Source organism: Phodopus roborovskii, unplaced genomic scaffold (genome assembly GCF_943737965.1).
Source record: "Phodopus roborovskii unplaced genomic scaffold, PHOROB, whole genome shotgun sequence".
Lineage (NCBI taxonomy): Eukaryota > Metazoa > Chordata > Mammalia > Rodentia > Cricetidae > Phodopus > Phodopus roborovskii.
In genome coordinates, this window is record NW_026126480.1 from 14,378,858 (window position 1) to 14,523,036 (window position 144,179).

General features: G+C 38.8%; 10 protein-coding genes and 1 pseudogene across 10 annotated transcripts; 6 read left to right on the forward strand and 5 right to left on the reverse strand.

Annotated features, from left to right (window-relative positions):
- The first annotated feature begins 11,596 nt into the window (after window positions 1-11,596).
- LOC127228940 (olfactory receptor 51H1-like) lies at window positions 11,597-12,471 on the forward strand (annotated as a pseudogene).
- A 10,702-nt stretch (window positions 12,472-23,173) lies between these two features.
- Window positions 23,174-24,163, forward strand: LOC127228052 (olfactory receptor 52I2). Its single transcript, XM_051192490.1, has one exon. The coding sequence runs from the start codon at window positions 23,192-23,194 to the stop codon at window positions 24,161-24,163; it is 972 nt and encodes a 323-aa protein (XP_051048447.1). The 5' UTR covers window positions 23,174-23,191.
- Window positions 24,164-29,015: 4,852 nt separating this feature from the next.
- LOC127228018 (olfactory receptor 52I2-like) lies at window positions 29,016-30,030 on the forward strand. The gene has a single exon (XM_051192455.1). The coding sequence runs from the start codon at window positions 29,029-29,031 to the stop codon at window positions 29,992-29,994; it is 966 nt and encodes a 321-aa protein (XP_051048412.1). The 5' UTR covers window positions 29,016-29,028; the 3' UTR covers window positions 29,995-30,030.
- A 1,704-nt stretch (window positions 30,031-31,734) lies between these two features.
- Window positions 31,735-35,895, reverse strand: Trim68 (tripartite motif containing 68). The gene is given in 7 exon segments (XM_051194038.1): window positions 31,735-31,832; window positions 31,835-31,943; window positions 31,945-32,213; window positions 32,418-32,512; window positions 33,759-33,817; window positions 33,936-34,031; window positions 35,470-35,895. Coding segments are annotated over 7 exon segments (1,152 nt in total).
- Window positions 35,896-45,748: 9,853 nt separating this feature from the next.
- LOC127228016 (olfactory receptor 51D1) lies at window positions 45,749-46,723 on the forward strand. Its single transcript, XM_051192453.1, has one exon. The coding sequence runs from the start codon at window positions 45,749-45,751 to the stop codon at window positions 46,721-46,723; it is 975 nt and encodes a 324-aa protein (XP_051048410.1).
- Window positions 46,724-59,863: 13,140 nt separating this feature from the next.
- On the forward strand, window positions 59,864-61,084 carry LOC127228024 (olfactory receptor 51E1). Its single transcript, XM_051192462.1, has one exon. It carries the CDS (start codon window positions 59,902-59,904, stop codon window positions 60,853-60,855), a length of 954 nt encoding a protein of 317 aa, XP_051048419.1. The 5' UTR covers window positions 59,864-59,901; the 3' UTR covers window positions 60,856-61,084.
- Window positions 61,085-63,656: 2,572 nt separating this feature from the next.
- LOC127228020 (olfactory receptor 51I2) lies at window positions 63,657-64,619 on the reverse strand. The gene has a single exon (XM_051192457.1). It carries the CDS (start codon window positions 64,617-64,619, stop codon window positions 63,657-63,659), a length of 963 nt encoding a protein of 320 aa, XP_051048414.1.
- A 7,406-nt stretch (window positions 64,620-72,025) lies between these two features.
- Window positions 72,026-72,979, reverse strand: LOC127228026 (olfactory receptor 51I2-like). Its single transcript, XM_051192464.1, has one exon. The coding sequence runs from the start codon at window positions 72,977-72,979 to the stop codon at window positions 72,026-72,028; it is 954 nt and encodes a 317-aa protein (XP_051048421.1).
- A 12,977-nt stretch (window positions 72,980-85,956) lies between these two features.
- LOC127228019 (olfactory receptor 51E2) lies at window positions 85,957-87,261 on the reverse strand. The gene has a single exon (XM_051192456.1). The coding sequence runs from the start codon at window positions 87,212-87,214 to the stop codon at window positions 86,252-86,254; it is 963 nt and encodes a 320-aa protein (XP_051048413.1). The 5' UTR covers window positions 87,215-87,261; the 3' UTR covers window positions 85,957-86,251.
- A 10,439-nt stretch (window positions 87,262-97,700) lies between these two features.
- LOC127228036 (olfactory receptor 51F2) lies at window positions 97,701-98,645 on the reverse strand. The gene has a single exon (XM_051192475.1). It carries the CDS (start codon window positions 98,643-98,645, stop codon window positions 97,701-97,703), a length of 945 nt encoding a protein of 314 aa, XP_051048432.1.
- Window positions 98,646-117,196: 18,551 nt separating this feature from the next.
- LOC127228942 (olfactory receptor 51F2-like) lies at window positions 117,197-118,191 on the forward strand. The gene is given in 2 exon segments (XM_051194039.1): window positions 117,197-118,094; window positions 118,097-118,191. Coding segments are annotated over 2 exon segments (993 nt in total).
- Window positions 118,192-144,179: the final 25,988 nt, after the last annotated feature.

Here is a 144,179-nt window from a genome sequence, read left to right on the forward strand (position 1 = left end):
TTATTGGTTGATGAATAAAGCTTTTTTTTTGGCCAAGGGACAGGCAGAATGTAGCCAGGCAGGATGTATAGGTGGCATGGACAGACTAGGAGAATTCTGAGAAGAGGAACACAGTGAGTGAGTTGCCATGTAGCTACCAGGAAGGTAGGACATCTGGGCATTCTTTGGTGAGCCAAGACCATGTGGAGATCCACATATTAATAGAAGTGGGCTAATAATTAAGAAAGAGTTAGCTAATAAGAAGCCTGAGCCATTGGCCAGACAGTGTATAATTAATATAAGCCTCTGTGTATATATTTGGGACTAAACAGCTGCAGGTACCAGGTAAGACAGAAACTTCTGTATACAATATGGTTTCTGGTTAACTTTAAATTTTTTGATTGCTGATGAGTGAACTATGACTGCTGAGAGACATGGGAAAGAAGAGGGGCTGCTGAATCAAACCAGCAGACATACTTTAGGAATGCCTTAACTTTGAAGTGGAATTCAAAACATATATTGCTTTGGGGAAGAGGTCATGCTTTTGCTTTTATAGGAAATGAAAGGCTGTGGATCATTCAAGCTTAAAGAGAATCAGGTTTGATCAGGAGATACCTCCTGAAAATCTTGACTACAGTTATAAAGACATTAACCTAAAAACAAAACAAAACATAACAAAACAAAACCCCCTACAATACATGTGGGGTATATTTTACCTGTTCAAACATAAAACACACAAACAAAAATCAACGTTGACTGGCTTGTGTATGTTTACTTTTAAACAATCACTAGTGTCAACTATTTTATATTGGTACATATTTTTGTATATTGATATACATTTAAGGTTATTTTGTCATGTTTTATATATGCTTCTATTCTTGTTTAAGAAATTGTATCTATGCAGCTTATTTTAAAATGTTTAGTTTTAGTCCTTGAAAGTTATTTAGGATAATAAAAAAATACAGGTTAATGGTTAGTCATCAATAAAAATAAAGAGATATATTTCAGATAGATGATATTCAACTACTTCAAAGACCTACAGAATATGGCATTTAAAATATTTTAATAACATAAGGCTTTTCATGACAGTGAGACATGTATGCTCCTGGCAGCACCAATTTACTTCAAAAAAGAATGAAAGACATTGAAGAACTTCCATATCAAGTTTGCTTTCTTTGTGTCAAAAGCTAACCATTTGGGCTAGAAACTGCCCTTGCCTCTTCTGCTGACAGTTTGTAATCCAAATGGACAAGCAGCACACAAAAGAAGACAACTGCCAAACTTTGCCAAGACAAGGTAGAAGAGTTCTTCAAAATTACTGTTTCACAGAGAAGTCTGTCATATATTTTAGGCCCATAGGCCAAAGATGGATGCCCCAAAACTGCAGAGGAAGCTTGGGGTGATGTCCAGGCAGTCAGATGTCTCTGTCATTTCTTAGTTTTGGAAGTTGTTTGCTCTGAGCTTTCTCTTCACTTAAGTAATATTTTATACTTCTCAGGTCTCTGATGGAGCTGAAGATTAGATAGCTATAGATACAGTTTTCTTTGTTTCCAAATTCAGAAAAGAAACTTATAAAAGAGATGTAAAATGTACAAAGTTGGAAGACATAAAAACTTAAGTTGTTTATCTAAAAGCATGTTTAAAGTCTAAAAAGATATTTTAGGTTGGCAATACAAGTTATGACAAAAAATGGTTTAGATGTAAAACTTTGGACTCATGGAGATAAGATAGATAATACAGCACTTTCTTCAAATTTGCCAAATACATATGGATTGGACATTGTGAATGTAAGTCTTACTTGAAAATTGTTCTTATAGCATATAGTTCTATTTTATTAAAATTAAAGCCTTCTATTTTTATTTGGACAATACTTGATAATTGTTCTTATTGTATTTACTGTGTTAGATCTAAAACTTTTCCTTTTCATTTAGACAAAAAGGGGGAAATATTGTGGCAAAAACTTTTTGTACACTGTAAAGATGTGTCTTTGCCAAGGTGTCTTCTGATTGTTTTAATAAAGAACTGAATGTCCAATAGCTAGGCAGGAAGAGGTTAGGTGGGACTTCCAGGCAGAGAGAGAGAGAGAGAGAGAGAGAGAGAGAGAGAGAGAGAGAGAGAGAGAGAGAGAGAGGAAGAGGAGATGAACTGAGGCACAGGAGAGATTCCAGACAACATGGAGAGGAGGCAGGAGGTGCAAGATTAAAGACAGGTAAAAAGTCATGATGTAAAACATAGGTTAATATAAATGGGATATTTTAAGTTATATGGGCTAGTGGAACAAGCCTAAGCTACAGGCTGATCTTTTATAACTAATGGTAAGTTTCCATGTCATTTTTTGTGAGCTGACTGCCCAAAGGAAAGTCCAACTACAGAAGAGAATCAAGTTGGGGGAGGGGGAAGAACATACTGTATATCAATATTTTTAAAATAAAAAGAATATTTAAAATAATCCACTCAGATTAGAGGTTCTCAAACTTTATAATGCTGTGACCCTTTAATACAGTTCCTCATGTTGTAGTGATCCCCCAATCATAAAATAATTTTTGTTGCTACTGTAATTTTGCTACTGTTATGAATTGTACTGTAGATACCTGTGTTTTCTGATGGCCATTGGTGACCCCTGTGAAAGGATCAGTCAATTCACAAAGGGGTCATGATTTAGATTAACCTAGAAATCATGGGTCAGTCAGCACCAGGACCAGTTTTTATAGCTTAAATGAGAGAAGAAATAAATGGGAGGTTTAAGCCAATCTGAATAACACCATTCAAGACACACCATTAGCACTGTGACTGAGTGACTGCAAAGGCTGAGGTACATTTGGATACTTAAAGCTGGATGGAAACATAGCCAGAAGAAGAAATATTTGGATCAAAGAAAAAAAAAGAGCACTTATTTTAAAAAGGATATTGTGTCAAATCAATTAAGCAATAAACAGACAATCCCCATATTACATCTAGGGAAGAAAAACATCTGCATATCTGCACAGACAGTGGAGAAGAAATCTGTTGTGTTCATGTTTGTTTTTGCTGTTTTCTGCATCAGTAGAAACAATTACAGCTCATTGAAGGACTTCTTGGGTGAAGCACTAATTACAGACATTGTAAAGGACATACAGTCCTAGTGTCTTGTTTTTAAAATTTCACAGAGTGTTCCAAAAAGATTTGGTCCTTGATTCACTGCAAACATCTCTCAACAACGACCTTAAATGTAAATGGCCTAAACTCACTAATGAAAAGGGATAGATATACTAGCTGATTGGGTTAAAAACCACTAGCCTACTATCTATCGTCTTCAAGAAATACACCTCCCTGGCCAAGGCACCCACAGGTTAAAGTCCAAATTTCAAATAAATGGAATCTGAAAACAAATTGATATAATTGTTTTTATATCTCATAAAGTAGACCACACCAAAATTGTAGGGGGAAAAAGGCCACTATATATTAATAAAGGGAAAATACATTAAGGAGATACAACAATTTCACAAAATGCTAATCATCACAGTATGTTACCTAGGTACTTTCAAGAGTCCATTCTTACTGAAACTGAAACCAACAAAGGAGCTTCAGGTTTAAACTATATCATAGGTTAAATGGAATTAACACTTGTCTATAGTCTATTCTAGATAATAGAATACCTTGGAATTGTGAGCTAAATAACCCTTTGTCAGAATATTTAATTATAGCAACATTAAATGAAGCTAAGATAGGCATCTGTGTGGTGCCACATGGTCTGCCAAGTGGGTTATGCATGACTGATCTTCTGGAGGTAGTTTGGGAATGAGTGAAGAATAAATCCTCAAGTGTTCCTGACTACAGTATGGGTACTTCCATTATCACTATTAACAGTATTGTAGTCCTCGTTTGTTGAAAAATCATGAAATAAATGTTACAAAATCAAATGAAATTTTATAAGTATGGCATTTGGGGATACTCTAGTCTACATACTGAATTCTAGTCTACCTGGAGCTAATGGTAAGATGGTATCTTAAAAAAAATAAACACAAAACAAAAAAAATGACAAATAAAAATCAATGAGCTTGATAATTTCAAGATTCCATTGTTTTTTTTTTCCTCCTTGGAGTAGTATTCCATTGTGTAAATGTACCATATTTTCTTTATCCATTCTTCAGTTGAGGGGCATCTAGGTTGCTTCCAGGTTCTGGCTATTACAAATAATGCTGTTATGAACATAGTTGAACAGATGTCTTTCTTGCATGAAGGTGCATCTTTTGGGCATATGCCTAAGAATGGAATTGCTGGATCTTGTGGTAGACTGATTCCCATTTTCCCGAGGAACCAACTGCCATACTGATTTCTAAAGTGGCTATACAAGTTTGCAGGCAAATGGATGGAACTGGAAGATACCATACTGAGTGAGGTAACTCAGTCACAAAAAAAGACAAACATGGTATGTACTCACTCATGTATGGATTTTAGACATAAAGCAAAGGATCACCACCCTACAATCCACACTGCCAGAAAAGCTAGGAAACAAGGAGGACCCTAAGAGAGACATACATGATCCCCCACAGAAGGGGAAAGGGACAAGATCTGAGCAAATTGGGAGCCAGAGGTGGGGTGGGGAGAGGACATTAGGAGAGAAGGGGAGAAAAGGAGGGGAGAGGAGAACATGAGGGAGCAGGAAGATTGAGTCTGGGGAAGAATAGAGGAGAACAAGAAAAGAGATACCATAATAGAGGGAGCCATTATAAGTTTAAAGAGAAATCTTGCACTACAGAAATGTTCAGAGACCTTCAAGGATGACCCCAATAACAATCTGAGCTATAGTGGAGAGGCTACCTTAAAAACCATTCCCCAACAATAAGATTGATGACTACCTTATATGAAATCCTAGAGCTTTCATCCTGTAGCTAACTGAAGCAGGAACAGACACCCACAGCTGAACACTGAGCCTAATCCAGTCACAGAGAGGAAGAAGTGATGAACACGTTGGAGAAACCCACAGAAACAGCTGACCTGAACAAAGAGGAGCTCATGGACTCCAGACTGTTAGCTGGGAAACCAGTATTGGACTGACCCAGACCCCCTGAACGTGAATCTCAGTTAAGTGGTCTGGGCAGTCTATGGGACCTCTGGCAGTGGAACCAGGATATATTCCTAGTGCACAAATGGACTGTGGGAGCACATCCCCCATGGAGGGATACTCTCTTAGCCTAGAGACACTGGGGAGAGCCTAGGTTCTACCTCAAATGACTTGACATATTTTGACAGATTTTGATGATCCCTCATGGAAGGTCTTACCCTCCCTGGGGAGTGGATGAGGGATGGGATGGGGGGGCTTGGTGGGAGGCATGGGAGGATGGGAGAGAGAGAGAACTGGGATCAATATATAAAATAAGAAAAATTATTAAATAATAGTAATAAAAAACAATGAGCTACAATATGAGCAGATACAAAGATATTCAATTTTGATTGTTTTTCATCCAAATATGAATAGAGAAAAACCTATTAGAAGTAAAAAGTAAAAACAGATAAACTTGGAAAATAAAATTAAATATACTTACAATTTGTTCATGTTTATTGGTTAACTTTTAACCAATGGAAATCTTAAGAAAGGAGGATGTGGGGAGCTGGGAGTCACAGCTTTCATAAAGGTCAATGACTTTGACTAGTTGATATGTCTCTATCAGAGCACGGACTTCAAGAAACTTTAATAAGTTTCTGTTACAACTCCAAGAAGAATTATTCTGCCTTTTCAAAAGTTCTTCTCTATTTTCTTTCTTTTTCCTTTCCTTCTTTATATATATCAGTCATACAAAATAAGCGTTTTATTATCACATTTTCAGTACTTATTGTGTGCATGTGTGAATGCACACACAGTGCATCCATATACACCAGCCTGACCCTTCATTTAAGCCAAGATTTCTCAAAACACCTCTTGGCTTTGAGCATCTGTACTCTTACTCACTAGGTCTTAGCAACAGAACTTCTAGGTTGCAACCTTTGCAAACATTTGATGATTCCCACTGCTGTATAAATAAAGTTCATGTACTTGTCTAAATCACTGCTCAATTTCCTTTTACACTTGAGCTATCTAACATATGCTCTAAGACATTTTAGGTATAAAAATTTATGCAAACATGTTACGGCTATTGAAGTTACATAATATAGACACATATATTACATTATTGGCTCATATATATCCTGGGAGCTAAGGCCACATCCTGATGTAGCAGTGATTTTTAAAAGGAGTGACTTAGTGTAGTGCTTCTCAAATATTAATGTATATTAAAATCACTTGGGAGGTCTGGTTAAAACTCAACAATTACTGACGATTACCACCTTGAAGGTGAAAGGTTTTTTTTTTTTTTTTTTTTTTTTTTTTTTTTTTAACATGTTAACAAGCTCCCAGGTCATGTACTTCTTGTCTGAGGACTATGCTTTGTGCAGCAAAGAGTTGCAAAATCCTGGTCAATCCCTACATTAAATTGAAGTTAAATCTTCAACACTCAAAGATTCTATTTTTAACAAATATTACTTTCGTTAGTGACCATATGATATGTATTTATGAAGGATAAAATTTAACCTAGACAATATGGTAAATCCTGCACTGGTAGTTAGGTAGTTTTTAAAAAGTAGTGTATTAAAATGCCATGGTTTCCAACTTATCAATGAGGAAATTCAAGTAGAGAGATATCAAGAGTCCTGGTTTGAGGATAATTAATCTTCTTGTTTAAATGACATGTTGGTAGCTTTTATTTTCCAAGTATTCATGGGTGATATATCAATCTACTGTGTTTGGAAAATGGAGAATACCCTGGAAATCAACCCTTTCAAAATTATTTGTTTTGTAATTTTTGAGAAAAGATCTCATATATCTCATGCTAGTTTTCAACTCTCAGTACAGCTAAGGAAACCTTGAACTTCTGATCCTGGTCTTCATGTGCTAAGTGACTGGACTACAGGCAAAGATGTTTATGTGGTGTCAGGGACTGAAACCATCATGGAAATACTATAAGAAAACGTAAGGAAAATCCTTTAGGACTTTGGAATGTACAGGACATTTCAGACAAAACTCAAAAAGAAACTGAAAGCAAAACCTGACAAGTGGGTTTCCAGAATCCTAAAGCTTTTTCAAGGCAAAGGAATCAGTAAACGAAGTGATAAGGCAACACACAGAGTTGGAGAAAGTATCATCAAACTTTGATAATGGGTTGATACCCAGAGTATATAAGGAACTGCAAAAGTTCAAATAGTAAAACAAAACAGACCTAGGTAGACATTCCTCAAAAGAAGACCTACAAATGGCCAATGAATACACTGGAAGAAATGCTCCACAGTAGTATTTATCATGAAAGTTCAAATACAAAACTCAACCAGCTATTAGTTCTTCTCCTATGACTAAAGATAACATGTGCTGGTGAGATTGTGGAGGAAAGCGAATATTTGTACAATATTGATGTGAATGCAAATTAGTAAAGCTATCATGTAAGAGAGCAGGTGATTCTTCAAAATACAAAAAGTAAAACCCTTCCATCACTCCGGATAGCTCTCTTCTAATTATATATTTAAAGCAAATGGAATTAGTGCGTTGAAGAGACATCTACTTTCCATGGTTATTGCAGCACTATATAATAGCTAAGAAACAACTTAAGTGCCCATTAAATGATGAATGGATAAAATAAAGTTATATATGTGCACAATGGTTACCTACTCAGCCATCAACACATTGAAGTCCCCTCACTATGCTAAATAAAACCATCCATGATCTCACTTATATGTGAAATCTAAGAGTGTTGGTCTCACAAAAATCAAAGAGGGGTAGAGACTGAAGAGAGTTGGGACAGGGAGGGAGTGTTTGATCAATGACTACTAAGTTATAGTTATGAGAAAAACATTCCTACATTCTATTGTAGGACAGCCAAAATAAAAAGAATATTGTTCATTTCAAACACCTGTAAGGAAGTATTTCAAAGACAGAAAAATATTTGAAGACATATATATTTAACTTGATTTAAACATTATGTAATAATGTATACATCTATTAATATATTACTGTAATATACAATTTTTAAGATTTAATATACTAGCTAAAATAAACAATAAAATAAGTAGAAAATAAAATAAAGTTCTACTATATATTCTCAATTAAGGCCAAGAAAAAGTATCACTACATAAGTTATTTCTATCTGATGTGTGATTATTTGCTGTGGAGTTAGAAATATACTTATGTAGGGAAACACATGAGCTCCAACAGGAAGGGCAGAGTACACAATGGCGCAGATTCGAGTAAGTGGATGTTGTAGTAAGAATGGTCTCATTGACAAAAAGGATCATCATACATAAGTGTATTAAAACAAATTAAAGAACTTAGACATAATATACTGAAATTATTGACCAGAAACCCAAGAAACCCCAATAAATAAATTAAAAAAATTGTTTCTGATAGGCAAAATCTAGGTAAGTTTTTCTTCCATCCAAAAGTGAGCAAACCCCAGTACAATTTCAGAGCAAACTATAGCATTATATCATTACTGAGGCTAAGAATAGCTTTGGAAGCAGATGACTGGGATCCAAAGAGGGATGAACTTATAATTGAGTCATGTGATAGGAAGCAAATAAGTGTGTGTGTGTGTGTGTGTGTGTGTGTAAGAGAGAGAGAGTGTGTGTGAGAGAGAGACAGAGAGACAGAGAGATACAGAGACACAGAGACAGATAGAGAGGCAGAGACAGAGACAGAGAGATATAGAGGGAGACAGAGACAGACAGAGAGAACACAGATAAATATAAATTGAAAGTTCTGAGATGAAGAAAACTGGTATGTGTTGTCTGAAGAAAGAGGTTAGAGTTCTTGAAGAGGTGCCTATAGAACAGCCCAAGCAACCACACATCACTCCTTAAGGGATGTTTTCCCGAGCAGCTGAAAAGTCCCTATGGAATCATGTTAGGGGTAGACATCCACAGAGGTCTGACCCATATTCATAAATATGTTGTGTGCTATTCTCAGGGAAGCCAGAGCACAAGAATCCAGAACTGGAGTACACAGATTGACACAGGTAGGAAAAGTCTGATTTTGTTATGTCTCCTACATAGGCAAATTGTATACAAGGTATTTTATGTGTACTTAAAAAATCAAATCCTCAGAGTAAGAAATCAAATCCTCAGAGAACTGTAATACGGGAAAGGATTAAGATAGAAGAGAATAATGTGGAGAGTCAGGCTACAATAAAATGCTAAGGGGGAACTAAGATATGAGACATAAATGCTTGTAATAGGAATAAAAAAAGCATATGGAGGGAAAGAAAATAGTGGGTGGAAAAGATGAAACAAAGATGAGATTGAGGACTAGACAAACATTTAAATTGAGAAATGGAATAAAGAGCTATGAATTCCCAAGGGAGGTTGTAAGAAGAAAAGATGTAGAATAAGGATAGGAATGACAGAGGATAGCGCAGGGTAAAAACAGTAAAGGGAGGGAAATATGAATCCATATTTGCATATAATAGTGGTTCAGCTGGCCCTGAGGATTTAATCAAAGGCTACTAAAGACTCTTCAAGAACTGCACAAGAAAAACAGACCTGGGCCTGATCCACTTGATCATTATGGACACCATCGGAATTGCTTGAAAGGAGGGACCAACACGCCCTGAGAAATGAAGGACTGCCATGTGATATGTGAAGTCTTGCAAACTCTACTCTCAGAACACAGCCAGAGGACCAGACAGGTACTATAATGTGCCTTCTTAGAGGTGACCATAGACTTGGAGAGAAGCCTGGAGTCTGGTTACAAGGTAACATGGTTTTGTAAATGGATGTGGATTCTACTTATCAATGATTCCAAGAGATCACAATCTGAAAATCAGCTTGTTTGTAATCATGAACCCCATGTACCAATTACTTATACCCCAATAGAAATGGGGCAGAAGGAATAGGGAGACTACCTGGTTTTGTGGCCTTGACTCCTCCTACACTTAGAGCTCACAGACCAGCTCTTTAGATTGTATTTCTGTCTCTGTCTCAGTCTCTGTCTCTATCTCTCTCTCTCTCAAATATGTATGTAAGCAAACGCCACTATTTCTTACCTCAAAAATATTCCATTTATTTTCTGTGTCCTTGAGAAGAGATTTTCTCTCCTTGGTTGACAGTTTTTAATTAATATAAAGAAGATAATGGGGGGTTTAGGATGGTTTTCAAGAATCCTTAAGAGTGCCTAATATTTAATCACCGATTTTTATACATTTATTGTTTTCTTCCTTCACTGAACATATGAACATACTTGCATATAGTTTGTGTATGCCCTATGAAGTGATGAATAATGAAATATTTTAACTTTTATTGTATTTAACTTTTAATAGTTTCAGAAAAGTATGAATGTATGCCTTTCTGAAAATACTTATGTAATATTCAATTAACTACATTCATTTTATAAGAAGAGATTCTGGTATGTGAAAGCAGTATACCAAAGAGTTTGAAACTACTGCTGGCATACTTGGGATGGGTAGATTGGACAGCTAAAGAGAAACAGATGTGGGGAGACATTATAAGGAAATTAGAAAAGGCATTTTCTAGAAACTTTGTATCAGGAAGTATTTAAATGAAGTCTAAGGATGCAAATTCAGCTGGACTGAAGAGACCAAATGGAAGAATAACTGGTGTAAGTTGCTAGAGAAATAAATGTAGATAAGTATTGTATTATGTATTCTGATAATGGAATGTATAATTCTCCTTTAAGTACAATGGAAGCTTTTAAAGGGAATTTTGTTTGTGATTGATAAGTCATGTTTCTAGAAAAGAAACAATTCATTCTAACTTTAGAATGGAACAATGTGCTGGAAGAGGTGTAGACTTGGAAAAAAATGACACAGGGAGTCTGACATAAGAAAGCCACACTATTTATTACCTATAATAGACAGAAAGGAAGCTGAGCCTGGTAGTACATGTCTGTAATCCCAGCATTCATGAAGCTGAGTCAGGAATATCATAAATTCAAGACCAACTCCAGCTACATAGTGAGATTTTGTTTCAAAACCCCTTCACCCCCCCAAAAAAAAGAATGGGAAGAAAATAAATTTTTTACCTCATGTATTTTAGAAGTAAAATTGGAAAGGTGTTAAATGTTGCTTGAATGAATAGAGTTTACAGTATTGATTCACAGATTTCTGGAGTGTTAAGATAATCTGAAATAAAATTTGTATAAATTTTTATGTATCTTATTTTTTATTCCTTCCTTCTTAAAATTAGGTTTATAAAATCTGTATAGTTTTGACATTTGTCAGCATTAAATATTAATGACATGTATGTAATGAACAAGTATATCCATGATTATGTCTACCATGATATATAGTTCATTATAAACACAGTGAGTTAAGGGCATAGTAATATATATATATATATATATATATATATATATACACATATACATATGTATATGTATATGTATGGAGAGAGAGAGAGAGAAAGTCATTACATTTTTCTAGGAAGCTGAAGTGAATAGAACAAAAGTTACCTAGAAATTATTTGCTAACCTAATTTTTCTTTCTTTTCATGGCATGTATTTATAAAGCCATTTGCTATCTCATATGAAACTATCTTTTCAACATAGGAGCTGTGAGCTAAGTGGGAGAGACCAACTTCATCCAGTGGTGAGATCACCAAGATGAATTCAAATGCTTCACATAAAAACCACCATAGTTTCATTTTGACAGGTATCCCAGGGATGTCAGACAAGAACCCATGGATGGCCTTTCCCCTGGGATTTCTCCACATACTGACCCTCCATGAGCCTATGTACTACTTCCTCTGCATCTTGGCTCTGACTGATGTTAGTCTCTCCATGTCCATCCACTCTGCCCTCTATGCTCAGCACCTTCTGGTTCAATGTTCCTGAGATCCACTTTGATGCACGTGTGACACAGATGTTCTTCATTCCTGGATTTGGAGTAGTAGAATCTGGAGTCCTGGTGTCCATGGCCTTATTGGAAAGATTGTACTGGTTGTCTTTGCCTGGGCAGTCTGTGTGGTCTTCCCAGTGTCCTTTCTTATAAAGAGGCTGCCCTTCTGCCTTTCTAATGTTTTATCTCATTCATACTGTCTTCACCAAGATGCAATGAGGTTAGCCTGTGCCAGCACCGGTGTCAACAGCCTCTATGGCCTCATTGTCGTCATCCTCACTTTAGGACTTGATGCCCTCATCATTCTTTTCTCCTACATACTCATCCTGAAGACAGTGCTGGGCATTGCCTCCAGAGCCGAGAGGCTCAAAGCCCTCAACACCTGCCTCTCTCACATCTGTGCTTCTCTTTTATATCCCTCTCATTGGTGCCACCATGATCCACAGATTTGGGAAACATTTGTCACCAGTCATGCACATGCTCATGGCCAATATCTACCTTCTTCTCCCCCACTGTGCTAAACCCTATATTCTACAGTGTGAAGACCAAGCAGGTACATAGACAGATAATCCAAATGTTTCAGGGGAGAAAGAACAGGGCCCAGTGGGGTGGAGACACAATCCAGGTACAGAATAAGTAGACGGGGAAAACCATGAGTTTCCATTTAGCAGTTATAGTGAAATCAGTTTTGCATATCCATTAAAATACAAAGTCAAGAAAGGTTTATGCAGATAAAATATGGTTTTTCTTGTTTTGTATTATATTTTGGAATATAGGTATTTGATATATGCTATCATAAAATCCGATTTAATTGAGTAACATACCTTTTCTTTTTCTTTTTTAAAGAAAGCTTCCATCAGCTACTAGATGAAGGTTCTAGGATGACATATAAAGTAGTCATCAATCTCATTATCAGAGAAAGGCATTTAAGGTAGCCTCTCCACTATTGCTTAGGTTGTTAGTTGGGGTCATACTTGTAGGTCTCTGAACATTTCTCTAGTGCTATATTTCTCTTCAAATCTATAATGGCTCTCTCTATTATGGTATCTCTTTTCTTGTTCTCTTCTATTCTTCCCCAGACTCAATCTTCCTGCTCCCTCATGTTCTCCTCTCCCCTCCTTTTCTCCCCTTCTCTTTCTCCTAACTCCCTCTCCTCTCTCCTCTGCTCCCAATTTGCTCAGGAGATCTTGTCCCTTTCCCCTTCTGTGAGGGACCATGCATGTCTCTCTTAGGGTCTTCTATGTTTCCTAGTTTTTCTGGTGGTGTGGATTGTAGGCTGGTAATCATTTGCTTTATGTCTAAAATCCATATATGAGTGAGTACATACCATGTTTGTCATTTTGTGTCTGAGTTACCTCACCCAGGACGGTTTCTTCCAGTTCCATCCATTTGCCTTGGAATTTCAAGATTCCATTGTTTTTCCCCCGCTGTGTAGTACTACATTGTGTAAATGTACCACATTTTCTTTATCCATTTCAGTTGATGGGCATCTAGGTTGTTTCTAGGTCCTAGATATTACAAATAATGCTGCTATGAACATAGCTGAACACATGTCTTTGTTGCATGAATATGCATCTTTTGGGTATATACCTAAGAGTGGAATTGCTGGATCTTGTGGTAGACTGATTCCCATTTTCCTGAGGAACCTCCGTACTGGTTTCCAAAGTGTTTGTAGAAGTTTGCACTTCCACCAGCAGTGGAGGAGTGTTCCCCCTTTTTCACATCCTTTCCAGCATAAACTGTTATTGGTGTTTTTGATTTTAGCCATTCTGACAGGAGTAAGATGGTATCTCAAAATTGTTTGATTTGCATTTCCCTGATGGCTAAGGATGTTGAGCACTTTCTTCAGTGTCTTTCAGCCATTTAAATTCCTCTATTGAGAATTCTTTATTTAGTTCTGTACTCCACTTTTTAATTGGATTATTTGGTGTTTTCTTTGAAAGTAGAAATGAATATAAGCTATGACAAATTGTTTAGCTATATAATATAGACATTCATTCTTATTAAGATTTTAATTGTATAGTTTCCCATCAGTTGTCTCTATTCTTGAAATGACCTCTATTAAACTAATTGATTCTCCAACTAATTAAAATTATTTTATTACTTAAAAATTAAGTAATAATTATATCAATAAAGATACAATAAGTCCTATAGTAATTTTGAAGAAATGGTCTTTGTACGGGGCAAGCAAAAATTCTCAATGGAAGTGTTTTTATTGTCTGAGAATTTCATACATGCATATAGTATGTTTTGAAGGAAATCTACACTTCTCTATTTCAGAATATTCTTTATACCTATTACCACTTTTCTCTCCCAATTTCATGTTGTTGTTTTTTAAAACCACTGAGTTCACTTAATGTTGTTAGTATGTACATTGGTATAGGGAACATGCACATCCTATCAGGGGTTGCATCCTGAAGAAAACAAACTCTCTCCAACCCATTGCCACCAGATTACCAAAAGTTTTCCAGTTAGGGAGAAAGGGACTTTACAAGTTCCTCTTGTATCTATGCTTGGCTTTTGATAGTTTGATATTGTGTAGATCTTATGCATCCAGTCATTACAACTGCAAGTTGTATGCAATAGTCCTGTCATGTCTGGAAAACACTGTTTTGAAGCACTCATCCAATGCTTTTGGCTCTTACAGGCTTTCTGTCACTTCTGAGATAATCCATAAATCTTGAGGGGAAGAGGAATACATACATACATACATACATACATACATACATACATACATACATATGTCCTATTTAGGCCAACCACTCGGCAATTCTTGCTCTCTGCACATTAACCAGTTGTGAATCTCTGTGTTAATCACCACCTACTGAAAAAAGAAACTTGTTTGATGAGGCCTGAGAAATGCACTAATCTATTGGTATAAAGATAAGTACATATGAGAAAATGTAGCACTGTGTTCACTTAGCAGAATAATAATTGGTCCCTCCATAGAGTCTATGAACTATTTAGCCACTGGTTATTGGCCTATTTAATAGTACTAGAAATGAGTTCTGTTTTGTGGTACAGGCCCTCTAAACCAATCAGAAAGTGGGCTGTTACTCTAAACCAATCAGAAAGTGGGTTGTTATTCCTATAACATTTGTGCCACTATTACACCAGTGGCTCTACCTCGCCTGGTCAGTTAGGTCAGTTGTTATTTCCTCCCAGCACCATGAAAGCTAGCCAGTAGGGACAAAGCTTCCAGGTCAGTACCAGCTGATTTTTCTGTGTCCTATAATTAAATTGTGCAGTATCTTCATCAATAGGGTCTTAGTATCAAGCTCTGGAGAGTAAACAAAAACAACTGTAATACTTTGTAATATTCTGGATGTCTGTGGGACTCCAACAACACAAAAAAGAGGCAAGCACTAGTTGGTCCTAGGCTTTTAGTTTGATAGTCTATGGTGTCTGGGGAAAGGCATCCCTCCTTCAATTCATTATAAGGTAATTCCATTTAAACTATTATATTAATATGTATTTTATGAAGTTTCTAAAGTAGTAGGTTTTTCTGGTTTTTTTTCCCAAGTGTCTTCAATGTTAGTTATCCCTTCTTAGCCCCTTCCTCTATCTTGCCTTCTCATCCCCATCTCCTTAATTTATCCAGTTTAGTTTTAATCTTTCTCCCTTAATACCATTTATGATGTATCTATTTTCTCCTTTTAAATCACTTTCCTGGACCTTTACTTTTTCCTGTTGTATATGGGTTTTCCAGTTTAAAACACACAAATCTAAAGGTTCAATTCTAAGATACACATGAGAAAGAAGTGGTAGGATTTATATTTCTGAGTCTATATTACCTCAGTCAGTATAATGCTCCATCTGTTTACATGCAGATTTCATAATTTATTTTTCTTTATAGGTGAATTTCCATCACACACACACACACACACACACACACACACACACACCATATTTTCATTATCCATTCATTAATTGGTGGACATCTAGGCTATTCCATTTCCTGGTTATTGTGAATAGACCAACAGTGAACAGAGATACTGAGCAAGGCAAGCATCTCTAATATGAGGTAGAATTATTTGGGTATATGTCCAGGAACTGTATAGCTATATAATATGGAAGATCTATTCATAGCTCTTTAAGGAACCTCCACACTGTTATCTATAGTAGCTGTTCTAGTTTCTACCACTACCAACAGTAAACAAGTGTTCTATTTTCTTCACATCCAAGAGAGCATTTGCTACTGTTTTTAAATCTTAACACTTCTCCCTTGGGTATGATGAAATCTCAAAGCTGTTTATTTTGGATTTCCCTGATGGCTAAGGACATTGTACCTGTAGAATACAGGCTACTGTAAAGCAGCTGTTGTTGGGGAGGAGAAAGAAACACATAAACATAAACAGCCACTTCTATTTCTTCTTTTGAGACTTCTGTTTTGTTCCATGCTTCATTTTTTGAATTGGTTTGTTTGTTTTCTTGTATGGTTTAGGGTTCTGAGTTCTTTAGATGGCAAATATTATTCTGTAGTCTTTCTGCAGCGGATGGTGTTCTTTGTTTGCAGTACAGAAGCTTTTAGTTTTGTGATGTCCCATTTGTCAATTGTTGTTCTTAATTTCTGCACTTCTGGAGCCCTATTCAGAAAGTTCTTACATGTGCCTATGTTTTTTAAAAAAAGTATTAGTTTTTGTGATTATAAGTTGAAAGGTTTTCTTTACCTTCTCCTCTAACAGATTCAGGGTATCAGGATTTATGTTGGGGTCCTTGACCCATTTGGAATTGAGCTTTGTACACAGTAAGAGGTAGCTTCATTTCATTTCTCTCCATGATGTTTGACAAACATCATTAATCTTTTCTCTTGTGTGTACTTTGGGTTCTTTGACAAAAGTCAAGTGGTGTGTAGAAGTGTGGGTTCATGTCTGGATCCTCATTTCTACACCATCAATCAAGATGTCTGGTTTTATTTTAGTACCATGCCATGTTTTATAACTGTGGCTTGTCGTGTAACTTGAACTCAGGAATGGTGATGCCTCCAGCAGTACTTTACGGTTCAGGATTGTTTTGGCTCTCCCTGGTCTTTTGTGTTTCCAGATGAATTTTAATTAGTGTTTTAATTTCTGTGAAAAATAGCATTGAGAGTGTGATGAATATGTAGGTTGCTTTTGATAGGCTGGCTGTCTTCGCAATGAGGGACATGAAATTTGACAGAGTCCCTGGAAGGTAAATAGATAGGGAGAAGGGCCATGACTAGGTAATAAAGGTGGTGAATTTCCAACATGGCCAGCTTCTTCCTTATCATCCAGACTTGAGATAAAAGCCTGGCAGTTTAAAACAAAGGCTTTGTGGGCTATTTTCTCCCATCAGTAAGACTCCTGCCCATGGACTGGCTTGACAGGTTCAAGGCTAGATCAGGACATGCCACACAACAGGTGTGGGTCAATCAATCATTCTATCTTTCTGCAAACTGACCAACCAGATATGAGGAGAGGAAAACTTCAGATACTTAAAAAACCCAGCCCTTGAAAAGAGACTGGATGTTTTGGCTTCTGGAGTCTGCTTTGTGGAGGGTTTTTATCTCTTTGTGTTTGCTGTGTGTGTGTGTGTTTCCTCACTCCAAATAAACACCTGTTCATGGTATTAATGATTTCTCCACTGCTGCATGTTACAAGTGAGGTTTTCCCTGCATTTCCCTTTGATTGACAGAGAAAACGAGCCCAATCAAGACCCCCAGATTATCAATAACAGCATTAATTCTAAAAATCTATGAGCATTGGAATCTTTCCATCATTTGGTTTCAAAAATATAAACTACTCACCCCTCACCATAGGTATGTATGTACCACACCCAGGAAACACACTAGAGCTGACCCTGTTATTGGTGAGCCTGTCATGAGGGTGTGAGAGCAGGAGAGCTGACCCCACCAGTTTCCCTTCATGCTCCCTACAGCGATTGGGAGAGAGGGCCCTGTGCCTTGCTAGAGCAAAGCAGTAGATCTGGCCTTGTTGACATGAGTGACAAGAACCCAGATCTGGGGACCCAAGAGCAGGAGAACTGGTCCCACTTCTTGCCTGTGGGCTATATTTGGTGAGCTAGTCTAGGTAATGCTGGAGAGTTTGTCCTGGTAGTGACGATGAGGGAAAGCTAGTGACCAGACCAACCCAGGCTGATCAACACAGCCCCAGAACCAGGGCTCTGAGTTGCCCCACCCCAACATCCACTGAATCTATGAACTGTTGGGGCATGTGAAGGAGATGAACCTACAAATCCAAAACAGCAAGATCTCCTTGACACAGGACAACAGGATATCCAAGAAGAGCCCCAGTGAGAGCCCATTATCAGTGGTGTAGCAGAAACCATGGGCCTCTAGCCAGACCAATGACTCATGGCAATAACCACTGACAAGATATATAGACTAAAGGGTAAACTGTGTGATTCACTGGGCCACACTGCAGCTTCCATAAGATTCTTTTTCTCCTCCTTCTCTTCCTCCTCCTTTTCCTCCTTTTTCTTTGTGATATGTTTTGTTTGATTTTCAGTTTGTTTTGGGGGGAGGTTGCAAGGGCAGAGGGCAGATGCAAGGGAATGGGGAGATAAACAGGATCAGAATGCATGATGTGATATTCACAAAGAATCAATAAGTAAAAAAAATTTATTATCTTATTTTTCACACATTTATTCAACTGTGTGTGCTAGGCAAGTGCTCTCCACCTCTGAAGTAGGTGCTCAGATTGTCACATAACACTTCTTTGATTTTGAGATAGGCTTTCAATTGTGTAGCTCTGGATAGCCTAGAGGCTACATAGTGAACTCACAGAGATCCATTCAAAGGCAGCTTTACAATGTCATGAGGAATACTTAATGGATAGAGGCCACCATGAATCCAGGAGGAACCGGGGAACACTGATGTATATTTGAGAGATCAGTTATACTCTTAGTCTGAACAGTTAAACAACTCCAAATGCACTGATGACTAGACTCTAGCTTTGGATATCTGACTTCCTGGCTCCATGACTTCAGTTGCGCATCTTCTACAACAAGTAGACATCATGATGGCAGCAAAACCAGAGGGGTGAGAATGCAATGAGATAACACCTTTAAAAGAATCTCTGTGGGTGCCTGGCTTTCCATGGAGCCCTTTGTTTTCTTTTGGATTAACTCGATATTATCAGACTGGTGTTTAGGTATCCCCTGTGACCTGAAGAAACAAAGCCTGTTACCTTACTAGGTATCTGACTCATCCTGAGGTCTGGGAAGCTCCACGCGGAACACAGAGAAAAGCCAGTTCTCCGGAGGAATTATAGTGTTTAGCTGCTGGGCAGAGGCCAAGGGACACTGGGTCTCCAGGGAAAAGCCAGGATGATAGAGTAGGGAAGGGGGAGGAGGGATCCCAGTGGGAGGTCTTTGAAAAGGACAATTCTCATCTTGACTCTCCATTGTTTTCCTTGGTCTCCTGTGGTGCTCACAGCTTCTGGGAAGGGCACTGAATAAACCTTGCTTCTTTTGGGTGAAAAAAATGTGCATCACCATACATAGATAATTTGAGAAAGTTACTGTAAACAAAACTCTGGCTTGTAGGCAACTGAAACAGGAAGTTGGGCTGACACAGTCTCTAGGGCATGGCCACCCTAGAAAGGAGAATTCAAGTCCTCTGCTGAAGTGCAGAGAGTGGCCAGGTTTGGAAGGTACTACTAACACCAAAGGTTTCTGTTGGAAGTGATGGGAGATGGGAGGAGATGGGAGAGTGAACAGGAATATAAAAAGCACTTGTGTTTAAAGCAGAAAGAAGGGAGAAGCCCAACTTTGGGATAATGGAGAGATAGTGTTAAGACAGAGGAGGTATGTGAAAAGACTATGGAGTATTGTCTGAGTGTCAGTATGTTTGTGTGATGGGGAGAGGCACAGGGTTACCCTTGGCAGCAAGGTGCATTAAGATGAGATATGCAGTTCACTTTCACCTTCAATGAAATTTAGAACCTAAAAACAAACAAACAAAGAAATAAAAATCAAGGAGGCAGTTACTGATGTTAAAAGGAGTCACGAGGATGGCAACAGATCTTCAATGTTGATCTTCACAAGAAAACAAAACTTCATAATAGGTTGAGTCAGGTAAACATTTTAAAGAAAAATGACCAAATCAAATGCTTGTTCTTGAAAGAGGCTTGTAACATTCAAACTTCTGTGAGTTGATTAATAGGAAAAGTAAGCAACTTTAGAAGGTCATAGAAAGCATGATGAAGTGAGGTTGTCAGCGCTGGAGAGAGGAAGAGTGTGCAGGGAATAAGCACACCATGCCCTTGGTAAAAAGGTGGGTTTCCGTCAGGTGGCCAGGAGAGGAAGATGAATGGGGCAGTGGGAATTCTGGATCTTTGGGGGTTCTCCACAAATCTATAGGTGGTGATGCTGAGCCCTGAATTTGTGGCACCCAGGGAAGATATAGCAGCTAGAGTGTCCTGAGTTGTTTACACCCTTCAACTACTGGTCTGACTATCAGTTCTCACCTGTTCTATTACTGAGGTTGTCTCTATCCACACAGCAAGCCACCATGTAGAGTGTACCATGACCTTAAGTCTCTGTCATTATACAGCTTTTCCCCCTTTGTGGTTTGTTGTTTCAAGGTTTCATAATCAGCACTGAGATTTCCCACATTTGGTTTTGCAGATAATTCCTGAAGACTCTGTTCAAGGTGGCTGCAGGTACCTGGGTGTCAGGTCAGTTAGTGCTTAATTGTCCGGATTGACACTGAAATGGCAAGTGTGTGTCATACAGTTAGGATGGAAAACCAGGTGAGTGTTTTTCTAGTGCTTAGATAACAGAGAAAACGTCTTCTGTGGCACATGGGATTCTGAGACAAGATGCCCACCAGTCTGATCTATATAATTACTCAGGGAGGGACCAGACGCATAGAAGAGAAACTAAAGAGGTGATAATGGAGACATTATCCAAGGGTAGGAATAGCTTAGCCTGAGCCCATTATTGACTAGAGGTCACAGGATTTAGTGACTGGTAGGCCTGGTCTCAGAGTCTGTCAAATAAGAACTTTTGATTTGAAGATTCCTTGGTTATATTTGTCTATTATTAAGTGAATACAAGTCATGCAATTGATGTGGTAACCTATGAGGCTGGGGCTTTAGCAACACAATATTTAGATAAGGGGTTTGAAGAAACAGGTTAATTTGCCCTAATGTAGTATTGTCCATATTTGGGGCCTTGAGTATAAGTTCTGGGCTAAGCTACCTGTCCATTTCCCCTGGATGCCAAATACTGCTGAGAATAATGGGATTAAATAGTGAAAGTACCAATTTAACTGCCATGATGATTCTTATCATACCTACTTCCAAACTATCCTTTCATCTCCAGAAGAACTTTTATACAGCAGCAGCACTATCACCACCAAATAACAGTTCTTAGACTTTGTTATCAGAAATGAGTTGTAAATAGATGGACAAGTACTGATTTCACTAGAGTGACAATGAAAACAATTAAACAGCCTTCCTCCAACCATAGCAAATTACAGTTGATTAGAATGTCACTGTGTCCATCCCTGTGAGAGACATCCTCCAGTGACAGACCAAGAGGTGATAGGAGCAAACTTTCAGGCAATGCACACTTAAAAAAAAGGTCTCTGAGTTACAATTACCTGTTTGAGTATGTTATTTAAAGCAATTTATAGGATTAACCCATGCAAACAGTCTTTTCAAAATTAGTTATACTTTACTGAGTGCCTGAGTGTCAAGCATCCTGCTAAACACCAAAATAGGAACATCTGCAGTGGTAGCTCATTGAAGGGCAAGGAGGAAATCTTCAGGAACACTTGTTTTGCTAATGGAGTTTTGATTGTTATTTTGCTTTGAATTCAGTCATACTCATTTAAGTATGCTGGAGTAATCTGGATATATTGGATTAAGTAGGATAAGCAAAGCTGTTCTTTTTTTCTATACTTTACTGGACATCTATTGTTCAAACCAGAATAGTAAGCACTGTGTCTAGCTTTTCATTTAAGTTCAGAATACCTCTTTCATACGGGGATGATTATTTCTCTCCTACCAATGTGCAAGTTAAGGGCTGGAAGGGTTACATGATTTGATCAAGTTAAAATGGCTAGCAAGTGACAAACTAGGGTTTACATTCTATGCAATGTGATTTTAGAGCTACTGCTGTTAGCCACTATTTTTCTGTCTCTAAATAACTTAACTCTAATAACACACATGTTGCATGACACAACAGAAGGGATTTTATGTTGCGCTTCTAGAAGATCCACTAGCATTCCCAGATCTGAGTGATATCACCAAATCAAAGGGGGCCTTGTGTGATGTGTTCTCAGAGTATTGTGGGTCTGTACACACATACAAGTACCATATAAAACTACAGAAAATGAGCAAATTAAAGGGAAGAGAAGTAAAGAGTTACAGCACAGGAATGTGGTGGGAGTGTTGATCCTTTGTTTTAGGACATCTGGGAAAGTCATTACATATCCAGTGACCTGACAATATCTGAATGAGGGCAAAGGCAAACACTGCCAAGGTTGGGGCTCAGATCCTAGACTTGCAGAGTGGTAAAACTGTCAAGGCAAAAACCTTTTCGGGTGAGTGACCAAAGTTCTTTTCCTGACTTTAATGCTATGCTAAATATACTGCTAAGAATCAGTGCTGGGAAGACCTATTTGGGAACATCAAATTGACTATAGGTTGTTATATGATATTTGATGAAGTAACTTCTCTTTTAAGTACTTAAATCAATTATTTTATGTGGATAGTTGTATTTTACCAATGTAGGAATTCACTCATTATGAATACTGTTTCTCATCTTAATATGACCATGTTTTGTTTAAAACATGCTTTACTTTCACAAGGATAAAGTTTTCTTGGTCTTGGTAGTCTATCATCAAAATAGGTAAACTACATTGAAGAAGCAGAAAAATTATGGGAAGGTTCATCCTAACTTTGTTCCACAGGCTAAGATTACACAAAGTTACATGTTTGACTATATCATAAACCATAGCTGGACTGTTGGAATCATAAATTTAAAAACATTGAGGGCCAACATGAATGATTTCATGAACTCTTGAATTAAAAATAAACATGTGATATTTGCATAGGAATAGGTAGGTAGGTAGGGAATGAGAGAGAGAGAGACAGAGAGACAGAGAGAGACAGAGAGAACATTGCTGTAGGGGAAAAAACTGAAGAGTTGACCCTCAAGATGTGACTAAAAATTGGCAAACCACAGAATCTGTATAGAATGGAAGGTTGATTTTTAAATATGTTAATTATTTTAGGTCATGAAAATACCTCCAAGAAGAAAATACTCCAACAATCTGTGACCATCACACACACACAAGAGTCCATTTTATAAGAATATTACCTCTCTTAAGTACCTTGTAAGTTAACAGGAAAGCAGTCTGACAAGTGATGCTGACTATATCCTACAACCACACAATGGGATCTCCTGCCACCTTCCTCCTCGTGGGCATTCCAGGTTTGCAGTCTTCCTATCTTGGGCTGGCCATCTCATTTAGTGCTATGTACAGCACAGCCCTCTTAGGAAACACCCTCATCATTACTGTGATCTGCATGGATTCCACGCTACAAGAGCCCATGTACTTCTTTCTATGTGTTCTGGCTGCTGTGGACATTGTTATGGCTTCTTCTGTGGTACCTAAGATGGTGAGCATCTTCAGTTCAGGAGACAGTTCCATCAGCTTTAATGCTTGTTTCACTCAGATGTACTTTATCCATGCAGCAACAGCTGTGGAGACAGGGCTGCTCCTGGCCATGGCTTTTGATCGCTATGTGGCCATCTGCAAGCCCCTACATTATATGAGAATTCTCACCCCTCATGTGATGCTGGGGATTAGTGTAACTATCATCATTAGAGCTGTTATTTTTATGACTCCATTGAGTTGGATGTTGAGTCATTTGCCTTTCTGTGGCTCCAATGTAGTTTTTCATTCCTACTGTGAACACATGGCTGTGGCCAAGTTAACATGTGCTGACCCTATGCCCACCAGTCTCTACAGTTTGATTTTTTCCTCCATCATTGTTGCCTCAGATGTGGCCTTCATTTCTGCCTCGTATACTTTGATTCTCAGGGCAGTATTTGGTTTGTCCTCAAAGAATGCACAGCGGAAAGCATTAAGCACATGTGGCTCTCACGTAGGGGTTATGGCACTGTACTATCTTCCTGGGATGGCATCCATCTATGTAGCTTGGCTAGGGAAGGACAAAGTTCCTCTGCACACCCAAGTGTTGTTAGCTGATTTGTACCTGATCATTCCACCCACCCTAAACCCTATCATTTATGGTATTAGAACCAAGCAGATCCGGGAGCGAATATGGAGTTTGCTGATGCATCGCTTCTTTCACCAGTCCACTCAAGGTTAATGAACACAAAGCTTCTCATACTTCGAGTTCCAGCCAACTGCAAGACAACTTTGAGATCTATGGACATGAACTGATTTACAGGTGAAGAGTGTCTTTGTATAACACTTCTATTTCTCACTCAAGTTTAACAGAAGTGATTGTATTTTCTGGTGTACTGATTTAGAATGCTACCGTATTGAAGTTTGAGTGAAGAATGTGTTTGCTATTTTGGTTTTTAAAAATTTTCCGTTCCAATCTAACATGAGTCTCTCTGTTGATGAAAGTTAGTTGTCACCTTTTCCCTTACTAGAATTTTCTTGTTCCTCTCCTCAGTAGTGTAAACTAGATTTTACTCTCTGGTTCAGCAATGAATCCATTTTATTTGGTTTCTGTGTTTATTTCTGGAGCACAAACCTCTTCCACCAGAACAGATTTTAGTTTATCTTATGTAAACTTAAGGTCAATGGTGTTGGCCTGTTTCTAATGAATGAACTGAACAAAGAAATCTGAAGCTCAGTAAAAGAAATCAATTCAGAATCTGTGATAAAGAGAATAATGCTCTGGGTCCAATCTCCTTCTGACACCCACACAATTTCTCAGGGCACACACACACACACACACACACACACACACACACATAGATTTGATTCATAATGTAATTGCCAATCTTAGTAAGACTAACTCTCTGATACAAAAATTCAAAGTTCTAGGAGAAATTACAGTACCATGTTGATTAGTTGTTCCCTTGATAGAATGAAGTGTTCTTCACCTCTTCTGATTAGCCTTAGTTTTAAGTCTATCAAGAAGCATCAGTACACTACTGACATAAAGACAGAACAATAATAGAAAAGAGAGCTCAAACCTAAACTCAGAGGTATAGTTGGTTAATAGTTCTGATGTTGGTTGTGGTGTTGTGAACACTGGACATTCAAATGCAAAACTACCAGATGAGACTCTTACCTTATACTACATGCAAAAATTAATTGAAAAAATATAAAGAGCTAGTTGAAGACTTAAAATCATGAAATTACAGAAAACATTTATCATTGCAAATATTTCTTGAATATGACATCTAAAAGTGTAGGCAGCAAAAGTGAAAAATAGGTAGATGAAACCCAAAGGAACAGAAGTAATTTTGTGTAACAAAAGACAAAATAGAATGCAAAGATACCATACAAGATGGAAGAAGATATATTAGGATTGTATATTTAATAAGAATTATTTACGTAGTAAATGATGAAATATAATTCAACAACAACAAGAACAACAACAAAAATCAGATACTCAAAGTACAACAGATATTTCTGTAGAGGCTATGCACAAATGACTAGCTAGCACATGTGGAGATGCTCTTTGTCACTAATCATTACAGAGATTAAAAAAAAAAAACTACAGTTAGATAATACATTTGACTTGTAGGCATGATCATGAAAATTCAAACCAAATCAGCAGCCCCCAATGTAAATATCAACCTAGGGTGAAAATTTGGATAAATGGGAACTCCTTTTCAGTCTCAGTGGAAATTGTGATAGGAAAATCCCTGTGTAATAGGTAATAGGTAATAGGTAATGTGGTAACCTATGAAATATGAATAACAGGGCTGATATGATGCAGCAATCCCACATCAGAGACATTCACAAACAATAGAAATCAGGGTCTGCAAGCCTTATTTATTGGTAATCACATTCATGGCATCACATGGATGTGCTAACTATATGAAACCAATGAAATGTGTTTTGATGTAGAATCTGCAGCTTTTTTGTTGGTCTTAGATGCTTTGGGCACTTCTCTGAATCTCAAGTTCATCTATGAGATGTGGGTATATTGACAGCAGTCCTTCAGAGGACTATGAAACCAAATGTAGAAATCTTAGGAAAACACCCATTAGAGCAGTGGTTCTCAACCTGTGGGTCACAACCCTTTTGGGGCTTGAATGACTCTTTCATAGGGGCCACCTAAGACAACTAGAAATAAAAGATATTTAAATTATGATTCACAACAGTAGCAAAATTTCAATTATGAAATAGCAATAAAAATAATTTTATGGTTGGGGGTCACCATAACATGAGGAATTATATTAAAGGGTCACAGCATTAGGAAGGTTGAGAACCACTGCCTTAGAGGTTCTGGAATATTGAAGAATTTAAAAAAGTAATCAGGGATGGTATAATAGCTCAGTGGGTAAATGCACTTACTGTCATGCCTGACAACCTGAGTCAATTATCAGGAGTGACCTTCACATGTGCACCATGGCATGGACATGCCTGCACACATATACACAATAAATAAATAGATAAGTAAACAAACATATGAATGAAAGAAATGTACTAAGGAAAAATTAAGCTTGGATCATTTGCTTTTCTTTCTAGAGGTTTGCTGCATCATTAGTCTAATGTTTAGAAACCCTCTGGGGGCTAGAAGACACAAACACTGTTCACCCTCCAGGCTCTTGACTCCTCACAGTCTGGGATGCCAAAGGGACTGTGTACGAAGAAAGCCAGTCTCTGGAGGGGTCTCAGTGTTTGGCTGCTGGGCAGAGGCCAAGAGCAGTGGTGTCCAGGGAAGAGACAGGTGACTGAGTAGCTCATGGGAAAGGGAGTCTCCCAATGGGGGATATTTGGAAAGAACCACACTCATTGTAACTCCACTGTCTCCAATCTCCTGTGACTCCTGTGATAGTACTGCTTCTCTTGAAGGTCTTATATGAATCTTAACATTATTTGGTATAAGAAATGTGGAATAGTGGGCATTGTTAACCAGAGAATGAATGTTATATAAAAAAATCTTTCATATGGATAACTGAATTAGGAAACAGAGTTTGGACTTAAGGAGTCTTGAGGTGAGGGTCGGTCACCTCAGAAACGAGGATTCAAGCCCTCTATTTAAGTATACAAGTATAATGGGGCTGGTCAGGTCTGGGCATTATGGACACTTATGGAAATGATTCCAGGGATGGCAGACATGAGAAAAGGAATAGGTGTATAGGGTTACTTGTGTTCAAAGCAGAGACATGAAATGGTAAGTGCAACACTGGAATGGTACATACATATTTTTAGGGACCAAAACTTGATGGAGAAAAACAGATGCCACAGGGCAGAGTGAGACTGTGTTTGGGTGTTGACAGAGGCACTTAGGTAGGGATATGAGGGTATCACAGACAGCAAGGCATGCCGTACTGCTTTCATCTGGACAGCACGTTAATTATGCATCCTCCATCTTTTTATTTGTAATAAAATGTCATCTTACATCTTATGATTTACTTATTGATGTTAAATGATTTACCTATGCCACTTTTCAGTGATGGACCCTCCAGACTTTATGTACATCTTCAGGACTGAAGGAACCATGCAAGGCTGGAAAATATCTCAGGAGATTTGGCCCTAGGCTTTACTGAAAGAATTCATCCCGCCCCCCCTCCAAACAGGGAGCAGTATATTTCCATGTGTTGGTAGTATAACCTCTACACCTTAGATTTCTGTATTTTATAGCATGTGTTTTGAGTGGCCCAAAGAGTGAATTGAAAAACAAACATATAGGAAATGATGCTTAAAAAGTTGTTGGATTCACAACAGATCTTTAATGAAGGTCACTATTGATGTTCTCAAGAAAAAATTAACTATTTCAAAGAAGAGACAATTAAAACAAATGTTCCTTATTTTGAAAAGACTAAACACATCTCTAGTATGTAAGACATCAGAGCCATATACATAATCTTAGGCTTTATAATTAGAGGTAGAGTTGTACATAGTATAATAATTTTTTTACAGCATTGATAATAACATAAAAATATTAAATGAGCAGACAAAGAGCAGAGAGGGAGCTCTTCACTGCATTCTAGAATTATCTTGGCGGTTATGCTAACTCTAAGGAAAAACCTCAGTGGCTGATTGTGGCAGGGCAACTGAAAACCTTAAGAGAGTAGGGAATGGGTGTTGTGTTGGTGGATTTGGTGGATTTAATTTGCTTTTTTTTTCCCCCTGTGTTGTTTCCCTGTGTATGTCTTGGAAGTTATTCTGTAGACCAGACTGGCCTCCGACTCAGAGATCCGCCTGCCTCTGCCTCCCTAATGCTGGGATTAAAGGCATACACCACCACTGCTGGTGGATTTAGTTATTTTTAGTCTCTGTTGTACTCTCTTATGTATGTTCTTAGAGTTATCTGGAGTTAAAAGGTTAAGCAGAGACTCTCAGACTCATTTTAAAATTTGCTGAAATCTTTGAAAATTTAGTACTTTGTATTTGTCTTCCACCTAAATTTCAAAACACCTATGATCAAATTAAGGCACAGAAAGTTTATGATATGATCAAGGGGAAAACAAGTAGTAAGTGATACAATGATGTTTTTCGTTGTGGGGTGTGACTCTAGAAGCAATGCAATTAGTTCCTTCCCTTCCTGCAGCAGGCCAAAAGAAGTACATAGAGCTTTGTTTTATATTCTAAGAAGAACTCCAAGTTTTCCCCTGAAGATCAGCTAACATCTCTTGACAGTGATACCACTTGAACAAAAGTCACCCACTAGAAAATACAAGAAAGACCAAGGTAGAGCATTAGAACCACCAACTCATATCTTTTCTAGGTCATTCCAAGAGATTTTATGAGAAAGGTTTCTAACTTCACCTTTTCATGCAACATGAGAGGAAAAAGGGCACAGACTTCCTAAAGGGGGAAAACCAACAGATGATCTGAATAGTGAGTAGACTCTGTTAACACAGAGAACCTTGATGAGCATGGGAAATGGAGCAAGATGGCTTAATTTGTGTTTTCTGATTCAGAAAACACTGGCTTGACACTCAGATTTGTCTGTACCACAGAGAAGAACACATCTGGTGGTACTCCATCCTCTCTTCTTTCATCACTTTATATTGCAACAGAAACCTCATCTCACCTATGATATCAGGACTATCCTACAACCACACAATGGGATCCCCTGCCACCTTCCTCCTCGTGGGCATTCCAGGTTTGCAGTCTTCCTATCTTGGGCTGGCCATCTCATTTAGTGCTATGTACAGCACAGCCCTCTTAGGAAACACCCTCATCATTACTGTGATCTGCATGGATTCCATGCTACAAGAGCCCATGTACTTCTTTCTATGTGTTCTGGCTGCTGTGGACATTGTTATGGCTTCTTCTGTGGTACCTAAGATGGTGAGCATCTTCAGTTCAGGAGACAGTTCCATCAGCTTTAATGCTTGTTTCACTCAGATGTACTTTATCCATGCAGCGACAGCTGTGGAGACAGGGCTGCTCCTGGCCATGGCTTTTGATCGCTATGTGGCCATCTGTAAGCCCTTACACTACAAACGAATTCTCAAACCTAATTTGATGCTGGGATTATGTGTGACAATCATCAGTAGAGCTGTCATTTCTGTGACTCCATTGAGTTGGATGTTGAGTCATTTGCCTTTCTGTGGCTCCAATGTAGTCTTTCATTCCTACTGTGAACACATGGCTGTGGCCAAGTTAGTATGTACAGACCCCACGCCCACCAGTTTGTATAGCTTGATTTGTTCCACTATTATTGTGGGCTCTGATACAGTCTTCATTGCTGCCTCCTATATTTTGATTCTCAGGGCAGTATTTGGTTTGTCCTCAAAGAATGCACAGCAGAAGGCATTAAGCACATGTGGCTCTCATGTGGGAGTTATGTGTCTATTCTATCTCCCTGGGATGGCATCCATATATATAGCCTGGTTATGGCAGGATGTAGTTCCGATGCACACTCAAGTGTTGTTAGCTGACTTGTACCTGATCATCCCACCCACCTTAAATCCTGTCATTTATGGTATTAGGACCAAGCAGATCCGGGAGAGGATGAAGATGTTGCTGACATGCTTCCTTAGAAAAGGTTCATGAACATAAAGATGTATCCATTTAGTTCCTTAGACAAGTGCACAGAAGTTTTAAAGATGTATGAGGCTATACTGTTTAGCTTGTCAGTGCAGAGACCAAAATGAAGCTGTAAAGACTATTCTTGCATAAAATTTCAATTTTTAGTGAGAATGTTATAGATATGGGATGATTGAAATAGTCTGATATGTTTAATAGTTTCATTTAACTTGTATGTGCAATAGAATATAAACTTGGGAACATGGAGGCAACAAACAATTGGCCCCTCCCCATAGACAGAGCCAATTTTGTCACATCCCAATTTTGTTACCTGTGGGCTATTTTTGTACAACTTTCCCTGACATAACCACCACTGTAAAGTAACAGTTCAGTATACATTCTTAATTCCCTGTCATTATTCCTTTCATCTGACTCCTAAGTTGGCTTTTGTTTAGTATGATTCTCTCCACACATTTTGCTTCCTTATACCTTTAAGAGAACATTATACATGGTTACAAGAACCATGTAGATTTCCCTGGTGGCATGAGAAGATCCTAATTTAACATCAACTAGTTGCTTGGTGGGCTTTACTTCCTGATGACTATTTCTTCTTCCTTGCTATTATCTTGCTTTTTATTTTGAGGTTGCAGACCTCACTCTAACTCAGAGACAAACACATGTAATCAGATATACAACATAACTCTGTGGCCAAGTGTCAGTGTGACATGGTTATCTTTTTTGTTTAAAGGGCTCTAGGCTGTTGGGAGGGACCATAAGGAAGAAATGTGCTGCTATGAAGGTTCTTGATGCATGGGACAAAGGGGATGGTTGCCACGTGCAGAGTCCATTGTGGGCCCTCCCTTCTCTACAGAGAACAGAAATACGGGATGGATTTTGTGACTTTACAATAAACTGGTAGGGTAGGAGGACATGTTATTTTAAGCCAGATTAGAGTTATTTTTTCCAAAGAGGTCACCCAAATCCTCTCAAACACATTTCAGTCACCGGGACCTGTGATCTGTGAGTTGTCAACTTTGTTTCATTTGAATGTGAAAATCATTTATAACCTTTATCATCTTAACTCCCAAATCCCTGTAGGAAACAACTTAAAGCTGTTTTAGTTTCTTCATTCATAAAGCAAAAATAAAAACTAAGGTCTCCAACTTTTGGATCCCACCCCTTAGAGAAAAGACAGACCCAGAACAAAGACCCTCTCCCAAGCTCAGGGAGGTGATGTGCTGAGTATCTTGGTGAGTTCTGCATTCCATGTTGGGAAAACACAGACTGTGTGTTTCTTAGGTCTGGGGCTTAGGGTTTGATTGGTAGCAGTAAGCCTCAGGTGAAGCATCCTTTCACCATGACAATCAGCTCTGGCCAGGTGCATTATTATTTTGTCTCACTGGAAGTCCTATTTAAAAGCTTTTCTGGAGCCTGGAATCATTTTATCATTGCCACACACTTAGTTATGGAATCAGTGAGGGACTGTGACCTCCAGAGTGACAAAGCCCATTCATTGTCTCTGTCATGTTTCCATCATGGGTCACAATGCTTACCTGCCTAGGTTGCTTTTCTGTGAGAAGTATTGACAATTTTATCTAATAGCAAGATATGTCAGGTAGAGGGGTATCTAGGTTCTAAACTGGGTTCAGGGGTGTGCTTATTAATGGAAACACCCTCGTGTACCAGGCCAAATTTCAACATTAACCTAGGATGGCAGCTATCCTAGACTTCCCCAACCAGGGAACAAATGGTGAGGGGAGTCCTGTATCAAGGACTAAATTAGGGCAGGCCAAGGAAGGGATAATGAGGGAAAGTAAAAATGTGAGAGCCATCATCAGTCACATTGTAGAAGGAGATATCATGGTCTCATAATCTAGGAAGACTCCTACCTGGTGTGGAAGTACTGACAAGGGCAAGAGGGGGCATTCATCTGTGCCTGTCTGGGACTCTGTTCCCTTCCTTAGGATTATCACCATATCCTAGTGGGGGGATACCATAGTGGGGGGATAAATAGACCATCTCTTTCCAGTCTACATTTTCCAGATACACTCCCAAACCCCATTCAGACCTGTCTCTAACCTCTACCTCCAAGGAGATGTACTGGCTGCCTAAGACAATGTTATTGCAGTAAAATCCCTCAGGATTGTCAGACAGGTTCTGTTGGGTGTCTCCATAGTGCACACTTTTTCTGACCTTGGGCATGACAAGGCAGGAGTAAACTGTGTCTGGACCTAGGTGCACATTGACTAGGAAAAAAGATCCTGGTGGTAACACTGATGCCAAACAAGGGGGAGTGTAGGAAGGTGTAGGTACTCTGATGAAGACAGAGTTCTCTGTGATGGGTGGGATGGGGTTAGACGAGACATCCAGACAACACTGAACCATTTTATCTCTATGGGTGAAGTCCCTCCCACTGCCCATCCCAATTCCTAAGCATCCAATATCTGCACATGTCTTCAGGATCTCTCTTAGTCCCAGTACATGACAATCTGTCTTTAGCTCCAAGGAGATTGCTTCTGGCTTCTGCAAGCTCCAAGATTTGCTCCTGCAGAAAAGGGTATATTTTGGGTTCAGGAGTCTTAGCTATGCCCCACAAAGCTTCCTTCCCTTAGTGTCCAGGGAAGAGTGGCTTGGCCATAGCCAGTCAGTTAGATTCCCCTGTTCAGCAAAACAGAGGTAGGATAGCTGGCTTGTTGAGCTTTAAATCATTCATGACAGAGAGTTAAGAATACTCACAACTTTCTGTTGTAGGGAAGGTTAAGTATTAGGATAGAAGAGAAAGAGATTGGTTGCCAAGTGTTGGAGACCATGGGAGTATACACCAGGTGACAACTAGTGTTCAACAGGGATTCTCTGGTGGGGAGACCCACTTGGCATGGCTATGGGGTCAGTGGCTGTAGAAAACTATTTGTCTCTGTCTGCAATTTCTCCAATGAGTCACTTCATTTCTTCCCTAAAAATAGCTTTGGGTGCTTTCCCACTACTTGTGTATTTATCTTGTAAAAATATTCCATCTACTGGGTACACATATGGATGGTCATTAATCTGTATAATTTTGATATACAGAAAATAGACTAGGATATGGTTCATAACTAGATCTATTGTCCCACAAGGACCATTTGAGGCACTTAAAAGCCACCTTGTTCCTGATATCAGACTAATATCAGAAAACAACAATTTCTCCTCAGTCTAAGGCAAAGTGCATACAATTAGCTCATTTTTACCTCAGAGCAAGTTCAAAATAGACTAAAAGTTTGTAATTGGATCATAAGTTTAAAACTTTTCAGTTATACACAAGGTCCAAGTCACAAGTGTCTAGCCAAGGTATTAAAAGAAAGAAGCCTAAAAAATCATGCCGTTCTTCATTTGTCAAATCTAGTTGATAGAAGAATTATATCTCATAGCTTATCTCAATGGGTACTGTATCCTCACCCTCTGGTCAGTCTACTTCCAGAAATCTTGAAGTTTTGCATTGCCACGATAAAGGACTGTGCCCGTATCACTCACCCAAAGGAATGCCATTTTGATCAATGAGATGTAACTCTTTCAATTTTTTTTATTATTGCTTCAGCCTCCTGTAAAAAAAAAAGTGTACTTAGGCTAGAGGAACAGAGAAGTAGACAGAGTTGATTCAGAGAATTGAAACAAAGGAGAACTAGAAGCTACAGAGGTAGAATTAGTGCCAGTAGAAGAATAAAGAATATGACTCAAACATCACAGGTGTGAGTTCATTCTGTACTCTTTAGATAAGAAATTTTCTAAGTTTCCTTCTCTAAGCTATAACATCTGACCTGAATGTGAAAATGTGATGAGACTGCTTCCTCACAACTGGTGAGATGGACCTGAGAAGCTACATGGCCTTAAGAAAAGAGAAAGCTGAAGGCTCTGCTTCACAGATATGAGGTAGCCTTCACTGTCATCTCTGGAAGAGAAGGATGACATGAACCCCTTTCTCAAGTGCAACCTGCCTTCCAGCTAGCAGCTCATTTCTTCTCGCTGACTTCCAGCTTCCAGGCTTCTTCCTGTCCTTTCCTGAGAAGTTCCAGAGCCTCCTAGAGTTTCCACTGTAAGAGACAGGAAGCTCATGAGTATGATCAATGTTCCTAAGGCAACAGGCTGCAATAAATGCTAAGAGAAAAAGGGATGCCATAGAAGGCACAGATTGTCCATGGGATACCCAGGGAAGTTCTTTGGGTTGAGAACCATCTTAACTCCCATAGTTCCCAAGCATCTGCAAAGGTTTGTAGCCAGACTTTCTAGGAAACGAGGACTTTGAAATTTCCTAACCATGACTATTTTTAATTTTGTTAATTTTCTTCCTATTTACTTCCCAGAACCTTGCTGCTGAAAGTGTGGTTCAAAGCCAGGAGCATCAGCATAGTAGAATCTTGAATCTTGCCCTATACTTAACAAATGAGAACTGGAATTTAGGAAGCTCCTTGGGTAGTTCAGAAACACAATAAATGTAAGACACTTTTCTAGGAAAGGAATGCAAAAGATTCTTACTAGAAGGCCAAAAGTATTTAGTTGGTACCTTTTATTCTGATAATAGTAACTGGTTTTGTTAAAGAATTATAAAGCACCAGATACAATTCAAGCATTGCACATACACTAAAACTCTCAAACAAAATGAAACATGCAACTTTTATGTTTTAAATATTTGTGCCATTGGAAAATTGCTTATTCAGAGGATACCACATATTCTTACATTTTAATACCAACTCAAAGAAAGAGAATTAAGACAGAAAAATATCACCCATGCACATCTGAGAAAAGAGCAAAGTGAGGCCTGGAAACCAATCACATGTTTAGGACAAATAAGCAGGGCATGTGACAGAGATGGCTTATCCCAAAATGTGGTAAACAGAGCCCTAGACAAAGAAAAGTCTCTCTATTTTAGCCTTTTTATGTCTTTTTAATTTAATCTAAAGTCAGAAAAGACCTGATAATATGGATAGTGAGTATTAATGCATGTTAATACATATAAGCATTGTCTGGCAACTGGAGAGTCAATCCTAAGGGACTCATCTATTGTACTTCCCAGCTCCAAAATAATATATCATGATCCCACATTACTAAGACTGAGTTATGTTTATAAAATGAAGAGGTTAAAATGATTGAGTCAATGTCAAATAACTATATGTGGCCCTAACCAGGGGAAGTTAGCAGGTCCTTGACTAATAACAGTCATCATATGTAAACTCATTCAAGCCATGTAGAATTCCAATAGAAACCAAGGGTCTGCTTCAAGTTCTCAACACTTAACCCATCCTCTTGTTAGGCATCCCCAAGTTAAGGCTTGAGATGGGATGCAGAGGAAATGGGAGAGAAGAAAATCAAAGATGGCCATGAACAGGGGAAATGATGTAACTCAGAATATTAGATGCAAGGATCTGTGGACATCAGGGGCCAAGGGGATCAGCTCTTCAATCCCCTTCTGATAAAGAGATGGCCAGATGAGAAGCAGAGGAAAGATTGGGGTGGCCAGGTTCTATTGACTACCTTATATTCCCAGGCAACATCCTTTATGGGCACAACAATGTGTGCTTTATGCTCTGGGGACTGGTTACAGGCCTTGCAGGTTACCAGGGCATCGTCTTTGCAGAACATCCTCAGTGGTTCCTTGTGGAGATTACACACATCAGTCTTCAGTCCCATTTCCACACAGAACCCTAGCAGACTGACCTTATCTACAACACTGGCCAGCTGCCAATAAGGATATAGTTTCCTTGGCTGCACAGGAGTTCGACAGAGGGGGCAGGTGTAGCCCCAGTCCTGGGATTCTTCTGAGAGCTTCCAGAGTCCAGAGAGACAGCTGTGGCAGAAAGTGTGGCCACAGCCAATGCTCACAGGCTCCTTGAGGAAGGTCATACAGTTGGGACAGTTAACATCTGCCACAATAGTTTCTATGAACACTGCAGAATCCATGATTCCATCTGACAACAGTCTCAGAACATGAATGAAGACTGCAAAGAATAAAATAAAAACAAGAAAAAACAAGAGGAAAAGGTGATTGATAAAAATACACTTAATTTAGAATCTTCACTGGCCATATATAATATGCATCAGCCTCCACTAAAGCTATTATTGGGTAACACTGTCCACATCACAGAAGGCACAATCCACAAGTGGATTTGGAGAAATCTTTTTTATTTATTTTTAAAATTCTGATTCTCTTGAGTTTATTCTACTCTACCATTCACACTCTAATCATGCTACGGAAATCAACATAGTCTCTCTTGGACTAGGGCAAGTTAATACAAAATGTGATGTTCCAACATTCAGAAAAAGGCCACAGAATATTGTCAACCTTCCTCTGTGATACCTTTTGTGTACAGATATATTCTTCAAGGTGCAAAATCACACATGCCAGAAGCTCGTTGCCTGTTTGCTCAGATTTTCTTAGCTTGCATACTGAAGTGTACGAAAGTGCAATTGCAGTTCTTTCACCGTGTCCTGTAAATCACTATCTGCCTCTCCTGTATCTCAGTTTCAGGGTTCATCAACACAATGACATTCTCCTCAGCATGCAGCGTTGCATGTTAGAAGCAAAGGGGAAATAACATTCCTTGGAAAATAAAAACCAGGATCACGGAAGGATAGATGATGTATACAGATGACTTTTGCCCAGGCCACATGTGTGTATGGGGCTTGAGTAGTCAGTGACAGTCTTCTTGGCATCCTTGGTTTATTAACTCACCTTGTAAGTTTGTACTCCTGGATAGGCTATGTAAAGGGAAGATTCACACTGGCTTTAAATGCTGCTGTGTCTCCAGGACCTAAATAGCGTCTACCAGGCAATTAACTGCTGAGTGCATGCCTGCCAAATAACTCCATTAGGGTTAGGGAACTATTCTTAAACCCCAGATGCTTTTTATAGATTATTAGGTAACTGAAAACAAAGCAAAATAGTAGGAAACACTCCTGAGTATCTGCTATGTGCCAGGCATGGCTCTGTGCACTTTACATGGATAATGTGGCTTATTTAACTATCCAGGACAGAAATCATTATTGTTCTCATTTTTGCAGGTGCTTGTACTTTGGGACAACCTCTTTTCTTCTCCAGCTTCAGGGTATAAGACAAACTAAAAAACAGAGAGGAAGAAATCACTGTGTTTAGTCTTGCAGAAGGGCATTTTGGTGGAACCAGGACAGAAACATCTGTTGGCCTGAGGTCCAGGCCATCAGTAGATTATCCCTTCTTATCGTTTTGCCTGCTTCTGCTTCCACTGTCACCACCAAACAATGAGATCAGAGCTCTAAGATCCAGTTCTGCAAATACTGAACTCAAACGCCCTATTGTGCTTCACTGCAAGCCATATATAAGCCGTATCAGAGGAGGAATCCTGGACCCATGTCTGCTCATTTTTCCCCTTCTTGGGGTCATGCTGCTCTAACTGGAACTGTTTCCATGATCCTACTACTTAATTTTCACACTAGACATTGACTATGCATATTTTTTCACAATATTCCTAATGCCATGACAAATTTAAATTACAGAGATATTTTCTGTTTCGTTCACTGTATTCTCGATGCCAAGAACAGTGTCTCAATATATTTTAAATTCATGAGAATTAAATGTAAAAGTTGAGACTCAGCCGCTAGTAGAAGTGTTAATATCTTCATCTAAGGCAGAGTGTGTGTATGCGTGAACGTGTGTGAGTGCACGTGTGCAACGCTCTGATATCAAAAGCACGAAGAGCAACAGAAGATTTGAAAATTTGCAAGATACTGGCTGTAGGAAAGTGCGGCAAAAAGAAAAGAAATGATAAATCATGAAAAGTTTTGGATGCATGTTATTTCTATACATGGCTTCTAAAATGTAAACATGGGAGAGCTGCCAAAGATCTGGGGATAAACAGATGCAGTTCTCCATAGAAGATCTGCTTTCATGCTTTTATCATACAGACATTACTTGGTCAAGTCTTAACATTATTAACCGCTCAGGCATGCTCAACTTGCAGCCGTGGACAGCTAGGAATATGGCTCAATCTGTAAACTTAATTTTCTTTATGCGATTTTGCTGGATAGTGCGGTTCTCCATCATGAACTTAGTTGACAACTCGTCTGATGACGTCAGAATGTTGCACCCACCCGGTGCTTCAAAGTGCTCAGGGAGGAGAGGGAGAGGGCGGAGCCTGGCTATAACCAGAAAGTTGGGGCTGAGGGGCGGAGGCCCTAGACTCGAACACCGAAGGTCGGGGAAGGGTGACTGCACCTTTCTGCCCTCCGGGTTTGGGAAGGTCCCCGGGTCTGGGTAAGGAGTGCAGGACCTGTGTCTTCCAAAGATCTCCGCCTGCCGCCTCCCTTCTCTCTGCTCAGCATAACCCGCAGTGGGGTTATGTGATCACCTGGGGGAAGCAGTTGAAACCAGCCGCAGGAAGCCTGGCCTAAGCAGAGGCAGCATCTGGTGGCTTCCGCAGAGCTCCAGGACCCGCCCACAGCGCCTGAATCGACGAACCGCAGCCTACTTCTGCACTAAGAGCTACCTGATTGGCTGTTAACTTGTCACTTTACTGAATTCAGCACCCGGGACCTCTGCCGGGTTTGGATCCATGTCAGGGCTGCATTGTGTGGTGGCACATTTACATGTTTGGATACGCGTTTCACTGGAAGACATGCAGCCGACCATGGCTCCAGTTTTCAGATACTAAAGCATTAAAGCAAACGGTTTTCCTGGCTCACGCGACCTTCCATACTTCCCAGGTAGCTCCTCATTGCAACAATAGTTTCACAGTCAGAAATGACATATGTTGACTGACGGAGCAGAAGCCCCTGACAATAATTAGTCGTTAAAAATGTTCTTTTAAAAATTAATTAATTAATTTTACATCCAGGCTGCCCCTGACAATAATTAGTCGTTAAAATGTTCTTTTAAAAATTAATTAATTAATTTTACATCCAGGCTGCTGCTTCCCCACCCCTCTCTCTTCTCAGTCTGCCACTCTTCCCATCCATGAATATCAACAAAACATGGCATATCAAGTTGAAGTGTAAGACCCTCAGAATGAGGAGTCTTCCAGGTTCGGTCCATACCCCAAGAACTCAATGTCCAGTCCAGTTGCTGCAAAACGCAAGAGGCTTTAATGAACAGGAAACGTTTGCACAAACGGGCTCCTCCAGCACGCAGGCTAGGGAGAAGCCCCCCTCCCCTGGGCCCAGGTGTTTTTAAAGGCAACCCCACAAGCTTAGGGAGGGGGTGGGACCCTCTGTCCATTGAGTACGTGACCCTTGGAGGCCGGATGGTCTGCTTTTAGGGTCAGCAGACCTTAGGGCCTCAGGTGTGCTAATTAATCTTGTCTGGGCAAACCAGAGTTACAGCTATCTCTTGATCCTATTTACCACCTGTTGACTCACAGGAAAGGAGGAGCAGTGTGAGTTCTTATCTCAGGGCCTTGTGAGAGGGCTAGCAAATTCCAAGGAACAGATATTGGTTTCTAGGTTAGTCCATCATTAACATTACTTTTTAGGTCTTTCATTAGTAAGACTAAGCACACACCCCCCCCCCCCATGTATTAAGGCTGGGCAAGGTGACCTAGTATGAGAGTAGGGTCTCAAAAGCCAGGAAAAGAGTCAGCGACAATCCCTGTTCAGCTTTTAGGAGTCCCACAAGAAGACCACGCTACACAACTGTAACATATGCAGAGGGCCTACCTAGGTCAGTCCCATGCAGGCTCCCTGGTTGTCGGTTCAGTCTTGGCGAGTCCCTAAGAGTCTAAATTAGATGATTCTCTGAGTTTTCTTGTGGTGTCCTTGACTCCTCTGGGACCTACAATCATTTGTCTCCCTTTTCTGTAGGCATCCAGGAACTCCACATAATGTTTGGCTGTGGGGTTGCATCTGTTTCCATCAACTGCTGGATGAAGCCTCTCTGATGACAGGCTAGGCACCAATCTATGAGTATAGCAGGATATCTAGGCTAGAGTGGTCCTTGGCTGGCCACCCCTCAATCTTTAGGCCACTCTTACTGTAGCACATCACAGGCAGAACAGACTATAGGTTGAAGGATATTTGATTTCTCAGAAAACTGGGATTTAAACTACTGCAAGACCTAGTTACAGTGCCTTTGAGCAAATGATGCTCACTCATACCACAAGGACACTTCCTCAACTATGTTCATAGCAGCTTGGAAACAACCTAGATGTCCCTCAACAGAGGAACAGATAAAGATGAAATGTGGTACATTTATAAAAAATTCTGTCATCTAACCACACAGACACACAAGAAAACATCAGGCTGTGTTTTTCCTTGTTCTTTTTCTGATATTTGATTTTTACAGTGCTCATTGATTGCATGGGAAGTGACCAGAAAATACTCCTCAATGAATCTAAGTTCTAGTAATATATTTACTGTTAGGACCCATGCCCTTTGGATCTCATGCCAATGTCAGAACTCAGGTCATGGTTGAAATTCTTAAGTGTGGGGCCCAGACAATTTCTGAACATAATGGGACCATCTGCAAAGTAGGAGGAGAAGTGGCTGAGATCTGAATGGAATCTCTGCTTTTTGGTACTGGGACCCTTTCAAACAGTTCCTCATGTTGTGGTGACCTCCAACCATAAAGTTATTTCATTGCTACTTTGTAACTGTAATTTTGCTACTGTTATGAATTGTAATGTAAATATTTTATATGTAACCCCAAAGGGGTAGTGGCCCACAGAGTTGAAATTCATTGTGTTAGAGAGAGCCATGACTGTCCTTATATCACAATTGAACAGATTAATTCAAGTTAGACGTTTTAAATATCAGTTAAACATGAGTACAGAGAGACTTGGTATGGCTCATATATTCTCTGTCTTCAACTCACTCAAGTTCAAGTGACTTTAAAACAGTTAATGGGAACATCTTTTTAATGTGTAACTTGAGTATGTCTCTTAACTATGACTGACTCTTGAAGGCCCTGATAACAGGATACCATGGAGTTGCTGGGGGAAAAGGCTTGTGTTTATGAGGGGCAGGTTGGACTTAAGGCATTTGAAGACAAGACCAAGTCACCTCATTGGCTGATGAACTTGAACAAAGGTTTTTTTTTTTTTTTTTTTTTTTTCATTATTTACGTTTGTATTGCTTCTGTCAATATGGGTCTGTTCATGGATCTGAAAAGAACCATGTTTACAAAGGCTTCTCTATAAAACATACATATATATGATGCTTTATTTAGGGATTTCTAGAACAGAATGAGAATGTATATGTACATACACATACAGAAAGAGACAGAAATAAGATTTATTTAGACTGGCTTGTACGATAGGTGCATAGGTGCTGGGTATTTAAAAAGTAGCCACCAGTATTCTTTCGAAGCAAAGAACTCAATGGCTACTCATTCCATGAAGTTGGATGTCTCAGCACTAAAGAAACAGGACCCTCCCCTCCAAGAGTCTTTGGTTCTTTATATTGAGACCACATTGGAAGACTGAAGAACCTGGGGTTTAATGTTGGTGGGGTATGGCAAAGGTAATGGCCCTGGGCAGGAGTGAGGGTGGGTTTTCCTTGAACCCATTTATATATGGGCTACCTGCTAGAAGGTACCATCCAGTTTGAGGGTAGATGTTTATCCCTCAACTAATCTTCTCTGGGAGCATTCTCATAATCGCAACCTGAGGTGTGTCTCTGAGGTCATTCTAAATCCTATCAAGTTTATAATCAAGACCAACCACCACATTTTATCCTTTTAAATCTGGTACTTAACCACTTCTCATGTCACACTTAATTCCAAATAAAGACAATAAAAAGGACTAGATTGTAGCCTAGTTGGTAGGGTGATTTATCAGCATGTATGAAGTCCTGGGTTTGAGTTCCAATCTCACGTAAGTTGGGCATGGTGGTACACAATGTAATTCTTGAAGTTGGGATGTTTACTAAGATCAGAAGTTCAAGGTCATACTGAGTCACATAGCCATTGATACATGTCTTAAATAAAACAAACTAAATATCTATGAGAACCTGTCTTAAGACAAACAAAGACACTGACATCATAGCTTTACCTATCATGTTATAACTGTCCCTATACAACCCAAAGCAAGGTAATTATTTGTTATTCTCTAAGACTAGATAGTGAAGTCCCTTGTGAAATATTTATAATTTAAATATGCTAATATAGATGAAAAACTTAAGTACTGTTATCAACTCACTGCTATGTTACATAATAAAAGAATAGGAGAGGAAGGAAAACATGGATGTCATGTGTGTGTGTGTGTGTGTTCAAACAAATCCTTAACAAAATAGGGCAAAAACACTCAATTATACTCCTCTTTTCTGTAACTTGTCATGGGGTCATAGATGGTGTTATCTATTATCTATTTATCTGTCTTTTCTGAATGTGTATGTGAGTGCAGGCATACATGTGCTGTGACACATATTGAGTGGAAGGATGACAACCTTGGGTGCCCATCTGATCTTCTACCTTATCTCTTGTCATTTGCTGCTGTGTGTGCCAGGCTAGCTGGCCCTTACGCTTTCAGGGACTCTTCTGTCTCTTGTTTGCCATCTTGCTGTAGGAGTGCTGGGGTTACAGATGCTGACCACTCCATCAAGGGTATGTGGGTTCTGGAGATCTGAGCTCAATTCCTCAGATTATGCTTGGTTGTGATTTATACAGCGATGACCTCTCTGAGCAGCCTCTCACTTCTGTCAGTATCTGGACTTAATCTGCAGATGACCAAAGTCATGGCAGGAACTGAGAGCAACCATAGCATTAAGGTTGAACCTGAAGGATTTGAGGGACCTCTATGTCTAATAGACAAGGACATATCTCAAATGTAGGAGAGAAATCTGGCTGTTTAGGCGATGGAAGCTAGGGGCAAGTAAAATTATTCATGTTAATGCACAGAGGAAGGAGACAGGAAGGGATATCTGGGTCACAGCTTTGAAGAATCTCATCAACAACATGAGAAATCAACAACAGGTATCCCCTTTACTGGTTCCTTCCTATTATGTTTATGTCCAATCTTTGCTTGCTCTGAAATTCACATTAAACAAACATCTCTGGGAGTTACCAATTCTCTGAGTGTTGTCCAGCCCACCCCTGTTCATTTGTAAACATTTTAAGAGCTGTGCATGGCTACTTTTCCGGTTCTTTTCTGCCTCCCTCAAATGCTGGTGCAGACCAGATTACACCAGCTTCAAAATAAACTAGGCCCTTAATTTTTAGTCTTTACAGTTTTTCTTTTCAACTTAATTCTTTTGCAACACAATCTCAGCAGGATTTCCTCTTGCTTAGTTGACTCAGTTGTTTAGATACAAACACTCATGGGAGGGTGGTTAGCGTATTATTTATTATTCACTAAACGTTGAAGTAGCCTAAGTCTGTTTCATTCAAGTCTCCACTCTACACAGTGTGAGAGCAATGGCTGACCATATAAGGGGGAAAGAGAACTGACCAGAAGTATCATGCTGTGGAAAGACACCAGAAGCAACCAAGAATTAACTTTTTGATCTTTTGAGTCTCTTTCACCAAGCTACTAGGTTACAACTCCTCCATATGACCACAAGGAGGCAGCATCTAAAAGCGAAACTAGCTCCTTGATTACCAGTATCCTTCCTTGTCTTGTTTTCTGGTGCAGGCCTATCCCTCCAGTCCAGTAATTTTTCTCTCTTTCACGGCAAGAACTCCCCCCGCACCACCCTCCTAAAAAGGTCTCAGAAGAATCGGGTAGAAGTCAGGGCTCAGCTTTCCTTGGGGGTTTGAGTGGACATTGGGTCCCAGATCACAGATCTCTGCTTGCACTCCCAAAGGCCACCAGATAATCTATATTTAAGTAGCAGAGCTGATGATGGACATGCCCTGGCTCAGACCTGAGAGAGGCAGCAAAGGGGAGGTTTGTCTTGGCTTTGGGAAATCCACAGAGATTGTGCAAGGCACGGAGGGTGCATTTGGTTAGTCTGGCTGCTTAGCGGCCCTTCCAAATTACAGTAGTGACTGCCTCAGAGAGGAATTTCTTTCAGCCTCTGTGAGGCCAGTTCCAGTTTCACCGACCTCTTTGAGAGGACTCTTCAGTTCTAGCCCTCTGCTCTTAAGAAGCAAGGCAAGGGAAATTAATTTTCCAGGAAAAATGTAAAATGTAAATGTGTGTGTGTGCGTGCATGCGTGTTGGTGGTACAAGTAGTGCCTGGTCATGAGAAGGAAAGAGAGGATGGAAGCTGGGTGGGAAAGCAAAATTTGAGCCTCACTGTGTAATGCTTTGTTAACAGAGGATGGGGTTTGACTCTGTCTGAAGGCTAGGGAGATCATCTCTAAACCTGTAATCAGAAGCCTTCATACTTGTGAAGGTGGATATAGGTTTGGGAGGGGTCTTATTTGGGGCAAGGCCAGGCCCATAGCTATCAAGGCAGAAGTGTCATACAACTAGTAGGCTCTATGATTGGGCATCAGGACAGAGGTATGTAGCAGAGTGGTGTGTGTACAGAGAGTTAAACTAGGAATGACGTGAGCTTACCGGGACAAAAGGTAACAAGGGTGTGCCTGTGGCCACCTGATTGTGGCAGCAGCTGCATTCACGGAGTCCCTTTCCATGTGTCCATGTGATTTCAATGACAAATCCAGCTAAGCCTAGTTTGGGATCAACTCTCACACTGACTTGGAGATATGTGGATGGGTGATTTCCATTCTGTTTTATTTTGGCCATCTGCAATGATAATTTTCATGACCATTTCTCTACTCCCTAGAACGCCAGAATAGGTTTCCACAGTTCTTGCTGATGAAAAAGATAGTCACCTAGATGGAAAGGACTCATTTTAAAGAACAGCCTCCTGTGTGCCTCACCTGGAAATCCTGGCTCTATGGGCTAGGATGAACAGGTTCTGGTGAATGCAGTTTGCAACTACCTCAGATAATTAAGAAATTTATCTAATCAAGGATTTCACACATGGGTACAATGTGTTTTGATCATATTTGTCCACTTCCCTTCCCTTCAGCTTCTTCAAGGCCTTTTCATCCCACCTTCACATCAGATAATTTCATTAAGGGAATTTGAGAAATGCTATATAGACTTAGAAAAAGAAATCTGTCTTGCAAACAAATTCAAGGATGAGTTCCCATTTCCTGTTGTAAATCAGACTATGATAGGCCACAGGCAATCGGATACCAAGCCTCCAGTTCTAGACCTAAACTGCCCCACGCCCAGAGTGCACCAGAAGTGACAATGTCAGAATGAAAGATTTGTGAAGACCTGATGGGATGTAGCCAAGAGTCATAGTCAGGCCAGCAATATCAGCTCTGAGAAGAAAGAAAGATTGCTCTGAGTGTTTGAGGAGTAGGCATTCACTCATTCAGATTTCTTTTTTCGAGACAGGGTTTTTCTGTATTGCTTTGGAGTTTGTCCTGGAACTAACTTTGTAGACCAGGCTGGCCTCGAAGTCAGAGTTCTGCTTGCCTCTGCCTCCCAAGTGCTGGGGTTAAAGGCATGCTTCACAACACCCAGCCACTCATCTGGATTAATAGAGTGGTATCAAATTTTTCTCATGTAGTTATGGGACCTCAAGAGTCAAGATGAAGTCTGGGATGTTCAGAGAGATATGTATAAGAACAATGACTTTGGATCTGGTTAATTTTGGTGTGTGATATTTTCATTTATTTAAATTCTTTATAATAAAGTATATAAAATTAAAAATAGGAAGAATGAGAACAGAAAGTGGTGAAGGCTCAGGATACTTGACCATTTTTTAAATTAAATCTATATTACTATTACTACTCCAATGTCTTTTTGTCATTAGCTCTTTCTCTTCTCTGGGCCATAACTTAATACTGTTTTTCCTTTTCTCTTTCCCAGTCTCTGGATCTGGCATGCAGACACTACAACCCTTAGTCCCTCACATCACCACTCCAAATGGAAGTTTGGCCCATCCAGTCCATTTTCTATTGGTAGGCATCCCTGGCTTGGGACCTAATGTCCACTTTTGGCTGGCATTCCCCTTATGTTTTATGTATGCAGTGGCCACATTAGGCAACCTGGCCATCATCCTCATCATTCGTGTGGAGAGACGCTTGCATGAGCCCATGTACCTCTTTCTAGCTATGCTTTCTACCATTGACCTTGTCCTTTCCTCTGTCACCATGCCCAAAATGGCCAGCTTGTTTCTGACTGGCACTCAGGAGATTGAGTTCAACATTTGCTTGACCCAAATGTTCCTTATTCATGCTCTTTCAGCTATGGAGTCTGCTGTCTTGCTGGCTATGGCTTTTGACCGCTTTGTGGCCATCTGCTACCCATTACGCCATGCTTCTGTACTCACAGGGCCTACTGTGGTCAAGATTGGGCTAGCTTCCTTGGCCAGAGGATTTGTATTCTTTTTACCACTGCCCTTTCTTTTGAAGCGGTTGTCATACTGTCGAACACATACTGTTACACACTCCTTCTGTCTTCATCAAGATATTATGAAGCTATCTTGTACTGATACCAAAGTCAATGTAGTTTATGGACTCTTCATTATCCTCTCAGTCATGGGTGTGGACTCCCTCTTCATTGGGTTCTCCTATATCCTCATCCTGAGGGCGGTGTTGGAGCTGTCATCTCGAGGGGCAGCACTCAAAGCTTTCAACACCTGCATATCCCACCTCTGTGCTGTCCTGGTCTTCTATGTGCCCCTCATTGGGCTATCAGTGGTGCACAGGCTGGGTAGTCCCACATCCCTGGTCCATGTGGTTATGGCTAATATCTATCTCTTGCTACCACCTGTAGTCAACCCCATTGTCTATGGTGCGAAGACCAAGGAGATCCGTTCAAGAATTATCAGTATATTCTCACAAGATGGCAGGTGAGGACACCCAGTCTGGTGTCCTCAGTAATACCCAAGATGACAGAATGAGGATCTGCAGAATGACTTGATTATTACAGCATGCAACTCACTGGGATGTCTGTCTCTAGTTATGGCAACAGGTAGACTTTGCACCTTTGTTTGTGGGAATTTGTTGGTACAGAACTTATGACCAGTCTGGACAGACCATTATGGAGAACAACTGTGCTGTGGTCTCTGATATAATAGCTGTGCCATCTCCCTTTTTCCTAATTAGAAAATATACGTAGCTTTTGAAATAGGGAAAATGCCTCTTCTCATGATTTTTTAGTTTTGATACATATTTTTATGGTGCTTTCTTCCATGTGCACATGTCAGTGTATGTGTTGATTATATAACCTATCACTGATACCTCAAAGTAGTTACATAATTATAATTGAGGGTTATGAAGGCATTTGGAGGGAATATAATTTCAGAGGAGGTAACTGATATGAAATGTTGAAGTTTATTTATATATTTGCATGCATTTATGTGGAATCTGTCAATGGTTATCTGTGTGGCTTCATGGAGACTATTACTCCTATGAAGATGTTTTCTATTTTGGTTTTGGATATTTGTAGATATGTTAATATAGAAAAGATGGAGTGAGTGAAAGAAGGGGAGACAAACACGAACGTGTGCTAGCTATGTCCTAATGAATGTGTTAGTTACGTCCTGATAAGTGTGTATGTTATGACAGATGTCATTGAGTGTACCTTTATATTATTCATGAGATATATGTCAATTGGTGTGGTGATATACATATGCATTAGACTGCTGTTTTGTGCATCTATATGGTGGGAAGAATATTCATGGATGCCTGCAGCCTGTCTTCCTTTGCTCATATATGTAGAATGGGTTACATCCATCTATGTGTGTGAAGTACTGGGATGGCTGGCCCTTCAGCATGTGTGGTCTTTGCCTTTTAGCACTATGTCTACAGTGTATTGTACTTTTGATATGAATGTGATCATTGGTATGTGTGTGTGTATGTGTATGTGTGTGTGTGTGTGTGTGTACTTATCTGTGATAATTCATTTTGGGGCATATTCCCAAACATATATGTTTCAGACACATTTTCCTTTTGTATTGAATATGGATTGTGTGTCTCAAAACTCAGTATAGCTTGGTATTTTTGGATTGATAAGTGGTTTCAGTGTGGAACTGTGGGTGGAGGTAGAGGATTGAAGAAGTCTGGTTGCAAGCAGTAGGAATAATTTCCAATATTGAGACACAAATCTCTAAGATATCTGGATCCTCAGTCAAGCTCAGGCTTTGGTTATGACTGGAAACATAAATAATTGTGCTGCTTTTCCTTTCTCTCGCAAAGGTCAGTCCATACCCTTTCCATCTTACTCACAGCCTCTTCCCATTTTCCTGCCTCTTCCATCTGGGCATTGACTTCCTGAAGTCCCTGTCTCTAGAGGTCTTTTCCTCAGTCATAGTTTCCTCATCTCTCCCTTTAATTTCTTGATGGTTTACCAAACATGTTTAAAAGTCCTTGACTGTAGAATTGATAATCTCACCGGGGAAGCAAGAGCAGAAGAAGATGAACATGGGGGTCTTCGAAAGCTCTAATGTCTGTTAGAGGTTGGTACGCTTTATTGATGGCATACTCAGTCTGCTTACAGACCTTGGCATCAGGTAAAGAATGATTCACATTGAAGACATATAGACAGAAACTAATGTAGATTTTGACAGAGGAAAGAATACTGAAATGCAAATTAAAGGATACAAATTTGGAAATACCTTGAAGTGGTATATTCTATAATTTCCTAGTCTCATTTCTGCATGTGTACAATGACCAACTACAATGTCAGCAATGAAGTAGATATTTTTGATGTCCTTTTGAAATGTTAATTAAGTGTTGCCATCATGAAATAGATGGACATATGTACCCTGTTTTATTATACACATTTAGAAAGCACCATTCATGTTATGGTCTGTGTGAACACAGCCCTCTGGAATTTTTGAAAATTTGCAGAATTGTGGTCATGGGTACTGTTATGAAATACTGTTATACCCAATTTAAAAATCAATCAATCAAAATTTTTATGTCTTAATAGATTATTTTACAAATTTTCAAAGAAGTTTAAATTTATTTCTCTGTGTTGTGACCTGACTTAGAAATTGAATTAAAAAATGTACAATCTTGCCAAGAACTTCCTTCAGATATAACCTCTGTCATTGTCAGAAAAGGAGGCATTGTGGGGTTGGAATCATGTGGGATTCAGATTATTGACTTTTATCTGGAAACCAGTTTAGTAACTCATGTAAATGTAGCACTTTTGCAAACTATTAACACTATGAATTATAAATGCAACATATGCCTTATTAAATGATTGTGGAATTAAATGAGATAATGAATATGAACATGGAAAAAAGTGATCAATAAATGTTGGTGATAAGGGTTTTAAATAATAATAATGACAACCATGTATGTCATTTTCATCCTGGAAGATAGGTTTCTATGTACATCAGTTGTCAGTTTTCAAGTCTAAAAGCTACTCCTTTGTCTAGATTAAAGCGTTACTGTTTGGTTTTCTTTTCAGGGGAGCCCTGGAATCTCTGAATTCTCTAAATCTCCTTGATTATATGACTGATGGTGACGAGAGTCATTGTGGCTGTGCTGGGAGATTTGACTAGACGTAGTCTCTGTGCTCTGTCATGAAGCACCAACCTCTATAATCCATATGGATGCTTATTCCTCTATTACACGGAGTTATATAGAAACTTTCTGCTTATTCTCTACCATAAAATTTAAATCCCCTATGATCCTTTCCTGTCCCCTCTGATGGCAGGACTCAGGCCTTGTCTACCTTCATACTTTTAGACCTGGTAATAACGAGCTCTGTGGTTACGTGGCTCAGCTGCTTAGTGATACGAAGAGGGAAAGTTCATTTTGTTTTTATTTAAATAAAAAATTAACTTGGGCTCATTTGTTATTAGGTGATCAGTAATTGAGTCAGGTGTTAGAGTTATTCATCTTGTGTGCCATACTTGGTTATAGATACAACATTGCTGCCTGTGACACTTAGGCATCCATCCTACCCTAACATCTGTCTACCTTGCTCTGTTGGGCAGTTGCTGGAATCGGCATAAAACAAGCTATGAAAATATTAAAATAAGGAATGTCAGAATATAAACATACCGGTTCTTTGCTAAACATGTCAAGGTTAAATACAAATCTGTACTAACCTGTATAGACTTTAATAAAAGTATGATCTCTATACAAAAAATAAAAATTTACTCTTGTTACCTTATCTAACCTACTTCTTATTTCTTTCTCTTAACTGTATCCTCTGACTGATCTTGCATTATCATATGAAATCCCCAAAGTGCTTTCTCCGACTATTAAATGGTCAAGCTATGAGTTGTAATATAGCAGCATATACCTTAAGTATTGCTTTTTTTTCCCCATTTCACAGATGAGGAAGCCAAGGCTCTGACAGTTTTATGACTGTTCTAAGGTCACATAGCTGTGGTTCAACTCTACACCCCTTCTTCCAATGTTAAACACTTGCACTTCAAATATCACCATTAGATTAATCCAAAAGAGGAATAATAGTAGGATTGAGGAATGATCTGCAGTGTGTGCTGCATGCTAGAAGATTCATTGGATATTTATCCCACGTCAAAAATCTCTTGTTTGAAAGACAAGCAATATGTTCCTTGAGAACCCCTTCCTTTATCCATAATCTACCGTGATTCATCTCAGCAGCCAAGTTAAAGTAGAGATCAAAGTTAACTTATTTTCACAATGATATCTGCTGCCACTCAGGCCACTCAGATCTCCATCACCCTGGCTGTACAGTGGCTCTAAGACACCAACAAGGTTCCAGGTGGTGGCCTAGGCTATGGGCATCATAAGGTCTACAATGGTAACAAGAGTCACAGAAATTAACATAAATCCAGGCTGTTTTAGGGTCATGGACCCAGACATTGCCATCAGTGGCATCTTTGGCTGGGTCATAACCATGGCCCTAGGTGACAGTGCAGGACACCCATATCTGTATGGCCTGTGTGGCAGCATGACCCTCAGGCATCTACATGGCCTCAGGTGTCAACCTAGACTATAGGCATCTGCACAGCCTTCTGTGGTAACAGGGACCATGGAGATCAATGCAGACTCCAGTTGTGGCAGGGTCACGGACCCAGACATAGTCCTTAGCAGCAGCCTGGGCCCAGATGTCACCATGATCCCGGGTGGCAGTGCAGGCCACTCAGATTGGCATTGCCCCAGCTGCAGTGTTGCCTCCAGACACTAACATGTCCCAGGTTGTGGCTCAGACCCCGGCATCCCCATGGCCTTCAGTGGTAACAGGCACCATGGATATCAACAGAGACTCTGGCTGTGGCAGGGTCACATTAATCAATTCTTGAGTGGATTATTGAACCATTCAACCACAGCTCTAGATTTCCTTCTCTTCTGTAATTTTATCACTTTCCTGTGTTTATGCAAATATGTTTTGCTGTGAAATGTGTGTTGTCTCATAGGAGTAAAGCCACTTTAGCTTTCTTATGATTAATGTAGGCATGATAACATCTTTTTCTGTTTATCAGTTCTTCCTTTTGCCAATTTTGTACATGTGTACAACATATTGTGATAACGTTCACCCCCATTACCCTCTCTTATATCCTTCCACTCCCACAGGATCCTTCTTCCAAACTTACCCTCCTACTTTCATTCTTTTTAAAATTTTATTAATTTCTTTTTTTTTTTTGTGCAAGGCTTTTGTGAGCAGCCATAGCTGCTGTGCGTTCTCTACTGTAGCAGCCGGAAACAGCTGTTCCAGTACTCCTCATTCTCTGGATCCTCCAGCCTTTCTGCCTCCTCTGTCATCATGACGTCACCTCACTAGATATTCTTATGCTTTGTTCCCAGGAGGCATCACAGTTACTTGGAACTAGTTTGATCATTTATTTGGGTTGTGCTTAGAAGGTTTGTCAGGCAGAACTTGCTCATATTGAGGGCTTCTGTATCCTTAATAAAGAGGAGAGCTGTGAGGCCCTCCAGTCTGATTGTCAAAGCCACTGATCCTTGTCCTGTATAATCACTGCACAGTGTTATTTCTAATTTGTTAAATGGCTCTCCCCATAGTTTTAGTTAGCTTGCTCATAGAATTAGTACTCTGCTGAATTCTTGAAGAAGAATCTCTAACCTCAAGTGTTGTCTTTTATACAGATCTGTCCGTCTCCAATACTTTGCCTTTGCATTTTGACTGACTTGGTCATCCTGAACCCTCAGTCCAACTCCACCACTGAGGGAAGCCTCTAGACTCTGCCTGGATTCCCTATCCCATGCTGCAGCGTGGAAAGGAGGCAACGAGACAGAAGCTGCAGATATTATCTCAGTTGTTTACTTTGTCTCATGCTGTTCTGCTCTCCATTGCCTGAAGTTCAGTGTTGTACAAACCATTGTTTTATGTGCATTGTTTACTTTCACATTGTTTCATGTGGTTATTGATTCATGCTACCCCATTTGAGATGGAATGATTGTGTGTGTGTGTGTGTGTGTGTGTGTGTGTGTGTGTGTGTGTGTGTGTGCATGTGTAAGGAAAGCTTTGCGTCGGTCATGGCAATGGGATAATGGAAGCAGCACAGTGGCTCTAGGGCGGCATCAGAGCATCAGACTAAAAGTTCTGCAAGTACCAGTAGCTTTTGCATTTAGTAGTTTTGATGTGAGTTATGATGATTGGGCTTGGCACTGTCTAGTTTTGGATAGCTTGGGTTAATGTATCCCATGTTTTTACATAACACTTCTAACTATAACATTGAATAGTGAAACAGTGAAAAATCAACTAAAAACCACATTTGCCCAAATACAAATGTACTTTTAACTTATTTCAAAAGTTAGGTTATTTAGTTTCACATGGAAATTGTTCTCTACTTTTGTAAATGTTCTCTTACCCTTTTACTCTTAATAGAAACCAGATGACATTGATCTTATGTGGCTGGTCAGGAGTGTAGAGAGGGTAAAAGAAACCACATTATGCTCTTTCCTTAGCCTGGATTTCAGTAAACTGTGGAGTAGAAGGCAGAGGTATTATCCCTGGGGGCCCATTTTTGCTATTAGCTAGTCACAGGAGCCAGAGCTCAGAGAGAATGAGGTCCTTAGGGCTTTAGAGGATGGGACCACTGGGTTCCAGGCTCAGCCAGGACCTATCAGTATCCACAGAAGAAAAGTGTATGCATGTGTGTGTGTGTGTGTGTGTGTGTGTGGGGGGGGTGATAAAGAATGTGTCAGGGTGGAGGTAGGCACTCAATTATGGAGTATATAAAAATGAGCCTTGTCTTTCCCCTGGCTGTTTGACAGCTTTGTGAAGAAACTGCAAAAGAACCTCAAACACACACACCACAGGCGCAAAACTGAGTTTCTTCTGACCTTTTATTACTCTAACTTCACATTTGAGATTGGTTTAAATATCTCAGTGGGCAACAGTCCATTTTCAAAGGACCCTAGAGACCATCTACCCAATGCCTTCCCCCATCCCGCTTACCCACAGCAGAAGCTCATCCTTTTAGGGTGTGGAAGCTTAGAGGGGAACCAGAACCACACTAGATTGGTGGGAATGTCCCTGATGGACCTATGGACACAGCCTGCACCCTCAACAAGGAGGAACAGAAAGAGGGAGGTGGGAAGTTTAAGAATAACCAGCCCTGAGCAGACCACAGAAGGAGGTGGAGACTGAAGGGGCTGGGCTTCTTTGCAGCCTGCCAGATCTCTTTCAGAAAGAGTGCTGGGGAAAAGGGGACACAGCATCTTTCAGGACAGTTGAGGTGAGTATTGGAGAAGGCATGCATTGGGTTGGGGTCACTTGTAGCTGAAGACCTTCCATGACACGCCTTGAAAAGATGAGAAACCTGCCTGTGAAGAAGCAGATGTATTGGGTGGTGATGGTGTGGAGGAAGCTGCTCACCTAAAGGACAGGAAATCATAGTAGAATGTGGTGAGAGGAATGAGGGTACTAAATGTTGCCTAAGAGCAGTTTTCATGTATCTGTTTTCCAGTGACTGGTTTAATGGGGACTGAGCAGAGGTTGGCAGGGAATATGAGCTGGTGTGAATAGAGAGAGAACAGATTGGGTTGGAGTTGGACTCAGGTAGATGGGATTAGACTGGATTTTAGTGTATGGACAGAGATGGCCTGTGGTTGAAGCCCTGTCTGTGAGGGGAGGTCAGATTACAGCTATGGTTTTGTTGGGGTGCTCTGAGTGGAGTCAGGTCATCCTGCCAAGGCTGAAATTCTGATTTTGACTCAGATGTAGACTCCATACTAGGACAGAGGTCCAGTCTTTAGCTCATTTAAAAAGTTGCTTAATGTCTATACTGCCAACTTCCTTTGCCTTGTATTCATTGCCTTTAGATGTGCCAAAGCCATTATAGATTTCTAAATGAGGGTGATTCTTTCTCACTTTTTGTCTTTGCATTTGCCAGAATGCACTTAAAACACAGACACAGAAACACACACACACACACACACACACACACACACACACACACACACACACACCCCTGTTGTTTGTGGCAAAGTTCTCAGGAATAGTATAAATAGTGCTACATAACCTGGTCCTTAGCTCCCTCTGAATTTCTCTGTTTCCCTTGTTCTTAGTTTTTCTCTCACTTTGAGCTTTCTGCTCATGAATGCATAGGCTCAGTCTTGCCTTAAGATTTTTTTCCTCTTTTAGTCTCTCAAGCCTGAAATGCTGTTTCTCTAGGTCTTGGAACAACTGGCTCATTCTCACCACAGGCTGCTAAGCTTATTTGTCATCTCGTAAGATGTCATCTCCTTTGACCCCTGTGTGGACTGGATCAATATCTTATCACTCCAATTTATCTTTAGTGTACTCATCTTTACTTGCAATTTTCTTATCTGTGTCTTTACTTTTTGTCTTTGCCAGCTCATTGAATGGGCCCACAAGAAGGCCATGATTTTGTCTGTTAACCCACTGTTTGATATCCAGTTTGACACTACCTGTCTAACTGAATGTTTCTATCTCTCCATTTTATGGAACTCCCTGATTAACTGATCCTGCAAACCCTCTGAGCCCGAAGACCTTGGGGAGCTACTGTTACCTTTGCTTGTGAGAGGCTCAGCCTTCCCCCCACAATACACTGTGATGACTGCATGCTTGTCTCTGGCTTTCTGCACACCAGTTTTGAGCTGTGCCTTCCTTACTCTGGTGTTTAGTTCAGAGCTCAGCAGGCAGGAGCCAGGCATGGAGTAACTGTTAGATGAAAAGAAATGCCTTGAACAAAGTCCTTCATCAGGCATCTATGGCGCTCCACACTTGCAGGCAGCAGTCACATGCCACACTAACCCCACAAGGCTACCAATAGTCACTTCTGGCTTTGTTAGTTTGTAGAGCACTGACTTGGCCCTACACAGGAAGTGGACTTAAAGTCCTAGGTACTCTTTCTGGGGTGACTTTAGGGGACCAGACTGTTTTGAATGAGTGGGATAGGATGAAAACTTCACCCTATTTCTTAAAAATTCCATCTTCCAAGTGTTATCTTGCCCATTAAAGTCAAGAATGACCAACATCCTTCAAGGTTAACTTGCTTCACCAAATCCAAGCAGGTTTTAGGGCATGATTGGTATTGATAATTTGGGTAAATGTGGTTCTGGGAATACTACTCATACGTAGTGCTAAGAAAAGATCAACCTCCTCAAGCGTCAAGCTCCTCCAGGCTTCAGCTCCAGTATTTTCCACAAGGCTGCCCTTCCTCTCTGGGCCTGGAAGTAGAAGCCAGAGGCTCCCTTCTCCATTTGGGCTCCACTCAAAGAACATTCTTTCCCAAGCAATCTAACTAAGGCTGGAAGTAGCACAGGAGCAGCTCATATCGCTGCTCTGGGTACGAGAAACTCCATTTCTATCCAGATAAGGACAAGACTACGAATCTCCATCCTCATTCCCTCTTGCCCCATTCTTGTTTATATTTCCTTAAGTATGGAGAGCTGCTTAGGTGTCCTGGTCCTTAAAGAAGCTCCTGGACTCAGACCATGAAAATTATTCCTACAAAACATCCATTATTAAGGAGACTGTGAGAAGGACAGGATAGGTTTGACATATTGGAAGCAGTCAGATTGGTCACTCAGAGCTTTACCCTTCACACTGTTGCCTATAAAATGGTATGACCTATCTGACAAGTTGGTGAAAGCTGTGATTATACTAGGAGATAATCAGTAGTGAACAGAACCCTTCTTCTCTACTTCTCTACTGTAGGGCCTGACCATGGCACAGCCAGGAGATTTGGCCTGGAAGAGAATGACCCATAGCCTCAGCTAGGAGAGTTCTCTTTACTATTCTCTTATTTTCTCATCTAAGATTACACATGCGCAAGTGCCCCGTGTGTCACACTCTTATCTTGCTTTATCTCCAGCCAGATTTCCTCAGCTTCTAGAAGGTGTGGCACGATCGATCAAAGGCACCTTAAGGTAAGAGGTTAGAAGGGGGCCTTGGCTGTTTCCACTGTGATTGTTGATTGTTAAGCTCCAGAATTGTCATTTAGTCTCTTGGAGCCCGTATTTTCTCATCTGCTATGAGGAAAGGATTCAGAGAACTCCATCTTTCCTGTAGAGTTGTTCTCAGCCAAGGGATGATATTTATATGTCTGGTATTTTGGAGGCATTCAGTAAGCTCTATTAATATCACAAAATGGCAAGTTAGGGCTGGGAGATGGCTACATTGTTCTTGGGTCAGAAGAGAGGGCACATGACCTTGTTTTCCTTTCTGCCAACTTTCCCATGGGTCTGTAAGAATGGTAGCAGTTCTGGTGAAGGATGTGGGGTGAGCTGGTGAAAAGGGCTGAACTGGTATTGGAGCAAGTACTGGCCTTTAAGCCAGGAGAAAGTCCAGACTCCAGAGTGGATTTAGACTCTGTACAGGTGGGGTCTGGGGTCTGCTTTTTTCTAATTCCCAAGAAAAGGTCAAGATGCCTGAATAGTCCCAGATTCACTAAGCTAATTTGAAATTTTAGGGAAAGATGAAGACAGGGGTATTCCTTTGGGATTAGGATAGTGTGTGTGTGTGTGTGTGTGTGTGTGTGTGTGTGTGTGTGTGTGTGTGAGAGAGAGAGAGAGAGAGAGAGAGAGACTTCCTTTGTTTATTTTCATTGGTTTTGTTTCATTTTCAAGACAAAATTATTTCATCCCAACTAGCTTGAACCATCTCTTGAGAGAATGGTTATAGTTGGGAATCAGTGCTGTCCATTCTGTTATCCCTTGGAGAGCTGTAGGAGATGCTAGGGTTGTACAGACTGAAGGATGGTACTTGGGCTGTCTGGTCCCCTTTCCATTCATTCATTTCTTGTCTTCACAGATTTTGAGGTCTAGATTTTTTGTGTTGCCAAGGTACTTCCTTTCCAGGCTGACTGACTCTTCCCTCTTTGGATTTCTGGTACCTCTATATCAGGGTCCATTCATGCCAATGTGAGAAATTGAGTATATTCATATATATGTATATGGGTACATTTATAAAGTGAGTAAGTAAATGTTGAGTGAAGACTAAAGCAAACTGGATAAAAGAAAATTTCATTTTATATATTTTCAATGCTTTGTGCTCTTTGATAGTTTTGTAATGTGTTTTGACATAGATGATTGCTCATGAATTCACAGTAGCACTATGAAGTTGTTGTTATTATTTAATGTAATAATAGTAATTTAACAATTTATTACTCCAAGAATTGAGGCCAAGACTCATGCTTTTGCTCCAAAGGGTTCTGCTCACAGAGGCCATAAAACTTCCTGTGTGGACCCATGCCTTTTTCCAATGCGCTTCCTAATGCAGTGTATTTTAATCTTGGCAATCTGCCAGCCCATGTTGGTTCATGCAAACTGCTGGGTGGACTGATAGCTAGCTCGCTGGCCCTCTGGATCCTGGAGTCTCTTCTGTTAATGCCTCCAGGTAGGAATCGTAGGTGATGTCTGCCCTCAGGCACAGATAGTGCTGCATAGCCTCTTTGTACTTAACAGAGCCAAGACATTGCAGCAGCTTCATGCTTCTTTCCTCCCTTCCCTTCCTTCCTTCCCTCCCTCCCTCCCTCCCTTCCTCCTTTCTGTCTTGAAGTTCATATATCTGACAGTCATACCTATCCCTTGCCTGAGTGATCTTCATCAGATGCTCATCAAGGGATTCTGCTATTAGTAAAACTTATTTCATTATAAGTGAACATAACTTGATGCTAATTAATAAATGTAGTAGTGTTCTTGGCATTAAGAAATTGACAATTTGTGGAAAAATAAGTGATTCTTATAACTAGGAGAGTCAGTGAATGAAAGGGGACCTCAGCAAAGTTATGTTGGCATGCAAAACAGGAAATGGTTAATTATTCATGGAAAGGAACTTAGGAAAAGTAACATAAAGAAAAAAATAAGTGATGGCAAGAATAATACATGTGGGATCAGATCTAGTGTTTTCTGCAAGCTAGACAAATACACTGTCAGCTGAGCCACACCTCCAGCCCTTCCCTGGGTATTTTACTACAGGCAATGGCCCAATATCATGTGGTCAGTACTGGTGTTGTACAGATGGGGAAGCTTACACCAGAACCATGGGATCTAGTTTATGTGACTAGTGATCAACACCAAGGAAAAAAGAAACAGTGTTATAAATTTTGTACTCACTCTATGTGAGGCATATACACACAAACATAAATTTGGAGGTCAAGAGCTTATAGATGGAAAAGTAGATTTACTTTTGAAGAGGTTGGGACAATCTGGGGAGAAAGTATAAACAAAGGATACCAAAGAAAATTTTTGTACAGAATTGTCATTTAAAAGTATTGCTAAGAGTCAAGTGGAGGAGGATGAAGATGGAGCTGGGATAACAGATGCTGGTGAATAGAGAGACAAGGGACATCAGGCAGGGGAAGGAGCAGTTTTAAGAAGCAGGGAGCTGTGTCACTACAAATACAATTCAGAAGAGTGAGAGGGATTGATGACTTTGCCTCTTTGCCTGATGTAGATTAATCACAATTCTGCTTTACCTTTTTCCCTCCTGCAGGCTGAGTCTAAATCTGTTATAAAACTTCCATCCCAGAGTGACATACAATTTAAAGAGCATGAACTGTTTATTTTTTTAAATTTCTGTCTAATAGTTTCAGACTTCAGGTGAATACAGTTGATTGAAATTAGATGACTGGCAGTGACAGTATGGCTGAAGGGCAATGTGTGCCCTGAAGGAGTGCTCCCAGGAGAAGCACAAGGAAGCAGTGCAGGGCAGGGCAGCTGAAGGAGGTTGAGTAAGGCCACAGTCTCCCTTGGAGACCAGCATCAGCATCCATGAGACATTCTGAATTTATGGCACAGTGCTGGCATGGTTGCTAAAAGGTTACATTGCTTAACAACTATATAGGTGCTTGGCATTGTTAAATGGAATCTAAATGGGACAGCAATGAATCCACTGAGTCTGTCACTCTTTTCCTGATATAAGCTATGTAGGGCAAGTGTAAACTCTTGGTTAGATAGATACCTAGGAAAATGGAAATTCAGTCTTATAGTTCAGGATAAAATTGCTGTCATGTTTTTATTAGATGGGGTTTATCACAATAACATAGGTGTTATTAAATTAATATTGAAATGGCTTTTATGTATTGGCTAATGCTAAAGTATTAAGGCTAAAATTAGATCATTAGATTAGTGTTCAAGTTGGGTTTCAATGTTAGTTTATGTTGCTACTCTACCACTGATGCTTTTACATGATAATGACCTTCGAATAGCTTGATGAAATTGGCCATATTTACAGTAAGTATTAAATATTTTCATTTAGTATTTCTCCACCCATAGTTTAATTTTCCAGGTTCTGATAATGGTTTATATGAACGATATGATCACTACTAAGCATTGGGAGTATGAGCATAAGATACCACATAGTATGTAATATGTAAATGATTAATTATATCAGAATGTTGTCTTATTAATTCACTTACTATTTAGGTAGAATTAGCAAGTAGAACTAAGTGGGTTTTCATCTTGTACTTGATTTATGGTTAGATGAAATTTAGTGTAGGTTCAGAGTTTGGAAAAGCAATGGGATTAGTTTTGTTAGAGAAAGGACACTAGGACACTATATGGTGTTGAGATCTTAGAGGACCTGACAGTGACTTGTCTTTGTATTTCAGCGTCAACCTGCCTGGTACTGGCTACATCTCAGTTCTTTCAGTATGGTGGACATCAACAGCAGCGAGTCCAGTGCTACCTATTTCATCTTAATAGGCCTCCCAGGATTAGAAGAGGCTCAGTTCTGGCTGGCTTTCCCATTGTGCTCCCTCTACCTTATTGCTGTGCTAGGTAACTTGACAATCATCTACATTGTGAGGACAGAGCACAGCCTCCATGAGCCCATGTATATCTTTCTTTGCATGCTTTCTGGCCTAGACATCCTCATTTCCACCTCATCCATGCCGAAAATGATGGCTATTTTCTGGTTCAATTCCACTACTATCCAGTTTGATGCTTGTCTAGTACAGATGTTTGCTATCCATTCCTTATCTGGCATGGAGTCCACGGTGCTGCTGGCCATGGCCTTTGATCGCTATGTGGCCATCTGCCATCCTCTACGTCATGCCACTGTGCTTACATTGCCTCGTGTTGCCAAGATTGGCATGGCTGCTGTGGTCAGGGGTGCTGCACTAATGGCACCCTTACCTGTCTTCATCAAAAGGTTGCCTTTCTGTAGTTCCAATATCCTTTCCCATTCTTACTGCCTACATCAAGATGTCATGAAGCTGGCCTGTGCTGACATCCGTGTTAATGTCATCTATGGTCTCATTGTCATCATCTCTGCCATTGGCTTGGACTCACTTCTCATCTCCTTTTCATATTTGCTTATCCTTAAGACTGTGTTGGGCTTGACACGGGAAGCCCAGGCAAAAGCGTTTGGCACTTGTGTCTCTCATGTGTGTGCTGTTTTCATATTCTACGTGCCTTTCATTGGATTGTCAATGGTGCACCGTTTTAGCAAGAGACGTGACTCTCTCCTTCCTGTCATTATGGCTAACATCTATCTGCTCATTCCTCCTGTGCTCAACCCCATCGTCTATGGAGTGAAGACGAAGGAGATCCGGCAGCGCATCCTACGTCTTTTTCTCACAACCACACACACTTCAGATCACTAGGAATCCATGATGAAACCTCCCTCCATTCAACATTCTCTAATTCCTACTTTAATATCAGCATCTTGGAAGACAGTATTAAGAAAACAAATCTTTCTTATTTGAAGCACAGCTCAGAGCTTTCAAAGAGGAAACTGGCTGTGGAATTTCCATGGGAATGGAATAAAACCAGCAATTTCCATTTTCCAACATCAGATTTCGTTTTGATTTTTCTCTGTATGGTTATTAAGACCAAGACTTATGTTTTGAAGATTACTTCCTATTTTATCACTATTTCTAAATCACAATTCATTTTACTGACGATGGTTCATATCATCTAGAGGTGGAGAAACATATTAAACATGTTCATCAAAAGCATGAAAAAGAAAATAAAATAAAACTTCTGATTTTCTTATCAGAATTCACAATGACTTTGAATTTCTAAGAAGTTATAGCTGGATTTCTTCTTCAGAACAATTTCCAAAGAAATCATTGTTTTTTCTTCTGGGTACCAGACCACAAAAACTATATTGCCTACATTATGAAATAATACACTTTGTTATGACAACTGTCACAGCCATGAAGACATTTTTGCCTATTTAAGTTTATCAACTTTTTATTTGTGCTCTGATTGCACCAGTGGGGAATACGGTATTTCTTGGCAACCAGTGACTTACATAGAATCACAGAAGCTCACAAATAGAAGAAAAGAAATGAAGTTTTCATGTCCAATCCCATGTTATGTAGAAGAATTGTTAGACAGACTTGTGGAATACTGAGTTGGTAATCTCCATAATCTCACACTGTTTTTGGAGGAGGAATTTGGTCCTTTATTTTCACTGACCTAGTGCTGCTTTGAGAAACTTCCTATCAAGCCAGTAGACATTGCTCTGCTTCCTAGCCCAATCACTACTGTAGCTATACAATGGAAACAGGACTGTTCCTAAATGGCTTTATTTGAGAAATAGTGTGATTAGCTGCAGATTCCCTGCTTGTCTGAGGGATGCCTTAGAAGAAGCAGTTGAGAATATCCAGCAGCTTGTGGTATAAAAAGAGAAAGGGTAATCACCACAGAGTAGAGTCAAGAGCAAGAGATATAAGACTGAGTAGAGTCATTAGCCCATGTAGCTGACCAGGAAGTAAAACTAGGGGAAAAGTGGGTCTATAGAAAATGAGGAGCACATATGTAATCAAACACCACAGACACCCAGGGATTTTTTCCCCCTGAGATAGGGTTTCTCAGTAGCTTTGGAGCCTGTCATGGAACTCACTCTGTAGACCAGGATAGCCTTGAACTCAAAGAGATCTGCCTACCTCTACTTCCCAAGCTGTGGAATTAAATGTGTGTGTCATTACCACCTGGCAGGACACCTAGGGCTTTGAGCTGTGTTGCAACAAAGGAAATAAGGACTACATTCCTGCTAACTGAACATACCATGAACATAGCCTTGAGTCCTACCTAAGAATCCTTCAAGAACATTTTTTGGAGTTAGCTGGCCACTGTAGGAAAGGAATTGGAGTAGACTGATTGAAGATTGGGATCACCACCTACAAAACAACCAGTCAGATCCTGTGTGTAGTTGGTGAATAGGAGAAGCAAGAAGCAAAGTGTGTGCAGGGTAGAATTTCCTGGCTAAGGCTAATAGCACAGAGATCTATTTGCACTTCCAATTTCTTGAACTACACTCCACAATATAAGAACTGTGTATATGATAGAACTGACTAGGCCAAGGTGAGGGGTGGCCAAAGGAAATAGCAAGCAATGTATCTAATGCAAGATTTGGTGACTTTGAACTGAGAGGGGCAGGGTGCATAACTATCCAGTGCCCAGAAGTGCTCTGACAATGCAGTTGAGAGAAAGGCAATGAAAAGGATTAGAAAGACATGATTTCCTTACTTGCAAACTGAAATGTAATCACTGAAAACAAAAATCACAGGCATTCTGAAAATATAAAAGACATTAAGACACAATAAAGAATCTTCAATCTGTTACTCAAAAGAAAAAAAAAAAGACCATTGGTGTTTATTCTTCCAGGGTTTTAGTGTGTACTTGCATGCATGCTTTGCTTTGACATAGGGTGTGTGTGTGTGTGTGTGTGTGTGTGAGTGTGTGGTTGGAGGACATTTGTGTATGTTTTTGAGAAAGAGAGAATCTCACATAAACCAGGGTGACCTCAAGTTCACTGTGTAGCTAAGGATGACCTTGGGCTGATGATTCTCCTGCATTTACTTCTCAAGTGCTGGAATCACAGGTGTATACCTCCATTCAATCCCATTGTATTTCTGCTTTATATTTGCTGTCCTATGGAGTCATTCATATATAATGATAGATGAATGGATTCATTACACTGCCCAATTAATTTTTCTTCTTTTAAGGACAGAGTAACTTTGAGAGAAAAGTTTCCAGTTAACTCCAGTCTGGCACCTCCTATCTGTAATTCATACTAGTAGCTATTGTAATGACCAACATGAAATTAGCCGACAAATGGATGAACTAGAAAACTCATCCTGAATGAGTTAACCCAGAAAGACAAACATAGTATATACTCACTTATAAGTGGATATTAGCTGTAAAGTTCAGAGTGTCTAAGTATCAAGGAGGGCTTAGAAGTGGTGGTACAAGGATGTCCCTGGGAAGGAATCAAATAGAAAGTATTTCATTTATTTATCAGTCTTTAATTCCCATCATTGTGTCTTTACAAAGTAAACAATAAGCAGATTTGTAACAGGAATAAGGCAAGTTGTCACCCCACAATCTCAGCACAACTGGAGAAAAGCTATGGCTTTCTTTTATTTTACCCAAATTGTGATGTATTTTAAGTTTATTAGCTTTGGCCTTTCCTATTTAACACTCTGAACATGGCCCCCCTGATGGGCTTGGACTTGACACTGTATATGATGGGGTTGAGCACAGGAGGTACCACAAGGTACACGTATGCAACAAGGGCATGAACAATGTGGGGCAGATGCTTACCAAAACGATGGATCATGGACACACCTATGACTGGAATATAGAAGACCAGGACAGCCAAGATATGGGAAACACATGTATTGAGAGTCCGAACACGCTCCCTGGGAGAGGCTATCCCCATTACTGTGTAAAGAATCAAGGAATAGGACATAACAATAAGCAAAGAGTCTACACCCACTGTGGACAGAACTACATAGAGTCCATACAGGATGTTGACAGTAATGTCAGCACAGGCCAGCTTCATGACATCAGCATGGAAGCAGAATGAGTGAGACAGGAGGCTCTTTCCAGGGCAGTAGTTCAGTCGCTTCAACAAGAAAGGCAATGGTAAGAGGGACAGAGTGGCTCGGGTAGTAATGGCCACACCAATCCTGATGATGACATTATTAGTGAGGACAGATGCATAGCGCAGTGGATTGGAGATAGCCACAAAGCGGTCAAATGACATGGCCAAGAGTACTGAAGACTCTACCACAGAAAAGAAATGCAGAAAGAACATCTGGATCAGACAGGCATGGAAGCCAATGAAACGATAGTCAAACCAGAGCACAGCTAGGGTGGAAGGCAGTGTAGATAAGCTGAGGCCAACATCACTTAGGGCCAGCATGGACAGGAAGTAGTACATGGGTTGGTGTAGGCTATGGGTCCTCTTCACAGCCAGGAGAATGAGGCAGTTTCCAGTGAGTGCCACAGTGTACATGGAGGAGAAGGGGATGGAGATCCATCCATGGATGGTCTCTAGCCCTGGGATGCCAGTCATGAGGAAATACTGTGGCTGGAAGAAGGAGATGTTGATGAAGGACTGTGAAAGGTGCATTGTTCTCAGGAGATGTGATGTCCTCAATCTGGACAGACACTGAACATATCTAGAATGAGAGGAAATAGTGAGGTAGTGTTGAGTCAAAAGGCTTAGACTCAAGTATTATTAGTTCATCATTTACCTCTAGGTGTAAAGGAATCATATAATATCAATGTAGACTCTCTCTATATTATATTTTACTAGTGTTATTAATTTTTCCGATATTTTTCTCATATCTTCAAGAAAACCATAAGTACCTTTGAAAACATGCCTTATGAATTCTAGACAGCTTATTGATAAGCTTCTTATTCCTAATACTGACACCCCATCCGGGCTGGTGGACTGAGACTCCAAACACTATGAAACAGTATGCTGATCTCACCAGTATCTACTTTTTGTACAAATATGAGGACGTGCTATATTTCCTTGTCTAGAAGAGATGAGAATTCCTGTTTGGTAAGAGATGAAGAATATTAATTCAGGCATAGAAAAAGAAAGTTTATTTTTATAGAGTTAAAAGAAACCTACAAAGAGTCTGATTACATGAGAAATTGCTGTGCTTTCCCCACAATTTTTCACTGTTTAAGCTGAGTTGTTTTAAAGTTCATCTGTTTATGTTGCATATTTTTTGACATATGTAAAAAATTCCATGATTCATACTTAACACTTTGGGCTGAAATTATTTATACAAAGAATCAAGAAACTTTGGAAAAGGCCACATTTCCTCATCCATTGAACACATGAGAAGCCTAAGGGTGGATAGCTCTAAGTGGCCTAAATCTGATGGGTCACCCATATATCATTGTCTTGGAGTTTAAATCCTTGTACATAAGATTCCAAAAGCAATACTGTCTACTGTGGCCCGTCCTGATGACACAAAGTGCTTGAACAGTGGTCTGCAGTAGAAAATACTATAAACAATGCCTCTGTGATTATTGGGGTACTAACACGTTGCAATTCTCAAGGCTTTCATTAGTAGTGACTCATTTGATCCTCATAGTGATAGCGAAATGCAGACTCTAGGAGATGGCTCTTCCTACACTGTGGATGGTAATTGATGTTCAGGGAAGTGACTTGCTCATGTGACTCCTCCCCTAAACATCTTTCAGTGGTTCCCTGTGCAGTCTGGTAGAATATGGCTTGGGTAGTTCTGTGATGACACACAATCCCAACTCTCTATTCATTGCATGGCAGGCTTGGTCCTGTTCAGGATTCTTTAGTCAAGCTGATCACATTTCAGTTTCTAAAATAAGTCTGTGCTATTTATTTTGGGTATTTTGTGTTCTGCTTGTATTCTTCCTTTGATTTTCACATGGCTGAGATCCTCATTCCTTTAGGTAGTAAACAGCATTTTCTCAAAGAGCCCTTTGGATGACTCTTGCCACAGTGATGCCTTGATCTATAACCCCCTCCTTCATTGTTCTCACAGGACACATTGCTCTTTTCTTATTTGCCACTGAACTGATTTTTATATGTCATGATTACTTCTCTCCTCGCTGACTTCCTGTCCTTGTTACTAGATTACAAAATTCCATGTATGTGTCAACCATAAGGTTTTATCCATTAACAGGTAACCCTTACCCAGTGTGGTTCCTCATACAGGGTAAAGTCACAGTCAACATTTATTTGAATGAATGAAAAATGAAATGATAACCAAGTCTTATACACATGAAGGAAAACAAGTAAAAGATAAGTTGTGTTTCCCCAGGCATCAGATATTTGAACTTACTTAGGTTTTGAAGAAGAGGGCATTCAAGCTCTATTTCAAGAAATAATGCACTTCATCTATGGAATGGCCATAATATGGTGGATTGTAGTTGATTGCACTGAGAAGTCTCCAAGAAATGTTTGTTTCATTTTCTGAGTTTTAGATGATTATCACGTCATCCAGAATCTCAAATATTGTATCTGTGTCCTATTTTTAGAAGCCCAATAGTGTTACCAACAGACATGTATGACATTGTAGTGTACCTCCAGTCTCCTAAGAGTGAGGTTTGTTGGACATCTCATTTTCTTAATCCATTGTACCTTCCATCTGTGTTCTCCTTCCCATAATTTAACCCAAGATAAACTGTTGATAATTTTATTTTTATTACTGTTGCTTTAGGGAAAAGGTTTGTCCTGCTCTTGCCCTAGGTTCATTTTCCTACCTCACTTTCCCTCAGGTTTTCTATATAGAGTTCTCAAGTTTTCTCAATCAACAAATCCTCATAAGCCACCACCTCTAAATTGGTACTCTTCTGGTAAACTGAGTTTAATTACCATTTTGTCTGTCTGTCTATCAGTTCTTTAGCTGGAGGACAGTGTTGATATTCATGTACAAGCATCTAGCATTGGAATATGTGAGATAAGTGCAGTCACATGCATCTTCCATTTGTTGAAGTAACTACAACATACAGGTTTAAGTATGTGAAAGTGATTTTAACAATTTTTTAAATGGAAAGAATTAGAGAAAGTTTTTCGGGTTTCATTCATTCTGCTGCACCATTGTATTACACTGGGTATTTACAGGGCATATTAGTTTAGTTAACTTTGAATAAAAAATGAATCCAACAGTGCTACCATTATTTACAAAATCAAATGCCTATGAGTTGAAAGAAATAGTCACAGTGCTATTCAGCATCAAATACCCTTCTTTCCCTCTAAGTAAGCTGTCCTAATTCACAGGTTGCATTAAATCTCAGCCTCATTTTCTCTCCCTTGTCCCAATATTCTTTGTAACACACAGAGGTGTAATACAGATTAATTGTCATTTGAATTGTGACATTTGGTGATTATAAACCTACCTTTCCTGAAATTCAATGAATGAATGAATCAATCTTTTTACTTTTCCTTCTCTTTACATGGTTCTTATTTTATTCCTCTGAATTTCCTTCGTTAAGATTTCTTCATTTCATTTTTCTGTACTAACTCCTAAGCATTTTTTCTTTTTGTTAATAACTCATACCTGTAACATTGTCACACACCCACTTACACAGCAGTTTATGATCTCAATCCGTTTGACTGGCTACCACAACTAGAAGGCTTTCAATAAAGTTTCATTCCACAGTGTGGTGCACTAGATGGTTAATTCCCTTTGCTAAATCATAGTCCCAGTTTTTGGTCAACTAGTATTCTAGATATTTTTATGAATATATATTAACTTTTGAATTTTTAGACTTTGAAAAAAGATCACCTCATCACTCCGTATTCTCTGTGTGGCTTCATTTATTCAGAAGAGAAGATAAACTGAGTTTCCTTAGGAAATAGGGAGTCTGTTCCAGATGGCATTGAGGTCAACTTTTCCTTGTGTCTTCAGCCAGTCCTGAGTAATTCACACATCAGTATTCAGAACTGCCATAGCAAAGTTCTCGCTCATGTACCAGTTGTATGTCTCTTTGGAACTTTGACTATATATACTTACTTACATACCTACCTACCTACATACATATGTACTAAATTTTCAGTCACTGTGATGAATGAAAACTACTCTGGTGAAGTGTGGGGACTATGCTGTTGTGCTCTCAAGCATGAATATTTACATTTAAGAAACATTTCATTATATACAGGACTTGAGTTTTTCATGTAAGCATCACTGTTGTGGATCAATCACATATATAATTGTTTTGGAACTCAGCTAGAATTCCTGGGCTCATCTTAAACCCCATACTCAGGTCTCTTTCTGACATCTACTGCTTGATGTTTATTTTCCTTGAGCCTTTGCTGGGGAGGAGAATAAAGGATCCTAAAATAGAGGAAAGCTAGATTGTGAGCCTTGATGACTCACCTTGTCTGTGATGCTGGCCAAATCTGCTGTACCATATCCCATAGAACACAGAAGCTTCTTCAGTTAAGATAGTCTTCTTTTATTTTGATTCAGGAACATGCAGCCAGACTCAAGGGAAAACTGGTCTTGAGTCATAGAGAAACTGCACAGTGTTGAGCTTCACCTCTGGGATGTGAACATTTGTTGAAAGGTTCAGCTGGTTGGTTGGGGTAAATCTCAGAGAGATTATAGACATGATCAGTCAGATCATACCTCTAGTTCAACTGTGTCTAAGGCATGTTTTCCTCAAGTTCTAATGTATATGTGGCCCATTACCGTGGTCATGGAAGAAGAGACTCAGCCAACACTAAGATCAGAGTGTAATTTTTTTTATTGTTCTCATACATTTAATCCAGACCACACCTCCTCCTCCTTCTATTCCTCCCAACTCTTCCCCATCTATTCCTGTACCCCAGATCCACTCCTCTGATTTCTTTCAGAATTGAGGACGTCTCCAGGGAATATCAACTTAACACAGCTTAACAAGGTATAATAAGACTAGGTTAAATCCTTATGTTAAGGTTAGGCTAGGCCACCCAGTAAGTTGAAAGGGGTCCCAAGAGCAATTGAAGGAGTCAGAAACAGTTCCCACTCCCACTATTAGGAGTCCCACAAAACACCAAGGTAATAATCATAACATGTTTGCAGAGGAGCTAGTGCAGACCCACTTAGGCTACATGATTGCTGCTTCAGTCTCTGTGAACCCGTATGAGCCCTGCTTAGTCGATTCTGTGGACTGTATTCTCCTAGTGTCCTCAAGTTCTCTGGTTCCTACAATTCATCCTCTATTTCTTCCTTGGGGATCCCCAAGCTTCAAGGGGCCTAGAAGCTAACAGGCTAATAATTCTGTTGGGCCTGGATAAAAGAGAGTAGAAAAGTTTTAGAAAGAAAACTTAGATCAAGATAGTTTCAAAAACTGAAGAAACATGAAATTTAAAGATGAACACTGTTATGGGATTTCCCACACCTTCACAACATTGTGACTGCTCTCCAATGTGTTGGACATCAGAAAATGCCCTGTTCTGAATTCCCCAACATAACACATTTTGTTGAACTCACAAATTCTGCAACCTAAGTTATGTTCTCACCATTCAATACTTTTTGTACTGTCACCAACTTTCTCAAAATAAAGATAGTTTGTTGGATTCTTGCTCCTCTTACCAACAATAAATTGATATAGCACTTGTCAGTCTTCCTTGGATTTTTATATATAACATATAATACATGTAAGAAAAATTACTTAATCCATTCACCATGTAATGTGGCAGAGTACCAGCTATACGGGGTCCCTGGACCAGAAGAAAGACTTGCCTCAGGTCAGTGTGCACTACAGCATGTTTGCATGTGTGTCATATAACATGTAAAACTTTGATGCTCATTGAAATAGGAATGTGTGACATCTCTATCAAGCCCTAACACAATACCTTCTAGGTAAGGAAAATCAGCATCACTGTCTTGGAATTGGTTAAAGAGTGATCACCATTAGAATATATAGCAGATGATACCAAATTCTGTATGAATGGGCTAAGATATTTTTTAGAATGCTGTATTATTTTCAGAATGGAGCTTGACCTGGGCGAGACTGTAGTTCATCCTTAAAAACTGTTATACACATTTGATACAGACTGAAGGATTCTACTTATATGAGCCCTGACTTCCAGTTCTAAAGTCTGCCACTCAACTCTCCTCTAGTCATATTGAACTCTTTGTTCTACTGTGTAGGCAGAGGTCTTTTCCCTTAGGTTTTTTATGTCTTCCATTTTTCTGTTTATCCATGTCAGTTCAAATTTCACCATCTACCCAACATACCCCCTTTTTTTCTGGAGTCCAGATAGAACTCAAAAAATTTCCAAGAGTTCAAAAATATGATGTTTCCCTCTTTCCCAACCTTAGCTAGTATCCGTAACCTTTTGCTTGTCATTACATTTCCTTGCTAATTCTCCCTCTACTCCAATGGACTGTGAGATTCTCAAAAGTAAACACAAATTCTTTTTTACTTCTGAGAACTTAGAAACTTCAAAATATTCATAAACAAAATATTTGCTTTAAGCCTAACTTTTTAATATGTAGGTAAGGACCCCATATGAGTTGACACAAGCAGTCAGGGAAGTGGAAAATTTAGTGGCATCTGTTAAGTTTCTAAATTATTTTTACCAAAAATAAAGAAATAAAACAAATAAGTAATTTGAGGAGTTTCTGAAAGCAGCAGCCCATGCTGGACACCACACTATTTTATTGTTTGCTTGGTTTTGAGCATATCATGTATGTACTTTTCATTGCACATGATGCCACACAACACATCCTAAAGAAGATGGCCTGTAACAGTTTGTCTCAGTTTTAAGGCAATTGTGGTTTTTTTTTCTGTACGCACAAATTTAATTCTCATTTTATTTTATTTTATTATTTTATTATAAGGCTTTTAATACAGAAAAGAAAGTTTTGAAATATTTTTCTGCCACCATTATCCAGCATGAAAATATAAAATTAGTGGATCTTTGGATTGTGTAATGCTAGAATTATTTAAACTACTTCTGACTTACTGATTTCAGTTTGGTAAAAAATGTATATAATGCTGTCATGAAGGGAGGACCCAATCTTTACCAGGTCCTGAAATGACCCTCAGTGTACTTACTGCAATTTTATCCTATGTATTTATAAAGTAATGCTCTCAGCAGTGGCCATTACAATATACAGATGTTATTCAACTCTGAAAAATTTTAAAGATGTTTTAAAACCTGCATGAAATACCCAGTAAGATACTTTACAACCTACATGTAATACCCTCTTGTGAATTAATTACTTATTTGAAAAAATATCATTAGTATGTAAATTTGCTCTCATGTTTAATAATTGGTAAACTATTATGATTTAAAATAAAGATTTTCATAATTTATTGCCAATACATGTTTAGTTTCAGTAATTATTTTGAATACATGCATGCCCAAGATTGTGCAAAGATTGTTCATGTGACAAAAGGTCAGAATAGAATTAAATCAAGAAAGCTGTTGTAATAATTAAATCAATAGTTATTTAAGTTATTAGAATGGGAAATATTTATTGGCATTTATAACATTGTGAAGTATATTTAGTGTATATTGATTCTAGCAATATTGTATAATTATTAACTTTTAATTATAGAAAGGATACAACAATCAACAGATAAAAAATTGTTTTTATGCTTATCCAGGATTGTGTATATACATCACAGTTAATAAACCAGTTTTCTATTTAAACATTTTGGAAATATACTGACTTTTAAGGTCTATACATAAAAGGCAACATGGAACCATTTTTTTCTGTTGCTGGACTCTAAAGTAAGGCTAGAAAACATTGGCTTCAAGAATACATGTATGCCATAAATGAGATAACAAATGAACAAAACACATTTTCAGATCAGAGAATGTAGCTCAGTGGTAGAGGACCTGCTTAGCATGTTAGAGACATTAGAAATAATCCATAGCACCACAGAAAAACAATTACTAGAAACAAGTTTACTAGTCTTACACTTCTTATTGTTGGTGCCCATAACAAAGCTAATTGTAGGACTTCATTCACCAGTGTGCTGCTCATATTTCCCAACCACTTCACAGGCTTCAACTCCCATAAACATACACTGTTATCAGGTCTGGTATTTTCGTCTTAGTACTCTGAACATGGCTCCCCTTATTGGTTTGGACTTGACACTGTAGATGATGGGGTTGAGCACAGGAGGTACCACAAGGTACACATATGCAACAAGGGCATGAACAATGTGGGGCAGATGCTTACCAAAACGATGGATCATGGACACACCTATGACTGGAATATAGAAGACCAGAACAGCCAAGATATGAGTAACACATGTGTTGAGAGCCCGGACACGTTCCCTTGGAGAGGCTAGCCCCATCACTGTCTGAAGAATCAGGGCATAGGACATAACAATAAGCAAGGAGTCTACACCCACTGTGGACAGAACTACATAGAGTCCATACAGGATGTTGACAGTAATGTCAGCACAGGCCAGCTTCATGACATCAGCATGGAAGCAGAATGAGTGAGACAGGAGGACCTTGCCAGGGCAATAGTTGAGTCGCTTCAGCAGGAAGGGCACTGGGAATAGTGATAGAGTGGCTCGAGCTGCAATGACAGCCCCAATTCTGATGATGACATTATTAGTGAGGACAGATGCATAGCGCAGTGGATTGGAGATAGCCACAAAGCGGTCAAATGACATGGCCAAGAGTACTGAAGACTCTACCACAGAGTAAGAGTGTAGGAAGAACAGTTGTATTAGGCATGTGTGGAAGCCAATGAAATGATAGTCAAACCAGAGCACAGCCAGGGTAGAGGGCATTGTGGACAAGGTAAGACCCACATCACTTAGGGCCAGCATGCACAGGAAGTAGTACATGGGATGGTGTAGGCTATGGGTCCTCTTTACAGCCAGTAGTATGGGGCTGTTTCCAGTGAGTGCCACAGTGTACATGGAGGAGACAAGGATGGAGATCCAGCCATGGATGACCTCTATGCCAGCCATGAGGAAATACTGTGGCTGCAAGAAGGAGATGTTGATGAAGGACTGGGAAGGGAACATCCATGGAGACAGCCAAGGGCTCTAGGATGATATGATCTGTTCAACCTCTGAAGGAACATACATAAATTGATGAAGTTAATGCAAAAAAAAAATGCCTATTATCATGTTTGTTGATATGGGTCCAAGCATGAACATGACAGATGTAAAGCAGATTTAGAAATGTAGTGCATCTAAAATAAAAAAAAAAATATAAAGAAGGAAAACAGGACTGGTAAGATGGCTCAGCGATTAAAGGTGCTTGTCAATCTTTATGTCCTTAGCTATTCCCCAGCTCCAGTTTGGTGGAATTAGAGACCCAAACTGGTATTCTGGCCTCTGATCTCACATCTACACTATGGCATACCTTCCTCACAATTATTAAAATAATAAATAAAGGAAAAGTATAAATTCAACCCAATGAGTACCAAAGTAATAGTTAAATGAGAGAAACAGTATTCACAGTATTGTGCAGCTGGCAATGAAGGGTGTAAGAGACATAATACCAGAAATTCTGCTGTTAAAGTCTCTCTTAGAGCTGGGCATTGGTGGCACACACCTTTAATCCAAGTACTCTGGAGGCAGTGAATCTTTGAGAGTTTGAATCTAGCCTGGTCTACAGAGCTAGTTCCAGGATAGGTTCCAATGCAATACAGAGAAACCCTGTCTTGAAAAACAAAAACAAACAAACACAAACAAACAAATAAAAATCAAAAGACATGTTCATATGGAAGGGGAACATTGCATGGGGTCCCACACCTAGGCCCATAACTCCAGGTAACTAGTGAGAATTAGGAGAGGAGGAATTATCACCATATGGGATGAGTCCCCTTATTGGTTTTTCAGTATAACATGGTCAACCCCCAAACCACATGCATACAAATAATAAAAGCAGACTTATCCACTTGTGTTTATATATTTTTGCATACTTATACATACCCACATATGTGTATAAGTAATAATAAATAAAAAGGTTATCTGAGTCTTGGGGTACGTGGATGGGATTCAAGGCAAGGTACTTGGAAGGTGCTGGAGGGAAGAAAGTGAAGGACAGAAGTGATTTAATTCTAGTGTGATTAAAACTATATAAAATTTAACAAGAAAAAAGTCATTGCTCATAGGAAGTTAGAAAAGAAATGAAAGGATTCTGTATCATTTTTTTAAAAAAATATTTTGAAAACAGAAGAGTGGTTCAATCTGTGTTAGCAGAGAGTAAGAATAATTTGATGATAAAGACATTTAAAATAAAAATGGCAGATCAAAGTAAAGAATGGTAAAAAAAGCAAAGTAGTCTGAGGCCGAAAAACTTCATGTTATGAAAGGTATGCAATTAAAACAATTAAAAAAGAATAATTAAAGTTAAATTGAAATAATTAACCTGGAGAATATATGATGCATTAAACAGTGGAATTGTAAACACAATCTTCCCAATAAGAAAATGTCTGACTTGAATAAGAGCCCTCTCATGTCTACTAGACCACATGCACCAAAGGTCACTATGCACAGAAATCTGTGAAATGAGTATATGCTACACCTTTTTTAAATATTTATTTTATATAACCAAGTCCATTTAAATAAAAACAAACATTTATAGACAATATTTGGGAATTTGGGCGTCGATCTTTCCAAACTACTTCCTGCTGGTAAGGGCGCTGTCATGGGGGATTCGAAGAAGATTCAGAAATCCTGGCTGTAGTCTGTAAGGCTGCTTTGTCCAGCTGTTTTGAATGTAGAATCACCTGGTACTCTGTTTCAGGTGGTCTGGCTTGATCATACCACATTAGTCTGGAAGGAATCCACCTCTTTTCATTTTCTGTGGAAACAAAAATCGAAATACTTTTCCCCAGTAACTTGTACTTGAACTTAAATTTTGGAGTCAAAGCATTTTTTTATTTAATTTATTATTTTACATGTTGATCCCAATTCCCTCTCGCTCCCTCCCTCCCTCTTTCCCTCCTTCCCTCCCTTTTACCCTCTCTGCCCTCTCACATGCACTCTAAACACCCTCCCCTCCCATCCCCCAACCCCAATTCCATATGTAGGGGAATGCCATCCAGTTGGGGTCATGTAGATCTGACAGATCATGTGAAGTAGGGACTAGGGATTCTCTCCTGTCTCTAGATTAAGGCAGCTATCCCTCCATGGGGGATGTGTTCGCAAAGTCCGTTTTTGCACCAGGGATACATCCTGGCTCCACTGTCTAAGGTCCCTTAGACTGCTCAGTCCTTCTGGCTGAGACCCATATTCAGGGGGCCTGAGTCAGTCCCATACTAGCATCCCAGCTATCAGTCTGGTGGCCCGTTAGCTCCTCCTTGTTCAGGTAAGCTGTCTCTGTGTTTCTGCTGCCTGGTCTTGTCCTCTCCATCTGCATCTGGGTGGGTCCTAGTTTGACTCAGTGTTTATGTATGGGTGTTTGCTCCTATTTCCAACAGGCATTAGTTGAGGGCTCCATGGATAAGTTAGTTGTTGATCTCACTCTCCAGGAAGGGCATTTATGGTAGCCTTTCAAGGGAAGCTCAAATTGTTAGTTGGCAGCAGTCTTGTAGTTCTCTAGACCTTTCTTTGTGTTCAATTTTATCTTCAAACCAATATTGGCTCCCTCTTTTATGGTCTCTCTCTCTCTCTCTCTCTCTCTCTCTCTCTCTCTCTCTCTCTCTCTCTCCTGTTTTCTATTCCTAACCAGGCTCAGTCTTCCTGGTCGCATGTGTTTTCCTTTCCTCCTCCTCATTTTCTCCTACTTCTCTCTCCATTCGCTGCCCCCCACCACTTCCTCTGTGCTCTGGGGGACTTGTCCCTTCTTGGTTCTGTGAGGGACTTTATATGAATCTCTTAGAACACATCTTGTATCCTAGTTCCTCTGGAGGTGTGAATTATAGGCTTGTGATCCTTTGATTTAGGTCTAAAATCCATATATGAGTGAGTACATACTATGTTCCTCTTTTTGTGACTGGGTTACCTCATTCAGGATGGTTTCTTCAAGTGCCATCCACTTGCCTGCAAATTTCAAGATACCATTATTTTTTTTCTGCAGAGTAGTATTCCATTATGTAGATGTGCCACATCTTCATTATCCATTCTTCAATTGAGGGGCATCTAGGTTGCTTCCAGGTTCTTGCTATTACAAATAGTGCTGCTATGAACATAGTTGAACAGATGTCTTTGTTGCATGGATGTGGATCATTTGGGTATATGCCTAAGAGGGGGATTGCCAGGTAAACTAATTCCCATTTTCCTGAGGAACCGCCATACTGATCTCCAAAATGGCTGTATGAGTTTGCACTCCCACCAGTAGTGGAGGAATGTTCCCCTTTCTCCACATCCTCTCCAACATGAGTCATCATTGGTGTTTCTAATGTTAGCCATTCTGGCAGGAGTAAGATGGTATCTCAAAGTTGTTTTGATTTGCATTTCCCTGATAGCTAAGGATGTGCAACAGTTTCTTAAGTGTCTTTCAGTCTTTTTGATTTCCTCTATTGAGAATTCTTTCTTCAGTTCTGTATCCCATTTTTTAATAGGGTTGGTTGGTGTTTTGTTGGCTAGTTTCTTGAATTCTTTGTATATTTTGGAGATGAGCCCTTTGTTGGGTATAGGATTAGTGAAAACACATTTTTTTCCCCTCAAACCCAGTTCTACTAACTCATTTAATTTTTCTATGCTTTGGTTTCCTAAACTATTCTAATTCACTACATAGCATAATTTTTATTTATTTATTTATTTATTTATTTATTTATTTATTTTATATAATCAAGTCCATTTAAATGAAAACAAACATTTATAGACAATATTCGGGAATTTGGGTGTTGTTCTTTCTAAACTAGTTCCTGCTGGTAAGGGGCGCTGTCATGGGGGATTCGAAGAAGATTCAGAAATCCTGGCTGTAGTCTATAAGGCTGCTTTGTCCAGCTGTTTTGAATGTAGGATCATCTGGTACTCTGTTTCAGGTGGTCTGGCTTGATCATACCACATTAGTCTGGGAGGAATCCACCTCTTTTCATTTTCTGTGGAAACAAAATAGAAATCCTTTTCCCCAGTAACTTATCCATGGAGCCCTCAATTAATGCCTGTTGGAAACAGGAGCAAACACCCATACATAAACACTGAGTCGAAGTAGAACTCAGATGCAGATGGAGAGGACAAGACCAGGCAGCAGAAACACATAGAGACAGCTTACCTGAACAAGGAGGAGCTAACGGGCCACCAGACTGATAGCTGGGATGCTAGTATGGGACTGACTCAGGCCCCCTGAATATGGGTCTCAGCCAGAAGGACTGAGAAGTCTAAGGGACCTCAGACAGTGGAGCCAGGATATATCCCTGGTGCAAAAACGGACTTTGCGAACATATCCCCCATGGAGGGATAACTGCCTTAATCTAGAGACAGGAGAGAATCCCTAGTCCCTACTTCACATGATCTGTCAGACCTACATGACCCCAACTGGATGGCATTCCCCTACATATGGAATTGGGGTTGGGGGATGGGAGGGGAGGGTGTTTAGAGTGCATGTGAGAGGGCAGAGAGGGTAAAAGGGAGGGAAAGAGGGAGGGAGGGAGCGAGAGGGAATTGGGATCAACATGTAAAATAATAAATTAAATAAAAAAAATGCTTTGACTCCAAAATTTAAGTTCAAGGACAAGTTACTGGGGAAAAGGATTTCTATTTTTGTTTCTACAGAAAGTGAAAATACATTTTTAATGCACGTATAATATTGTTTAGGTATAAAAGGGAGGAAAACATGTTAAAACCAAGACAGTGTTTGTTATTTCTAATATGAACTTTTTTTTTTTTTTTTTTGTCGTTCAGGCCTGTGGAAGTCAAAATTTTAGAGGTAAGAAAAAAATGTCATGTAAAACAAAACAATTTATCTCAAGTAGTGTCTTTGTGATGCTGTATCAGGAATGATAGAATAAATTCATAAATAGAAAACAATGGCGAACAAGACTGACCCAGTGGTGAGGAACATCCTGATGCCTAGATGCAGTCCCCAAATACCATGGTTACCTGGATGAAGTCACAAATGCTTTGAAAACTGGTTGGTTCTTGAACTTATAATGAAAATATAAGAAACAATTGGGGGCATTGTTTAGTACTAGACTACATGGAACTAGCAAAAGACAGCTAGAATCATTTAATAAGGACAAAAGCAAATCAATTACTTCCCACATAGGGTGAACAGGGCATCAGTGAGACTCAGAACTGTAATGTATTCAATCACATTACATGTGTGTTTTCTAGGTCCTCTCACTGGTAGTACTGTTGCTTATTCTGTGTCTTGTGCCCTAAAACAAAAACAAGGATTTCTATTTATAGATGCTTCCAAACAACAGAGTCAGACAGCTTTTCTTTTTCAGAAACACAGTAGGTAAGTTGATGGCAAACCATCAAGGGCCAATAAAACAAGAGGAAATAGTTTTTGTAAAAATATTAATTCTGATTCATAATTAATTTTTAATTCGGAGAAAATAAAGGAAAGGGCAGGAAAGCAGAGTCTCTAAGACACCAGCAGACAAAGGAAAATTCCAGTTTTATGGATAAACAAAATGATAGGACTAAATTTTTCTCACAAATCGTTGATAAGAAAACAGAAGGATGCCATCTGTTTCTTTTAATTGTATTTGTAAAGCCTATAGGATTAAAGAAACACACTTTATAAATCCAGCTAAGCAGAATATGTGCACTGCACTAAGATCTTTTTCTGAGCAAACTAAATGCAACAAATGAATAAACAAGTATACTTCTAAAGCAAAGTTGGGGTGGTATAAATCAATACTAGCAACATTTTTTATGAGGATGCTCTATCTTGGCATGATTATAATAGTGCAGCTATGTTTTAATATAGGTAGATATGAGCTCATGGTTATAGTAACTGGATACAGGTTTGAAGATATCTGGGGTCTCTGTCTTTCCTCGGTTTTGAGTTATATATGAACTCTTATATACACATCGCAAAGATAAATATAGCTCTGTAATCTTAAATAAATATTAAATGTGGAAATTTATGTAAAATACTCATCCCACTTTCTCCAATGACCGAAGAGCAGGATGAGATAAAAGAGTCATGAAAAGTTATTGCTTATGGTAAAAACAGGAAAAGACTAAGAACCTGGCAGAGATGCTTTCATTTTTTTGAAGCCGTTTACCACATTCAAGAGAACAAAGAAGTTAGCATTGATAAAAAGAAAAGTGAGGAGATTGACACAGTAGAGTGGTTGTATGGGAACAATTGGTATCTCTGTCTTAAGTATGTTGTCTTCCCTTGCAGGAATTTCTGCCAAGAATGTGCAGAAGACCCAGAGAGGGCAAAGAAATGAGAGAAGATCACTAAAAAGCCGTAACTTGAGAAGACCTGACCCTGCCTAACTTTCTTCCCCTACTTGGATCAGAGAGTCCTAGCAGTTAATTTGATTCTGTATCAACCGCTAGGCATGTTGGGGACCTTCCCATCTGGAAGAGGAGAATCAGGAAAGTCTGTGGAAAAAAGCCAGTGCTGATAAGTACAGTGGAGTGGAGTGATCAGATAGGAGGAGAATCAGACATTTCTCATCAGCTTCCTCTCTTCAGATAATCCTGGGAATAGAGTGTGAGTTTCCAATTCACACCCGAGCTATAAACTCCAGGACTTTGGCAAATCAGTCTGCCAATTTCTACTGGTCCTAGTTCCAGAAGATTTTTCTTTTTTGGGCACTAACCCCACTCCCACTTGTACCTCCATCTGAGGTTGACATATAGCAACCACACATGTGGGAAGTGAAGAAAAAGCTGTTCTGGGGCCCAGGTACTCACCCTGGCTGTTGTTCCTGGCTGTTCTGTCTGCAGTGGAGAGACTAGGCTTTATCTCCCTGCTCAGGGAGCTGTGGTAGCAGCATCTGTCACCAAGGAAGATCAGAGTCACAGAGGAATCATCCCACTCAAGTCCTTGAGGAGTAGGAAAGTTGGATCTTGCTTTGACATTCAGAGAAAGGGAATTCAGGATCATAGATTTCACAGAAACCTATCAAATTTGAGTAGTCTTCAGAAACTAGTAGCATCCATGGCCCATCAGAATTTGAAATCCTCCCAGGATAAAATTCCTGAAGCATTCTTTGGGCTAGTGCACAGGATGAGTCTTGTAGGATTTTCCCCACTTTGCATAGAGTAGGATAAGGCACAATGGGGTTGGAGCTGAGTGGTGGCCAAACCCAGTGTATGGAAGTCTGGGAAAACTTTGAGGAAGTAGGGATGGACAGACTTCTAAACAGCCCAGGCTGTGCTGATCTCTCAGCTCTCATTCTACTCAGACCAGAAGTGAGATTTTGAATCTCTTAAGTGATTCTGCTGACACTCCTGTCTTAGGACTGCACTAATCGATCAAGAAAGTGCAATAAAGACAAAATTTGGGCAAGGCAAAAAGCATGACTTACAAATCAGTCAGACTGGGTCTTAAGTGCTGTGTCTCTCACCATATAGGCTCTCTCTTCAGTCTGTCTTAGTTGTTAGAGAACTCTTTGTCATCATTATCCTAAGGTGTTTTGTAAATCACATGGGGCTACAAACTACTTCATATAGAAATATTGGGCTCATTCAGTCCTTAAAATTTTAATCCTCACAAACCATAACAAAACAAGTTAAGAAAAAACAGATAAGAGCCTTGACTAGACATTTCCTGGAATACCTGAAAATGGGCAAGGAGTACATGAGAAGATACTGATCATCAGGGAAATTTAAGCCACAATGAGATGATAGCTCCCACCTGTTGTTATTATAAAAGCAATTCAAAGATAAAAAGCAATGGCAAATGTCAGTGAGGATTCAGGAAGAAAGGGATTGTTGCATGATGCAACCATTACAGAAAATAGAGTTTTCTCCAAAACTTAAAAAGCAACAATTATTGTACGATCCATCATTCCTAACAATGGGCACACAGCCACAGGGAATGTGGTCACCTCCTGAGGAGTCATCTGTGTGGTCATTTTCTTCCCAGGTTACTCACAGCAGCCATGACACTGTATGTTTCCATCAACAGATGAATGGATTACAAAAATGTAATGTTCCCTCTCTGGAATATTATTCAGCCTTATACTGACAATGTATATCCATTGGCAAGAGCATGGTCAATCATAGAGTATTATGCTAAGAGAAATAAACAAGACATAGAAAAATCAGATACTAAAAGATCTCACTTATATGTGTAATATAAAATTGTTATTAAACTCATAGAGGTGGATAAAACTGGCAAATAAATAGCAAGCTTACTCCTCAAAGATACTGGAGGGAGGGAGGTGAGAGTTGAAAGGATACAAGGTTTAGGGTATGTAGATTCTGTAAATGTCATGTACAATATGGTGACTAAAGTTAATTACTATGTATTGTACACTTGAAATTGCTGGGAAGTAAACCTTAAATATCCTTATCACATAATGGTGACTCTGAGATGACAGGTGTGTTGATTGGCTTCTGTCAACCATTTTACCATTTCACAATAGATCCATATATTAGAACATGGAGTCTTCATCGCACACACATGCAAGCGCGTGTGTGCACACCCCCCCCCACACACAGAGTTTTTGTCAGTTATTTCTCAATAAAAGATGGAAAATACTGTTTTGTCATCTTTATCACCTGATTTATTTTTAAACCACTTAAAATCTTGGTGATTTTCTTTCTTATTTCAGCTATTGCTGTGAGTACCAGTTCTGAGCAGGGCTGTGGTCACCTTGATTTGCTCTTGTTAAGGCCATATACCCTATACCCCATGCTTCTCGCCTGTCTTCTCCTTTGATGACATATTGTGAGTGGCTCATGGAAATTCACTGGGTATCCAGGCATAGACTACTTACCAGTACTTGGGGTTAATGCTTAGTGGGACCCAAGAGGGAAAACCATCACCTTCCATCTACCTTCAGAACATTCTGAGACAAATTTTAGGGAGTCCTGCAAGATCTAGGAATTCTTGTCTATGAAGTTATGAGTTCCACACTGCATTTTATATAGTTCTTTTCTTTCTTTCAGTCTGGTTGTGGTTCATCCTTGCTCACTGGAATGGACTGATGCCTGTAGTATGTCAGCTTTGGCTTCAGGGAAACAGCCTGAGCTCTGGCAACGGGGCCTCCGAGTTTTAGAATTATGTCATTGTTCCATGGCTCTCTAGTCTCCCTCTGCTTTTCTCCATTTGTGTCTCCTAACTTTAATCTGGCTTCAGTTCACAACTGTCTCTCCATCCTCCAAACTGCTTTCTCTTTTCCTTGACATGACTGCTGACATTTAAAAAACTCATTTTAGACTATTATATTATGGGCTCAGTGTTCATAACTCATTTTATACCTCATATTAACATGGTGTACGTTTTATGTTTCAGGCTTTGGGATGCTGCATAAATGATTTTTTAGTAGTTATCCTTGGATGACATTCAAGAAAGATATCATATACTTTAAAATGTTTTAATAAAACATGTTATTAAAAATACTTAGTATACACTATTTTTTTAAAAAGAAAAAATGAGAAATGAGTACCGTGTATGAACTATGCACAAGCTGTATGAATTGGTGATATTTTCAGAAAGAATTCCAAACATGTGATAGGAAGCTGGTAAAATATGGTTGTAAGAGTATGCTAAGTGTAAATCTTTTCCTCCAGCAATAATAAAAATAGCCCAGGGAAGTCTCCGCTCCCAGAAAAAAAAACTACATTATGCTCTCTCATTTTTAATTAAGCCTGTCTAGGATAAATGATATAGGCCAGAGATGGGGGATTACATAAAATCATGGAGGGATGTGAGTTCTCTGTCCTAAGGCAAACTTGTGTTACAGCTCTCTAGGGAGACTGGCTACCTAAATGAGTGCCCTCCACTATCAGGCCAACATAAACATGGCTGGGAACAGGGCAATGCTTTTATGGTTATCTGTCCCTGGAGACCCTGTTTGCTGGGAAAGACACTCTCACTACAGTGACCATTTGCTTGAGAGTAGAAATTTCAGTGTCCTCTCACAGAAGGAACAGCCTGGGGCCACATGCCAGCTGACTAGGCTCCCTAAATGCAGAAGCCTTTCCAGGTAATGGGAACAGAAAGACAAACATTCTCCCAGGATCGTGGTTGTGTAGCTAAACTTTGCCCATCCCTTTCATTTGCCATCACTTGAAATGCAACCACATTTTCTTGGGACAGCTTTGGAAGCTGACCTGCTATTCCATCTCCAGTGGACATGCCAGTCACTCCACCCCTTCTCTGTCTCACTGAAATTTCATCCCCCTCACTGTGTTCTCTTCCATTTCCCCCACCTAGTGCTTGTATGGTGTGTGCATGTGGCGGATGCATGGGGGGGGGGTTGGGAAAAGAGTGGGAAGCACAGAGAGGAGTGAAGGAGTGAGAACTAGAAGAAAGATGGAGAACTTGCAAGTCTTTTTTAAAAATGTTTTTATTTTATAGTTTGTGTGTATGAGTGTTTTTGACTACATGCATACTTGTTGCCTGCAGAGGGCAGAAAAGATCCTCTGGAACTGGAATTACAGACAGGCTTGAGCTGTGGAGGTGCCCGCTCTTGAACCTGGGTCCTCTGAAAGAGCAGCCAGTGCTCTTAACTGCTCATCTCCACCTGTCCTCTCAGTAAGTCCCATTTTTAAATTTCAAGCTTTTGGGCTGATATCAGCAAGTGAGTGCCACTCTGGGGGCTGAGACAGGAGGTCGGTTGCATACATATAGAGCTTTGCTTGCTGTGGCTCCAATGTATGTTCTTATGCTTTTACCTAGTGTTCTGCAACACAATTTTTACCTGTTTGTCTCCTATTATAATATGGCAGGTATTTATGGAGAGCACACTAAGTACTGAATGCTGTGTTAAGTGCTGATCAGGGATTATCATATCTAATTCTCGTAAAAGCACAACCAGGTGAGTATGATCATCAACTCTGGCAACAACAAAGGAGCCAGTTCAAAGGCTGAATGAGCTGATCAGTCACACAGCAGCTTCTCTTCCTATTGGGCTTAACTTCCATTTAGAGAGCCTTTGAATGTTTACTGTGCTGGAAAAATTCTGTGGCTGGGAGCAGTTTTGATTTTTCAGAAAGAGCCATAATTGGTAGGAACAGAGTGTAGGAGATTGAGTAGAGAAATGCCATGTTTGGGCAAAGAACAGTTCCTTTGGGGTTCAGTATAGGTTATGTTTGTATCTTTCACTGCAGTCTTCTTGTCATCCTCCAAGAGAACATAATATGGGGTGGAAGAGCAGAAAGTCCTTTGTTTATGCTCTCTGTCTCTCTGTCTCTCTCCCTATCTCTTTCGTAAAGTGTTCCACATAATCTGTGGATTCACACTCACAGTGTAATTGAGGATGACATTGGAGTTCCTTCCTGCATCTACAAAGTGCTGGGATTACAGTGTTAATATCACTCAAAAACACACCATCATGGAGATATCCAGAAAAATGTATGTTCAAATATCAGGAGGTCATGTCCCAGCCAAGCTGATGTAAAATGTCAGTCGTAATAATGTCAAATGACTTCCCCTCATCCACATAATTACCATTTTATTACTCTAATCAGAAAGATCTTGTTAAACTATTACACAACATTCTCAGAAAGAATAACAAAGTTCTCTTGGAATTTTTCGTTTCTGCCTTTTGGCCTTGGAAATGAAGCCTATTACAAAGTTATAGGTTACAAAAATGCAAAGAAAGTACATAACTTACTCAAGGGTATATAGTGACCGAAAATCTTGCTGTTCCTGCTGTTGGCGCCTCCTTAGGTTATCTGATCAGTTACAAGTACAACTACCAGCTTCCTGAGAGTTCTGAAAGGCTGTAACATTAGCCTGTTATAACCACAGGAAATGATTGAGTTTTGGTCTTTTGGTACTTCAGACCCAATATCATCTCTTTGGAGCTATTTTAAAAGACTTAATAATATATTTTCTTTAACCTAATATATCTAAATTTTCTTTTTTTACTAAATTAATGATGTATAATTGACAATAAAATATTTTTACAAGAATTTAAATTTTTTTATTGTATCAGATACCTACTACATAAATTTCACCATTTTAAGCATGAAATATACACTGAATATATTATTAATATCTGTAAGTATCGCTACTATTTCTAGAACCTTTTTATCATCTCTTTTAATACAAAGGGAATATTGTACATGAGATAAGTTCATTCAACATCTTTATAGTTCTGCAAGCCATACCTGGCAGGCCCTTTGCACTGATAATAAAGAAGACTGGGGGAGCCCTCATATTTCCCAACATTACTTTATAGGATTCTATGAACACAAAAACAGTATAAATAACACTGAACATTTTAAGATAAATTATTATGTTAGACGCTTAAGTCAAGACTCAGTCACTATCATATATTACACATTCAAAAGAGTTCACAGATAGAGGGCACATTACAAAGAAGACTAAATCAGCCAAGGCTATGTAGGAGACTAAAAGATTGAAAGGCCCTCCTCTTAACTGAGAAGAAGCAGGCTACTTTGCCAGGAAGAGCAGTTTGCTGCCATCAACTAGGACAGGGTTAATCACTTAGCTCAAACACAAAGACACCCATGTTAGCACACAGCAGAGAGAAAACAGGATTTGTAACAGACAGAGGAAATAGATGGCAGATGTTAAACAGGAAATAATATAACATGGTAGTAAAAGAAATCTATTCAATTATCAAATTTAATTTAAAATCTTGGCACAGCACATACAAGAAAGTTTCTTTTCTCATTAAAGCCTCTATCACATGTTGAGAAGGGTAAAAATGATACCTGAAGAAAGGATAAGATCACAGAAAGTCTGAAAAACACTTGTTGTGCAGCCTAGAGCATGTTAAGCATTCATGATACAGTCATAGGCATTACTATTTAGGGCTTGGATATGTTCCTGGGTAGTGAATAATGCACTAGAAGTGAAGGAGACAAGCTTTAACTACCATACTGTCAGCAGCAAATGAGGCAAGCCTTGTCAGATTCATGTTCTACATTTTAGGAGTTATACATAACAGCTGGACAATAGCTTCATGACAAACAGAATAGGAATAAAACAAAGTCATTGGTAGTTTGAACCTATTCCATCCAAATCACAAGCCTGGCTAGTTACTTTAAATCACAAATCCTACTTGCTTTTTTATCACTGTGTCTCACTTTATAGCATAATCTTTAAACAACATAGTATCCATTGATATAGATTATTTCACATTATATCCACAATGAAGATAAACCATACTTTAGTTCCCCATTCCATCCAAGGAAAAGCACTAATGTGCTTATGGGAATTAAACAGGTCTGATGAATTACTATATTAAGCTATCTAGAACAAGGGTGATGGAATGGTAAGGGTCACGTGTTTCCTCCAGCTTCAATGTCCTTGTCACAGCTGATCTTGAGCATAGCCAGCACCCTTGTTCTGATCTGCTTTGTTTTAGCACCATAGATGATGGGATTGATCACAGGAGGCAGCAGAAGGTAGACATCCCCCATGAGAACATGCACTATGGGGTCTAGGCTGTTTCCAAAACGGTGTACCACTGATAGGCCAATGAGTGGTACATAGAAAGCCAGAACCACACCAATGTGTGACACACAAGTCCCAAATGCCTTAGCTCGCTCTGACTTGGAAGGCAGTTGCAGAACTGTTCGTATAATCAGAAAATAGGACAAGGAGATGAACATGACATCTACACCCATGACGAGCAGAATGGCAGTTAGACCATAGACTACATTGGGCAAAGTGTCTGTATAGGCCAACTTCATCACATCCTGATGGACACAATAGGAATGGGAGAGCACATTGGAGTGACAGAAGGCCAGCCGCTTGATTAGTAGTGGCAGTGGGAAAAAGAATAGGGATCCCCGGACCAGAGCCACCATGCCGATTTGGGCTGTCACTGTATTGTTGAGCACAGCAGCATGACGCAGTGGGTGGCAGATGGCCACATAACGGTCAAAGGCCATGGCCAGCAGGATAGTAGATTCAACTGCCGAGAGAGCATGAATGAAGAACATCTGGGCAAGACAGGCATCAAAAGTAATCTCCCGGGAATCAAACCAAAAGAGGGCAAGGATCTTGGGCATGGTGGATGTGGACAAAGCCAGATCAATAGCTGCCAGCATGCAGAGGAAAAGGTACATGGGTGCATGCAGGCTTCGCTCCGTCCTCACGATGAACACAACGATACAGTTTCCAAACAATGCCACAGCATACATGGAAAGCAGAGGGAAGCCAAACCAAAACTGAGCTTCTTCCAGTCCTGGGATACCAATAAGCACGAACGTGGCATGTGTGAAGTTGCAGGAGCTCATCGCTGACACCAAGTGAGAAGGACTGGAGAGGGTGAGGTCACACTGACAGCCTGCAAGGGCATGGAGCAGAATCAGAGAGTCCCCTGGAACTTAATGCATGTTATCACTCCCTCCCTCCTCACTCTATCTCCAGCCACACCTCAGCTCTTTCATAAGCTATATGGTTCTCTTTTCCAAAGGAAGAAATATGAATGTTCAAAATTAATTTATTATTCACTATTATGAAGGTACATTTCAAAATAAAGCTTTGGTAGAAAAATATTTATTCCAAAAATGTGACTTCCTCAAACCCTCTTTTTGTATCTGCCTTGACTGTCTGGGTACTAGGCACTCTTCCATTTCATAAAATTACCACATTAGCTCTTTTCAGATAGAGATATCATCCTTCTCTTGTTCTCCCCATCTCTTCTCTGTTGTCCTCTCCTTCATTTTAATCTTTCTTTATTTCTGTTTTTCTTCCTTTACCATTTTTCTTTCTCCCCCTCTCTCTTTATATTTATTAATTCAAATTTCAGAAATATTTACTTGAATGACCTGTTAAGCAAAATGGATATTTTTTGAGACACAGATCTGAGAATCATTCCTTTTGACCTTCACAAGGCTTGCTTCGGGTAGGAGATAGATAAGTAACAAATACATTAAAGCGTGTGATAAAGCTAGCAGAAGAGATTCATTGACTGCAGGGGATAACAAAGACAGAGGAACCTTTCTAGAAAATATGTTCTTTACATTTTAGTCTTGAAGCATGAGCAGAATTAGGTAGATAGAAGAGACAATAAAGGATCTTCCAAGGCAGGGGGAATAGAAAATACTTAAAAACAAAACAAAACAAACAAACAAACAAAGAAAAGAAAAAGGAAACTTACCTCAACTCATAAAACCAAATGTACCAGCTCCCTGTAACTATCTCCTTGTAGATGGAGATGCTGGAAAGATCCATTACCCCCAGCAGCTGGCTACCAGATAACTGGATGCTTGGAAGTCACCACCAAGGGTATTTTATTTTGTTCCAAAGAGAGTTTGGGTGGTAAACCCTGATTTGGGGAGCAGTATTACTGATTTTCTCTGATGATATTCTGAGTTTCCTTTGGACCTGTGCCAGTAAGTTATTCATGTCAAGGGAGAATTTTCTTCTTTTTGTTTTCCTGAGCCTAATATTGTTTTGTTCCAATCCCATACCCCACCTTATCATCTGAGCACTCACATCAAACTCTTTCTTTGCCAAGTTCCCTAATGTTCTTTTTTTTAGAGTTGGTTAACTTCAGCAGGTACTGGCTTGCCTGTGAGAATCAGGGGCTTTGAAGCTTAGAAGTAGATAATGCAGGTGTCCTTGTTGACAGTACCCAGAGTACCCTGATTAATTTGTTTATCTCTCCCAGGATGCTTTTCCCCTTCTAACTAAGGTCTTTAATATAGCTTGGAGATGCCCCTAAACTTTTCCTTAATGGAGAGAGTTTAGAGAAACCAATGCTTTAAATCACACACACACACACACACACACACACACACACACACACACACACTGAGAACTAAGAAATTTTAAAGCTGCAACCTCCATATCTTGGATGAGCAAAGACAAACAGATTAAGAATTCAAAGGTTATACAACCCATATCACTGGCCTCGATTTTTTATACACTTAGGTTTTGTGCAAGTAAAGGAACACCTACTCCTCACTGACAGATAATGAATTCCAAACCTTGCTACTTGATACTGTCAGAGACAATCACACTCTTCAGTTAGATGCAAGATAATTGCAAGAGACTGGGATGAGCATCCCAAAAAGAGCTGTGAGCCCATCCAGAGCTCAACACGCACCACATAATCATCACAGGGCTACTGTAGCCCAGATGCCACTCTCCCTGGGGACTGCACCCCAAGCTGGCCTCTCTGGTTTATCAAGGTATAATCCTGTGACCTCTGACAATTTCTCTGTCCTGGTTTGTCTAGATTTCTGTAAAAACACCCACTCCACATTGTCACATATCCGTTCTGGTGTGGACATACAGAGGAAGAGAAGTCTTGTGTGTTTTCATGTTTTGAAAACAGCCCTGTGTGTTTTTATTTCTATCTTGGATGCAAGCATCTTTCTTTGTATCTGTCATAAACAGTTTGTGGGAGAGAATGCAAATGTCTCAACGAATGACTCTGTGTGGTGTAAGCAAAGCAAAATAAGCTTCCCCAGAGAAAGACCATATTACTTGACCACTGTACCCAAGAGAAATGGGGACAAATGTGAAAAGAAAGAAGATTAGAGGTGTACCAAGAGGCAAAAAGTTACATTTCACATTCTCGATGGCTTTTGCGGCATTGACATATTAAAGGCTTCTCTCACCCACAGTCAGGTCTTTCTGTCATCACTGTCAGGTATCTGTCATCACAGTCAGGTCTCTCTGACATCCACAGTCAGGTCTCTGTGTCATCACAGTTAGTTCTCTCTCATCCATAATCAGGTATCTGTCATCACAGTCAAGTGCTTTCCTAATGCACCCATCTGCATAGCACCTGTCCAGCCTGGCTGGTGCTTAAAGCACAGGGCTAGTTCCTGTTCTATTTGTGTTATTTTAAAGGAGGTAAAACTATTTTTTTTCTAGGCTACATGCCCTTAAACAGCAAATCAGCAAGGTTGTAGCATTGATAGCAGTTCACAAAGCTCCGTATTTCCTACAGTAGTAATGAAGTATATGAAAATGCTCTTCCAAAAACCTTTTATTCACAATAGCATCAATGATAATGAATTTAACCTGAACTGGTAGAAAATTTGTACAAACTATTACTGAGAGAAATTAAATACAATATCTAACAAATGGAATGATGCACAGTGTTCATGAACTATAACACAAAACTATGTTAAGAGTACATGTTTACTATAATTGCTATTGAAGTTTCTTTAGGGTATTTAAACATCAGTTATTAAAGTTAGCATACAAAGTAAAAGAGTTTACCAAGACATTTTCATGGAAATATGTTGTTGTACATTGTCTTCACCACCCTGTTGCTGGTCCCCTTCACACACTCAAATATTTCTTTCTTCTGCTTCATGTCATATGGATTGTATAACACCCCCTTCTCTTCCCTCTTACTTATTTTAAAAATCTCCTTACTCTCCCTTTATATTTTCTACACACACACACACACACACACACACACACACACACACACACAAACACACAGATTCTGCATACATCAGCAAAAGTAATTGTTATTCTGAGTCTAGTTTTCTTTGACACAATGATCTCCAGTTCTATCCATTTTTCTGTAAACAGTACTATTTCATTCTTTGTAGTTGAACATAATTCTGTTATATATCCCCTGCTTTTCCGGAGATCATCAGTAGGGTACTGGGGCTTGTCTTGTAATGAAGTGTGTGGGTCTTCAAGGTCCCTCAATGTGGCAGGATCCTTGGGCTGCCAGACTCCAGGATAAAAAAGACTCACCTGAGAATGGTGCAGTTCAACTCGAGGAGGGCAGCTGAATCTGGCTTTCGCTTTCAGGAGCTGGTCTCTTTAGAATGCTACTCAGTAGGCTCAAAGAACTGGCTGTGGGAGTAACAGCTGGTGCTCCCTGGGATCTGGCAGACAGAGGAGTAAAATGCTCATGTCTACTCGTGTGCTGCTCTCATAGGCTTCCCACTTTTCCTGTCTAGGGAAATAATCTCAAAGGGCCAAGGTCTTGGTCACCATTCCCACAGTGACATATGTGATTCTTTTGACAACAAACACGTGTTCCCACTTCTCCAAGCTGATCTAATTTCCACAGTCAGCCACAAGGTTAGTGTTTCCTCATTATCTGATCTGCTAGACACAGCAGGCAAAGTGTAGGAATAGTCACAATCCTTGAACTGTTGGAGTTTACATTGGCTTTGAATCCCAAGTAGATACACTAGCATGTAGTTTCATTACTCAAAATAGGTCCATTTGTGTCTCCATAACTCTCTCCTTCTTCTCTTGCAGTTTAAACATAGCCCCTGATATAATGAAGTCACTTCTTTTTGTATCTATGTCATCAACAAAGATGGCTCTTTGGTCTATATCACACACTGTTAGTGTTAGATGGAGAATCTCATGTATTCATACACATTCAACAAGTATTTATCAAGAGCTTGTAATTTCATAACCAAATTACAGAAAATCCCCAGGGTTATGATTAGATTGATTGAAATTAAATTAAATTAACATTTAAACTAAATAGAATGCTAGATAATCATAAGGAGAAAAATGAAGATGATAAAAAACATGTTCATATAAGGAGGAGTGACTTAAGTCTCAGGTGAAACTGCCTGGTGGAGATACTTGGAGAGATAAGTGGGGGGATACTCCCATGGAAACATTTGGGGAAAATTGTTTCAGGAAGAGGATCAGAGATGGCAAATAAATTTCCCAAGGAACAAGTATGTCCAGTGCCTAAGGCAGGCAGTGTATTCCAGTGGAGAGAAGAGGGGGAGAGAGGGCAAAATGGAGGACAATTCTGTGAACTGCCCATATAGGAACTTGTAGCACTTAAAAATCAATTTATGTTCTCCCTTCAGATTTCAGTGAGCTGAGGATATTAGACAGAGCTAGATCTAATCCTACAGACTAGTCTTTAATTGTCTCCACTACATGGACTTATTTTTGATATATCACTGTCCATTCTGGTCTTTCTTTCACTGTTACTTTTTAGCATCTTCATACTCCAAGCTTTTAAAATCCAGTTAAAGCACCATATTCTGTCAAAGTCATTTGGAGTAGGGACAAGGCCCTCCCTCCTGCCTCTAGGTTAAGGGGGTATCCCTCCGTGGGGAATGTGACTGATTTTGTTGACCCCTTCTGGAAGGCATCACCCTCCCTGTGGAGTTGGGGGGAATTCGATGGAAGGGTGGTTGGGGGGCATGGGAGGGAGGGAGAGAGGAATAAAGAGAGAGAGGGAGAGGGAACTTGGATTGATATGTAAGATAAGAAAAAAATGTACCTCATGGTTTGCATTCAGTTTCTATTTTTAAAAGGACATTGGTAATTTAAATATTTTCTGCTTATATTTTATATAAATATCGCTTTGGGCCCATATTAGAAACCTTTTATGCATTGTTTTTTCATTCTTTCAAATGAAAGGTTAGATCTGTCAACAAACTGATGCCTTGGGACATGCACATGACCATGGCATGGCTGGCCCCATTCTGGGAAAAGTGAGACTTTTTAGAGGCATGAACCTTCAAAAAATATGAAATTGTAAATGTGCCTAGATTTCCCCCTTCACATACACATCTATGTGCAACTTCAATTCTGGTCTTGGTCTATATCCATACATGTGCTATGATCATGGGGCAGTGGCCAGTGACATGTTCAGGGTTGGGTATGTACATATTACTCTTCTTTGGAACATCCCATGCTGGCTAGAATTTCTAACCATGCTGACATTCACAGTGTAAATATAGCAATTATAAAAACAAAACACAAACCCCAAACAAACAAACAAAAGCACCACATTCTCCAAGAAGTGGTATCTCTAAGCTCTTTGATGTTTCTTTTCTAGTGCTATGTGCCCTCCTTTGTACATCTACAGGTACATCTCTACCTTTGATTGACATTTACCATGACTTGTCTTCTATTGTTTTTATGTTTGCCTCACAGATCAGTCTTACCTTCTCTAAAAAAGAAACATAATATTGTCATGATAATTACATATCAAGACTTACTGTATACCTATATTCAGGAGTGTTCATTTACTTATTATTACTTATTATTACTTAATATTACTTATTATTGTGTTAAAAGCATGTTCTCTCAATGCTGGTTTTATGTAGACACCATACTGAGCTTAGGGGATACAGAAATGAATATTATCAAATCACTACCCTAAGATGCTAAATTAACACTCTCAACATAATATGAAATAAAAGCAAATATCAGTGATTTTTAATGAGAACGTCAATAGGAACATACTTTTAATCAAGGTTGGGTCCAAGAAAGAGTGTTTTTAAAAATTCAATTTAATGTGTACAGGTATTTGTCTGCATGTATGTCTTTGTGCCTTGTATCTGCAGACCCCAGAAGAGGAGATCAGGTCCCCTGGAACTAGAGTTACAGATGGTTGTAAGTTGTCATGTGGGTGCTAGGAATTGATCCTTAGTACTTTGGAGAGAATTCAGTGTTCTTACCTGTGGAACTATCTCTTTACCACAAGAAGAGGATTTTCAAGCAGAAATAAATCACAGAAGGGAACAGAATTTTCTAAGTAGAGTCATGTTTCTGGAGCAATATAAAAAGAAAAGAGGAATTGAAAAGGCAAATAGATTTGAGATAACGTTAAGCTGTGGACTCAAGGCTTCATTCTGTTGGTGTTAGGAGGAGAATGCATAGTTCATATCAAGGACACCATAACTACCCTTGTGTATTAAATTGCATTTCTAGAAATTGTTTGAAGGATACATTCAGGAAGATAAGAATAAATGTGCTTATGAATTTAAACTTAAGATGTACACTTTTTCCTCATCTCCTATAGTTAATTCTTCGACCCATCTTGTCTAATTTTCCTTCTAAATATAATACCCATGTCACTGGAATTACTCTGGTTTCTAGGAAAGTTTCTGACTCATAGTGGGAAACCAATTTGGTCAGAGCATAACATTTGCTCTGGAAACTACCCATCCTCAAGTCAAGTTGCCCATTTATAATTGTGGAAGCTTATGAATATTTAAAGTTGTTGGACAGTAGTATTGTTCACAAGTTAGTGTAAATGTAAGCCAAGAGGGGTATCTCCAGAAGTGTCATGAAAATCCTAGTGCCCAGCTTTTAAGATTGAGATTCCCTCTTATCACCTTAAAAGTGACTTCTCATTAGGAGACTTAAATAGAATAGATAGATATGGATGGGGGGGCTGAAATATGGGATCAAATGGGGTGGGGGAGGAAAAGGGTTGTGGGAGGGACTACAGGGAGAGATAGCTAAAATTAAACTGCATTTGAGGGGTAGTATGGAAACCTAATAAAGTAGAAATTTCCTGAACTATATACATATATGAAAATGATCTAAATGAAATTGCCAAATAATGGCGGAGACAAAGTCCCATCTGGCCGTAATAAATAAAATAATAAAGAAAAAGTATTTATTTAATTTTTTGAGATTATCATTACATCATTTCTCCCTTCTTTTTCTCTCCAAACTCTTCCATATACTCCTCTTTGCTCTTTCTCAAATGCATGACTCATATTTTTTATTAATTGTTATGTATTTATACATATATCTATATTCCTAAATACATAAATCCAACTAGCTCTATTATTTGCTATGTATATTTTCAGGGCTGCATATCTGGCATTACCTGACCAATTAATGTGTTCTTCTCCAACTTTTTTTTTTGAGGTGGGGTGTCTCTGTGTAGCCCCGGATTCCTGGAACTAGCTCTGTAGACCAGGCTGGCCTGAAACTCAGAGATCCACCTACCTCTGCCTCTCGAGTGCTGGGATTAAAGGCATGTGCCACAATTGCCCAGTTTCTTTTCCAATTTTAAGACTGAATAGTGTCATTTTTCAATTCCCGTTCAAGTCACTCCTACCCTGTCTCTTATTGCTCATCAAGTATCATACCTTATACACTGAAGTAGGCAAAATCTAACATTTAAACCCACATTTTTTTTCATCTTCTCCTCTACCCTTCTTGGATTTTTCTGCAGTTATTTTTGGACTTTTATCTTTGCTTTGTTATAGGTTAGAACCATATGAGGAGCATTAACCATGAGGTTCAGAGAACAGAAAGGGATGGAAACAAACAGAAATTGGTAGTTTATTCTAAACATAAATCATCCATGTAATATTTTTTCTTGCTTTCAACTAATGTTGATTAAGTAACATACAAGGGGAGTTTTATGTTGGGGGTGCAGGAATTAGGGCAAGGTGGGGTTATGGGAAATGATCAAAGCAGGACACCTTGCATAGCATCCTTCAAAATGAGAAGCTTCATGAATAAATATCTTGGGAACTATGAGAAGATTATTATGCTCTTGTGTGTCATACAAATTTTTATACATATTTAAGATCTTATTTATTTGTTCTTCAGTTTAACTGAGGTTAGAAGATAGTATGGAACTAGGCATGATGGTACATACTTATAACCCAGCCACTTATGAGTTTGGGGTAGTGCTGTGTCACCATGGGGAATTTTGTGCAACTATTTTAAAACCAAATCAAAACAAAGCCATCAACAAGAAAGGAAATCTAAAGATACAAGGAGCCAGGTCCTATTAATAGAAGTGTAAGAACAGAACAGCAGTGAGTAAGATGAAGCTCCTGGTCTTGAAAGTGAATTCAAACCCTGTTGTGGAAAGAATAATTATAATAGAATCTAAAGAGAATTACCATGCAGGTTAAGTACAATGCATGGTACCAAATGATGGTGCATTTGGGTGGGGTACAAGGCAGATTAAGGGTGTTAGGATTCCTCCACAACAGTCACCTCTCTTCTAAGTGGGAGAGCAATGTTGCTGAATACTACTGTACATGGAGCTACCAGCTTGTGCAAAGGCTTTAAGTGACAGGATAATCAGAATAGAAGAAGTTTAAATTTCTCATTGGTCTTGGAGTAATCTAAGAGGTAAATGGAAACAGGACAGTCAGTGAGAAATTATTTCCTTATCCTGAAAACTCTTTTCTTATAATGGGGAAACAAGCAAAACAAAACAAAACACCTTCCCTCCCAGGTATATAATAGGTTGGGTGTTGAAAGTGCTAGAAAAAAAAAAAAGGCATGTAAGGATGGGATAAACACTGGAACTGAGGGAGAAGTATTGTTGCTATGATTTTTATCCTTATAATGTTTGGGGTCCTGCATTAAGGTCCACTGGGTTGGAGCCTGCATGAAAAGAGGATGTCAGTCAGCAGTTGATCTCTGAGAGGAAAACACCACAGGCAGAAAAACAGTGAATATGAATTACAATGCTGGAGTGTGCCTGATGATACAAGAAACTGTCTGGAGGCTAATGCAGATTTACTAGGGTGGATCCAAGGGCAGTGGAAAACGGAACTGGAATAGTGGTGCAGACTCAGAACATGTAGAGGCCCTTGCACACTCCTACAATCCCTGAGTTTCCCCCTTGGGTCAGACAAGAGCCCATGAGAGTGTGCTAAATAGGGAGTGATAAGGTTGGCCATGTAAACTAGAATAAGCACTCTCAACTGTAAAATGCACTGAGGAAGATTCTCCAGAAAGCTATTCACAGATGACTTCAGGTTCAAGGTGATGGCTGCCATCCTCATGATAGCAGTGGAAGCAATGTATGTGGTTGGAACCATGATTTGTGGATAAATGGGTGCGGAAGAGGAGTAACAGCAAGGCAAAAAGTTCACTACAAGTGTTTCATCTTAGTGATTTGGGAAACAGAGTTCCTGGTTATGGAAGCCTGTAGATAACCATACATTTTTGTTGATGGAACTATCAAGATTATCTAAGATGATTTTGAGACATTTGGATGCAAACATTGACATACATTGGATGAGTGTGGACTTTGAATGATAACTGATGGTTGTTCAGCATAGGACATTTAATGTCATAATATGATATGAAATGACCAGAAAAAAGAATCACAACAGGAAGAAGAGGTCTGAGAACAAAGTTCTGGGATATTTCAACACATGCAAATCAAGGGTAGTAATAATTAAGAGAAAGGATGATGCTTCTTCCGGAAGTTATAGTTTGCAAAAATCCCAGTCCTGGATATAGGATATCTCCCCTCTAGTTGTTAAGGGACCTCTCAGAAAATTCAAAATAATGCAGGCCATTTTCATTGCATTTAGGTGCCCACCAGAACTTGAAGAAAACACATTATTTCTGAAGACACCACATGCTTTAGTAGTAGGACTAGGAATAATAAAGTTGTTACTGATCTGGAAGCTTTTCCCTTGATGATGGGCTCCCTTAGTGCCAGAAAGTGATATCCTGGCTGCTGGGGAGCAAAAGTCATTGATTGTCTTACCCAGAAAATGATAGAACTGGCAAGATATACACATGGGTAAAATTGCTGAGATGTTTTTGGGGTAACCAACTGCTTTAAGATCTGATTTAATGTCAGCTCCACAGGATTTATTTATGTCTGAAGTAAATCTGGCAAAGAAATTATGATTGTTAAATTAGCTTGTTATTTGAACTACTACTATTCATTTGTTAAATGAACATTGTATCAAACTACTTTCTAAAAACAACTCTCAATACATGTAGAAGCTCCCAATCTTTACTTTCTTTGAAAAGTGGGTGGCAGATAGTTAGAAAATGCCACATATTTTTCTAGAAAGGGATGGTTTAATATTAAATTGATATGAAATTTTAACTGCTACAATGAGGTAAGAAAAAAAAGGGCTGTTGACAAGGACAGAGATACAGTTCTTGCTTCCTATTTATATACCAGTGTTTACTCATCTGTGAAATAAGGAGTTAAAGCAACTGGTATTCTAGATGTATTGTAGCATTAACTTACAACATGGCCTGAAGCAAGCCAACCAGCTCTAGACTTTTGTAACTCTATATTTCTTTAGAGCGGAAAACTTTTATCATAGCTTTACGTATCTGCTTGGTCTTCACACTGTAGATGATTGGGTTCATAACAGGAGGGATCAGCAGGTAGGTGTTAGCAATCATGGTATGGACATAGGGTGGAGCTCGTTTCCCAAATCTGTGGACAAAGGACAGACTGATCAATGGAATATAGAATATAGCTACAGCCCCGATATGGGAGATGCACGTGCTGAAGGCTTTCTTCCTCTCTTCTGGGGAAGCAATGCTGAGGACAGTTCTAATGATCAGGACATAGGAAAGGAGGATGATGACCGAGTCTACACCAACAGTAGAAATCATGGCAGTCAGTCCAACTGCATTGTTGATCCTGGTGTCTGTGCATGAGAGCTTCATGACATCGGGGTGGAAGCAGTAGGAGTGGTGGAGCACATGGCTGCTGCAGAAGGTGAGTCTCTTAAGAAGTGCAACCATTGGTGTCAGCGTTATAGTCCCTCTCATGACAATTGCCACCCCAATCTGAGCTATTCTCGAATCAGTTAAAATAGCGGCATACCTAAGGGGATTGGAGATGGCCACATAACGATCAAAAGCCATGGCCAACAGCACTGAGGATTCCATTACAGTGAAGAGTTTAATGAAGAACATTTGTGACAAACAGGCCTTGAAGCTGATCTCCCTGGCATTGAACCAGAATATGCCCAACATGGTGGCCAGAGTGGATATGGACAGCCCGAGGTCAGTGGTGGACAGCATGGAGAGGAAATAATACATGGGCTCATGGAGACTGGGCTGAGTGATAATGGCCAAGAGAATCAGGCTGTTCCCTGAGAGAGCAGTTGTGTAGAGAAAGCAGAAGGGGATGGAGATCCAGGCATGGAAGGCTTCCAGCCCAGGCACACCAGTGAGCAGGAAAATGATGGAAGAAGTGGTGGTGTTCTGGAAAGTTGACATGCTAGATGAAAAGTACAAAAAAGGTCTTTGTATATTCTATTTATAAACAATTTTATCCAACATTTATTTGACCAAGGGTGAGCATCTACACAACATATGAAAATAGAAATGTTTAAATTGATAAAACTTCGTATGATTTCAACTACTGTCTCTCACACACACACATATGTATGTATACATACATACATACATACATACATACATACATACATATTGAAAAGAAGTCTCAGTTCACAACTTTTCTTCTCTAAGGTTCTTTGCTACTACCTGTATTTGGACTGTGTGGTCTATCTTTCCACTCTTCCAGCTATAGGTGGCACAGGATACTAGTACTAACTTGGTGTAACATGTTGCCATATTCAACCATATCTGATCTAAATTTTTTGAATGACTAATTCTCCACAATAGATGCTCTGCATTTTGTGGAAATATACTGGCTGGGAGATATAATAAAATGTTTCAATAAAGGTGAATGTTTATTGAAAGTATCATATTTTCTTCTTCCTTTGAGTAGAAAATTTAGATCAGGCAGATGGGTAGGCATGAATTGGAAATGGGGGTTTTGGGGAAAACATAAGACTATGGTTGAAGATGGCTTAATTGGAAGTAGCCAGTTTGGGGTAAGTTAAGTGATAGATAGCAAGCATAGGATGCGAAAGGGCACAGAGGGACACCTAAATGCTTCCAGAACACACATATACCCTAAAATAAGTTCCCTTTTTAAGGACCTTATAAAAAACAAATTGAGAAAATAATTGGAATTACTGGAATATTAGGGGGAAAGGCAAATTTTAGTTTAACTGGATATATCTTGAGACTTTGATGGTTTCAGTCATAAGTGTCCCTAGGGGAGTGATGAAATTAATGTCAGAAATATATGGTCATCATCATGAAAAGAACAAAGCATTGACATTGATGTACTATATAATGTCAACAGTTTCAAGAGGATATTTTAATTATTGTAACCACCCAAATGATAATAAATTGAAGTGGCAGATATACTGATAAACGTGATTTGATCATTCCGAAATGTATGTATTTAGGGAAACACCACATTACATTTCATAAATATCCACAACTATAGTATGTTATTTAACATAGAATCATTTAAATATCCAAGCAAGCATTTTAAATATCAAAGAGAGCTAAGAAAGGAAGAAGAGGATTATCAGAATGTGGTCATGCAGTAGGTTCGCAGAACAGGAGAAAGGCACATAGAAAAAGCAGTGGAAATTTTCTGGGTATTGTCTACATTGAGATGAAGAATGCTAAGATTTTCAGAATGTCATGGAGATATTTCTCAACTAAAGGCCTTTTTCAAAGCTCTGTGTTAGAAGCTACAGAATAACACAAAATCTTCCCTTTAAGAGATCTTAACCAAGTGAGCGAGTACTATCCTTGTGGCTTTTCATTAGCACTGAACAATAATAATGTCTTTGGAATGCAGAGGGTCACCAGGTATATCTGTTAATTCTGGCAACCATGTCTTTTATTTCACATGTAATGACTGATTTGTCATTTATTTCACAGGGTTCCAGAAAGTTTTATAAATTATGACTTTAAAAACTTAAACTACTATTTGAATAGTTTCCTGATTTTTTAATAACTTCTTTCTCATTGATTTATTTATTCATGGCTAGTTTTCATTCTTCTTGATGACTTCTTCCTTCTCTTTGTTTATTAAAGATGCTAAGAAAAAACAAACTGTACAGAACAGTTTGGTCTGATACATATTTGATCTGGGAGCAGAGAACTCAAATTGCCCGCTTTCACCTGGGCCATTTGTTACTCTCAAACCAGAATTTCTTATATTTTCTCTTCATCCATGCTAGACCCAGAGAAGACCACACATTAACTTTTACAGCCAGGAATATTTTATAATCGGTTGATAATCACAAACCTTTAGGCCAGTTCAACAGTAGACAGATAGAATAGTGGGAACTCACAGAGTCGTGTTAGCTACTAAGACATGAGTGAAGTAAGTCTGAGATGATTTTGTGTCTGAGGAAGCCAAAGAGGTTGTCATAGACTACATACCCCACTCCTGAAGTCTTAAAACATTATCTTTAATAAGAGTCTAGTGACCGTTATCAACAATAAAAACTGAGTGACTTTGAATACAAATGACAAACCAGATACTGTACAGGTATAGTGAGAACCACAGGGTCATTGGCTAGGAAATGGGCTACTTTAGAGTACACTAAGGTAGAGGATGTCTAAGAGATAAACGACGAGAGCACAGGTGGTAGCCTCCCAGTGTCTGCAAGGGTGTCTGTGTTAAGTGTTTAGGAATTAATTCTAGAGATTATCAACACAGTAGATGAATTATAGCTAAACTTTAGATGAGTAGATGTGAATTTACAAGAGTGAAAACAGGATAAGTGTTCTGTTGACATAGATAACATGAGAAGTTATAAGAGAAATAGAAAATTATAAGAATATCATACAAAAGTGTTCTTAGTGTGGTCCGGGTACTGAGGGAAAAATGAGTGGATGAGAACATAAGAACCTTGAGTTTCTTGGAAAGGATGGTGTGTTAGATTAAAGCATCAAGACCCAGCCATTTCCAAATATTTTATGAATAAGCAAACAAGCCATTCTCTATCTCTCCTAATCTAACTCCTTTCCTTCTTTAGCATTTTGCTGGACGCCATTGGTTCTTTTCCACAAGTTCTACCCCAGCTCAATTATGAAGGCTTTACACACTTTAAAGCATATGTTTCCAAAATTCTCATCTTAGCTCGGACCCATTACTATGTGTCATTACTAACAACAGTGCTTAGATGGTGGAGGGATCGGTCATAAATACCATCATGTCTTCAGTTTTCTGTTGTATAGTTTATATTGAACCAGGAAAGAGGCTGAAGAACAATTTGCTTTTGTTTATTTTTCCTTTACCCTTGGTAACCAGTAGGATATTTCCCCCACTGAGAACTCTCAGAAAAATCCTTCAGTTCATTAACTAGTGAGTTTCTAAATGTTCCATATAAATTCCTGATTTTACTCTCTCAGAAAATCTGTTTGCTCAGTGATTACTGAGTTTTAAATATTCAGTATAAATTCCAGATATGTTTTCTCTCCCTTGAATTAAAATTTGATTATCTTTTCCTTGACACTTTCTCTTTCAATTGTTTCAATGGTTACTCTGAGAGTATATGTCTTTACCATTTATCAGAAAATGCTGCTCTCTGCCTTATCAATTGTGGTGTTGTAGAAAGTTTAGCTTTCCTTATTCCTTCCTGTAGTCCACATCCTCTTCTTGAGATGACTGAGTTATGACCATGGCTTTAAACAACACACACCTATCTGACTCATACATATATGTCTAATGATAACATCTGATTCTATATTTCAAAAGTTAGAAGAATAGTGGAAAGGTTAAACATGAAGGCAACAGTGAAATATGGAACAGAGTGAAAGGATAGAGAAATTTCAATCCACAGTTTGGAGGATAAATAAAAGCTCTTTGCATCCAGTGGTAATAAAAAGTGAATAAAATACCTGTTTCTGAGAGGTATCTTTTTGTTCATCAGACACAACAACAGAACTTGTTTCATCCCCCATCACAGACCTGGTACTTCCCCATGTTATCTTAAAGTGGTATTAAGGTCTAGTAATTCTCCAACTAAAATTCATCACCCCATCTCATTCTTGTTTCATATCTCTGTCTTTTCCCATTTTATTGTGTTTTCATTATTGACTACAGTTCTCCAATGTCTGGGATGTTATTTGTCGTCAAGGACATATTTTATCACATATTTCTGTTACATTAAAAAGTCACCAGATAAAATTATAGAATAACAGAACACTGAATTATCATAACATTATTCTGCAAATTTATTTTCTCTCTGTCATTGAGACAAGATTTTACTATGTAACTCATAACTAGCCTGGAATTCACCATGTTATTGCCCTGGTTTCCTAAGTGACAAGATTACAAGCATCCTTCATCATTTCTGTCCCCTCCAAACCACTCTTCAGTGTGCCATCACTCTCAGACTAGCCAGACTCACCTTCTTCAGGTTATACACAAGTTCATTCTTTCTTTTATGAACTTTCTTATTTAGACAATGTTCTTTCTCACTGCAGTATTGAGAGCTGTAGCCTATCTGTCTTTAGCTGCTGATTTAGTCCATGTGGCATCATCAGTATTCTCCAAGCTGTTGCTAATCTTCTTTAGTGTGTGGTGGGCCAGCCTGGATCTGTGTTCAGAAACATTAGCTTGGGAGCCTTGTTGAGCAATGCAAATTATTCATACTGATATATCCCATGCATCAGATAACTAAGTTTTATTGTGTACTAGCCTGAAGTTCTTAATGTGTCAATGTATAACAGGTATTATTGGATTTACTTTAAATTTACTTTTTTAATGAAAAGAATAAAAACAAGTGTGAGAGAGGATCACATATGAGTGATGAGTGCCATAGCCAGTATTCTGAACTCAGTTATCCTTAATTCCAATGTTCATGTTCTGAAAAATTTATTTCTCTGAAACCCATGATCTGTGGGAAATCTCTTTAACTCATCTATAGGGCTGGATCAGTAATTTGCTGAATGGAGCTCTGGCATGCACAAACTGTTCAGAGCAGGTCATTTCACTTTTATTGTGAATTAAATTTGATTTATTCATTTATATTTTTTTGAGACAGGGTCTCATGTATTAGAGGCTGACTTTGATTTTAGTATGCAGCCTTCGGTCTGTCTGAGCTTCCAATCCTCTCCCCTCTACCTCCCAAAGGCTGGTATTGCAGACATGTATCAGTATGATAAACTACAAGCTTTTACTTTTTTTGGTATGAGTCATTGGACTTAGAAATGAGTGTAACTGACCATGATAAATGCATCAGAACACCAATTAAAGCATTTGAGTACAGGCAGCTTATCCAGGCCCCAGCAGGCAGAACAAAGTGCTCATTCATCCTCTGCAGGCTTCCTGGGAATCCATAATTCAAAATTTCCTGTTCTCTATTGACCTATACTCCATTATATTATATAACTCTGCATATCACAATGCAAAACTTCTCCCCGTCTAAGCTAGCACAGCTCACCCAGAAGTAGGAGCTACCACTGAAAGAAGTTTTACTTACAGAGCCTATCCAGCAGAAGTGAGTCCCTCTCAGGTTAACTCAGCAGGTGCAAGGAGCTTGAAATTCCATGGGACAGCTGAGCTCATGTTGAGTCTCCTCCAGCTTCCTTGGAGATAAGCACAGAGTGGAGGGACCAGTTCCCTGTGGCAGAGCTAATTTACTGTGCCTCCAGGGTGCTGACGCTCCCAGAGGACTTCACTTGCCTGATACAAGCTTTTTATATCTCTTCCAGAATGCGATTATGGCTACATGCTTTATGGGCTGATGTAAAGTTTTTTCCTTGTGATAGTTCATTGGAGGGTTTGTTTTAAACAGCTTTATTGAGATATAGAGCACATACTATAAAATTGACCCATTTATAGCACATAATTCAATAGTTTTTAGAACAATCACAGAATTATGCAGTAACCATGATCACAATCCAATTTAGGGAAATTTCACCACCTCAAAAATGCTATAACCATTAGCAGGCCATTTGAGGTAGAATAAGAAATGAAATACTTAAAAACATCTGCTGTTAGTATAAGTTATACTTCACTCTATAACATTTTAACCCCTTAGAATCTGGCCTCATCCACAGCAGCAGTGGATCGTTAGCTTACCAGGAATGTACTGGTGCAGTAGCAACCTCTTAAGACTAAAAATTCACTTATGCATCCATACATATATTTGGGAAGTATTTCCCATACTCTAATCTTCCGGTGAGTGCTAGAAGTTAATAGAAAGAAGAATACAACATAGGTCTCATTGCTTGGATTTTTAGTTTAGAAGAGAAACGGGCTAACTGACATCCACACATTAATCAGGGACAAAGTTATCTTAGAAGCATACAGTAGGTGCTTTGTAAAAATAAAATGTCTCATTCCATATTTTCACTATACAGGAAATACTGTTTTCTTTATCATTTTCTACTTTTTCCTATTTCTTAACTTGATATCCAAACAGACAAGGTGGGGAATAACTAGATTAATTTTCGGTCATCTGTACTGTGTTCTAGTTATGAGAGTATTATGTTGAGGAATCAGGGCAGGTAGGTGATGTCTATAGCCAGTGATGTCATCTAAGGTGGTCTGACTACTGCCCTGCTCAATCTTTGGTTATCATTAACCTTAGGTTGGTTCTGTCCATTGCTTCTGTAGTTGCTTGAGCAGTCCCACCCTCTCGGGACCACTTTTAGGGTTATAGAGCTCTGAGTTATTCTTGATATTCTTTGTATATCCTGTATCCGTTACATTGGCAGATCTTATGTATGTTTAAAAATGCCTGCAGAATTTCTTTCTTATTATTTCAATGGGTTGTATGTGTCAAAGATTCTGTGACTAGTGTTTGTGGATGGAGTAATATTCCATGAAGATGCCCATACCTTAATGACTAGAGTCTGAATCCAATATTTTACATGTTGAAGGAGTTTGAGATTTGCAGATGTGATGAAAGTTAAAAGTTTTGAAGTGAAGTTCTTTGGGTTGACCCAGTCTATTCACATAATCCTTACAAATGTAGAACTAAGGAAGTGGTTGTATGCAAAGGGCTTATCACCCTCTTTGCTGCTTCTATAAATCACACAAGGAGTCAATAAGCTCAGAACTGTGGACAGACTTGAGTATATAGTTCCCTTACCAAAAATCCCCTACCCACCTCTTTCTGTTACAGGGCCTTATAGTGAGGCTCTAACTGGACTGGAACTTACTTTGTAGACCATACAAGCTTCAAATTCATAGAAATTCACCCTCCTTTGCCTCCTGAGTATTGAGATTAAATGTGTGTGCCATCATGCCAGGTTAAGTAACACGTTTCTTTATGGCATTTTCATATATACTTAGTCTTTATCTATTACAATTTCCTTCCCCTCTCCTCTCCCTTTTCTTTCTGTTTCCATACCTCCTTCTGTGTTTTCACCATAGTCTTTCCACTTTTACTTTGCCACCTCTTTACCTTAAAGACAATTTTCCATACCTCTTTTCATGGATTTCTTTGTAGTTTCCCATGTTCTATTCACACTTGCTCTCACTTAAAAAAATGCATAAAATTAGAAACTAATATCCACATGTGAAACAGAGCATTTTTTTATTTGCCTTTCTGAGCCTAGGTAATCTCACTTAAATTTCCTTATTTCATTTTTCCTTAATAAAATCACTTCATTATTATCTATCTATCTATCTATCTGTCAATCATCTATCATCTATCACATTTTCATTATCCATCAGTTGATGATCAGCTAAGTCAATTTTGTTTCTTTGCTATTATGAATGAAGCAAAAATAAGCATGGGTGTAAAGTATCTTTGTGGTAGAATACAGAGTCCTTTGGCAATATAGTCAGGAGTGCTATAGCTGACTCATAGCAATTTCAATTTTAGTCTTTTGAGAACCCTCCATACTTGGTTCTGTAGTGTTTCATTCTACAACTTTTGTGAAAGATGCTTGACTTTAGTGCAGTGAGACCCACCCATATCAACCTATGCCCTACACACCAATGATAATAAATTTGGTGGAAAATACATTATTAGTATTATTTATGCAGTTTCTAAGAGTTAAACCATTTGCATAACTTAGTTTTCTCATTTAAGTACCATATACAGATACCGTGTGTGTGTGTGTGTGTGTGTGTGTGTGTGTGTGTGTGTGTGTGTGTGTGTGATACTGTGAGTGTGGTCATGTGTGTCATTACAGAGTTCATACTATCTTTCCATGAGACTCATAAAGTAACTGGGAAAAATCACAGGTGTATTTTCCATGGTTGAAATTGTTCTTCCAGAACAACAGACTTACAACAATGGTAGTTTCTGGTACAAGCATTTAATGACAACATGCATACTAGCAAAGGATATATTCATATCTTGGTACATAACATTCAAAATAGGACTTATGTCATGGATTTTATTTTCATATCAGTTTAACAAAACTGTGAATGGTAATTTTAGTAATATTTCTGAAAAATGGATCACAAGGTTTATCAATAAAATGACCCAAAATATTTTATTAATATATTAGCATCAGTTTTATTTAACATGGGAAGCATGTCAATCTGTAACATCTTTGGGCTACATATTGTATTTCTTAAATTTGGTAACTCAACTGGAAAGATAGAATTCAACATGAGAAAAATTTTCTGTCTGGACCTTAGATAAATCCCATTTACTTAATGTCAACATTTTATTGCAGTAAGCAGTAACATATTCTTGCCTATCAAATCAGTAAATTTTTTTAAGCTTACAATGTCTAATATTTTGTTGCTGTGCTACCATGGGCTAAGCATTGTTTTACAGTGTTTACATAAACTTTAAGAGAGTGGGTTTCTGGCTTTTATTATTGTTTTAAATTTCCCATATAACCCATTTCCAAAAATTTATTGAAAGGAAAATATAAAAAGTACTGGCTATATTTTATGCACAAGAACATTGAATAGAGTATTATTTACAGTAGTCAAATTGTAAGTAAAAGTTTTAATATGTGGAATAGATAAACTACTTATAGTCAGTCCTCTTTCACCTTTAAACTTCATGCATAACTAACTGATCTATCTATCATCTATCTATCTATCTATCTATCTATCTATCTATCCATGTATCTATCATTTGTCATGTAACTATCTATCATCTGTCTACTATAACTTATCATCTATCTGTGTAATTTGTATCTATGCATGCCACTTTTGTATTGGATTGCTTTTGTTAACAAGATGAATTTCCATCCACTTTCCAGAAAATGACATTATTTCATTCTTTTTTAGGGCAGATTTAATTTTCCTTGTGCACACATATGTGCCACATTTATGTCTCTAATTTTCTGTTAATGGACACCCAGGCTGATCCCATAACTTGGCTTTTGTGCTTAGTACTGTGGTAATCATGAAAGTGCAGCTTTCTCTGCAGTATGAGTCCTTAGGTTCCTTTGAGTGTTCCCAGAAATGATGCAGCTGGCTGTATTGTTTTGTCACTGTATTTTTAGGTTTTTCTTTTGAACTTCCATGCTCATTTCCATTGCTGGTGGAACCTTACCTCACCACTGTCATTGTATACAATTTTATTTTCCTCTGTGTCCTTGCCATACTTGCTGTTGTTCAATTTTAAGTGACAGGCATTCTGACAGTGAGGTGGAATCTCAGTATAGTTCTGGTTTACTCTTTCTCATGGGTGAGCATGTTGTAGAATTTGTTATGTACTGACCATTTTCAAAATACTCAAATCCTGGGACAGGCTGTTTAAATAGAGACTTATCTTGTCAAAATGAACACTAATCATTGTATCGTTTGTCTGGGTGCCTACTAATGTTATTTCTTTAGCTACTGAATACTTTCAATCTTTGTGGTTTGCTCTGAAATAGGTCTTGTCTTTTTGCTAACTGTGCCCATATCCTACAACTGTGCTTACAGAATTAGTGTCTTCAGCAGGGCAGTAAGATTGTTTTTTTTTTTTTTTTTTTTTTTTTTTGCATTTATGTCCTGTAACAGTCTTGGCATCTCTTTTGACTTCAGTATCTTGGAAGCAACTATTTGAACAGTGCATATTTCCCATGGAATGTCATGCATTTCTTGGCAGGTTTATAAAAATCTGGGAAAATGCCTTACCATCTGTTGAAGTGCAGTCTAACGAAGGAGTACTTCTGTTCGTCAAGATGATGCCCAAAAAGGAGAGCATATTTTCTTAGGTTTGAGATGAACTAGATAAATAAATAAAGTACATGTGCATTTTTTCCAGTCTTCCCCAGGGAGGGATACAGACAAAAGGGCACTTTAAGCAGGTCACTTAAGAATCTGTTTTACAACCGCTTTAAAAGAGATAATCTTTTGAATAGTAGGTATATTTGCAAAGTAGTATACTTTGTTTATGAAGTTAGTGGATTCCCAAGCTGACAATAAATATCAAAGGCTTTATTATTGAAACACAGAAACCAAAAGCCACTTTTAAACAAGAGGTATCTGTTGTCATAGGACATTCTCCATAATGGTAACTATGCTAATACACAGTTTAGGCCAAGCTATATCAAATCATCTTTTATAAATGGGCAAGTGATGCACAAGGGACTCACAGAATTTTGTTGTCTTCTTTTACTTACTTCCATTTAAGTTCTTAGCTTCTGTGGCTCTGTGTACACTGTCTACAAATCTCAAGGGATACAGAATACACAGGGAAAGACATGACTTGACAGATTTTCATGATCCCTCCTGGAAGGCATCACCCTCCCTGTGGAGTGTGTGTGGGGGATCGGATGGGAGGGATGGGGGACATGGGAGGGAGGGAATTGGGATCGATATGTAAAATAAGAATACACACACACACACACACACACACACACACACACACACACATATGTTTTTCCTCAGCTTATCTTTGGTATATGTCCTGTGTCTCATGATGGCGTGAAACAGGTGAGTGACAGCTGAAGAGTATGGTCAGTACATTGCAACATTTCTCCTAGGCTTTGGCCCTATGCAGAGCGCTGTCTTACAGCTACTTGGGACTAATACTGTTCTTGAATGAGCTTGTAAGTTGTAACCCATCTATAGAATATTTGAAGAAGTAAGAGTAAAGTTATACTAAAAACAAATATAACTAGCAGTATGTCATCAGGAGCACAAAGGGTTAGCAGGACGTAGCTCTTCAGAGTTTTCTCCTCGGAATTCTTTTTTTTTTTCCTGCTGGGCAAAGAGCCCTCATCAGACAGCTTCTGGAGTCCTCATAAAACCTCCCCTTTTGAACCTGAGTGCTCCTGTTGCAAGATCTTTATCATTTGTGTTTTTCTAGAAAAACAGAACTCATTTTGGAGCCAGTGTCGGAAGGCAGGGATAGGATTGATCATCTACCCTTAGTATAGAAGAACTTTTTGGCTTGTAAGTTTTGAGGTTAATTCTCACTTCTACTCTCTCTCCTCTCCTCTCCTCTCTCTTCTCTCCTCTGCTTTCCTCTCCTCTCTGCTCCTCTCCCCTCCCCTCTTCTGCTCTCCCCTCCTGTCCTCTCCTCTCCTCCCCTCCCTTCCCCTCTCCCCTCTCCTCCCCTCTCCTTTCCCCTCCCCTCCTCTCCCTTCCCCTTTGTCCTCCCTCCCCTTTCCCTTCCCCTCCCATCCCTTTCGCCTCCCCTCCCCTCTTTTTTCCCCTCCCCTCTCCTTTCCCCTCCCCTCCTCTCCCCTCATTATGAATTTTAATGAAAATGTTCTACCAAGTGAAGTAACCACAACTCAGAAAGACAAACACCACATGTTCTCCCTAAGACCTTTGTCTAGCTGCTAACTTTTAAGCATGTGAACTTGGTGGAAGTAAAGAGGGTTAGAGGAGACGAAACTTGAAAGGATCCCATGTGATCAAAAAGAGATTTTAAGGGATGGAGCAGAGAAGATAATGGAGCAGAGTAGCAAGGGGCATGCTCTGGACAAAAGGGCAGTGAGGGAAGAGGACAGGACAGTGCAAGGCGAGAGACTCGACCAAATGAAAGCCCCATATAGATGCTTATTCATTTGTAGGGTTTAAAAGGTGCAATTAAAGATAAAATAATGAAAATTAAAGAAATCCATTTCAAGTGGATATTTGCAAGAACAAGGTGTTTGGAGCCATGAAAGGCAGAGTTGGCTTTCTTGGTCTCTCTACCATCAAGTTGTTGGGTGAATGTAGAAAAGTAGCTTGTCTCCTCTCAGCCTTGATTTCCTCTTGTTAATCTTCTCTTGTCTGTAAGATGGAGCTGTAGTACTCACTGACACTGTTGTAATAGTGATATATGTAAGGCTTCATGGTGAAGGCTGTCAACTTGATGCTCCTGGTGGTCTGGTTATAAGAATATTTAACTCACAGTCCTGGTCTTGGGGGATTATTGGTGTAGGGGAGACATTTTATAATGTCCAAAGGTAGTAATTTCAAGGACAAAGAGAGGGCTCAGGGGTTAAGAGCACTTACTGCTCATGTTGAGTACCTGTAACTCAATCACCTGTACAATCACCTGTAACTCCAGTTCTGTGCTCTATGGACATTTGTATATATATGGTGCACAAAATTTCACACAGCCACTCATACATAACATAAATAAAAACACAAAATCTTTAAAAATGATACCTATTTGATGTTTACTCATTTTTACAGAAGTGAATTAGTAATATTTTTTTCCAAAAAGTTATTTATTCTTCCTTCCATGTTTGCTAGTAGATTTCTTTGTGTCTATCATTGATTATATCACTCTCAGTAGTTCATAGTAGAAAAAAAAAAAGATCAGATTGAGTGAAGTAGGTTGCTTAGAATTAAGAAATTATTTCTAATATTATTCAAGCTGTGAATTTGGCCCAAGAAAAGCAGTGGTAGCATATCTAGAGATGACATTGTCCAGGCCTGCTTAATAAAGCCTTGCCATAAACAAACACCAAGAATAAATCCCTTTTAGAAATGTCACCATTGCTGCTAGGGAGAAATGTGTCTTGACTGAGTATACAACCCATTGGAGTATTTTACTCTTTATTCTTTTTAGTATCTACAGCCTAGCCATCCTATTTATTTTTATTATAGCTGTGGCACTACACAGGAAATCTATACATGTAGAAAATTTTGGGTATTATTAATTGCAGGTAGAAACTTTTCAATTGACAGGTATCTAAAAAGTGTTCAATTTGAGTAAATGCAAGTTATACCCTCTGAGCAAAATCTTCCCATGTTTTATATCCTGAGCCCCTAGAAACCACCAGTCCACACTCTCTTTCTATGAATTCAATGAAAATACCTCACTTCTAAGTAGAATCATACAGAATGATCTGTGGCTGGCTTATTTTATCAAGCATAATGTTCTTTAGCTTTCTCTATAGTATAGCATTTTTAAGAATTTTATTCCATTTTAAAGCCCATGGTATATGCTGTATTTTCTTTATTCATTTATCTATCAATGGGTATTTATATGTTTCCACATTTTGACATTTATGAATAATATTGAAAGGGACATATGCCTGTGGATATCTGTTCAACGTCTACTTTCTTTGGTTGTTCATTGGGAAGTGAGATTACTCAATCTTAAGATGTGATTTTTAAAAATTTTATAATAAAGTTCTATAATACTTCTCTTAAGAGAGCAAAATTTCTCATTTTCTCCAATTATTTCCAAAGGTTACAATTTCTTTAACTTCTTGCCACTTTTGTTCCATAAGCAGAATCTCTAGCCAATGATGGATAGTTGAGGATAACTTCTGATCCCACTGTCCTCACTTCCCAAATTCTGGGACTACAGGCATGTTCCATCTGTGCTTTTGAGAAGCAGCATCCCCAATTGTAACTGAGGTCTCCTAATCAGTTATTGTAACAAAAGGAGGTTATGAAGTTGGGAGGAAACACAGAGGATCTAGGAGTGTGAGAATGTGAGTTAGGAATAATGTAAATACAGTTCATGTATGAAGTTTTCAAAAATAGTAATGAAATAAATGTCAAAAGTGCTAAAACCACAGAATTTAAAAAAGAGAACTGAGATTTTAATTCTTCATCTTTAAAACAAAGCGAACAAGATTTTATGTCCTTAAAAAAACTCTATTTTTTCTAAGATAATAATAATTCTTTTTTAAAAGGCTTTCTCTGTTCATTTTTTTTTGTTTGATTGTTTTTTGTTTTTTTTCACTCTTTTAAAAATTTTTTTTTTACATGTCAATCCCAGTCCCCCCTCCTTCCCTCCTTCCTTCCTTCCCTCCCTCCCTCTTACCCTCTATCCCCTCTCACCCTGGTCACCCTCCCCTCCCATACCCCACCCCAATTCCACATGTAGGGCTATGCTATCCAGGTGGGGTCATGTAGATCTGTCAAAGTCATTTGAAGTAGGGACCAGGACTTCTCTCCTTTCTCTAGGTTAAGGTAGTATCTCTCCATGGGGGATATGTCTGCAAGGGCCTTTTGTGCACCAGGAATACATACTGGTACCACTGTCTGAGGTCCCTTAGACTGCTCAGTCCTTCTGGCTGAGACCAATATTCAGGGGGTCTGAGTCAGTTCCCTGCTGGATTCCCAGCTATCAGTCTGGGGGGCCCGTTAGCTCCTCCTTGTTCAGGTCAGCTGGCTCTATGTGCTTCTGCAACCTGGTCTTGTCCTCTCTATCAGCATCTGGATTCTAGTTCAACTCAGTTTTTAGTTATGGGTGTTTGCTTCTGTTTCCAACAGGTATTAGATGAGGGTTCCATGATGGTGGATAAATTAGTTGTTGATCTCACTATCAGGGAAGGGCATTCATAATAGCCTTTCCATGGTTGCTCAAATTGTTGGAGTCAGTCTTATAGGTCTCTAGACCTTTCTTTAGGTTCAGTTTTCTCTTCAAACCAACAATGGCTCCCTCTTTTATGTTCTCTCTCTCTTTCTCTTACTCTCTCCCTCTCTCTCTTTTCTGTCTTCTATTCCTACCCTGACTCAATCTTCCTGTTCGCATGTGCTTTCCTCTTCTCCCGTTCTCTTTCTCCTACTTCTCTCTCCATATACTGCCCCCACCACTTCCCATGTGCTCTGGGGAACTTCTTCCTTCCACCTTTTGTGAGGGAATTTCTTAGAATACACCTTGTATCCTAGTTCCTCTGGTGGTGTTGATCGTTTGCTCTAGGTTTAAATCCATATATGAGCGAGTACTTACCATGTTTCTTTTTTTGTGAATGGGTTACCTCATTCAGGATGGTTTCTTCAAGTGCCATCCACTTGCCTGTGAATTGCAAGATTCCATTATTTTTTTCTGCAGAGTAGTATTCCATTATGTAGATGTGCCACATCTTCTTTATCCATTCTTCAGTTGAGGGGCACCTAGGTTGCTTCCAGGTTCTTGCTATTACAAATAATGCTGCTATGAGCATAACTGAGCAGATGTCTTTGTTGCATGGATGTGGATCCTTTGGGTATATGCCTAAGAGGGGGATTGCCAGGTACTGTGGTAAACTAATTCCCATTTTCCGGAGGAACCACCAAGTATTTCCAAAATGGCTGTACAAGTTTGCACTCCTACCAGCAGTGGAGGATTGTTTCCCTTTCTCCACATCCTCTCCAGTATAAGTTTTCATTGGTGTTTCTAATGTTAGCCATTCTGGCAGGAGTAAGATGGTATCTCAAAGTTGTTTTGATTTGTATTTCTCTGATCACTAAGGATCTTGATCACTTTCTTAAGTGTCTTTCAGCTTTTTTGATTTCCTCTATTGAGAATTCTTTCTTCAATTCTGTACCCCATTTTTAATAGGGTTATAATAATAGTTCTTATCATCAGATCTGAGTTCAAGTGACATCTTACTCTTAATTTCAATTAATCAGAAAACTTACCTTCTTCCCACCTATAAATACTCCAATAAGCTCACATAAATATTTACAAATGAAGCTCCCTCCCCCCACAGACACAAAGCACACACACACACACACACACACACACACACACACACACACACGAGACAGAGAGAGACAGAGAGAGAGAGAAAAAAAGAGAGAGAGAAAAGAGAGAGAGAAATATGCTCAGTTGAGAGGAAATGCCAATCAAAACTAGGTATGTGGATTTAAGGATCTTGAATGTCAGCTAAAAGATAAGATCAACATCTTTACTTGTATCTTTTCACATAAGACTTGAAACAAGAACTCACCCCTGAATCTCAGGGGAAGTAATTTCTGTCCTGCTCCCAGTGTTTGACATTTGCCAAAGTGATTGATGTGGCTGCAGTCTCAGGACTGGTGGGGGAAAGGTCATATACTGAATCTAAAAGAAGTGAGTCAGAGTAGAGCACAGAGAGGTTAGGGTTTAAGGAAAAAGCACAACAAACACTTTCTAATCAAAGTGCAGAGTTATGGCCACTGAGGTGAAAATGACTCAGGGACACACACAGTTTCCTCAGGACCAAATCTTAAGGCATGAAAGGTGTCTGGCAAGATCTCTAATAAAAAATATCGTAATGGTTTCAGAAAAGTAGTAGTAGAGCCCTAATACTTAATACTCACCTATATGTTATGATTCCTCAGAGACAGACAGAGAGAGATGGAGAAATTTGTGTTGGACCTGAACTAACCTGTAGGGACCTGGTGTGATGCTCGTAGGAGATGGTGGGAACTTTAAGGGTGGACTATGGCAAGTGTGGTTGTTTTTTAGTGACATGTCCTTAATATTGATCATGAGGTATTCTCTACCCCTCATTTTCTTTTGCGTCTTGATTATTTATCATGTAATGCTCTACCATGTTGAGATGCCATGGGACAAAAACACAGATGCTTAGGCCTGCAGGGACCCTCTAAAACAGCCTAGGTAAACTTGGTCTCCTCATAAGCCTCATGGAAAGGCAATTATCACAATACTCAAAAAGCTTTCAGTTTTGATAATTTCCTATTTTCCTCTACTCCCATGTCACAGAAATGTCACACCTTTAGGTGATTCTTCTATTTAAGTGTAGATTCACCTTTTCAATGTTTCCTTCCTCAGGGCCATTTGCAGGCTTTATTGTTGAGTCCCATCTGATTTTAACTCATATCCATCTCATGTGTGGACACTGTATCATATGCATCGGTGATTGGACGGGACAGACATTTACATTAAAATCAAGCATACTGAAGAGAAAAATGTAGCTTTAGAAACTTCATATGTAATAGGAAGTATTTTCTTCAGTCCTTCAGATTTACATATCAACAGAGAAGGGAGACTCCTCCTCACTCTAAGGTTAATATTCCTTTGGAAAATAGAAAACTGTGACATTTGCTAAGGTGATTCTGCTTCAGTTATTTTCCAAAAGCTATCAATGAATTGCTTGCTCTTTGTGAGGTCATTGTTTTTCATTATGTTTATTATAGTTTGCTGTGTCTTCCCTTTATGATCTATTTAAAACTTTTTTATTTAAAAATGTTATTTTTCATTTTACATACCAACTCCAGTTCCCCCTGCCTCTCCTTATCTTGCCCCTCTCCTCCCCTTATCACACTCCCATCCACTCATCATAGAGGATAATGCCTTCTTTGGGGAGTCAATAAATTCTGGCATACCAAGTTGAGGCAGGAACAAATCCCCCTCTCCCCTCTACCCCACCCTGTATCAAGGCTGAGCAAGATACCCTACCATAGGGAATGGGTTCCAAAAAGCCAGTTCACGTCCCTGGAAATGGTCCTAGTGCCAGTGCCAGGGGCTCCCCTGAAGGATCAAGTCACATAACTGTCACCCATATTCAGAGGGTCTAGTCTGGTTCTATGCAGGATCCCCAGTTGTCAAGCCATAGTCCATTAACTCCCACTAGCTTGGGTCAGCTGTCTCTGTGGTTCTCTCCATCATGGCATTGATCCCCTTTGTTCAGGAAGGGAAAATAATTAAGGTTTCCTGGGTAAACTTGGAGAAGGGCTAGCAGGGAGGGAATGAAGCAATGAAAGAGGTACTTTGACAGAGGAAGCCATTATAGGGTTAGGAATAAATTCTCAGGAATCCACAAGAATTACCTTGCTAATAGTAAATGGAGAAGGTTCCAGAATGGGCCTTCCCCTTTAATTAGATTAGGAACTAACATGATCATCATCATAGACCCTACATCCAGTAATTGATGGAAGCAGATGGAGATCCATAGCCAATCACTGGGCTGAGCTCCTGGACTTCACCTGCAGATTGGGAGAAGGGATCATGTGAGGTCATCTTTAAATCATCTTTCTGCAGTCAGAATTTTCCTTAAACATAATTAGGTTTCCAATTACTATGTGTGTAAACAAACCTTTTCCTTCTATCACTCAGGGTGGTTTATTTGTGTGGATGTACTGGGTCTCTTCTAGTGTTTAAATTTTGTTTTACATTGACGGTTGTAATTTATTTATTCAGTCACGACTATAAAAAGTTTAATATTTTCCTAGTCTCTATTTTCACTGGGCATTAATGGACTGATGGAGTATAATGGCTCCTGGGATTTTGGATCAGAAACTGAGAAGTGGTAAAAAGTAAGGCAAATTAACTTATTGTCCAGAGACATCCTGTCAGCCATGCCCAGCACCACAGAACTGAAAGAAAATTTTATTGCCTTTACAACTTCATTGTATGTTTGTACTGTGTGTGTGTGTGTGTGTGTGCATGTGTGCACATGTGTGCACATGTGTGTGAATATTTTAACATGTATCATAGATATAGAAGAATATCAAATGATAACTTGCTGAAGTTGGTTATCTCCTTCTACCCTGTGGGTTCTTAGGATTATACTTTGGTCACCAGGCTTGACTCCACTTGCCTTTACCCATTGAGAAACCTTGCCAGCCTAATAATAGCCTCTTTTCTAATGTAAGTACACAGACACCCACACATAATACAATACAGATCTTCTGAAAACCTGGGTCTCTTCACAGATGTTAGTGCTTTCTTCCCCCAGTTCACCTGTTCCATTTGGCATCTAATACAATAATAATAGTAAGCAGCTTTGCCTTTCCATTGAAGACGAAGGACAGAAATTAGGTTTTTAGTGTTCCTAAATGTAGGAGAGATTGGAAGCATTTCTGTTTTTGTCATTACAGGATGTGTGCCTTTCGCCAAGGCCATCTGCTTCCTTAAGTCACTATGCCATCCTTCAACCAGAGCACTGCCCACCCAATAGTCTTCTTCCTCACTGGCATTCCTGGTCTTGAGACCTCTCAAGTCTGGATTTCCATCCCTTTCTGCTGTCTATATGCCATCGCCATCTCTGGGAACAGCATGATCCTCTTTGTCATCATCACTGAGTCAAGCCTCCATGAACCCATGTACTATTTCCTGTCCATGCTGTCCTTCACAGACTTGGGTCTGTGCTTCTCCACGGTGGTAACTGTGTTGGGCATCTTCTGGTTCAATGTTCGAGAGATTAGCTTTGATGCCTGCATTGGCCAAATGTTCTTTATCCATGGCTTTACATTTATGGAGTCTTCGGTCCTCCTAGTGATGGCCTTTGACCGCTTTATTGCCATCTGTAACCTACTGAGGTATGCTATGATCTTAACCAATTCACGGATCATTGCAGTGGGCTTTGAAATTGTAATTAGGGGGGCCACAGCTCTTGTTCCTTTACTCCTGCTCCTCAAGCGTCTGTCTATTTGTCGTAATCATGTGCTCCATAATTCCTATTGCTTCCATCCTGATGTGATGAAGCTCTCATGCTCAGACACCAAGATCAATAGTGCCTTTGGTCTGGCCACTGTCATCTCTACTGCGGGCTTAGACTCTGTTCTGATCCTTCTCTCTTATGTTCTGATCATCCACTCTGTGCTATGCATTGCATCCAAGGTGGACTGGAAAAAGGCATTTGGCACCTGTGTCTCCCATCTCAGTGCTGTTGCCATCTTCTACATCCCTATGATCAGCTTGTCATTGATGCACAGTTTTGCAAAACTTGCTCCTCCATTTGTGCACACTTTAATTGTCAATGTTTATCTGCTCATTCCTCTTGTAATAATTCCTATAATCTATAGCACGATTACCAAACAATTCACAAGGTCATGCTTAAAGCATTCTTCATTAAACAACTGTATGGAAGTTTTAGAGTTCTTTCTTTAAAGCGAATCCTGCATATCTGTGTTTGATTATTCACTTGTATAATTTAATACTGTAGCTTAGCTTGAAGATTCTGCTAATAAATACACTTTTTAAAAATTCTTATGGTCATGTAATTTCCTCCATAAAATATTTTAGACTATGGATTCCTTAATGACAGAGATATCATGCTGTATTATTTTCCTATTGTTACTGCTCTATGTGGCACAATATTGTTAAAGTGTGTTTTTGTCTATTGATAAATTGATTTTCATTCTCTAGATTAAGTAACTTTAATGGCTTACCTAGTACAGGTTCTAAGGAATATATATTTGAATAATATCATTTACATAATACTTTCAAACTATTATTATTGCCAATCAAAAACATTCATAATTAAATAAAATGAAATGGTGGAGTCACTAACGTGCTTGAAATGAATACTTTTCTAGTTCTTTAAATAAGCCTTGCGATCTCTTTGTTAAATGAATTATTTCAACCTTATAAAGTATATTGAAGCATTGTTTAAAATGGGTAGGGAACCTTCCTCTGATTTGACCATCTCACAATGTAGTCATAGATTGAAACTGGTATGACATTAATTATATAACTATTTCAGCTTAATATTAAATTTAAAAACAATATGTAAGAGTTGAAAATGCCAATCTAATTTTATCATCATTCACTGAGTACATAAACTGAATTATCATCCTGTACCCCACAATACCTTAATTAAAATGATCAAAGAAAACTAAGTATTGTGATAGAACTCATATTTTGACATTCATTTCCTCATTGGGCTGTAGATTCTGTGGGAGAAACAATATTCTGTTTTCTGTATTACTCTAGTAAAAACTTTGGAATATGTTAAATCCTTATAATGCTTTTTGAAAGAATTAATAAAGATTATTTGGTTGTGTATGGGCCAGTAATTATGACATCTTTGTGAAGTTTACAGAATCATTAACTCACAGCAGTTAATTTTCCTTGCACAAGTCCTACACAATGTGAGGGCCCTCAACATTCCAGCATAGATGGAGGCACTTTTACAAATGTACATTTATAGGAAGATTCTCACACATGGAAACTAAAAGGGTGTGCAGTGAAGTGGAGGGGAAGGAAACTATGAAGTAGAATGGGCCCATGGGGAGTCTCATCCTCTGGGGTCCATATCATCTTCATCTGGGGTTTCTAATGAAGATATTTCAGAAAGCCCGAGACAGATCTTTCCCCATATATTCTGTGGCCTTGGGCAGAAGAACTCAGCTTCCCAGCCCTCGCCTCCACAAAAGAATGAAAGAACAACCTTTATGATTGTAAGAAAAGCTGTTGCATTGGGGAAAATTATTTACTTTATCCCTGTTGTTTTGCCTCAGAATTAAAAGACTCTATTAACTTCAGGGAGGTCTTCTTGATTCCCAAGAAAACTTGTGAAAATCAGACAATTGTAACTTTGGGCCATCTATTCTAAGTGAGTGTAGTTGTGATTTATTACAATTACAAGTGTCTTGCTGCATAGAGGTTCTAGCACTCTTACAATTCTGAGTTTTCTGGGTAGTTTTTGAACACTCAGAACTGCCATCTAAAGTCAGCTGCCACTCCTGCCCTATATGCACTTCTTCCATCATTGTTGTCTTTATTGCCATTATCATACATCTCCTGTATTCTGTTTGCTTGCTATCACATTCTTTACAAATGCTGTCATTTTAACCCACACATACTATTGCTGACCTACCAAACTCCATAAAAGTGGAATGCTATGTACTCATTGGGAGAGCTCAGTCTAGATGATGACAGAGGTTTCATGGGACCTAGAATTGCCCAGAATTCTAACAATTTTGGTGAATCATTAGTCTAAGAGGAGACAACTTGAGGCAGTTCAGTATAAAACATTTAATGCTGTATTATAGTTTACATGGGATATCATCATCTTAATGCAAGTAATCAGTGTCAGCATTTGAGCAAAGAGGATATGATTATGTAGTAACAAACTAGGGTCAGCCACAAACAATTCCAAATCTCTCTCTCTCTCTCTCTTACACACTGGGTGGAGGGGAGTGTTGGAAACTATGAATGAGTTCTATGAATTATATTTAACATTTCTGGTATAGGATATGAGGACATATCTCAGTTGGAAGCATGTATAAAGCCCTGGTTTTGACCCACAACACAGAAAATATGAAGTGTGGTCGCAAAATGGGATGAAATGGAACATCCTTGCAATTCCAGTACTCTAGAATTGGAGGCACAAGGTTCAGAAATTCATGATTGTTCTTGGTTTCATGAAGAATTTGAGCCCTGCCTGAGACATATGACTGTCCCAATTTGAGGGTGGCACTTGAGGAGATATCTCAGTGTATAAGAGATGTAGCTATGCATGCATGTTAACTCAAGTTTGGACCTCTAGTACTCATGTCAAAAGCCAACACTATGGAGGACAGATATTGTGATTGCCGATCTTTGCTAGCTGCCAGCATTGCACCAGGTATAGTACAAAACCTTGTGGGAAAAGAGTAAGATAAAGGGTGATAGAGGATACGCCAGAACTTCTCTACTCTCATGTGGATGTGCATGTACTCCCACAATCATGTGAATACTTTAATACCTACATACACAGACACACAGACACATAGGCACACACACACAACCCTCAACTTAATTTTCCAAGCAGTGAAACCTGAATAAGAATTTACGAAGTATAGGAGAGTAGAAGTCTTGAAGTTCTTATAGTGAGGTCATTGGCTAAGTTCAGAGTCATTGGTCAGTTACTTTCATTTCCTATAATATCATGGAAGTTATTAACGAATTATGATGACAGTATGGAGAGATGGCTCAAGTTTAAGTGGACATGAAAATGTTACTAAGAGCCCAAGTTTAGTTTACTGCATCCATGGTGAGGGGCCCACAATATTCTGTAACTCCAAATGCAGGGGAATCCAATGGCTGTGGTCCTGGTGGCACTCGCACTTGCATGCACACAGTTCCACCCCTACATACTTATACATACCACATAATTAAAAATAAGGTGCAACCTTTGAAAAGAACATGATGGTTAATAAGCAAGTGTCCACCTATCACCACCTTATTTACAGAGTTATATTTTCAGATAACATGATTAAGCAATAGAATAACCACTAGTCTGTCTGCATGAATTTAAAAAACACAAATAACTCTAGAGGAAGATGTGTTTTCTTACGAATCATCCTAGTGAAGGTGATATCATTGAGTGTTTCCATAAATAGAAATTTATGTTGGATTCATAGTAACTATGGATCAGATAGAGAGTCTAAAGAGTTTAGCATCTTTCAGAAAAGAGAGCTGCATCATCCTCATCAGTGGGAAGGATCTTGCTACATTGTGTGGTTGGTCAAGTAAGGTTGAGTTTGTCAGGGTTTTCAAAAAAAAAAAAATAGGTACTAGTCATTTTGGGAAAACTGTTGCTTATTTTTAGTGCTAAGATACTGAATTTGACTTCATGTTAGAGCCAGTGAAGAATGCTGGAGAAGCAAGAGTATGCAGATGTGTTTTGCAGAGCCCCTCGTGACATAAATGGGGAGAAATTCTGGAAACTAAGGAACAAGGAAAAGAAACTACTTTCAGCAGGGGAATCAGGGGCCAACCCAGGGAATTCCTGGGGAAGGGTGTAGGGGAGAGTCCACCCGAATTGGTCCCAGACTCACCTCTAGCGAAGGCCTGGTGATGGGGGATAAAGGCTTGGCTGATACTCAGGTTGTTTCTGCACCCATCAGCAGATCTCACTGAGACCTGTCACTCTCCCGCTGAGGCCTCTTTAGCAGAGGCCCTGTGAAGGGCGTCAAAGATCCTGCTGGCAGGAACTCAGAATGATCCCACCTGTAGAGTTTTAAATATGTCTCTGTTCCCTAAAATGTCGTCATGATAGTAGTGACATTTCATCATTAGAATGAAAGACTTCAAAAACATGTATAATCATGTCTCACTCAAGGTTTCCAATGTGGATTATTCCTTTTTTTTTAAAATAAAAAAGGTATCTGTATTTATCATTTATTTTTTATTAAAATGTTTGTTACCATGGATGGTATTCTGCTACCTACTGTTAGCAGTTTAACAATCAAGACACTTTTTTTTCATCTATGTAATTTATATTCTCATGTGACCCTGGGTGATTTGTATACATACATACCAATGCTCATATTCATATAAAGATGAACAGATAAAAGCAAAACATTAAGAAAGGCAGATGATGAAAATGCAGTTTTGAATGTCACTATGAAATAGTTAATGAAGATATTTAGAAATGATTCATAAAACTTCAAGATGGAATGTGGTGAAAGATAGTCATGAAGTGGATAGTGAAGTTCACCAACAGGAAAGGTACAAAAATCTAGAGAAATAGAGAGTCTAATTTTCTTATACTCTTGTGACTCTATGGCAGGCATTAAAATTAAGAGAAAATTGAAACAGATTATAGAAGTTATAGCTTACTTGGTTTTTATATATGAAATAAACTCAAGAGATATGTTTACTTCTCTTTTAAAATTTCTTTCCAGTTGAGTACTTTAAAAATTAATTAAAAACTTCTGCTATTGATGCTTGCTAGGAAATGGAAAGTCAGTTTTTGACAATAGAGTGCCACTGGGTATATTAACTACATTCCTCTTTTACATAGGTCTCTGAAACCTGAGGGGAGGGTTTTGAAAAAGACATTCCACTTAGGACTAACTGTTCCAAAGTCTCCTAACCTCTGACACTATTCAGTTGTGAGTCTCTGTTTTATTACCCTTTATGGCATCTGGGAATCTTCTCTTACTTTGGCTGAGTGACACACTGATCTATGAGAACAGCAGAACATCGCTGAGTCATTTTATTGCTATGTTCATTTTGCACAGTGGTTCTCAACCATCCTGATGCCGTGACCCTTTAGTACATTTCCTCATGTTGCGATGACCCCCAACCACAAAGTTTTTTTGGTGCTACTCTATAACTGTAATTTTGCTACTGTTATGAATCCTAATGTAGATGTATGATATGACAGATATCTGATATGCAACCCCTATGAAAGGAGTAAAAATCTACATGTTGAGAACCACTGCTTTAGAAGAACAGTAGTATTTCATTTTCCCCTAGGTCCATTGCCTATCTAGTCTCACGTTTCTGGGCATTCCTGCAAATTTGAAAAATAAATTTAGTTTAAAAACAAGTTTAGACTTAAAAAAGATGTTTAGATACAATGAGAGTTGCTACGACTCCATACTAATTTACCTACCATTAGTGTTCTTGTAACAGTGAAGGATGTTTCACACATTAAGAAGCCAAGGGGAACTCATAAGTGCATAGCATTCAGGTGTGTGTGTGTGTTTAGCCTAATATTCCCCCTTTTATTTTAGAATTACATTCAGGCAACAATAGTACATTTAATTGCTGTATTGTGTGCTTTGTCAATGAATGTACAGTTTTTGCTATTTTTGTTTTTAAATTACTTCTTTAATTATTTTGAAAGTTTAAAATAATTTCACAATTCTCTTTTCTTTTACCTCCCTCCAAACTTTCTGATATACCTACCCTTGCTTTCTCTCAAATTCATGTCCACTATTTTTCATTAATTATTGTGACATACATTTATATTCACAAATACATAAATGTAATAACCCTCTCAGTCTGCATATTGTTACTTGTATGTATGTTCTTTTTAGGTCTGTCCATTCAGTATTGGTTTTTAGAACAGGATCTTATATAGTCCAGGCCAGCCTCAGATTTGCTATGTAGCTAAATATGTCCTTGAGCTCTGATCCTTCTGCTCTACATCCCAAGGTCTGGAATCCCATGAAGGTACCATCATAGTCAGCCATTTTGAGAAGTACCATATAGGTCTTTTGTACAATATCCTCTTATGGGATTTGAAAGACACCTTCTTGTTTTACCATTTATCATACTGAAATCTAACCTCCTGCTCATTTATTTTCAGATTGCAGTGAAGTTTACCAATTGAACTTTCATTCACATGCAACTTATTTTGGTAATATGCACAGATTTTCCTGTAGTACCACCTGACAATGCTTATATTTAAATACTTGTTGAATAAATAGAAGCACCAATGATTCCAGTGAACATGTACATATATTAAAACCAAGAATTTTGTAGAAAAAATAAATCAATACATTTAAGACAAGAACCAACATCAAGAAATTTCTTCAACCCTGAGTTTTTTTTTTTAACTTGTGGGTGTGCATCTACAAAAAGAGGGAGATTCTTCTGTTAGTCAATTGAAAAAAAGAACCAACCTTTCTACAATGGAAAACCAAGAAACCTATGGAGATAATTCTGGTCCAGTGATTTTTTCCCCCCACCAACTTCAATGAGTTGCTTTGTTCTTGAGATAATTTAAAGTCATCGTTTTGCAGGCAGGTTTTCCCTTAAACAAAACCAGGTTCTCAACATGATCTGTATGAACAAAACTTTCCATTTATCACTTGGTTTGACCTATTTGCAAATACTTAGTTTCTTCTTAATATTTAGGTGTTTTCAACTCAATACTTTCCATTTATTTGTTCAACCACAAGCACTTTACATTATCTTACTTTCCTAATTTTATTTACACAATAACTTATAAATTAAGGATCTTTGTTCTCAGAAGTTGAGAAATAGTGAAAGCAGGGAAAATTACCTTCTGTGTTGGTTTATTGTTGCCCAGAGATAACCTGTCTGCTGTTCCAATTATCATAGAGCTGGATAATATTTTCCACTGCATATTTAATCTCTTCTTTTAAGTGTGTACATATAAATACACAGAAGCATAGATATAACACACTGTGGGTCTTCTGAAAGCTTGTGTCTCTTCACAGATGTCACTTTTGTTTCTTTCCTTAGTTTATCTGCAATCATACTGCAGAAAAACTATGAAGAGGCCATTCATTTCTGATGATGAACAGGGCAGCATCTAGTTTATTACTGATTATAAATTGTGAGATATGTAACAGAGAATGGAAGCATTTCTCTTTTCTCTTGTCACAGGATGTGTGTCTTTCCCCTAAGGACATCAGCTTCCTTCCACCACTATGCCATCCTTCAACCAGAGTAATGTCTGACCACCCTGCATGAAGAATCCTCACTGCTATTCCTGATCTCTACACTTCTAAACCTGGATTTTCATCCTTTTCTTCTGTATATATGCCATCATTTTCTCTGGGAATAGCAGGATCCTTTTTGTCATCATCAGCAAGTCAACCTTCATAAGCCCATGTACTGTTTCAAGCCCATTTTGTCCTTCACAAACCTGGTTCTGTACCATGTTAATCATCATGCCAGCTGTCATCTGGTTTGAGTTTTAAGAAATTATCTTTTTAAAAACAGTAATTTTTGGAAAATGTGTATAGTTATACAATGTCCTTTCATATTCATCTAGTACCACCTCCTTCCAGTATCCCTTAGTGCACCACTTCCTCCTAGCTTTGTACAGAATGTAATAGCTGGCAGATGAGAAGGAATGTTGTGAATGGTGACTTCTAGGCATGACATATCCATCACACACACACACACACACACACACTCATAGGAATTATGGTTAATCACACAAAGCTTACATAATATTAAGCAAGTCAAACTTACATTATGAATGGAAAAGGAGCCCCAAGGAAGATAAGACAGCTTTGATGCCTGCATTATTCAACTCTTTTTATCCATGCTTTCATATTCATGGACTCTTCAGTTCTCTTAGTGATAGTCACTCACTGCTTCACTGCCATCTGCAACTCACTGAGGCATGAGATCTTACCAGGTCATAAGTCTTCACAGTGGGCTTTGTATATGTCATCATGAGGACTTGTCCCTTTATTCCTGTTCTTCAGGCATCTGTCTTCTTGCCAGAGTTACATGCTACATAATTCTTTTGTTTGGATCATCCACTCTGTGCTCTGCATTGAATTCATGGAGAAATGGGAAAAGGTACTTGGTACTTGTATTTTCCATCTCAGGTCTGCTGTAATCTTCTACATCTGAATCATCTCTTTGTCTTTGGTGCAGAGTTTTGGGAAGCATGATGCTCCTGTTTTGCATATTTTCATTGTTGATGTTTGTCTCTTATCTTCTTCATGTAATGGAACTTATAATTTACACCACAATAAAAACAAAAATCAAAGGCTGTGCTAAAATTTCCCTTCATAAGCTATTTTAGTATCATCTGTCTTTAGATGCTCCTTGATTCAAATTTGATTATTCACTAACGTGAATAGTATAGTATAGATTCTTATATTTGCTAATATGTGCTTTCTCTCTCTTTTGATGATTTAAAAATTTTACTGTCTTTATAGTCTTAGATTAATTCCTTTTAAAATTAATTTAAAAATATATTTTATTATCTCTTTGAGATTATTATACAATGCATATTTCTCATGTTCATATTTGTCCACCAACTCCTTCCAGGTAAGATAAAGTCCTTACTTGGCAAAATTATAGGGACAAGAATAAATGGATAGAAATGGATAGAAAAGACCCACTACTACTATTCTGCTAAAGGGACACAGTATTAAACTGATTCCTAATGACTCATTATTATACACAAGATTACTGATGCAACTTTTAGGGTTCATCAGAGACTCTTCTGTTTGTAGTAGCTGATGATTAACACAGAGACCCCCAAGTGGTTTAGATGCAGAGTATGAGAGACTACAGAATGCTCAGCCCTAGACCAAAACATCTTATATAGTTCCTTCTGATGAATCTGTGCCTGGTATAATATAGACCTATGACCCTTCATCATGGAAAAATTAAATCACGAGCCTCTTACTGTCTCTAGAATGTAATATAATAACCATGTGATGTTTATCATAATTACATCCCTTGGTAAAGTCTAAGTTTTATTAATTCATAATTTTTGATGGAATTGTTTATTATTACAAATGTAATTTTTTAGTTGAATTGTGACTAAAATTAATAAATAAATTATGTTGTGAACAAAAGAACACATTTCTAATTATTAAAGGTCACTGAGGTTGGAGGAAGAGATGAGTTTCAGAGCTATTGGCTGGACAGCTATACTCTGTCAGTCCTAGCCTAACCCCACATACTGCATTGCCAATACCCAGGTAGCAGTGTCCTTCCTGCAGCATCAGTGGCCACCTGAGTAATATGTACCACCTACACCTGGAGGAAGAGTGGCCACCAGAGACACAGGCCCCATATGCACCTGTAGGAAAAGGGATCATTGGAGCCACAAACCTCACCTGGAACAATTAGAAGAAGAGATGGGTAGACAACAGTGTAAGAATACATTGAACAACATAAAGAGCAATATGAAAGCACTAGAATCTAGTGGTTCTACAACAGCAAGACCTGAACATCCCAACACAGATGAAGCAGAAAAAATGACCTTAAAAATAACTTAATGAAGATGATAGAGACCTTTAAAGAGGAAATGAAAAATTACCTTAAAGAAATAGAGAAAAAGGACAAACAGAAAATTGGAATCTAATCTGAATCTTCTTCGAATCCCCCAAGACAGCGCCCCTTACCAGCAGGAAGTAGTTTGGAAAGAACGACGCCCAAATTCCCAAATATTGTGTATAAATGTTTGTTTTCATTTAATTGGACTTTGTTATATAAAATTAAATAAAAAATTATATATATATATATATATATATATATATATAAAGAAAATTGGAATCTATAAATCTCTTAAAGAAAACCAAGATAAAACAATAAATGAAGGAAACAGTTCAAGATTTGAAAAATGAAATAGAGGCAATAAAGAACATAAAAACAAAGGGGATTCTGGAAATAGAAAATAAAAGACCTAGAGACTGATTTTGGGGTTCAAGCATCAAGCTAAAGTTCACAAAAGCGAAGCAGCTGGTCACTAGTTCTTACCTCTATTTCAGCTCAGATCAAAGGAGCGATCCTCAAACTGCTTCTCAGATTCATTCAGACTGCTATGCTCACCCCAATGTGGCTGGAGATTTCAGTATCTTCTTACCTTCATTGTGGCTGGAGAATGAATTCCAGCTCTGAGACACTGTTCCTGTTTTAAATATCTCTCATGAGTCCTGGGATTAAATTCATGACCTCTGTTACTCTTTTAGACAGATTCAATTTTGTGTAGACCTTAGTGTCCTTGCACTTAGAGAGATCCATTTGCTTTTGTCTCCTGAGTCCTGGGATTAAAGGGTTGTACCTCCACTGTCTTATCTCTATAACTTGAGGCTGACTTTGCTTTCTGAATCCTCAGCAAGCTTTAATAAATCATAAATAATATATCACCACAGGAAAATCTGGGTAAAAGATCTACAGATGCAACCAACAGAATGAAAGAGATGGAAGAGAATCTCAGATATTGAAGACATGATAGAGGAAATAGATTCATCAGTGAAAGAAAATGTTAAATCCAATCAATACTTAACACAAAACATCCAGGAAATCTGGGATTCAATGAAAAGACCAAACTAAGAATAATAGATATAGAAGAAGGAGAAGAATTACAGCTCAAAGGCACTGAAAATATATTAAATAAAATCATAGAAGAAATCTTTCCCAACCTAAAGAAGCCTATGCCTATATGCCTATGATGATACAAGAAACTTATAGAACACCAAATAGATTGGACCAAAAAAAGTCTCTTTCTCATATAATAACCAAAATTCAAACATACAGAATAAAGGAAGAATATTAAGAGCTATAAAGAGAAAGGCCAGGTAACATATAAAGGCAGACCTATCAGAATTACACTTGACTTCTCAATAGGACCTATGAAAACCAGAAGGTCCTGGACAGACATTCTGCAGACATTAAGAGATCATGTATGCCAGCCCAGACCACTTCACCAGCATAGCATTCAATTATCTTAGATGGAGAATAAGTATTACATAACAAAACCAGATTTAAACAATACCTATCTACAAATCCAGCCCTATAGAAATTACTAGAAGCAAAACTCCAACCCAAGGAATTTAGCTATACTCACAAAAACACAGGCAATAGAGATAACCTCACACCAGCAAAACCCAAAGGAGGCAAACACACCAACACTACCACTGCCAGGTACAAAACCAAAAAATAAAAGGAAGTAACAATCACTGGTTACTATATCTATTAATGTCAATGGTCTCAATTCACCTATAAAAAAGACACAGAATCCATCCTTCCGCTACATACAAGAAACATACCTTAACCTCAAAAACCTCAAATAATGACATTACCTCAGAATAAAGGATTGGGAAATAATTTTCCAGACAAATGGACCTAAGAAACAAGCTGGTGTAAGTAAACAATATCTAGTAAAATATACTTCAAACTAAAATTAATCAAAAGGTATGGAGGAGGACATTACATATTCATCACAGCAAAATCCATCAAGATGAAGTCTCAATTCTGAACATCTGTGTACCAAATACAAGGTCACCCACATTTGTGGAAGAAAAACATTACTAAAGCTTAACCACACATCAAACCTCAAACACTAACAGGGGGAGACTTTAACACCCCACTCTCACCAATAGACAGGCCAGCTGGACAGAAACTTAGCACAGAAATAAGGGAACTAACAGATGTCATGACTCAAATGGACTTATCAGACATCTATAGATCATTCCACCCAAACACAAAACAATATACCTTCTCAGCATCTCATGGAACTTTCTCTAAAACTTTCCACATACTCAGCAACAAAGCAAACCTCAATGGATAAAAGAAATGGAATAACCTCCTGTATCTTATCAGATCACCATGGCTAAAAGTTAGAATTCAACAATAACACTACTTGCAAAAAGCCTATAAACTCATGGAAATTGTTCAATGCTCAACGGAATCATCACTGGATCAAAGAAGAAATAAAAAAGAAATTAAAGATTTACTAGAATTAAATGAAAATGAAACCACAACATACCCACACTTATGGAACATTATGAAAGCACTGCCAAGAGGAAAGTTCATAGCACTAAGTGCCTACTTTATGAATGTGGAGAAAACTCACACCAGCAACTTAACAGCTCACCTGAAAGCTCTGGAACAAAAAGAAGCAAGCTCATTCAGGAGGAAGTAGATGCCAGAAAATATTCAAATTGAGGACTGAGATAAATAAAATAGAAACAAAGAAAACAGCACAAGAAAAATATCAATGAAAAAGAGTTGGTTCATCCAGAAAATTAACAAAATAGATAAACAAATCAAAAGGTAGGAAGAGAGAGAGGACCCAAATTAACAAAATCACAAATGAAAAGGGGGCTATTACAACAGACAGTAGGAAATCCAGAGAATCATTAGGTCATATTTTAAAAATGTGTATGCCAGAAAATTGGAAAATATAAAAGAAACAAAAAAATTTTCTGGATAAGTACCATATACCAAAATTAAGTCAAGACCAGATTAACGATTTATATAGGTCTATAACCCCTAATGAAAAAGAAGTGGTTATCAAAATTCTCTCAAGCAAAACAAGCCCAGGGCCAAACGGTTTCAGTAAAGAATTCTATCAGAATTTCAAAGAAGAGCTAATATCAATACTCTTCAAATTGTTTCACACAAAAGAAACAGAAGGAACACTGCCAAACTCTTTTCACAAGGCACAATTATCCTGATACCCAAACCTCACAAAGACACACACACACACACACACACACACACACACACACACACACACAAATTGCAGACCAATCTCCCTCATGAACATTTATGCAAAGACACTCATTAAAATACTGATGAACCAAGTCAAATACTCATCCACTGTGATCAAGTAGGCTTCATCCCTTCATCCCAGAGATTAAGGGGATGATTCAAATTATGAAAATCAGTCAATGTAATCCACCATATAAATAAACTTAAAGGAAAAAAAAACAGCATGATCATCTCATTAGGTGTTGAAAAAGCTTTTGACAAAATCAAACACTCCTTAATGACAAAGGTCTTGCAGAGATCATGGATACAAAGAACATACCTAAACTTAATAAAGGCAATATACAGTAACCCAACAGCCAACATCAAGCCAAATGAGGAGAAATTCAAAGTGATACCACTAAAATCAGGACACAGGAAAAGGCTGTCCACTCTCTCCATATCTCTTCAATATTGTACTTGAAGTTCTAGCTAGAGTAATAAGACAATAAAAGGAGACCAAGGGGGATACAAATTAGAAAGGAAGAAGTCAAACTTTCACTATTTGCAGATCATATAATAGTTTGCATAAGTGATCCCAAAACTCTACCCAGGAACTCCTACAGCTGATAAACACCTTCAGTAATATGTCAGGATAAAAGATCAACTAAAAAAATTAACCAGTAGCCCTCCTATATACAAACAATAAATAGGCTGAGAAAGAAATCAGAGAAACATCATCCTTTACAATAGCCACAAACAATATAAAATACCTTGGGGCAACTCTAACCAAACAAGTGAAAAGCCTGTATGACAAGAACTTTAAGTCTTTAAAGAAAAAAGTTGAATAAGAATAGAAATGGAAAGATCTCCCATGCTCTTGGATAGGTAGGATCAACATAGTAAAATGACTGTCTTAACAAACCGATCTACATATTCAATGCAATCCTCATCAAAATACCAATAATTGTTCACAGACCTCAAAAGAGCAACACTCAACTTCACATGGAAATACAAATAACTTAAGATAGATAAAATAATCCTGTACTATAAAGGAATTTCTAAAGGCATCACCATCCCTGACCTTAAGCTCTGCTATAGAGCTTTAGTACTAACACCAGCTTGGTATTGGCATAAAAGCTGACATGTGGATCAAAGGAATTGAATTGAAGTCCCAGATAATATTCCACACATCCATGAACACCTCATTTTTGACAAAGAAGCCAAAATTATACAATGGAAAAAGAAAACTTCTTCAAAAAAAAAATGGTGCTGGCATAACCAGATGTTAACATGTAAAAGAATGCAAATAGATCCATATTTATCCCCAATTACAAAACTCATGTCCAAGTGGATCAAAGACCTCAACATAAATCCAGTTACAATGAACCTGATATAAGAGAAAGTAAGAAGTAGCCTTGAACTCATGGCCACAGAATTCCTAAACCTAACTCCAGTAGTATAAATACTGAGATCAACAATTAATAAATGGGACTTTTTGAAACTGAAAAGTTTCTATAAGGAAAAGAACATGGTCAATAAGACAAAACTGGAGCCTACAGAATGAGAAAAGATCTTCATCAACCTCTCATCTGACAGAGGGCTAATCTCCAAAATATATAAAGAACTCAAGAAACTAGACACCAAAATACCAAATAATCCAATTAAAAAACAGGGTACAGAGCTAAACAGATTTCTCAGCAGAAGAAACTCAAGTGGCTAAAAGACATTTAAGGAATTACTCAATATCCTTAGCCAACAGGGAAATGCAAATCAAATGACTCTGAGATACCATTTTATAATTGTCAGAATGGCTAAGGAAAAAAAAAAAAAAAACAAAAAAAAACCCGATGACAGCTTATGCTGGAGAGGATGTGGAATAAGGGGAACACTCCTCCACTGCTGCTGGGAGTGCAAACTTGTACAGCCACTGATTTGGAAATCAGTAGGGTGACTTCTCAGAAAATTGGGAATCAATCTACCTCAAGACCACTCTTGGGCACATACCCAAAAGATGCACAATCATACCATAAAGACATTTCCTCAACTATGTTCATAGCAGCATTATTTATAATAGCATGAACATGGAAACAACTTAGATGTCTCTCAACTGAAGAATGGGTAAAGAAAATTTTGGAACATTTATAAAATGGAGTATTACTCAGTGGTAAAACAAACAAACAAACAAACAAACCATTGACATCTTGAAATTTGCAGGCAAATGGATGGAATTAGAAAAAATTATCCCAAGTAAGGTAACCTGGAGTCAGAAGTACAAATATTGTATGTACTCACTCATAAGTGGATATTAGACTTAAAGCAAAGGATAATCAGACTACATTCTAGAATCCCAGAGAAGATAGATTAAAAAGGAAGGCCTTATGATGGACACACATGGAGGGAAAGGTAAATAGTGAAGATCTCCTTAGTAAACTAGGAAAGGGATAAAAGGGAAAGGATGGGGGCTCGGGGATGTGAAGATGAGGGTTGGAGATGGCTTAGTTGGAGAAGGGATGGAGAAGGGGAGCAATGGAATGAATATCTTGATAGAGGGAGCCATTATGGTGTTCAGGAGAAACTAGGTGCTAGGGAAATTCACAGGAATACACAAGGATGACCCCATCTAAAATTCCTAGCAACAGTGAGTGCCTGAACTGGCCTTCTCTTATAATCAGATTAGTGACTAACCTGATTGTCATCATACACCCTACATCCAGTAACTGATGAAAGTAGATGCAGTGATAAACAGCCAAGCAGTGGACTGAGCTCCTGGAACTTAGTTGAAGAGAGGGAGGAAGGATCAAATGAGCAAGGTGGGGGATCAATATAATGACTGAAAAAAAAAAAAAAAAAAAAAAAAAAAAACCATGAAGACAGCTGACCCGTGCTATTGGGAGCTTACAGACTCTGGACAGATACCTGGAGATCTTGCACGGGACTGAAATAAGCCCTGTGAAAGTGGGTGACAGTTATGTGACTGGATCTTTTTTAGGGGGGTGGTAGCACTGGGACCAGGACTTTTCCTGGGTATATGAATGAGCTTTTTGGAGCCCATTCCTAATGGCGGGACACACTTTGCTTAGCCTTGAAACAGGGGAAGGGGCTTGGTCCTGCCTCAACTAGGTATGCCAGACTTTGTTGACTCTCCAGGGGAGGCCTTACCTCCTTGGAGGAGTGGGTGAGGTGTGAGATGGGGAGAGGTGGATGTCAGGGGAAGAAGAGGGAAAGTAACTAGGGCTAGTATGTAAAATGAAAAAAAATAAGTAAATAAATATTTTGTTTTGCCAAAAAATGACATTGAGGTCAATATTTATATGAATATGAGTATATTGCAGAAAATTACCCTAAATGGATCTACTATAGTCAATTGTTGAAATTGACTTTGAAACAAGTAAAAACATATAATTATTACAAGATATTATAATAAAATGCTCTCTATAAATATACTGAACTATGACACTAAACTCTACAGGTATATGTAAGTATAATAAGTAGTAAAAGTATGTATTTTTAGTTGTAATGCCTGTATTTGATAATCTGCATCCCCTATGGGTTTTTAAACAGACTGTTTTATGTATTAGCCAACATTTTTTTGTGTGTGTGTGTGTGTGTGTTTGTTTTATCAGGGCTCTCATCAACAATGAAAACTGACTGACTTTGAATATGGATGGCATATTAGAAACTGTATAGGTATGGTGAGAACCCCAGGATCATAGATTAAAAAAAAAATGAGCTACAAATCGTAGAGTGCACTAATGTAGGGGATGTTTAAGAGATATAACTGAGAAAGAACAGGCAGCAGCCTCCCAGTGTCTGTGTTCTGTGTCTGCAAATGTGTCTGTGTTAAGTGTTTAGGAATTAATTCTAGATGAATTATAGCTAAACTTTTGATGAGTAGATATGAGTTTACAAGAATGAAAACAGGATACGTGTGCTCTTGACATAGATAACATAAGAAGTGGTAAGAGCAACAGAAAACTATCAGAATATCACACAGGGTCTGGGTGCTGAGAGAGATGTGAGTGGGTGAGAGCATAAGAACCTTGAGTTTCTTGGAAAGGATGGTGTGTTAGATTAAAGCATCAAGACCCAGCCATTTCCAAATATTTTATGAATAAACAAACAAGCCATTCTCTATCTCTCCTAATTTAACTCCAACAATATTCCTTTCCTTCTTTAGCATTTTGCTGGATGCCATTGGTTCCTTTCCACAAGTTCCACCCCAGCTCAATAATGAAGGCTTTACACACTTTAAATGCAGAATGTTTCCAAAATTCTCATCTTAGCTAGGATCCATTACTATGTGTCATTATTAACCGCAGTGCTTAGATGGTGGAGGAATCAGTCATAAATACCATCATGTCTTCAGCTTTCTGTAGTTTATATTGAGCCAGAAAAGGGGCTGAAGAAGAATCTGCTTTTGTTTATTTTTCCTTTACCCTTGGTAACCAACAGGATATTTCCCCCACTGAGAACTCTCAGAAAATCCTTCAACTCAGTCACCAGTGAATTTCTAAATGTTCTGTATAAACTCCAGATGTTTTCTATCTCTGAAAAAATCTGTCAACTTAGTGACTAATGCGTTTTTAAATATTCATTATAAATTTCAGATATGTTTTCTCTCCCTTGTATTAAAATTTCATTATCTCTTCCTTGACACTTTCTCTTTCAATTGCTTTATTGGTAACTCTAAGAGTATACCTCTCTACCATTCATCAGAAAATGCTGTTCTCTGCCTTATTAATTGTGGAGTTGTAGAAACTTTGGCTTTTCCTATCCCTTCCTGTAGTCCATATCCTCTCCTTGAGATGACCGAGTTATGACCATGGCTTAAACAACACACACCCAACTGACTCATGCATATATGTCTAATGATAACATCTGATTCTATATTTCAAAAGTTAGAAGAATAGTGGAAGGGTTAATCATTAAGGCGACAGTGAAATATGGAACAGAGTAAGGGGATAGAGAAATTTCAATCCACAGTTTGGAGGATACATAAAAGCTCTTTGCATCCAGTGGTAATAAAAAGTGAATAAAATACCTGTTTCTGAGAGGTATCTTTGCATACATCAGACACAACAGCAGAACTCATTTCATTCCTCATCTCAGAGGTACTTCCTCATGTTATCTGAAAGTGGTATTAAGTTCTAGTAATTCTCTAATTAAAATCCATCACCCCATTTCATCCTTGTCTCATATATATGTCTTTTCCCATTCATTGTATTTTCTTTATTTATTTTATATAACCAAGTCCATTTAAATAAAATCAAACATTTATAGACAATATTTGGGAATTTGGGTGTTGTTCTTTCCAAACTACTTTCTGCTGGTAAGGGGCACTGTCATGGGGGATTCTAAGAAGATGCAGAAATCATGGCTGTAGTCTGTAAGGCTGCTTTGTCCAGCTATTTTGAATGTAGGATCACCTGGTACTCTGTTTCAGGCGGTCTGGCTTGATCAAACCACATTAGTCTGGAAGGAATCCAAATCTTTTCATTTTCTGTAGAAACAAAAATAGAAATCCTTTACCCCAGTAACTTGTCCTTGAACTTAAATTTTGGAGTCAAAGCATTTTTTTTAATTTAATTTATTATTTTACATGTTGATCCCAGTTCCCTTTCCCTCCCTTCATCCCTCCCTCCCTCCCTTATACCCTCTCTGCCCTCTCACATGCACTCTAACCACCCTCCCCTCCCATCCCCCCAACCCAATTCCATATGTAGGGGAATGCCACCAGTTGGGGTCATGTAGATCTGACAGATCACGTGAAGTAGGGACTAGGGCTTCTCTCCTGTCTCTAGGTTAAGGCAGTTATCCCTCCATGGGGGATGTGCAACCCCTTTTGTGCACCAGGGATACATCCTGGCTCCACTGTATGAGGTCCCTTAGACTGTTCAGTCCTTCTGGCTGAGACCCATATTCAGGGGGGCCTGAGTCAGTCCCATGCTGGCTTCCCAGCTATCAGTCTGGTGGCCCTTAGCTCCTCCTTGTTCAGGTAAGCTGTCTCTATGTGTTTCTGCTGCTCTCCATCTGCATCTGGGTTCTACTTTGACTCAGTGTTTATATGGGTGTTTGCTCCTGTTTCCAACAGGCATTAGTTGAGGGCTCCATGGATAAGTTAGTTGTTGATCTCACTATCCTGGAAGGGCATTTATGATAGCCTTTCAAGGGAAGCTCAAATTGTTAGTTGGCAGCAGTCTTGTAGTTCTCTAGACCTTTCTTTGTGTTCAATTTTATCTTCAAACCAATATTGGCTCCCTCTTTTATGTTCTCTCTTTCTCTCTCTCTCTCTTTTCTGTCTTCTCTTCCTAACCAGACTCAATCTTCCTGGTGGCACATGTTTTCCTTTCCTCCCCCTCATTTTCTCCTACTTCTCTCTCCATTCGCTGCCCCCCCCACTTCCCCTGTGCTCTAGCAGACTTGTCCCTTCCCAGTTCTGTGAGGGACTTTATATGAATCTCTTAGAATACACCTTGTATCCTAGTTCCTCTGGTGGTGTGAATTATAGGCTGGTGATCCTTTGATTTAGGTCTAAAATCCATATATGAGTGAGTACATACTATGTTCCTCTTTTTGTGACTGGTTACTTCATTCAGGATGGTTTCTTCAAGTGCCATCCACTTTCCTGCGAATTTCAAGATACCATTATTTTTTTCTGCAGAGTAGTATTCCATTGTGTAGATGTGCCACATCTTCATTATCCATTCTTCAATTGAGGGGCATCTAGGTTGCTTCCAGGTTCTTGCTATTACAAATAGTGCTGCTATGAACATAGTTGAACAGATGTCTTTGTTGTATGTATGTGGATCCTTTGGGTATATGCCTAAGAGGGGGATTGCCGGGTCCTGTGGTAAACTAATTCCCATTTTCCTGAGAAACCGCCATACTGATCTCCAAAATGGCTGTATGAGTTTGCACTCCCACCAGCAGTGGAGGAGTGTTCCACTTTCTCCACATCCTCTCCAACATGAGTCATCATTGGTGTTTCTAATGTTAGCCATTCTGGCAGGAGTAAGATGGTATCTCAAAGTTGTTTTGATTTGCATTTCCATGATAGCTAAGGATGTGGAACATTTTCTTAAGTGTCTTTCAGCCTTTTTGATTTCCTCTATTGAGAATTCTTTCTTCATTTCTGTACCCCATTTTTAAATAGGGTTATTTGGTGTTTTGCTGACTAGTTTCTTGAGTTCTTTGTGTATTTTGGAGATCAGCCCTTTGTCGGATATAGGGTTGGTGAAAATCTTTTCCCAGTCTGTGGGCTGCCGTTTGGCCTTGTGGACTGTGTCCTTTGCCTTACAGAAGCTTCTAAGTTTGAAGAGGTCCCATTTATTAATTGTTTCTCTCAGTGTCTTTCTCCCTGGAGTTATGTTCAGGAAGTGGTCTCCTATACCAATTTGTTCAAGGGTACCTCCTACTTTCTCTTCTAAGAGTTTCAATGTGACTGGATTGATGTTGAGGTCTTTGATCCATTCATTGTATTTTCATTATTGAGTAAGTTCTCCAATGTCTGGGATGTTAGTTGATAGTCAAGGATGTATTTTGTCACATATTTCTGTTACATTAAAAAGTCACCAGATAAAATTATAGAATAACAGAACACTAAATTTTCATGACATTATTCTGCAAATTTGTTTTTTTCTCTCACTGAGACAAGATTTTACCATGCACCTTATAGCTAGCCTGTATTCAAGATGCTATATCCTTGGCTTCCTAAGTGACAAGATTACAAACATTCATCATTCCTGTACCCTCCAAACCACTCTTCAGTGTGCCATCATTCTCAGATTTGTCACTCACATTCTCCAGGTCATACACAACTTCCTTCTTGTGTGAACTTTCTTATTTAGACAATGTTCTTTTTCACTACAATATTTAAAGCTGTAGCCTCTCTGCCTTAGTTGATAGTTTAGTCCATGTGACATCATCAGTATTCTCCAAGATGTTGCTAATCTCCTTTTGTGTGTGATAGGTCAGGCCCGGATCTGTGCTCAGAACACTAGCTTTATGGGCTGATGTAAAGTTTTTTCCTTGTGATAGTTCATTGGAGGGTTTGTTTTAAACAGCTTTATTGAGATATAGAGCACATACTATAAAATTGACCCATTTATAGCACATAATTCAATAGTTTTTAGAACAATCACAGAATTATGCAGTAACCATGATCACAATCCAATTTAGGGAAATTTCACCACCTCGAAAATGCTATAACCATTAGCAGGCCATTTGAGGTATAATAAGAAATGAAATACTTAAAAACATCTGCAGTTAGTATAAGTTATACTTCACTCTATAACATTTTAACCCCTTAGAATCTGGCCTCATCCACAGCAGCAGTGGATCGTTAGCTTACCAGGAATGTACTGGTGCAGTAGCAACCTCTTAAGACTAAAAATTCACTTATGCATCCATACATATATTTGGGAAGTATTTCCCATACTCTAATCTTCCGGTGAGTGCTAGAAGTTAATAGAAAGAAGAATACAACATAGGTCTCATTGCTTGGATTTTTAGTTTAGAAGAGAAACAGGCTAACTGACATCCACACATTAATCAGGGACAAAGTTATCTTAGAAGCATACAGTAGGTGCTTTGTAAAAATAAAATGTCTCATTCCATATTTTCACTATACAGGAAATACTGTTTTCTTTATCATTTTCTACTTTTTCCTATTTCTTAACTTGATATCCAAACAGACAAGGTGGGGAATAACTAGATTAATTTTCAGTCATCTGTACTGTGTTCTAGTTATGAGAGTATTATGTTGAGGAATCAGGGCAGGTAGGTGATGTCTATAGCCAGTGATGTCATCTAAGGTGGTCTGACTACTGCCCTGCTCAATCTTTGGTTATCATTAACCTTAGGTTGGTTCTGTCCATTGCTTCTGTAGTTGCTCCAACAGTCCCACCCTCCTGGGACCACTTTTAAGATTATAGATCTTTGAGTTATTCTTGATATGCTTTGTATATCCTGTATCCATTACATTGACAGTTCATATCTATATTTGAATATGTTTGTAGAATTTGTTTCTTACTCATCTCCACAAGTATCACTTTTACCAATTCTCATTTTGTTCCCACTAGCCTAACATCAGCACTATTCTTGCCTTCCACCAAGTATTTTCATCACCAAAATGTCTTATCCTAGGATACTTTATTCTTTATAAGATTATTAAAACAATATTAACTCTGCAATTTCATTGGGCCTTATATTTCAAAGATACAATTACTAGTGTTTGTGGATGGAGTAATATCCTCCAAAGATGCCCATATCTTAATGCCCAGAATCCGAATGTGATATTTCATGTCAAAAGGAGTTTGAACTTTAAAGATGTGATGAAAGTTAAAAGCTTTGAGGTGATGTTCTTTGGGTTGACCCAATCTATTTGCATATCCTTAAATAATGTAGAACTGAAGGGATGGGTGAGTACAGAGGGTTTAATCACTATCTTTGAAGCTTCTGGAAATCACACAAGGTGCCCATAAGCCAAGAACTATGGGCAGATTTGAGATGTACACAAAGTGTCATACACTTGTTTTAAAATTCTCTTACAAAACAAGGGTCTCTTTCTGTCTCTCTATCTCTCTGTCTTTCTGTCTCTCTCTGTCTCTCTCTCACTTCCCCTACCCCTTCTCTCTATCTGTATTTCTCTGTCTCTGTATCTCTGTCTCTGAGTCAAGGCTTCACTGTGTAGCTCTGAATTGACTGGAACTTATGTAGACCCACCCATATCAACCTATACCCTACACACAAACAATAGTAAATCTTGTAGATAAATCAAATATCAGAATGATTTATGCAGGTTCTAAGAGGTAAACCATTGAAATAATCTACTTAGTTCTCTAATGCAAATATCATATACAGATACTGTGTGAGTGTGAGTGTGCACGTGCATGCATGTGTGTGTGTGTGTGTGTGTGTGTGTGTGTGTGTATGTGTGAGATACTGTGTGTGTTCGTGTGTGTCCTTATTGAGAGCTTCTCAGAACCTTTGAATGTGTTTTCCACACCTGATTGGGCAGATTCTTGAGTTTGTACTATCTTTCCATGAGTCTCAGAAAGTAACTGGGAAAAATATGGGTGTGTTTTCCATGGCTGAAATTGCTCTCCAAGAACAACAGACTTACAACATGGATAATACCACATAATAGTATGTGGTACATGCTTGTAATAACAACATAGCCCACACTTCCTTCCTCCCATGAGCCTCTAGTGTCTAATTCTGAATATTTCTATCTATCACCTCTTTGTTTTCACCAAGATTTGTGTGTTCAAGGAACAACATTTATTTTTCATTACAGAATTTTCTTGGCCTCTAGTAGGCCCTCAATTCTATCCCTATTGATGTAAAAAATAATCTGGCCCCACCTCACATTTTCTATTGAAAAGGTATCAAGGGTATAAAAGTGAATGAAGCAGATAATACTCCAGTGTTTCTAAGGAGATATTGAGAGCTTACATGAACAGAATTATGAGGCTAACAAAGAACTGAAAACAGGCATGTTCAGACCAGATTTGCTTTTTATATGATGGTGGATTTATCTCTTGGAAGTATACACTTCTTGAGAGAACCTTTGACTTCAAGGATCAGAAACACAATATCTGGCAATGGATAGTTACTCAATTGGTGTGTTGAGAACTATAGGCATAAAATAGTAACAATTAATAACACTGTCATTAGTAGCATGTTTGAGTGAATTGAGTGAATTGAGTCAACTGTGTGTTAAAATCCTCTCATGGATAAATATCAGAACATCTTATTTATTTTACAAAAATCTTATAAAACATATGCCGTTATTTTCCTATATTAGCATATAAAAATAAAGGTACAGATACTCTTTAGGCCACAGTCACATGATAGGTGACAGAGCTAAGTTTTAGATACAGCCTGTCTGCTCCTAAATATTTTTATTAAATTAAAAAAGTGCTAATTCAGCTACCAGATGAGGGCTTTATGATGGTAGATAAGTTAGTCATTAATCTCATTATCAGGGAAGGGCATTTAAGGTAGCCTTTTCACTGTTGCTTAGATTGTTACTTGGGGACATCCTTGTAGATGTAGATGTAGATGTATACATATATATATATATATATATATATATATATATATATATATATCCACAAATCCAGCCCTACAGAAAGTAATGGTAAGAAAACTCCAATACAAGGAACTTAGCCACACTCACAAAAACATAGACAAAAGATAATCCCACATTACCAACCCTCCACCCAAAAAAGGAAAACAAACACAATACCACCACCACCACCACCAAATCCCAAAATAACAGGAATCAACAATCAATGGTCATTCATATCTCTTAATAACAGTGGTCTCAATTTGCCTATAAAAAGACACAGGATAACAGAATGGATATGAAGATAGAATCTATCTTTCTGCTGCATACAAGAAACATATCTCAACTTCAAAGATAGATATTACTTCAGAGTAAAGATTGAGAAAAAAATTCCATTTAAGTGGACCCAAGAAACAAGCTGATGTAACTATTCTAATATCTAACAAATTAGACTTCAAACTAAAATTAATCAAAAGAGATGAAGAAGGTCATTTCATATTCATCACAGGAAAAATCTATCAAGACGAAGTCTCAGTTCTGAACATCTATATCCCAAATACAAACACACCAACATTTGTAAAAGAAACATTGCTAAAACTTAAATCACACATAAAACTACACAAACTTATATGGGAGACTTCAACATCCCACTCTCACACTGACTAGGACTACCAGACAGAAACTTAAAGAAATAAAGGAACTAACACACTTTATGACTCAATTGGGTTTAACAGACATCTATAAACATTCCATCCACACAGAAAATAACATCCTTTCTTCTCAGTAACCTTCTCTAAAATCATCCACATACATGGCTACAGAGCAAACTTCAAAAGATACAAAAAAAATTTGGAATAAACCCTTGTATGTTATCAGATCATCATGGTTTAATGTTAGAATTCAACAACAACACAAACTGAAGAAACCCTACAAACTCATGGATACTGAACAATGCTCGATTGCATCACCCCAGGGTTAAGGAAGGAAATAAAGAAAGAAATTAAAGACTTCCTAAGATTCAATGAAATTGAATGCATAACATACTCAACCTTATGGGGCATTTTGAAAGCAGTACGAAGAGGAAAGTTCATAGCACTAAGTGCCTACATAAAGAAACTGGAGAGTGGCCACACTAGTGACTTAATAGCACACCTGAAAGTTCAAGAATGAAAAGAAGCAAACACAGATTTTGAAAGAACAATACTCTACTTCATATGGAAAAACAAAAAACCCAAGATAGCTAAAACAATCCTGTACAATAAAGGAATTTCCAGAGGCATTACCATCCTCGACCTCTAGTTCTACTATAGAATTATAGTAATAAAAACAGCATGGTATTGGCATAAAAACAGACACATGGATCAATGGAATTGAATTGAAGACCTTGACATAAGTCCACAAACCTATGAATACTTGTTTTTTTTTCACAAAAATTATATAATGGAAAAAGAAAACTTTTTCAACAAGTGGTGCTGGCATAACTCCATATCAAATGTAGAAGAATGCAAATAGATCCATATCCATCCCCATGCACAAAACTCAAGTCCAAGCGAATCAAAGACCTCAACAAAAATCCAGCCACACTGATCCTGATAGAGGAGGAAGTGGGAAATAGGCTTAAACACATGGGCACAAAGGACAACTTCCTAAATATAATACCATTAGCATAGACACTGAGATTAACAATTAATAAATGGGGCCTCCTGAAACTGAAACGCTTCTGTAAGGCAAAGGACACTGTCAATAAGACAAAGCAGCAACCTACAGAATGGGAAGAGGTCTTCAACAAACCCACATCTGACAGAGGCCTGATCTCCAAATATACAAAGAACTCAAGAAACTAGATATCAAAATACCAAATAATCCAACTAAAAGTGGGGTACAGATTTAAACAGAGAATTTTCAACAGAATATTCTCAAATGGCTAAAAGATATTTAAGGAACTGGTCATCAACTTATTCATCAGAAAAATTCAAATAAAAGTGATTCTGAGATATTATCTTACACTTGTCAGAATGGCTATGATCAAAAACACTGATGGCAGCATACATTTGAGAGGATATAGAGTAAGATGAACACTCCTCCACTGCTGTGCAAACTTGCACAGCCACTTTGGAAATTAGTATTGTGATTTCTCAGAAAATTGGGAATCAATCTACCTTAAGACCCAATGATACCACTCTTGGGCATATGCCCACAGGATGCTCAAAATATATAGGTTGGATTAATCCAATTTATAATCAAATGTCATTTAGCAGCTGTTTCTTCTTTCTCAGCAATCAACAATTCAAAGACAACAGAATAACATACTGTATCCCGAATCTGTGAATTTTCCATCTCTCTCTCTCTCTCTCTCTCTCTCTCTCTCTCTCTCTCTCTCTCTCTGTGTGTGTGTGTGTGTGTGTGTGT

Excerpts from the sequence above, each read along its gene's own strand:
- LOC127228016 (XM_051192453.1), top strand. The coding sequence starts at position 45,749 with ATGCAGACACTACAACCCTTAGTCCCTCACATCACCACTCCAAATGGA.
- LOC127228026 (XM_051192464.1), bottom strand. The coding sequence starts at position 72,979 with ATGTTCCCTTCCCAGTCCTTCATCAACATCTCCTTCTTGCAGCCACAG.
- LOC127228018 (XM_051192455.1), top strand. The coding sequence starts at position 29,029 with ATGATATCAGGACTATCCTACAACCACACAATGGGATCCCCTGCCACC.
- LOC127228024 (XM_051192462.1), top strand. The coding sequence starts at position 59,902 with ATGGTGGACATCAACAGCAGCGAGTCCAGTGCTACCTATTTCATCTTA.
- LOC127228019 (XM_051192456.1), bottom strand. The coding sequence starts at position 87,214 with ATGAGCTCCTGCAACTTCACACATGCCACGTTCGTGCTTATTGGTATC.
- LOC127228036 (XM_051192475.1), bottom strand. The coding sequence starts at position 98,645 with ATGTCAACTTTCCAGAACACCACCACTTCTTCCATCATTTTCCTGCTC.
- LOC127228052 (XM_051192490.1), top strand. The coding sequence starts at position 23,192 with ATGCTGACTATATCCTACAACCACACAATGGGATCTCCTGCCACCTTC.
- LOC127228020 (XM_051192457.1), bottom strand. The coding sequence starts at position 64,619 with ATGCACCTTTCACAGTCCTTCATCAACATCTCCTTCTTCCAGCCACAG.